The sequence below is a fragment of the Macaca mulatta genome, chromosome 18, assembly GCF_049350105.2.
Source record: "Macaca mulatta isolate MMU2019108-1 chromosome 18, T2T-MMU8v2.0, whole genome shotgun sequence".
NCBI classification, from domain to species: domain Eukaryota; kingdom Metazoa; phylum Chordata; class Mammalia; order Primates; family Cercopithecidae; genus Macaca; species Macaca mulatta.
The window spans coordinates 70,188,866-70,333,044 of NC_133423.1; the positions used below are offsets into that span (position 1 = coordinate 70,188,866).

General features: G+C 44.9%; 2 protein-coding genes and 2 non-coding genes across 20 annotated transcripts; 3 read left to right on the forward strand and 1 right to left on the reverse strand.

The window, feature by feature from the left end:
- Positions 1–14,290: 14,290 nt before the first annotated feature.
- GATA6 (GATA binding protein 6) lies at positions 14,291–52,105 on the reverse strand. Of its 3 annotated transcripts, none has more exons than XM_077974787.1 (7): positions 51,992–52,105; positions 44,567–45,738; positions 39,710–39,876; positions 35,219–35,344; positions 33,938–34,025; positions 33,739–33,842; positions 14,291–15,633 (listed from the first exon to the last, which is right to left on the reverse strand). In XM_077974787.1, exons 2-7 carry the CDS (start codon positions 45,699–45,701, stop codon positions 15,466–15,468), a joined length of 1,788 nt encoding a protein of 595 aa, XP_077830913.1. In that variant the 5' UTR covers positions 45,702–45,738; positions 51,992–52,105; the 3' UTR covers positions 14,291–15,465. The 3 variants fall into 3 exon arrangements, with proteins under 3 accessions (XP_077830913.1, XP_028694067.1, XP_077830912.1); XM_028838234.2 differs by lacking the exon at positions 51,992–52,105 and adding an exon at positions 47,190–47,452; XM_077974786.1 differs by lacking the exon at positions 51,992–52,105 and adding an exon at positions 46,510–46,639.
- On the forward strand, positions 36,623–36,724 carry LOC114673937 (U6 spliceosomal RNA). The gene has a single exon (XR_003724775.1). It is a non-coding gene; the product is annotated as a U6 spliceosomal RNA (small nuclear RNA).
- LOC144336392 (uncharacterized) lies at positions 47,963–102,885 on the forward strand. Of its 15 annotated transcripts, none has more exons than XM_077974794.1 (6): positions 47,963–48,200; positions 48,483–48,555; positions 49,556–49,673; positions 70,433–70,539; positions 71,586–71,730; positions 72,788–74,629. In XM_077974794.1, exons 1-4 carry the CDS (start codon positions 48,110–48,112, stop codon positions 70,448–70,450), a joined length of 300 nt encoding a protein of 99 aa, XP_077830920.1. In that variant the 5' UTR covers positions 47,963–48,109; the 3' UTR covers positions 70,451–70,539; positions 71,586–71,730; positions 72,788–74,629. The 15 variants fall into 15 exon arrangements, 8 of the variants coding, with proteins under 8 accessions (XP_077830920.1, XP_077830919.1, XP_077830921.1 ...); XM_077974793.1 differs by having other exon boundaries at positions 72,041–74,064; XM_077974795.1 differs by having other exon boundaries at positions 73,287–73,617.
- LOC114673896 (U6atac minor spliceosomal RNA) lies at positions 83,088–83,214 on the forward strand. Its single transcript, XR_003724747.2, has one exon. It is a non-coding gene; the product is annotated as a U6atac minor spliceosomal RNA (small nuclear RNA).
- Positions 102,886–144,179: the final 41,294 nt, after the last annotated feature.

A 144,179-nucleotide genomic window follows, 5' to 3' on the forward strand; every position in this document is an offset into this window, starting at 1 on the left:
ATGGTCAGACCCTCCCTTGGGCTCACCGCTGCTGGAGGGCGGGGGTGGATCAGTCTCACTTCCTGAGCAACACAGCCACCTCCTCTGCTGTCTTCTCCTCTTTAAGTTTATTTATTCATTCATTCAAATCAGAGATGGGGTCTCTCTCCAATGCCCAGACCAGCCTTGAACTCCTGGGCTCAAGCAATCCTCCTGCCTTACCCTCCCAAGTGTCTGGGATTACAGACGTGAGCCACCACACTGGGCTTGCAATTTTTTGTTTGTTTGTTTTGTTGTTGTGGTGGTGGTGGTGCTTTTTTTGTTTGTTTTGTTGTTGTTGTTGTTTTGTTTGTTTTGTTTTGAGACGGAGTCTCGCTCTGTTGCCAAGGCTGGAGTGCAATGGCACGATCTCGGCTCACTGCAACCTCTGCCTCCTGGGTTCCAGCAATTCTCCTGCTTCAGCTTCCCGAGTTGCTGGGTTTACAGCGCCTGCCACCACGCCCGGCTAATTGTATTTTTAGTAGAGACAGGGTTTCACCATGCTGGCCAGGCTGGTCTCGAACTCTCAACCTCAGGAGATCCGCCTGCCTCGGCCTCCCAAAGTACTGAGATTAAAGGCGTGAGCCACTGTGACTGGGCTGCTTTTTTTTTTTAATTAAAAAATATTTAATTGACAAATAAAGATTGACTAATTCAAGATGTAGCACATGATGATTTGATGTACGTATACATGATATGATCATGGCCGCAATCAAATCAGCGCCTCCGCCAGCACCCAAGCTGCCGCACGCTGTCTTCTGCAGCCGGAAGAGCTTTTCTCAGCTACCAATAGAGGCCTATTTTGGTTACTTATTTAGAAGTTACCATTATTTCTATCATTAGTGGTATTCTAAGTCTTTTGAAATCAAGTAGCATTTCAATTAATTTTTTCTCAAGATCCAAGATTTGAGGCCTTGGAGAGACAGTGACAGGGATTAAAACCCCAGATTCACTCACTCAAAGATGTTGATTTCAACCCTAGTAAATTCATCTCTACTCTGACTCCTCCCAAAGTTGTTCTCAACTGAAGCTTCTATTTTTAATAACTTTCATTGGTAAGATACTTGAGGGGGAAAAAAAACACAATATTTCCTGTAATGATTCATCACTTCTTCCTGAAAAGGAAGAACTGTTGATTCCTAGAGTACAGGACTGTCTGTTTTAAAAGCAAAGCAAAGCACTTCACGGCCTAACCCTCTTTTGTTGGATGGGACACGCTCAGACAGTGATCACACCCATCTGATGTGATTTAAAAAAAAAAAAGGCAGTAAGTTTCTTGACATCTCTGGAAGACAGCCTTTTGCCTCAAACTTCCTAGTGGCATTACAGTGCTCCAGGACTCCACACACAGTCCAAGTTTACCTCATTTTTATTTCAGGTTTACTCTATTAAGCCTTTTGCTTGGCAGTTCAAGTACATGTCATTGAACAATGTGCCATTACTCCAATTCTACAGATAAATAAACTGAGTCTCAGAGAAATTCAAAATTATGACCATGGTTGCACAGCTGACAAGTAGAAAAGCCAGGATTTAAGTCCAGGTCTGTATTATTGCAAAGCCTTGGTTCTTTCCAATATACTCTGGAGTCCTCTAAACTACAAGATAGTTAATGGAGAGGGTGGGTCTACCTATCATCACCCAGGAGCTTCTGTAGTGCAAATGTCTTTTTAATGATATATAAATTTTTAAAATACGTTTTAATCCAAAAAAACATGTATTGAGCACTCACTAGATGAATGACATCACAGTGATTAAAAAAAAAAAAAGCATCTGGTTAATAAACACATGATGTCAATTGCTTTTTTTTTTTTTTTTTTTTTTTTTTTTGAGACGGAGTCTCACTGTGTCTCCCAGGCTGGAGTGCAGTAGTGCAATCTCGGCTCACTGCAACCTCCGCCTCCCGGGTTCAAGTGATTCTCCTGCCTCGTCCTCCTAGTAGCTGAAACTACAGGCATGTGCCACCATGCCCAGCTAATTTTTGTATTTTAGTAGAGATGGGGTTTTACCATGTTAGCCAGGTTGGTCTCAAACTCCTGACCTCAGGTGATCCGCCCGCCTCAGCCTCCCAAAGTGCTGGGATTACAGGCGTGAGCCACCATGCCCAGCATTGTCAATTTTTTAACGTTAATGTTGTTTGAAACTATGGAGCCATTTCCAAAAAGGTGAAGCAATCACAAGCTGTAAATTCCTAACAAGTCTCTGCAAAGCTAGTGGTAAAACAAAAGGAGCTGAGAAGCTGTTTAAAAGCAAGAAGGGAACTTAATGTACATCAAGTCCAAATGCCCCTCTTTATAGACAATAAACTGAGACCCAGAAGAGTCCATGACTTGCCCAGGGTCATACAGTTCAACCATGGCAGAGCTGAGCCCAGAGCCAAGCCGGTGGGAGTGGTCAGCTCCAGGACTTCAGCAGCGCACCCTCTACATAACTTCCCCAAGACCCCCAGAGAGGCCTCCAGAAATAATATAGAATTCCAATCCTGAGGGAGTTCTAACAGAGATCCCTACGGACCCCGGCAAGCTTCCTCATCACAATGTCCTCTTCAATAAAGCTCTCTAACTTTGGACAGAGGCCCAATTGCTAAGGATCAGCGGCCAAGCGTGTGGAGAGTGATAGTTAATTTTATGTGTCAACTTAGCTAGGCTCTGGTGCCTAGTTGTTTGATCAAACACCACAGCTTGGCGCGGTGGCGCAAGCCTGTAATCCCAGCACTTTGGGAGGCTGAGGTGGGAGAATGGCTTGAAGAGTTAGAGACCAGTCTGGGCAACATAACAAGACTGTGTCTCAAAACATAACAAATTCGGCCAGACGTGGTGGTTCACGCCTGTAAACCCAGCCGAGGTGGGCGGATCACTTCAGGCCAGGAGTTCGAGACCAGCCTGATCAACATGGTGAAACCCCGTCTCTACTAAAAATCCAAAAAAATTAGCCAGGCATGCTAGTGCACACCTGTAGTCCCAGCTACTTGGGAGGCTGAGGCAGGAGAATCGCTTGAATCTGGGAGGCAGAGGTTGCAGTGAGCCGAGATTCCACCACTGCACTCCAGCCTGGGTGACACAGCGAGACTCTGTCTCAACAACAACAACAAAATTAGCTGAGCATGGCGGCACAGGCCTGAACTTAGGAGCTACTTAAGAAGCCGAGGCAGAAGATCATTGAGCCCAGGAATTGAAGGCTACATTGAATTATGGTGGTACCGCTGTACTCCAGCCTGGGCAACCAAGCAAGAACCCAACTTTAAAAAAAAAAAATCAAACATCAGTCTGGGTGTCACTGTGAAGGTATTTTTTAGATGGGACTAACACTGAAATCAGTGGACTTGAAGCAGATTGTCCTCCATCATATGAGTGGGCCTCACCCAATCAGTAAAAGACCCTAAAAGAGTAAAGATTGAAGTTTCCCCCAAAAGAAATTCTTTCCTGGCCTGGCCAACATAGTGATATCCCGTCTCTACTAAAAATGCAAAAATCATCCAGACATGGTGGCAGGTGCCTGTAATCCCAGTTACTCGGGAGGCTGAGGCAGGAGAATCGCTTGAACCCGGGAGGCAGAGGTTGCAGTGAGCTGAGATCAAGCCAGTGCACTCCAGCCTTGTGACAGAGTGAGACTCAGTCTCAAAAAAAAAAAAAAAAAAAAAAGAAGTTATTTTAAAGACTGCATCATAAAAACCCTGCCTGTGGGCTGGGCACGGTGGCTCACACCTGTAATCCCAGCACTCTGGGAGGCCGAGGCGTGTGGATCACGAGGTCAAAAGATCCAGAGACCATCCTGGCTAACACGGTGAAACTCTGTCTCTACTGAAACATACAAAAAAAAAATTAGCTAGGCCTGGTGGTGGGCACTTGTAGGCCCAGCTACTAGGGAGGCTGAGGCGGGAGCATGGCGTGAACCCGGGAGGCGGAGCTTGCAGTGAGCCGAGATTGCACCACTGCACTCCAGCCTGGGCGACAGAGCAAGATTCGGTCTCAAAAAAAAAAAAAAAAAAAAAAAAAACACTGCCTGCATTTCCAGACTCCTGCCCTGTGGAATTCAGACTCAAGACCAACATCAGCTCTCACCTGAGTCACCAGCTCACTGGCCTGCTCTACAGATTTCAGACTTGCCAGCCCTCACAATCACATGAGCCAATTCCTTAAACCAACTCTCTCTCTCTGTCATGCTGTCTCTCTCTCTCTATATATATATATATGTAAAATAGGATATATATAAAATCCAAAATCAAATATATGGATTATTTATATATATACGTGTGTATATATACACATATATATGTGTTTACATATATGATCTTGGCTCACTACAACCTCCACCTCCGAGATCATATATATATATATATATATCTCCTATTGATTCTGTTTCCCCAGAAATCCCTAACACAAGGAGCATGAATGAATGGTGTGACTCTAGGCTGAACATGGGAAGTAAAAAGCAGATAAATTAGTGAGTGCCTATCTCGTGAAAGGCACTGTGCTAGCATCATGTCCCGGGGTACAAACTCTGCCCCTACCCTCAAAAAGCGGAAGTTGAGTAAGGCTTCAAGGCTGAAGACTGGCAGACGAGGCGGATTATGTCACCCTCCTTTTTGAGATAAGAACATTGCAGCCTTGAGTGGTTCCAGAACTTGTTCAAGCCTCAGAACTGGTGTGTGGAGCCAAGATTCAAAACCCCATTTGCATGACTCTGAAGGCACAGTGTTTCCACTTCACCACAGCCCTGATGCATCTACGATATCTCAGGAGTCAAAGCGGGAGAAGGCTTCAGGTAAGATGGAGAGGCCCACAATGTCAAATGCTTCCAAGAGGTCAAGGAAAGAAGGTTGGATGGTGCTGGGGGCAGGGGAGAAAAGCTCCATCTGCTGCCCTAATCCAAGATATAAACAACAACTGAAGACTTCCCATGGTCAGTTCCAAAATAAAGGTATCTCTGACCCATTTAGAAAGAAAAGGAGACACCTTCTGAAATTTCTCCTGGAAGGATTCACCTGGAAATCATACCTAGTGATATCAAAGAGTCAGAAATTTTTTTTGGAGACTCAAGCGATCGGCAAAATGTAAATGGAAGAATAGGGTAAACAAAGCCACAAAGAAGGAAGTCCTGGTAATAGTACAAATAATAATAAGAATATAAGAAATAATAATAAGAATATAAGAATATAAGAAAGGCTCACTCCTGTAATCCCAGCACTTTGGGAGGCCCATGTGGATGGATCACCTGAGGCCAGGAGTTCGAGACCAGCCTGGCCAATGTGATGAAACCCCATCTCTATTAATACAAAAATTAGCCAGGCAGTGGTAGCTCATGCCTGTAGTCCCAGCTACTCAGGAGGCTGAGGCAGGAGAACCACATGAACCTGGGAGGTGGAGGTTGCAGTGAGCCGAGATCACGCCAGCCTGGGCAACACAGTGAGACTCCATCTCAAAAAAAAGAATATAAGAATGAAGAGAATGATGAATTACAGAGATGTTAAATATTATTAAATCTATGCCAGTGTATTCCACACAGACCAATTGGTATTTGGTATGCCTTTATAAATTATAAGTAACATGCAACCAGTGTTCCCAGGATGATTCTCCATGAATAAGAAGCCCTGCATTCTTGGTATATGGGTCCTCTGAATTAAGTATAGTGGGTTCACAAAGTGTATTCAAATGGAGTCATCACTGTTTCCTGCCAGCCCAGCTACTGGTCATTGCCCAGCTGGTTAGAGCCAGAGGTCTTCCCTCTGCCAGATTCAACAAGAGGGAGCATGAAGAATGCAGTCTCTTATTTACAAGCTGTGAAGCCTGCAAAAACTTTGCCGAGTGTGTCTGTCCATTTGGTGATAACTGACCTCCAGTGGCTCAAAAAGGGCGCTTGTTTGGATTAGCAAGTGTAGGTGTCTGTCCTGATTTTCTGCTCTTGCAATGCTTCCATTTACTTCAGCAAATGTGGCCTGGTGATTCACTGGAGACCAATGGTCATGTGGGCTACTTCCTGGAGGGAACTCAGAGGTGGTGTTTGGAGACACATGCAATCTTTGAAAACCCATATTGGCCCAAGTCTCAGTATCTTGTTAATTCCTAAACCGATTAATGAAGCATTACTCAGAGTAAAAAGAAGTTATAGCGTCTGCCAAAGTCCAAGCTTTCGCTCACAGTGTTTGGTTCTCGCATTTCCTTCAGGGACCTGTCAGCCTAGCCCAGAGCACCAAGGTCATGGATCCCCAAGCCTGGAAACCCACACCCTATACTGACCAGCCACAACCCACCCTCTCTGAGACTCAGTTTCCTCAGCTGGACCTCAGTCAAGTCTCTTACATCTCTCAAGTTATATGAATTGATGATTTAAGTGAATAAATGCAGTGTGAGGTATCTAGATTTCCTTAATCAGACGACACCATGAAAAGTGTTTCCACCAACACCTGAACCACCAGCAGTACAAATAGAAACTGCTTATTCCCTCAGAAAACACAAGAGAATCAACTGAAAAAAATATGAGAATTTTAAATGGTCCTGGGAAAGAGGCTTACTACACTCTTAATGAACATGACAATCCATTAGAATAGTTAAACTAACATCAGAAAGTATTGAACACCTAAGAATACACTTAACCAGAAACATGCACAAGATCTATAGGAAGAAAAGGTTAAAATGCTTATGAGGGACACAGAAAAAAATTTTAACAAACAAAAAGACCTACTTCATCTTGGACAGGAAGACTTAACAAAATTAAGATATATTAATTCTCCCTAAGCTAATCTAAAATTTTAATACCATTCCAATAAAAATACCAACAGGATTTTTTTTTGAAATGGAAAAAGCTGATTCTAAAATTTGTATGGAAAAATAAGTGAGCAAGAATACTGATCAAATTCTTATTTAAAAGATAAGATTAATGAAAAGGAGCTAGCTTTCTAAATAGTAAAATACATGCAAAGTATAGTCATGCACCACACAATGACATTTTGGTCAAAAATGGACTGCATATATATGAAAGTGGTCCCATAAAATGATACTACTGTGTATTATCTAAGTCTGGATATGTTTAGATACATAAATACTTACCATTGTGTTACAATTGCATACATTATTCAGTAGAGTCACATGCTGTACAAGTTTGTAGCCTAGGTGCCATAGGCTATATCATTATAGCCTAGGTACGTGGTAGGCTAAACCATCTAAATTTATGTAACCACACTCTATGATGTTTACACAATGATGAAATTGCCTGATATATTTCTCAGAAAGTATTCTTGTCGTTAAGCGAGGCATGCTTATATAATAATCAAAGAAATATGTATAAGATTGATACATACATAAACATATCATTGGTACAAAATAGAAAACCCAGAAATAGACCCAAATATATATGTAAATTTGTATTAAACATATATCCACATAAGAATTTATAAAAGAATACATATACATATGAGAATTTATATAATTTTAACTTTCTAATTTCAATCAGTGGGAGGGAGATGGATTATTCAGGAAATGATGCTGTGACAATAAGGTTGCCATTTGGACAAATGTTGAATATATACTCTACATGTTACAACAATCAACAACAAAAGTTCCAGATTAAAAAAACAATGCAAACCTCAAAAATAAAGCTATAAAAATACTAGAAGAAAACACAGGATTTTTAAAAAATCATCTTAATGGTGGGGAAGGCCTTCCTAATATTATATAAAACTCCAAAGCCATAAAAGAAAAGACCAATAAATTGAATTACTTTTTAGAAGAAAAGATCATCATGCCTTTTTAAAAATTATAAACAAAGTAAAACAAAAAAAAAAAAAGAAAAAATATACATATATTTATGTCAAGTATATTTCAGACACAGGGCTGCTTTCCTTAACATGCGAAGAACTTCTCAAATCAATGAGACTGATAATCCAACAGAAAAAAATAAGTAAAGAAAATGTATAGAGATGGGCAAAAAGTTCACATAAAAGGAATTACACATGGCTCCTAATCAAAGGAAAAGATGTTTGACTTCACTCACAATAAGATGAATGCAAAACAAAACTCAGAGAATCAAGACTGACAAGATCAGAATGTTTGACATCAGACTTGTGTGACCAAGAAAAACACTCCTGTCCATTGCTGGTGGGAGTACAAATTGGGGAAACCTCTGTGAGAGCAATTTGGCAATATCTATCAAAATGAAAAGTAGATACCCTTGAGTCAGTAATGCTACTTCCATAAATTCATTTTACAGATATATTTGCACCTGCGTGAAATGACGCAGATAGCGGATATTAATTGCAGCATTACTTGAAAAACCAAAGGCTGGAAACAAATGTACTTAAATATGGTGCTGATTAAATAATGACCTACCCAATATACTAAGTGAAGAAAGCAAAATGCAAAGCAATGTGTATAGTGTGCTACCCTATGTGTCAAAAAATTGGAATATATTGTGTGTGCATCCCTAGTCAATGCATACAATCTATGCAAGGAATAAGAAGTTATGGCTAGGCACGGTAGCTCACGCCTGTAATCCCAGCACTTTGGGAGGCCCAGCCGGCAGGCCACCCAGGAGTTCAAGACCAGCCTGACCAACACGGAGAAGCCCCATCTCTACTAAAAATACAAAAATTAGCTGGGTGTGGTGCGCTCGCCTGTAGTCCTAGCTACTGGGGAGGCTGAGGCAGGAGAATCACTTGAACCTGGGAAGTGGAGGTTGCAGTGAGCCAAAATCATGCCACTGCACTCCAGTCTGGGTGACTGAGGGAGACTCTAGAAGAAAAAAAAAAAAAAAAAGGAAGGAAGGAATGAAGGAAGAAAGGAAGGAAGGAAATGAAAGAAAGGAAGAAGAAGGAGGAGGAGGAGAAAAAGAAAAGAAAAAAGAAAAGAAAAGAGGGAGGGAGGGAGGGAAAGAAAGGAAGGAAGAAAGGAAGAAAGAGAAAAAGAAGTAACATCTGAGAAAGGAACTGACTGACTGAGGTAGAGGGGTGAAAAGGACAATTTTTTTAGTACATTCTATCTTATAACTTTGTGATTTTGTACTAGCCAAGAAATTTTAATTAATGCAAAGGCCAAAACTGCAGCTTCCAAGACGAGGCCTGCAGAATCCAGTTCTCTGGGGAAGTTAAGGACTCTGCCATTTTCACAAGCCCTGTGTGTGATTCTCGTGCGCATGGGAGTTGGAGAACCCCTGACACAGCGCATCCCTGGCAATGTACACTTATCAAAATAATAATAGCAACAATGATGTAAGCAGTAATGAACACTTATTTAAAAAGATAAAGCCCAAGACACCACTGCCAAGATCTTGCGCAAGTTTTCCTGAAAAAATTCTTTGGCACAGCTAAGCACAGAGATTTTACACCACAACAAGGTATTCCTTGTTCCCTCTGGTGTTCAGTTTTAACCACTGTTCATCATTTCACCAGCTTTTTTACACTTTACAAAATGCTTTACCCTAATCTTTTGAGCTAGATAAGAGCATAATAAGCTGCACTTGAAGTTACAAGAAAAGGGGAAGGGACTCACGCCAAAAATAGAACGATACCTCTAAACTTTCCAGCTAACAACTAGGCACTCTCTTGTATGTTCTAAAGAAACAACTAACTGTGAGAAATACACGTTTACTCAGTTTCTTCAACCTAGGCATACCTGTGTTGCAAATGATACTTGTGTATTTCTGGAGAAAGAAAGAGCATAGCCTCCGCTTTCAGACAGCGATGGCTTCCCTGTATGTTCTTCTCTTTCTTCACCTATTCTATTATTTTATTTTATTTTATTTTATTTTATTTTATTTTTTGAGACGGAGTCTCACTCTGTTGCCTAGGCTGGAGTCCAGTGGCAGGATCTCGGCTCACTGCAACCTCTGCCTCCCAGGTTCAAGCAATTCTCCTGCCCCAGCCTCTCAAGTAGCTGGGATTACAGGTGTGTACCATAACCCCTGGCTAATGTTTGTATTTTTAGTAGAGAAGGGGTTTCACCATATTGGCCAGGCTGGTCTTGAACTCCTGACCTCAGGTGATCCACCCGCCTCAGCCTCCCAAAATGCTGGGATTACAGGTGTGGGCTGCCATGTCCTTCCTATTTTTTTTGCCTTTAAATCAAGATGAAAAGACAACATGATGTAGTGATTAGGGGCATGTGCTCTGGAGCCACACTGCAGGGGCTCGAATCCTAGCTCTGCCACAGTGCAAACTTGGGCAAGTGACTTAACTTCTCTGTGTCTCCGTAGACACATCCCTAAGATGGGAATAGTACCACCCCCTTTACTTGGTATGAAGATGAGATAAATGGGTATATATGAAGAATTTTGCATAGAAACTGGCACACAGCGCTATATAAATATTTGTTATTCCTATCTCAGACCAGTCTTGGAGCATTAAAGAAATAGAATTCACAAAAGTAAGGGTAAAAACCTGGAAGGGAGTGATGAGACAGAGAGGAAAACTGTAGTAGCCAAAGAGAAGACACAGAAGGCGAACAACAGTGAAATGTTGATTGTTTCCAAGAAATAGAAAACCAACTACAAGATATTGAAGCAATGGGCCAAGCAAAGCAAAGCTGTTTTTTCCTTGTTCTGTGGACTGCTCCGATGCCAGACTTTTCCATTTTCCGGTCTGGATTCGTATCACTGTCTCGGTTTCATATGGGGGACCCAGATCAAATAGTTCAGCATTAGGGGGCAGTGGCAGCCCTTACTAAGCCCCCGGGTTCGTGAATATGACTGCAACTCTCGCCCTCTAGAGCCTAAGGTTACGGGAGGACTTGGCCTCCAGATATCAGATCTGAGGTGGTGAGGAGACAGGAAGAGAGGAGACTGTAAATCTACCAGCCTCCTTACTCACAGAGGGGCCCTACGAGCCCCTCAAACTCAGCCACAGAGCCGCCATCACCTTGCATACAGTCTGCCCGTGGGACTGTGAGATGTAAACGCAGATAGAAAGGACCTTCTAGACCCCAACTGCCAGATCTCGCCATTTTTTCGCTACGGAGATCCAGAGAGAGCAATCAACTTGCCCCAAAGCTATAGGATATGTAGATGATTGTTTTGACAGACCACTGATAACTGAAATATAAGCACTTCTCCTCATTAAACGTTCTTTAATCACTACATTTTAGTCATTTTTAAATGTTCTTTTAAAAGAAAGCCACCAAGCAAAATAAGCATCTCTTGAGCCAAAATAGTGACGTCAACTGTGGAATGGTCACTTCCCTGTGACAGCTACCAGGCGGCAGGGGCAGTGAAGCACCCGTCGTCACGCTGGTTCCCTAGTGCATACTTGGAATATGCTGGAGAATATTCGGAGAAGCATGGGTGCTTGCTCTGACAGGAGTCTCAGAGGTGCAGACACGCACCTGCAACATCCTAACTTTCCTTAGAAGCGATTTGGAACTATCAACCACAATATATTTATCCAAAGTCCCTATAAACTAAGACTTTCTGGCATCCTTTAAGTTGAACCAACTGAAAATACCCTTTGACTCTTCTTCTGCCTGTCCTACTGATGTCTGTCACCTTCTCCTGCCTGATCCCAGCCCCACCAGAAGGTCATGAGCAAAGTGGCCTTCTCAGAATGCAGCTGCTAAAGGCTCAGCCACACAGAATCCATCCAAGGGCCTCACGCGGTCAGAGCTGTAGGTACCACATTTTTTCCCACAGACTCTGTTTTGAAAGATTTGGTCTAGCAAGTTTATTAAAATGTTTTCCATTTAAAATATCAAAGCATATCTGACTGCCAATTAGAGCTCCCAAGCAACAGAAGATAACTAGTATTGCCACACTGACTTGCTAGTATTTCAACCCAGAAACAAAATGCATTTTAGCCAGCTGCAGTGGCTCACGCCTATAATACTAGCAATTTGGGAGGCTGAGGTGGAAGGATCACTTGAGCCCAGAAAGTTGAGGCTGCAAGTGAACTATGATTGTGACACTGCTCTCCAGCCTGGGTGAGACAGCCAGACTCAAAAAAAAAAAAAAAGAAAAAAGAAGAAGAGGGTGGTTCCATGGTGTAATGGTTAGCACTCTGGACTCTGAAAAAAGAAAAGAAGAGAAAGAAAGAAAAGAAAGAAAAGAAAAGAAAAGAAAAGAAAGAAAGAAAGAAAGAAAGAAAGAAAGAAAGAAAAGAAAAGAAAAAGAAAGAAAGAAAGAAAGAAAAGAAAGGAAAGGAAGAGAGAAAGAAAGAGAAAGAAAGAAAGAAAAAGAAAGAAAGAAAGAAAGAAAAAAAGCAAGCAAGCAAGCATCTTAATAAGCCAGCGCTGCCTGATTCTGAAAATATTTGCTTCTGCCTGCCACCTTGCTCCCCACTACACTGCTCCAACCTGAACGCACCCTGGAATCTGGCACAGCACTGAAGACTCTTTGGGTTGCCCTCCCAGCAAAGCAGCCAATTTATCTATGATCTGAAATTACATCAAATTTCCAAGGACTGCGAAAAACATTTCCCATGAGCAAGAAGTTAATTTATTTGCACTGGGAAATGAGTGGTTCCCTTTGCTTTCCTGACCCTCCCATAAGCACCAGGAAACAACATTAAGTGACCCTGAAGAGAGACCCCAGACAGAGTCTTCACTTACTTAAGATGGCCTCAAATCAGCCATGTGTGACAGAGGACATAAATTCTACAGTCCACGGCATAGGGCCTGGGGGTTCTTTAAGCTGAGGTGCAGCATCTATCTGAATGCATTCCCTTTTGAGAAATGATTAGGTCGTGTTCAGTTTCACGTGTCATACTTTGGGGGAGGAGTGCTGAAATTGTGTATCTGGAGCAAATTTAACAAACTTCTGCTTTATGCAATCATAGGTAAGAAAGTAATCATTTAAAAGCTCAGATAGTGGAGTTCATTGTGTTAGGACAGGCTATAAGAAGCACCCTCTTCCTCTGCCCACGGTAATTTATTTCATAAAAACTAGAATTATTTTTAGAATTGGAAGGAGCAATATTTGAGATCATCCCAGAAAAAGGGTCATTTGGAAGCCCCAATAAGAAAAATTCATTTTCCAATCAAACCGTATTAATTTTAACAACTCCCAACCCACCAAAAAGCACTCCAAGTAATGAGAACCATAAAAGGAGGGAGGAAAACAGACATCAGTTCATGGGGCTAATAATTTTCTTCTGTTGTCAGAACAGCCTTGTTCTATTATTAAACAATCAGGTCTCATGCATCCTCCCTCCATTTCTGCAACCCCCTGGATCAGAGGGAGTCTCTCATTTCACTCTTCTTGGCCTTGTTGAAGAAGCACAGGTGACCCATAGGACATCGGATTCTTACAGACCATAAACTGCTGATATTCCAGGTAGTCAGACATTATTCAAAGGACCTGTTGCAAATCATGCCACTGTCTTTCAAAGTCAAGTTAGTACTTAATATGTGCCAGGTATTGTGCTCGGCACTTGGCATGGACTATCTCACTTAATCCTGTGATTTATATACTGTTTGCCTGTATTTTAGATTAGAAAGATGAGAGCTGGATAACTTGCCCAAGGTCACAGAGCTCATCCACTGCCAAGCAGGGACTTGAAGCCTAGTGATCTGCTTGCATACCCAACACTCTTAACCATAGTTCTGGCCCACCTTATGATATCAGGGTGCATGCGGGCCTTACTGAATTCCCCAGAAAAACACACACACACTGGCTATGGACACTGTCCCTCCAAAGAGTAGCATTCACCAGGACTAAGGAAGACATTCTTTCTCTTGAAAGATTCAGACTGAACCCCACAGAATGACTGTAATAAGTGCAAGAAGTAAACAATACTGTAGACTCAGGGAGCCACAGTTATATGCCACCATTCTGTATTGTGAAACAGCCTCCTGATTTCCTGAAATCTACTCAACAATGAAGAAAATACAAAGAGGCTGTTGGAATCATTTCTATGTATCTTCTGATAAGGGTAACGTCTGCAACCTCAGGTGAGCTTTGAGACTTCAAGGCACGTTGCAAAAGGAAAAAAGTGAAAGGAAATCGCTCTGTTCTTGGGCCAGAATATATTTCATTCACAAAGAAAAAAAAATCTGAACTTTCTAGAATGTTTTTAACCATTGATCCCAAACAAAATGCTTATCATCTCAAATCTAATACTGGGTCCTTCCCAACTTAAAAAAACTGTCCCCAATGCACATGGAGAGTGGTAACTAACCCCATGGGTCAACTTCAAATAAGCCAAGGTATAAAAGGTATAAAACAGCTCCAAAAGGACTACGCTTTGAAAGGAAGGCCTTAAAGCATTTTGCAAACTTCACATGCACTTGTTTTATATGAGTATCTATAGCCACATAGAGCATAAAAAGAAAGCTTTGAAAAGGGAAGGAACTCACTGTACAGAAGACAAAACAATACCCTTTTTATTTTTAAAACTCTGGTGAAATAGGTTTCCATAGGACATCCCATTCAAAAAAAATTAATGTAAACCAACCTGCCTGTGGGTTAGTCACACTATACAGATTTCATCAGAGTGTTTACAGATACCTAGAGTATTTACAAATTCTATCCGTTAGGTAGTAAAGTGTTGTTGCAATTTTTCCAGCACATATTCCACAGTAAAATAAAGGGGGTATATTGGTGTTCTTGTATAAAAATCCTTAACAAATAGAGAAAGGCAATTTTCCTGAGAGAAGATTTGTTCTGAAATATTTTTCTTTAACAATTGGAAATATAGAAATGGGATGTAGTTGTAAAAGAAGCATAAGAATGTCTAAGTTAACATTTTTCTTTTAAATTATTTTAAGTACCATTAAGTTAAAATGTTTACATTCATTATAAAAAAAATGCTGTTAAATCTTATGCAAATGATTTAACACTGATTGCTGCAACGCAAATTGCACTTTTAAAAAAAATTATTGTATACATGGAAGAAAAATATCTTGTTTGCTACCCTGTTTACAAATTCTGACTGACTTCAGATCAGCCACACAATATGAACTTTGAGAAACGTCAGTCACAGTGTATGTTAAAGTTACAATGCAGTCTTGCAAACTGAGTAATATTTTTGACAAGAGACCTCATGAACCGACTCAGCCTCCAGAGATGTGTACCAAATGGCCTCAAGTGATCTTCTCCACGAACGCACGTGAAATCTGGATGTGGAAAAGGTATGAAGAAATTCTGGAACAACCAAAATTGATCAGAAAAAGTACATGATTTTGGACAAAATGCAAAATCTTTTTTAAAAAATCTCTCTCAATATTCCTTAGCAGGCAAGGCCCAGGTCCTAGTCCTGGTTTCTGGAAGCGGAGCAGGGTCCGCCCGGGAGGCGGGCTGGCTGGAGTGGCCCTGGCCAGAGAGGGAGGCAACGCGCCCAGCTGCACCGGCCCTTCCCTTCCATCTTCTCTCACTCTTCAGCAAGCCTCCTGGGGAAAACATCTCTTTCAAAATAAAGGCACGAGAATCACGTTCTGTCAGCGCAGTCGCCACTGTCTGGACTGCTGCACAAAAGCAGAGACGAGTGGAGTGAGGCCCGCGGCGGAGCCTTCCCTGCCTCTTGGCGGCATGGGCTCAGGCCAGGGCCAGGGCGCACCAGGAATCCTGTCGCACGGAGGACGTGACTTCGGCCGGCGAGGCCAGACTGACGCCTATGTAGAGCCCATCTTGACCCGAATATTTGAGCTCGCTGTTCTCGGGATTGGTGCTCTCTCCAGCGCCAGTCATCACCGGGGCACCCGCCTGGCAGAAGAGGGGGACAGAGAGGAGAGACGAGAAGGGGAGAGGCGGTTACCATCCTGCTAGTTAAGAACATGAGAACTAATGAACGGGTCAGTGCAGCCAGGGCCAGAGCTGCTCCTGGGCGGACCCAGGGCAGGGCAAGTGAGGTCGGCATTACTATCCCCTGCCCCCAGCAAGTGGGGGCTTTTCCCTGCATTGCACTGCGGTGCCACTGACCTGACCCTGGCCACTCAAGCCTTGGAAACTTTAGAACTCAGGGCAGGAGCCACTGGCAAGATGCAGAGCTGGACAAAAGGAAGGGGAACTGAAGGAATCCTATTTGTCAAAAGTGCCAAGTTCTAAGATCTCTGACGGTGAAACAAACCTCACTGTGTGGGTAAACAGGCATTAATGATGCTCGCACAACCTAATCATTTCCAAAGAGAAACGTGCGCACGTGCACACATACATATACACACACAGCTCTAACAAGGCTTATGCAGTGATGGCAAAGTCTTTTAGACTTTTTAGAAAAGCTACACAGTTCAACGTTCCCTGATAAGTGAAATTTTTTAGCACTGACTTCATGGAAAATAAGCCCGTGCATATACAGGTTTTAAAATCTACCTCATTTACCTTAATTCTTTACAAGAACAGTCCATCTCTGAAGCAGACCACACTATAAAGAAAATGCTAACATCCTCTATCTGCCATGCATGATCATGGCAATGATTTCTCTTTTTTTTTTTTGAAACAAAGAGTCTCACTGTCTCCCAGGCTGGAGTGCAGTGGCACGATCTCAGCTCAGTGCAACCTCCATCTCCTGGGTTCAAGTGATTCTCCTGCCTCAGCCTCCCGAGTAGCTGGGATTACGGGCACGCACCACCACGCCCGGCTAATTTTTGCATTTTCAGTAGAGACGGGGTTTCACCATGTTGGCCAGGCTGGTCTCGAACTCCTGACCTCAGGTGATCTGCCTGCCTCAGCCTTCCAGGGTGCTGGGATTACAGGCATGAGCCACTGTGCCCAGCCACAATGATTTCTTGAAGCACAAGTTCACCTTTCCCCTCTTCCACCCATTCCTCCTATTCATATGAGAAAGGTCAAATAGGTAACATCATATAATTTAGTAGAATCAAACCAAAATAACTAAAATCTGTTTAGACAACAGTTTGAATAAACTTGCTTTTGAGATGCTTTTTGAAAAATCTCACCATAATCATGTACTTTTTAAAATCACCTTTTTCCTTCTAAAAGTTCAGGAGCTCTTATTCCTTCCAAGCTTTCAGGGTTCCATTCTATAAATTACCAGATACTTGTTATTTGACAGAGGTAGGACATTGTGTACTTTTCAAAGAATTTCTTTTTTACATACATAATCCCATTAAATCCTTAAAACAGCCATTTCTCTGGCAGTAGACACAGGCAGAACAGAAAGGAAGTGTGCCAAGCCTCTGCGGCCTGCAAGTGAATGAGGTTCAACTCTACTCGTTTTTCCAACAAGATCTGGTTTGCTCTCAACCCTCACCATAAGCGCATGAGGCTGGGAGGAGGCAGGACTTCAGGGAGCAAGCCCTCTGAGTCTAAACACCCAAACTTCCTTCCTCCCAACCAGACAGACCAAACCCAACCCCTCCACAGGTAACCACTCCTTCCCTTTCCCAGCAGAAAGGTTTTATGAAAATCCAGCAACAACACTGGCCCCACACCCAAACTTCTGTTTACATAACGCAAGTGTAAAGACTTAAACTGAGGGTTTTAGGTGCATTAAAAAGCAAATTTCACAAAATCAGTGAGATGTCTAAAGCTTCAGATGGATTCTCGTGGCAATTCTGAAAGAGCTAAAATAATCCTGTCCAAAGAACTGAATGCCATGAACGTGGTTATACTTACAAACACAGTGATTAACTTTAGCCCTTAATTCCAGACTCTACGAGAAGCAAATCCAGTGTGGATCCAGATTTAACCCTCAAATAAATAAGCAAAAGGATGATATTCCGTTACAAAAGAATTAGTTATTTAGAAAGGAACTATTAGAGTGAGCTTCCTTATAATGATATATGTCATGTCCAACTTTGCATTGATTTTCTTATTCCAAAACTGGCACATCAGCATGCATCTGACTAAATCTGACTTCACCGCAACAAGTGTTATTTTCTGAAATGGACAAGGTTCCTGAACTGGCCCAGGAAATAGCCCATCTCAAATGGCAGGGAAATGCCAAGACAGCAGAGGGGTCTGTCACCACCACCACAGCCCACAACAAGAAACATAACCAGGCTGGGCACGGTGGCTCGTGCCTTCAATCCCAACACTTTGGGAAGCCAAGGAGGGAGGATCACTTAAGCCCAGGAGTTTGAGACCAGCTTGGGCAACATAGGGAGACCCCATCTCTACAAAAAATACAAAAGTTAGCTGGGCATGTAGTCCCAGCTATTTGGGGAGCTGAGGTGGAAGAATTGCTTGAGTCTAGGTGATGGAGGCTGCAGTGAGCTATGACTGCATCACTGCACTCCAGCCTGAGGGACAGAGCAAGATCCTGTCTCTAAAAAGTAAAAATTAAAAAAAAAAAAGAAAGAAAAGAAAAAAAGAAATATTGGCAAAGCACCAACTGACAGCCAGACACTAGACCAGGAGCCTGAAAGATAGTCACCGCCCCAGGAGCTCCCAGGCTATGTGGGTAGCCAGGATCCGTACACATTAGAAAGTTGACTGTTGGCTGCTTATCATGAATGACAAATGAATGGCTGAGACAGGAAGGTAGCCCAGGAGTCAGAAAAGGAATAGCAGAGGGCAAGGACTCCTGGGCAAGGAACCAAAGGCAGCCCGCACCGGAGCCTGGGGAGGAGGGGAAGCAGCTTGGACTCTCAAGTCCTGTCCTGATTCAGTCCCTTGCTGAATGCAGTCCCCCCGAGCCTCCTCTGTGCCCAGGTCCTCACATTTCCCACCTCAGGGATGGCTGTGACAATTAAATGAGCTCATGTGTGTAAAACCGAAGGCAAGGTGCCTTGCCATGTTAAACATTCCATAAACGGAAGCTATTGTTACCGGCGAGAGAAGCATGTTCAAAATGGGAGGCAGGACGGATGAAGAGAGGCGGTCACCTGGCCTGCTCAGAAGAAAAGCCAGCTGAAAAACAGAAGGATGAAGCAAAAGAGTGAAGAGACCATGTGGGAGAGGTAAACCAGAAGCCTGACATACAACTCTGTGTGCCTCAGTGTCCACACCTATAAAGTGGGATAAAAAGAGACGCCTATGTCATAAGGTTATTGCAAGAATTAAATTGGCTAGGCCAGGCGCGGTGGCTCACACCTGTAATCCCAGCACTTTGGGAGGCTGAGGCAGGTGGATCACCTTGGATCAGGAGTTTGAGACCAGCCTGACCAACGTGGTGAAACCTCATCTCTACTAATACACAAAATTAGCAGGGCAAGGTAGAGCATGCTTGTAAACCCAGCTACTCAGAAGGCTGAGGCAGGCTGCAGTGAGCCGAGATTGCGCCATTGCACTCCAGCCTGGGCAACAAGAGTGAAACTCCATCTCAAAAAAAAAAAATTAAATTGATTAATATATGTAAAGCCCTTGTAACAGTGTCTGAGAACAGTAAAGATTATGTCAGTATAAGCTACTCTTGTTATCTAATTATTACTGTTACGCTTAAGAGGCTTAGATGTAATTTATTCTCCTCATTCTATCCTTCAGCCCAGGCATGTTACCCCATCACCAGGCAGGGGTAGAAGCAATGGGAACATAGTCGGAGCTCAAAGAGAACCACTGACAGTTCTTCACAAAAATAAATCAAAGTGTTCTGTAGCCATTCAATGACTCCCTTTTTTATTTATTTATTTTTTAATTTTTATTTTTGAGATAGATCCTCGCTCTGTTGTCCAGGCTGGAGTGTGCTGGATGCGATCTCAGCTCACTGCAACCTCTGCCTCCTGGGCTGAAGAGATCCTCCCATCTCAGCCTCTCGAATAGCTGGGACCACAGACATGTGCCACCATGCCCAGCCAATTTTTGTATTTTTTGTAGAGATGGGGTTTCACCATGTTACCCGGGCTATTCTCAAACTCCTGAGCTCAAGGGATCCACCTGCCTTGGTCCCCCAAAGTGCTGGGATTACAGGCATGAGCTACCACACCTGGTCACTCATTGACTCTTTTTCAACAAGCCACATTAAAGAAACGTGAACACCCTGAATGTTATTCTTACACCTGCGTAACAATCCCAAAAGCAACTGGCCAAAATAACCTGTCTTTTTTTCAGACAAAATGTTAAGCTAAACCTCAAATTCCACGAGTGATGCACTCCTAAAAATGAATCTGCTCATTTGCAATTAAAAGCAATAGCTGAGCCTGCCAGAAGAAAAATGGGGCAAGTACTTGTGCCCAATGCTTGGTAGCCTTATTTTATGTGTAGATATAGTAACATTTAAACATGAAATACTGCAAAGAAAGGCTGATGTTACATGATAACACCAGTTCCCTCACTCATGGCTAGCAGGGCTACATTCCGGTACACCCACCTTACAGAACGCAGTTAGCTGCAGTGTCAAGAGCCATCCAGAAGTTTAGACCCTACTTCGCCCTGTAATTTCACTTCTGGAAATGTATTATAAGGAAATAATTCAAAAGAAGGGAAAGGCTCCGCAAAGGAAGCCAACCGTCGCAAGGTTACTTCTAATAGTAGAAACCATAGAAACAATCTAATGTCTAATAATGTGGGAATGGTTTAGAAAAGCAGGGTACATCCGCTCAATGAACTATTATGCAATTATTAAAAATAATAAGATCATGGAGCAAAATGGAAAAAAATCCTGTAACACCATGTTAAGCAAAAACCAGCAAGATATTAATGACACGTCATAACTGCAATTTATCCATGCACATGTGTAAGTATTACAAAGGTCCCCTGGGAGGAGGGGACAAACAGGGGACTAGCTGAGAGGGCCAAGTCTATTAGGCATCTATAACTTTCTTTGAATATCTTTCTTTGAATACTTAAATTGAATTGCATAGTACATCTATTTAGGTTGGTGTCAAAGTAATTAATTGCAGTTTTTGGCATTGAAAGTAATGACAAAACCCACAACTACTTTTGCACCAACCTAGTAACTTTGGGGATGAATAGAGGACGTGAGTACCAGAAAACACAAGGCACTTGAGGGACAAGCCAACCTTGATGGGATCAGAAAGTGGCTTGAAAAAATAGGAGGGAACCAGAGTCGGGGCACTAACAGAAGGGCGGGTCAGAAGGGCTCCCATCCACCCCTGAAATCATCTCCCTGCCACCTGGCATAGGACAGGGCCTGGCCAACCGCACACATGTGAAACACACAGTTCCATACAAGTTAAAACACCCAACACGTTGACTCCATGCATCAGTGTAACTTCAGCTCTCAAAACCAATATTCTCTCACTCTGTCGCCCAGGCTGGAGTGCAGTGGTGGGATCTCGGCTCACTACAACCTCCGCCTCCCGAGTTCAAGTGATTCTCCTGCCTCAGTCTCCAGAGTAGCTGGGATTACAAGTGCCCACCACTACACCAGGCTGATTTTTGTATTTTTAGTAGACTTGGGGTGTCACCATGTTGGCCAGGCTGGTCTCGAACTCCTGACCTCAAGTGATCCGCCTGCCTCGGCCTCCCAAAGTACTGGGATTACAGGCATGAGCCACCGTGCCTGGCCTCAACACCAATATTCTAAAAGCAGAAGGCGTTCAGAGTTGGCACAACGACTCTTCTTAAGAAGAGTGGCTTGTCCTGTTATTGTTCATCTTTCAAGTCCCTTTCCCTCACTAATGATAGTCAAGAGCTGCCTACTGAGAATCAGTACAATGTGTGTGTATGTGGGCCGTGGGGGGTGGAAATCAGAGAAAAATGTAATATGATCCTGGACCTAATACACACACATACAAACACACATATAAATTTCAATTGGTTAATATATTTTCCCACAAATAATCCAACCCTTCAAAGGACTTTAGTTCAGATTGCAGACATTGCAACCCAGTAAAAGCAGGCACTTCACTAACCTAGACCAACCTAAACAAACGTTCCTGAACAAAAGGGAGGGAGAGCTCCGGAATGCCCACAGCTCAACCATCCTCCCTCCTTTCGGCAGGCAGCACAGGCCAGGCGGAGGTCCCTGCTCTCTCCCTGATCAAAGTGCAAGGAGGGTGGAGCAGAAATCGGCTCTGTGTTTCCATTCAAGGCTTATCTGCCCTCCACCCTCCCACAGACAACTGAAAATGGAGGTACTTCCTGTTGAAAGAATGTGTTATCAGGGCCAGACCCAGCCTGGGCTTACCACTGAAAGCTGGCCGGGTTAGGTGGGAGACAGGCAGAGCAGCTGGGCTGGAAAACTCTCTCCAAAAGGAATAAATGACTTCAGGGAGAGCTTGGGCTGCTACAGATTGGGACATGGAAAATATCTGCTAGCCTGAGAAGCAGCCACAGTTCATCTTTAGATCACCTGGAATTTTTTTTTTTTTTTTCCTGTGAGGAGCCTTCACTCAATTTTGGACACATATCTGAAAAGTCAAAGATTTCTGATTGGATCAACTCATGGATACAAATGCCCAGCAGTGTCTCTCTGTTTTCCTTCATTTCGCACATCCCATAATGGGGAGGGCGAGAGACAGCTTCTGATGGGAAGGCAACACAGCCGAGAAAAGGAAACCCTGAAAGGGCGTAGCCTTTTCCAGAGAAAAACATGGGTTCTTTGGCTTGTGGATTACATGCATACATTTCCTTTGAGGAAGAAAACCAGAGAGGAGCGTATCGGGCATGCTCTATCTTCCTTGCTGGAATCTCTCTTCATGCAGTCTCGGTCTGAAGAAAGAAAACACGGCGCCCCAGGCAGGCTGAAGGACGACCGTGTGATCCTTCCCAGAGCAGACGACTTTGATGGTGATCACACTGCCTCCTTCACTGCAAGGCAGACTGTCGGCTCCCCCAGCCTCTGATCCGTCCTTCCTATACATCTCAGTGAGATTGTGCTTTCGGCTTTTTCTTGTGTGAGGGGAAGCCAGCCGTCCCTCACTGCCAAAGCTCTTCTCTGCTTTTGTAACCTCTAGGTTAGACTCCTGTGGTGCTTTATAGCTGCCTTCCTCAAAAGAGGAATTAAAAACTTTGTATAAATTCCAACAAAGGGGAAATGCTTTCCTGCAAATCGTAACTTCCACTATATAAACTACGATTATTTCAGTTTGGCTGGAGGTAACAGATGACCAGACACAAAGTGACTCAATAATAGTTTAGAAGGTGACACATGAAAGACACATGAACACATAGATTCTGTCTCCACCAGGACATGTGAAAACGAATCACAATGAAACTCGAATTCTTAACAACTTAATAAAACAAAAAAACACAGACAACTTCTCTCTAGAGGGAGAGTCACCGTCACCTCAGCTGATGACCTAACTATTCAGCAGAACAGTTTTGTATTTTTTTTTAATTCAACAAACAAATTCCTTACTGGAAATTTCACCAGCTGCTCCCCGACTCTGCCCCAACCCCTAACCCTCTAGCCCCTTCTAGGCCTGAGTAGGCAAGGATATAGCCACACCAAGGGATCCTGCCCTTTTCAAGAAGAGGAAAGCAATTCTATGCACATAATCTATTCCGGACAAAAGAGCAAATTGTTTTATGTATCTGTGCACACTCAACAGCAAGCATGCTGTGGTGAAGAAAGGCACCAGTGAAACTCTGTAAGTATTCTGGGATTATCACCAAAACACTGATGTACAAATAGAAATTGCAAGGGAGAGGGTTTGTCCCACAACTTGAAGTCAATGAGCACCCTAAAGAAAAAGCTTATCTTCTAAATGAATCAGAATGAATCACACTACTAATCTTCAAATTAAGTGGGACAGAATCCTGAGGCAAGATTTAAAACCTGGTGAATTATGATCTTAATTTTTATAACAAAACTCACTTTTCAGGAGATGGATGAGCATCTTAATCTCTCCATCTTAATTACAGAAAACCTACCAAGAAGCATTTACAATGCACTTAAACCACAGAAAGCATTAGGAAAGTACTAACTAAGTATCAGAAGGAATAAAAAATTTGCTCTCAGAGAAATACAAATCTCTAAAATGTGTTTACTTTCTTAACACCATAACTCTACACCTCTAAATTTCCCCGTTAAGAAAGTGAGGATCTTATTCTAATATCTTGGGATGAAAAAAAAAAATGCCATGCAAATAAAGCTGATCACTATTAACTTCCAAGACCTGTATTTAAGTAGTGCTATTCTTCTTAAACTTCAAAGAGGTCTCCAGGCATCTCCCACTTACTCTACACAATACTCCTCAGGACCAGATGGTAGGAATTACTTTTCCCCTTTAGTAGAAGGAGGAAAACAGAGGATTTACAGAACCTTGGCAGCTCACTATACTCACACAGACAGAGCTGGAACTAGCGCCTGGCTGCTGGAATCCGTTTCCTCCCAGCTGCTAATCCGTGAACCCCCAGAATAAACTTTTGACCATATTCAGGCTTCACCACGAATCAAGCAACTAAATTTAATGACAGCTTTAAATGTAAAATACTTGTGTTTAATAAAATTAAAATATGGTTCTGCAGCATGTGGCCCAGCTCTGGTGAAACCGTGCCAGGCCAACAACCAAATAGGCAGCGCACCATCAAGTCGGATCATGATTTAAGCATCGTCAGATGTTGACTTGGAACTGTTTACTCATAAGACCCCAACAGGACATTAAAATCAATGCCTTGTTATGTACTTGTTCAAATCATTCTTAAAATATGAGGTTAATAAAATAATGCCTTTGTGCTCAGTCTCACAAATTCCGAGTACCGAGCCTTTTAAAAAGCCTGATGTGATGGGTAGCTGACTGGTGAATTGTCATACTGCCAACACCTGTCTTTGGAGATGCTTTTTTAAATTATTAAAATTTCAGAGAAAATTAACAGGTAGGTCTAAACACGAACAGAACTAACAGATTGTACTTAATTCATATCCACTGGATCTTCATACTGCTAGTAACTCTTCTGGCAGACACCCATGAAATGCATAATAAATTACTTTTGTTCCAGTAAAGGAATTCGTTTTCTTCGAAGATTCATTTAGCAATAACCTTTCAGAGCAATCTAAGCCAGATTTCTTAAATTTGGCCATGTTTTCCCGTAACATTATTTCATGTTTTCTGACAATTTTGTATATTCTTATAGGGGTGGTGGGGGGGGGGGAAGAAAATTGCAAAGAATCTGTAATTTGAAAGAAAAGCTGTGTTCTGGGATGAGGCTGTAAGAAATGGTGAATAACTTCTGCCCATACTTATTCTTTATCCAGTATTCTGGCTATCAGATAGTGATAATGAGTCACTTATTAAATAAACCACAATTCTGTGATAAATTATGTGGACATATGTTACAAACTATTTAAAGCTTTACCGTTTTCTAATGTACATACAAAGCCATTGGATACTGATGTAGCACACAGTGCATTTTTTAACTACTTCTTACCATCCTCCCTGTCATACACACACACACACACACACACACACACACACACACAGAGGATTCAAAAAAAAAAAAGGAAGTCTAGAAAAAGCCTTGAGATCAGAATGAAAGTATGCAAATCCGCATGCTTGAACATTCCCTGCTGGGGTGACGTGTGACTTTCATGCGAAGGCCAATGTGGTCAGACAAGAACGTGAGTTATTAGAAGGGGCTGTGAACGTAGAAAGAAAGGGAGCCTGGCACATAGGGAGCATGAAGATAAAACGCCAACGAAATATTTATGTTCATGGCTTGTAGCATGTGGCAAGTGGGATATTAATAACTCTGATGATTGGTCAACTCCCTGGGAGTGGTAACAGCCCTGGACTGGGAGGCAGGAGACGTCGGTTCCAGTCCCGGCTTCAACACTGGCTTGTTTTGTGACCTTAAGGAGTCACTCCGGATCTTGGTTTATAAATGAGGCAATAATAATATCTAACCACACAACTCTCTCACAGACCCTTTGGGAGATTAATGATTTTTTAACCCCTTTGCTACTCATTTAGAAACGAGTGTTTTGGACGATAGACTCTGAAAAAAAAAAAAAAAAAGAATAGGTACTTGCCTATTAAGAAATGCTTTTACAGTGATTTCTTCATAAATATTCATTAAAGATAATTTGAACATTCTGAAAAGTTCCAAAACTTAGCATTTGCTTGTGTATGGATTTAAATCGTAGCATTAGAAGATTTCAGTACTGCAATCTGTGTTTCTCTTAAAAGAACCTTGTTATAACCACATTAGCTATGTCAACAAAAGTTAATTTTTACTACTTTTTTTTTTTAACTTAATGTTACCCAACTGCCATATTCTTCCTACCACTACACATTTGTTTTCTAAGTATAACACTGATAAGAAAATTTGCATTAAGTGCCTTAAATACATTCTTGGTCAAGAGCAAAAAATTTCTCTCACACTGTTTTCCCACCTGTTTCAGTGGGAGGATATCTGATGCTGAAATTATTAATCAAAGTTAGTCAAATTTCTTTAAGAAAACATTCTTTCTTCTCTCTAAAGATTTCAAAGAAATGAACTGATATCACATATTAATCTAACACGCTGTAGTGGCAACAACATTGACCGCATCAGCCAGACCTGCGGCCAATTGCTTCTCAATTTGACACCGGACCTGGGAACTGTTCTTTACCTTCTGCATCTCACTTAGAAGGAGGAGTAAAAAATAAAATGTATCTAAAGCACCTGGCACATAAAAGGTACCTGACAGAAACTAATTTCCTGCCTCCCTATGTTCACTATCTTATAAGTGAGAGAGTATAGGAAAAGCAAAAACTTCTCCAAAGCAAGAGCACTATGATAAAATCGAAGACCAATCCACCACTGTTTGCCTCTGGAGTCCTCTAGAAGCTCTGTGGCATATTCAAGTTAAAAATGAAGCAGTAGGCCGGGCGCGGTGGCTCAAGCCTGTAATCCCAGCACTTTGGGAGGCCGAGACGGGCAGATCACGAGGTCAGGAGATCGAGACCATCCTGGCTGACACAGTGAAACCCCGTCTCTACTAAAAAATACAAAAACTTAGCCGGGCGAGGTGGCGGGCGCCTGTAGTCCCAGCTACTCGGGAGGCTGAGGCAGGAGAATGGCGTGAACCCGGGAGGCGGAGCTTGCAGTGAGCTGAGATCGTGCCACTGCACTCCAGCCTGGGCGACAGAGCGAGACTCCGTCTCAAAAAAAAAAAAAAAAAAAAAAAATGAAGCAGTAATTTTCTGCTCCAGCCCCAGCAGTCTCTTGCATTAGAGCTCGCCTTCATAGGTTCCTCGGAGCAACTTAACAGTATAAGCACAACACAAGTCCTTCACAAACGTTCCTTTCAGCTCTTTCACAGGAACTATAATTTTGTGACCAACCATAGTGCACAGTAAATCAAAACTAATTCCATCACTTGGAGAAAAAGACAGCGGAGTGTAAATCTGCTAATAAAGACTCCCCCTCTACTGGAAAATGCATAGTAAGCTACAGGACCTACTAAGGTGTTTTTCTATTTCCACCACGGGATGCAAATATTATATGTGAAATAAAATCTATAAAAACCATTTAAAATATTTACCTGCCTAAGCTTTCTTCAGAGGCCTTATAAAGCACATCAAATAATCTTAACTTGAGTCAGTCCCTAGATCACTGCTGTTGGCCACAAGCACTTATGGGTGCTTAACTCCTTCAAACGACCACACAGCTCAGGGGTGACTACATTAGGGAAATAGGTCTAGCTAAGCACACAGCATCCTAGAAGCACACAGGGGACGGGAACGATGACACCTATTTACTAGCAAGAAACAGAACAAAAGAGTGGTTAAGATACACCCAAACAGGCCCAGATGCAGCCAGCGAGGAACCTGAGTCTCTATCTCTCAGGTTATTGTCCACCTCTCTTTGTGGAAGTTGTGTATCACCAGCAATGCCCCACAAAGGTGAGGACACACATTTCCCATCCCTAACACGCCATGTCTAATACGTTTCCATTAGAAGAGGTAACCAGGCAGCCACTCCAACCACCCGGCCCCCAGAATCCCTGGAGGCAGAGAAATCCAGTGCCGGCCTAAAGAAGGTCAGCGCATAGAACCAGCTGCCGGAGATGTTTTTCCTCCCTAATTGTGAGGAGGAAACTCTGCTTGTAAACTTGACAAGCAGGCGCATGCTACATTTGTTTACATCAATTATCAAAATACAGAACCCTCCAGTAAGAAGGTCCTAATTGTTGGACTCAAGTGTACAGACAGAAAACACATTTGTCACCGAAGCAGGATTTAAATAAAGTCCATCACATCATTTGGGCCCTGACGTTGATTTGAAATATTTTCAACTATCTACTTTCCACCCGCTCTATCAGCCTCACTTCCTGCCTTTGGCTTCTTACACCCTACACTCCAGCCACAATGAACTAACTATTTCCCTTCAGCTCCAAAGATTCCCATGCCTTCTTCTTTCCTGGATACCTCTGTCCCAATTTTTTCCTTGTAAAAATCCTAACTAATTATAATTTCCTCTACTCTGTGAAGCCATCTCCAACTCTAGCTATCATTCCTTTAAAGCACGTCCAAATCTGACCAGTAGTAAGATCTATGTCTATACCTGTCTCTCTCCACCCACCCCTACCACCTGCATGTTTTAAACAATTCCAGATGTGGCACTTTGTTTTACTCAAATGGAACAAGGACCAGTAAAGCAAGGGCTGGTCAGATATATTTCTCTCTCCATTTACCTTCAATACTTTATGTTTAATGATGATTTCAATATTATATGGGTAGTTTTAATATTAAATAGGGTTTACATTTTTTTTCATTTTATTTTAGAAATAGAAAGAGACAGGAGTCTTGCTATGTTGCGCAGGTTGATCTAACTCCTGGACTCAAGTGATCCTCCAGCCTCAGCCTCCCAAAGAACTGGGATTCCAGGCATGAGCCACTGCACCTGGCCTAATTTTTTAAAACAATTATTTATAGAAACTATTTTGAGGCAGGCATAATATGTTCAGTGACTTCTCATTCTCAGACATTGTCTTATTGCTAATTTTTCTGTAGCTGCCATTTTCAGATATTATTGCTAATTTCATCTCCAAATTAATCCCTATTACAAAAGAAATTAAGAAGACAACTTTTTATCTATAAAATTTGGGGATTGAGCTATAAAGTATCCTCCAGTTTTACAAATTTTGAGTTATAAGAGGAGAAATAGGAGGAGTAGGGCCATTTGTGGACTACTTATTAAATCTTATTGCAGAGATAGAACATTACCATGTTTCTCTCCTAAATAACAACCAAAAAAAAAAAACTATAAAATACAATTCAGTCAATAAATGAATTTCAAGGGAAAAAAGGATTTTAATATTCTTACAATCCATAGAGAACAAAAGCCAAAGAAATTTTTTTTTTTTTTTTCTGAGACAGAGTTTCGCTCTTGTTGCCCAGGCTGGGGTGCGACGATGCAATCTCAGGTCACTGCAACCTGCAACTCCCGGGTTTAAGAGATTCTTTTGCTTCAGCCTCCAGAGTAGCTGGGATTACAGGCATGCACCACTGTGCCTGGCTAATTTTGTATTTTTAGTAGTGATGGGGTTTCTCCATGTTGGTCAGGCTGATCTCAAACTCCTGACCTCAGGTGATCAACCCGCCTCGGCCTCCCAAAGTGCTGGGATTAAAGGGGTGAGCCACCGCGCCCAGCCCAAAGAAAATCTGATTATCTATTTAGATCAACTAAATATACATTTTTTAGTAAATCTGCATAGATAAGAAAATTCTTAGCCAGAAAGAAAGACTATTTTTGCCACAGAAAGAAACCATCTATCACAAATTAAGTTTAACATACATTTTTAATAAACAAACATAATTTCAAAAGAAAAAAAATAGGCAATATTTTAAGCAGGGCTGCATGGCCATGAGGCCTCCTGATCTCAGACAGAAACACACGGCCCTCCCTGTGCCTGCAGCACACGCACAGCCTATATAACCAAGAGAAACTGAGTCATCCGGTGGCGAGGGCATTGACTTGCTGACTCTTATCTGAAGGAATGTCTCCTTTCTGCTCAGACACAGGTCTCATGAAAGCACAGATTAACAAGTATATAAAGCTAAGACATGAGGTTTCAGAGCAGCACAAACATTTTCATGGCATTAGGACAACTTATCCCAGAAGAATGCCATGCCCTAGGAATTACGCCCACACCTTCATTCCTGCTAGGGGAGGGGAGCCCTGGAGCCCCCTCTCCCAGAAGCAGACAACCACGATAGACCCCTTCCACGACACTCAGCTCCTGTGGCTCCTTTCACCCTGGCCAAGAGAGCTCAGGACACTGGTGTCATGCTAAGGCCCCGGTGCCATCACTTAAATGGCCGCATGAAAGGCAGGTCAGAACCCTGTTCCTGTCATGTCCCAGGAGTTAAAATAAGCCTGCTGGGAATGCCTACCGGTGATCTACAACTGATTTTTCAAGGGGGAATTAAAGTAAATAGCATGTTTCATATGGGCCTCTGGAACAGTTTTTTACTTCCTTGCTATTACAGTCATTAGAGAAGGGCAGTGATACTGCTACTTATACCTCTAAATGGAGGGATATGTGGCCCCCAGTTCCGTCTTCTGCTGGGAGTGTGCCTGAGATCGCCCTTTGCTTTGTAGCTCCGTGGCCCCATCAAACTAGGGTCACCCTGCACTACTAATTTCTACCAGTCAGTCACAGGGAGCGCTGGAGATCCGTGGGGTGGACGCATTACCTTAGGAGGCTTAAACTCCAAGCCAACCTCAGTGCTGTGTATGTAATACATATACTTTCTAAACACCAGATACAACCTTGCTATGTGGATCTGATATTTTCTTCACGCACAGCATTTCACAAAATCCTATAGGCAATCAGTCACAAAGCCAGCTGCCGTCTAACATCACGCACTGTGACCAAAATGGGAAAATGACACACCTTTGTCAACACAGCCACCTTTTAAAAATGCTTCTACCAGCTGTTCACAGGTGGCTCCTCCAGCAGACTCTTCACAGCTACTCGGCTGCCACATGGGCCATGCCATACACATGAAGGCTCAGCCCACCCAGAGAGGACATCAAAAAGTGCTAAGGGATCCACGGTCATATGCGGGCACGCCATGAAAACAACCTAGGGAAACCACTCAAGCCTACTACAGGTATTCTTACAGCTTCCAAAGGCAGCCAGCAGACGAGTAGCTGTTTCCCCACAATGGCCACAGCAGGTAGAGGCTTTTGGAGACAGCCATGAAATAAATAAAACCCTGCAAGCCCAGGCACCAGTCGTGTGCTCGGAACAAGGCCAGGAGTCAGTCCCCGGGGAACTGGGGAGGTCTGTAGGCAGGCCAGCAACCCTACCCCCTGCCCAGGTAATTGCAGTCAGACAGCGTTTCTGCAGCCCAGCCCAGACGCTGGAGAGATGCCCCCTGGCTGCAGCTCACACCAGCCACTCCCAGCTTCTCAGTCCCCATGGAGGCTGCCTAGGCTACGGAAGGGATGGAAGCTTGCAGCTGAAGACCTGGTATGAAACTAGTACTCTCAAACTCCATCGTTAACATCCTTGTTGCTTTGCCTCATCCCTGGTGGGGAACTGATCTTTCCTCTGAAGAGCAATGACCAGCAAGCCACCTCCATTTGCTCTGTCCCTGGCAAGAGATCCTTGGACAGTAAGCCTAGGATCAGAGATAGAACTCCCAAGGCCTTTCTTCTAGCCAGACCGTGGCCCTTTCCACTGCCTTTTCACTCCTTTCCCTGGAGGGCAACTGATAGGACCTGCTAATAGCCAATTTGGAAATTTTACATCACAAAATCACAAGACTCCACCCACAATGGTTCCAAGTCCCCAAGCCCACTTTGGGTATATATCGACTTCAGTGCAATTTATCATTCAAATTAGTCTTTTTGCCACATTTAAGCTGGACTGTACCACCACCAAAAGTGACTTGGAGCTGGCAGCAGTCCTCATTTCAGTTAGGAGAGAGGCAGCTCCCTCCCTGCTTTAGAAAACCAAATTGTTTTGCCTCTAGCTACACAATTGCTCCTGAGGACTAGGGCATAATAAAGGATATTTTTAGGCCAGGCACGGTGGCTCACGCCTGTAATCCTAGCACTTTGGGACACCTAGGTAGGTGGATCACTTGAGGTCAGGAGTTCGAGACCACCCTGGCCAACATCCCGTCTCTACTAACAATACAAAAAAAAAAAAAAAAAAAAATTGGCCGGGTGCGGTGGCTCACGCCTGTAATCCCAGCACTTTGGGAGGCCGAGACGCGTAGATCACGAGGTCAGGAGATCGAGACCATCTCGGCTAACACGGTGAAACCCCGTTTCTACTAAAAATACAAAAAAATTAGCTGGGCAAGGTGGCGGGCGCCTGTAGTCCCAGCTACTCGGGAGGCTGAGGCAGGAGAATGGCGTGAACCTGGGAGGCGGAGCTTGCAGTGAGCTGAGATCGTGCCACTGCACTCCAGCCTGGGCAACAAAGCAGAGACTCCGTCTCAAAAAAAAATTAGCTGGGTGAGGTAGTGTATGCCTATAATCGTAACTTCTCGGGAGGCTGAGGTGGGAGGATTGCTTGAATCCAGGAGGTGGAGGTTGCAGTGAGCTGAGACTGCACCATTGCACACTCCAGCCTGGGTGACAGCAAGACTCAGCGTCAAAAAAAAGAAAAAAAAAGTTTTTAAATAATCTTTTCATTTCCCAAGAAACATGTTCTATTTACCACTTTCAATCCTCAGTTACATCTAACCTGCCTGTAAAACACAACGCCCTGGCATGGAGTCCACCTTTATAAAGCCTAAAAACATCCTTTACCATGAGTCTGCAACAAAAAACAACTAAAAGGTTTCTTCCCTTGTGAAACTCTGAAAAGATGTTTTGTTTCATTACAGAAAAAGCTCAAAAGAATTTGGGTCGGAGGACAAAGAAAAACATCAAATATAATTTTAAGCACAGTTTAAACATTCTGTTTTAAATAGTTAATTTTTGTTTGTTAAAGCCAGTAAAAATACGGTGGAAAGAAACCAGGTCTGTGGTTCCCAAACACCTCCGGGGCAGTAGTTCCAATTTCACCTGGGGCACTTGTTCAAAAACAGATATCCAAGCCCCACACCCAGAGACTCTGACTTGGAAAATCCAGGGTGGGGCCCAGGAATCTCTAGTATTTTAAAGTACCCCAAATAATTTCAGGATAAAACTAAATGTAGAAAACAATTACTAAGTAAATAGGCATTTAAATGCTGGTGTTTAGTCCTAATCTAGTCTCGGTATAGTCCCAAGGGTCACAAGGGCACATTTTAGAGTCCTGCTTACCGGAGGCCCTGCCTTGGAGCTCACTGAGGTCTGAGGGAAGGCCCAGTATTTTTTCGAAGGGCATTCCAGGTAAATTTGGGAAACATTAGGATGGGAAGATGCTCTTTACTTGAGGCAAACTGAGTTTTGGTCACAGCTTTACAAGAAGCTAAGTCTGTGATCCTCACAAAGACCCAGGCATCTCCTGTCCACAGTGGCACAAATCACTCCTAGGTTTTGTCGTAGCTGAAATAAACCCCGGTACAATTAAGGTGCATTAGAAGAAGGCAAGCTCTCCCAGCAAGAACACAATTGGGCAAAGGAAATCAGTGAGTACAGCAGCACATAATGCTTTATGATGAGCTTCGCTTTGGGTGGATGATTAAAAAAAGGCTGGAATCAATACGATAAACAAAAGCTACTTAAATGTTACAGGCACTGTGATCGATGGCACCACTGACCTCATAGTTCTTCTGGTCTACATTAGAAATACATAAATATATACACATAATATATATAGCAACTCTGATAAAAACCTGGAAATAAAACAATTTAAAACTCTTTAAACCAAAACTTCTTGCTTTTACTTGAGTTAATTTAGCCATAAAGAAAATGATACAGATCTTAATTAAGAGGTTTGTAAAGTACTTAAGTTTGTCATTTTGTTGACATTTAAATGTAATTTCCTCTGAAAACTATTCTTAGGTATCAACTAACTAAACTGAACTGTTGGTTTAGATTATTGTACTACCAGATAAGATAAAATTTGAGATAATTTACTAGAGAGCAACCCAGTCATTTAGGAGTCTATGCTGTTTTAACACTTACCCCTGAGGCTGTAGGTTGTGTTGTGGGGGAAGTATTTTTGCTGCAATCATCTGAGTTAGAAGAGGTGGAAGTTGGAGTCATGGGAATGGAATTATTGCTATTACCTGCAACAGTCAAAATTAACCTTATAAATACACATATGCTCTACTGTTAAGGTTGGCAAATACTTTACAGCCAAATGTCATTTTAGTATATTTACCAGAGCAAGTCTTTGATTTATTTATGTTCTTAGGTTTTCGTTTCCTGGTTTGAATTCCCTCTTTCTTCATAGCAAGTGGTCTGGGCACCTAAAAAATTTTCACATAGGCCATAAATTTAATATTATATTGAAGAAAAATCAAAGACCCAACATTGGCACTAAAAGCCCTCATTTAAAAGAATTTGGCAGCCGGGCGCAGTGGCTCATGCCTGTAATCCCAGCACTTTCGGAGGCCGAAGCAGGTGGATCACCTGAGGTCAGGGGTTCAAAACTAGCCTGGCCAACATGGCGAAACCCTGTCTCTACTAAATATACAAAAATTAGCCAGGCACGGTGGCAGGCACCTGTAATCCCAGCTACTTGGGAGGCTGAGGCAGGAGAATCACTTGAACCCAGGAGGTGGAGGTTGCAGTGAGCCGAGAGAGCACTACTACATTCCAGCCTGGGCAACAAGAGTTAGACTCCATCTCAAAACAAGAAAAAGAAACAAGAAAAAAAAAGAACTTGGCATAAATTTCAATCCAATTTTTATACACACTCAAGAGATCCCAAGTGCACAAAGACTACACTTTCCTCATCAAATGCAGAGATTCCTTCAGAAAGAATGAGATGATTTGTCAAGGAGAATTTAATTCCTTCAACTTAATGTTTATTGTTTGAAATGAGTAGCTATTCATTGAATAAGAATTATTTCAAAGAGATCATGTATCTCCTTCCTCCTACAGATGCAAGGTTATTTTTCTATTTTTTAAGATTGAGGTGTTTATAATGCTTTGTGCAGTCCTTTAAAATGAACTATGAAATATTTCAAACTGTAACTATTAAATGCATTATTCCTTTGCATAAATGTCTGATTACATTCAAAATTATTAAGATATATAGACCAGTGATTGTGCATTTTTGATTGATTTCCTTAATTGTGCAGTTTTAAAAATGGTTACTACCATATTACCCATTCTAAAATACACATTTTTCACACTTTCGCATTTTGAAAACTGGAATGTGTCTTAAATGAACGTTTGCAATAGTTCAATTGGTGGCATTTTTTGTCTCCTACTTGTGCATAAGATAATATTTCATATTATAATTAAAAGCACCTTCGATTCAATAAAGTAAATATATTCAGTATGTACACTGAATATATTAAACATATTCAGTAATAAATCATATGCATTCAAATTTTTCACTTGAGTATCTTTCATTTGCTGATTTTTTATAACTGAAATCACATACAAACCAGACACTAAATGTATATATAAGTGAGCAGAATACATGGCATACCCCATGGAGTTTCATGTAGAGTCCACAAGCATTGCACACGGGTTCGCCCTCGGCGTTTCTGCGCCATAAGGTGGTAGTTGTGGTGTGACAGTTGGCACAGGACAATCCAAGCCGCCGTGATGAAGGCTAGAAACAGTACAAGAACAGAAGTGGAAAAACATAAGTGACATATATATATATATATATATATATATATATATATATATATGCTACATACATACATTAAGGTATTTTGTCCCTGTCATCAACAAGCATGTATCTATTTTATTATAAATGAAATGGTCCTTAAGAAAAAAAATTGCAGTGTACTTAGACTGACTTTTCTGGACCAAGAAATCTGAGGTCTGCATAGTGTGCTAGACCCTATAGATTTGATTTATTCCTCCAGCTACCCTGTCTCCATGGATTCAAGAATACCAGGGAGCAGTCATATAGTTGGCCAACAACTTCATGCAAAGCTTTTACCAGCGTCCTAACAAGGAGAGTTTCACCCACGGTTTCTTCTCCAATTTAGAGTTTCCCAGATACTCCTGGTATCTTTTTTAGGGGAATTAAAAGATTTTCTAAAAGTTGGCCAAATAGAGTTATATTCAAAACACACCGGAAGTAACAACACAGGTAGACATCAACATGAGAGTGCCCCACCTCCCCCCAGGCCCGCCCCCTACCGTGGACAGCAGTTGGCGGTGCACTATCACAGGTCTGAGATTTAAGTCATGAAATGCAATCACAAGCCACTTGCCAATGTGGTAAATGGCTCTGGGCAGTCTCCACTTCCCCTGAAAACTGGAGATCATCAGGTCTGTTTCTCAGATATATGTAAAGGAGTAAACCAGAAACTTTGAAAGGGCCTTTGAAAGTAGATTAATGGAAACTTTGAAAGTACATTAATGGAAATGGATTTCAGAAGAGGGGTAAATGTTTTGTAAAAAAAAAAAAGAAATATCTTTAAGCACATTCCATAATTACCATCATGATTGCCTGCTGCCTGTATTTTTGTTTTATCTATTTTACAAAAGACACAAGCAAATTTTATGGCATCATCTTAATGCTGCCATTGTCTTAGATGCAGTGATACTAATATATTTGCCCTATCAGTATTATTCTCAACTTTTGTTCATACAAAGGGTTAATTGGTATTACCAGAAAAGGTAAAAGGCCACCTGTCTGCCACTGTCACTCCTATTTCCATGTTTTCTTTATGCCCACAACATCCTTAAAGGGAATTTATTATCTCTAGATTACTACATGTTAATTATAAAGGATGGGAGTTTAAGCTAATATAATTTCCTACCCAGAATGGCAAAATATAAAACTTGTTTTTAAGTTGACAAGCTTAAATTTCCTTTTAAATGCTGTAAATTACTATAAAAATTGTGACACAGCTTCAGTTAAAAAAAAAAAATGCATGCTTGCTTCCATAGTAAAATTGGAAGGATACAGAGAAGATTAGCATGGCCCCAGCACAAGAATGACACCCAAATTCGTGAAGCTTTCCATATTAAAAAAAAAAAAATTAGAGAAAGATTTGGGACCAAACCAAGTTGAAAATTACAAAATTTGCGAAGTTAAGAAAAATCAATTGTAAAGAATGAAGAAGAGAAATGTAAATTGAATATGTATCGAATATTCACAGATTAAAGGACAGAGACTTCCAAAATTTTTGCTGGCAAATTTAAAAGATGAAATTAAAATTTGCGTTTATGATTCACATCCTGCTGCATTACTTAGCATCACTCTTTACAGATAAGTTATAAACACAGAGAGACACCGGCAAACGTTTTAGCACTATAACATTTCTAAGAAGTCAGCGCTAAGAATCAATTTGCCTTTAGTTGAAATGAGTATGCTTGGCTCACAGGAGAGCTACCTGGGAAACTGCTTTGCTAAAATCACGACAACATATTAACAAAACTTTACACATCCAGGCTTTTCTTTTTTCTTTGTGGTTAAAAGAAAATAATTTTTTAGGAAAGGATTCCTTTTTCTTCATAAATGTGAAATCAGTAAACGAGGGACAGGAAGGTTCACTTTATAAACCAGTCATTTATGACAGTTTCCAGTGGAATTTGGAGCCAATGTGAAGCAAACTTGTTATCAGAATTTGCCATTATAACAAAGGACTTTATGACTGTCAACTGCAGATCATAAGTGAAGCCAGTCCTCATAAACATGTGAAATGCAGGTGAATGGGTTATAAAAGTTCCTTGTAACAAGCGATCTCAGTCATATTCCTCACTGACAAGGAATTCAAGTTACACCATAAATCTCTTACTTTGCAATGTATTGCGAGTTCAGATTCACAGTGATTGGTTCTATACTGCTGGCTAAACAAACTTGAGTTCAACATTCTGTTTCTGAGAACTAAGCCAGATCCATCAAAACCATAAATAAGAAGCCCACAAGGAGACCTCATTGATAGTGGCACACCCTTCAATTGGTATCATTTATAACCCATTTACAAAGCATATTTGCTGACCTTGGTTATGGCCAAGACACCTGCTAAGCACAAAGAAAATTAATTGATTCAGAAATGCTAAAAACTGTTCTGTTTTTTTTTTCCTTCTAAGTTATTTTTACTGGTACATGCACAAAACAAATGGCACTATCTAAATATGTTACTAGATCAAATTTATAATGCAACTGGAACCTAAATGGCTACTCTTCCACCAAATTTTTGCTCAATCTCTAGAAAATGTTACCTTTGAGAGTTCAGTTAGTACTCAACTCAATGTGCCTTTCCAGAAAAATAAATCAGTTTCATTGTTCATGTGTTGTCTATTATATGAAAACAAGGAACTTCTGTGGGATATTTTCCACTTACTACTTTTTCTTCTTTAGTATGATGCATTTAAGAAAAAATGAAACCCACAGAGAGTCACACACTACAGTTAAAATTTCTTTAAAGAAAATTTTAAGCTATGGGAGGTTGTAACGAGTGTAAGGCATATACATTCATTAAATTAACCTCGGCCACTTTATTTTAAATGCATTAAAACAAAACCAACCATAAAACTAATTGCTTCTCTTTAAGGCGTCAGACTTACATTGTGATGCAATTTCACTCTAATCTATTTAACACAAACAACATGTGTAGCATTTGTTCCTGCTAATTAGAGTATAACAAATAAATTACTGGGATACTTAAGACGTCTGGCATCTAACTGTAACATATTTAGCTTTAAAGGGTTATTAGATTATGAGTACTTCGCTAAACAAATGTTAGCCTTACAATGGGGCTGGTGAAAGCTTTCCTTTGTTTTCTCTAACCATTACAGCGGTAAATACTCTCTCCGGCTAAGAAGCACACATAACAATGACAATACAAGACTAATCCCTGAAATCAGGATTCCCTTTCTTTAAAACATGGTGGCCGGGCGCGGTGGCTCACGCCGGTAATCCCGGCACTTCGGGAGGCGGGCGGATCACCTGAAGTCGGGAGTTCGAGACCAGCCTGACCTACATGGAGAAACCCTGTCTCTACTAAAAATACAAAAAAAATAGCTGGGCGTGGTGGCGCATGCCTGTAATCCCAGCTACTCGGGAGGCTGAGGCAGGAGAATCGCTTGAACCGTGGAGGCGGAGGCTGCGGTGAGCCAAGATCACGCCATTGCACTCCAGCCTGGACAACAAGAGTGAAACTCCGTCTCAAAAATAAATAGATAGATAAAAAGTACAACGTGTGCAAATTGGTGAAAACGCTCAACTTAAGAACATACAAACCACACGTTTTCTCAAGTTCTACAAGGTTCTCTGATTTCGAAATAACAAAAGTTAGAGCAAATAAATTTTCACCAGGTTCAAGGGCAATCCAAGATATGGAATTTGGGGATACACCTGAGGATAAGAGGTAGAAGTGATCAAGAAGGTGGAAAGGACAAAGTAAAAGGCACCCAAAAGAATATGGCTGTGAGGAGGCGAGAGGGTGGGTGGATTTCTGGCATATTCTATTCGGGGGGTGGATGGTATCAGTGAGCATGGTTTTTCAAGGATTAAATCTAAACCATACCCAGTGAAAAAAGTCTTCCTTCGTCCAGCCTCGGTAGGTCTGTTTTTCCCCTCAGGTTACCATCACCAATTTTTTGCCTATCTTACCAGAATTATTACAGTGCTTTGGCAAGTACACCTAGAGATATATAGATTTTTTCCTTCTTTGCTTGAAACATGGTAACATTTTTCACCTTCCTTTTTTGTTTGTTTTTGTTTTTGTCATTTAGGAACGTCATTCCCTGCGCATAAATATGGGGAAAGGCTATCTTGGCTTCCCAGACGCCGGTTTCGGGGTAACCTCTGCTTGGGCGCCAGCGGGTGGGCGTTGGAACAGCCGGGACAGGATGGTACCGCTGGGTCCCCGCTCGGGTGGGATCGGGGCGGCCGCACCTGTCCCCGGGGAGGGGGACGCCGGAGGCAGGCAGAGCCAGGGCGGGGCGGGCAGGGCCAGGAGAGCCGGGGGCCCGGCTGCAAGCCAGGGGCAGGGCAGGTCACACTCACCACGCGCTTCTGCGGCTTGATGAGGGGCCGGCTGAGGCCGTTCATCTTGCTGTAGAGCCCGCAGGCGTTGCACAGGTAGTGGCCGGTGCCGTCCCGCCGCCACAGCGGCGTCTGGATGGAGCCGCAGTTCACGCACTCGCGGCTCTCGGACAGGTCCTCCAGCAGGTCTGCGGCGACAGCGGGGCGAGAGGGCGGGTGAGGCCGCGCCGGACCCGTCCCTCCCCGCGACACCCGGGGGACCCCGGCCCCCAGCCCCGGTGCCCGGCTTCCCTGCCCGCACCCTTCCCGGCTGCGCTTTTCTCCTTGGCCGCAAAGCCAGGAGCAGGGTTTTTATTTCGTCACTATCGATCCGCTGACCATTTGTCCAATACTTCTGCACACCTGGGGCGCCCCAGTAGAGACCCCGGGAAAGAGACAGTGCTGGAAGCAGAGGACGTCAGAGTCCGAGATGAGCGGTGGGGAGGAGGTCGGCTTGAGTCCCCTGACCCCTACTCTCAGGCTGTCCCGGAGCTTTTAAAGACTAAAATCCATCATCATTACAGTACGTCGTTGCCAAACCCGAGCAAGCCACACAGCAATACTGACCACTGAGCCCCGCTGCAACCCACAAATATCCGGGGACAGAGCGAGGCTGCCGCATTAACTTTTATCTCAAGTAATTTTAAAAAGTATTTTCTACATCTGCCACCGGTCCATATGTGCCTCTTCTCCAATTAAAGATACACAAGTGAAATTAAAAGTACTATTCTTAGGCACCTACGTTAGTTAGAAACTAGAAACGAGAAAATTAACTCTCATCTTTTCAGGGGGAAAATGCACTAACGTTAAGCACAGTTTATTTTCATGCCACGAAGATCAAATGCTAAAATCCCCTGATTTAGAAGTGGATCCAACTGTTTCTATCCGCAAATTTTTTATAAAAGGTTGATACCTTACTGATTGAGAAAATTACCAAGACCTTCCCAGTGATCATTTTGAGTTATACAATCTATTTAAAATGTGTTTATTTTACCTAATTTTACTATTATTATTCTTTGGTTAGTTTTCAGAATTCACAATAACCTAAACCTGCTAATAAAACAAATCTTAATTAAGAGTAAATGTAACATTTATTACTTCTCAAGAAGGTTAAATATGGAAGAATAAATGTCTCTAAAAATAAGATAGGTACTTATAAGTATAGACCAAAAAAAAAAAAAAAAAAAAAACGTATAGACCACCATTTAGGTTCTTTAGATTATAGAAGGTTTAAATGTTCTAGTTTTGCATTATTGAAGAAGCATTTCTGAATCACTTTTTAAAGTAAATAAACATTACACTTTAGAGTTTTAGCTGAAGATTGTGTGCTAGTGAACCTTTTTGTTCTTTCTCATCCCCTTGCAGTTTATTGCTTGTGTCTACCATCAACTGTGGGGTAACGATATTTAAATATGACTTTAGCATAAAAACTCTTTAATTCCATTAATACTATTTACAAAACAAGTCTCCTTTCTCATTTCTTATTAAGTTTTAAAGAAACTAGCATCCTACACAGCCCGAGTTCAAAGTTGTCATGGGGATACCGCAACTCACAACAGATCACAAAGATTTATTCTTCTCCGCTCTAAAAGCCACTATTGACTATGGTAATCAGTAAAATACTCAGGACTTCAAGGACACTGAAGTTAAACAAGGTATTTGTCTTTGTTGTTGACTTTAAAATGTTACCTATCAGAGCCCCTCTGGACAGAGGAGTGGGGCATTCCCTGGAAAACCCAGTCCTCTGCCTGGGAACAATAAGAATCCCAATAGAAGACAGCGTGAACTCCCCAGGTAGAACTATTTAGTCATCTGAAAACCCAAAGACAAAATTTAATTAAAAGTCCACTTTGAATAAATAATAAATACAATCTAGGAAGTTTGCTTATTTTTAGTTAAATAAAATCTCTCTCATTCCCTCCCAACCTCTTTCCCAAACCCACCAAGCAGCTATAATCCTCTAAATGACTAAAAAGGAAAAAAAAAAAAAAATGCTGTCTGTATATCTGATTGTGCTGGAGGCTTGCTCACCAAGTTCCCCCTTTTCAACTCACCATTTCTCTCCTAACATGGCTGTTTGGGGTGCCCTTGGGGAGTGATAGATTCTGAGCAGAAGGGCACCACCACCTGTCTTTCTGTGTGTGGCACCAAGACACAGGGACTCAAACACAGTTCTGCAGGAGCTTAGGAGGGTGTAGGACCCAGGAAATAAAGGGGTGTGAGAACTCTGAGATCACCCCAGAGTAAGCTCATCCCATCTACCCAGTCAGCAAGAGGTGTATAGCGTGGGTTTCCAGAAGCCTCCAGATTGTGTGGGTTGATCAAGTTCAGCACTCGGGTTTTAGCTCTGGTGTTTAAAGTGTCTGCCTCCAAAAACGGTTTGTTTAAAAAAAAAAAAAAAATCTAAGAAACAGGAAACCTAGCTAGGAAGCTGGCCCCAGAGAACCTGTGAGGACAAGCAAAGTTAGGGTCACTCACTCCCCACCCTTCACCCCAATACTGGCTTGGTCCCAGTCGCTTCCTGATTTCCTACAGACTCTATGCAAAAGCTGGGTGTTTCCAAATCCCTTCCCATTTTTTTAAACATATTTTTTTTAAAAAATGCTTAAAAAATAACAAATCTTCTAGGTCTACAGAAAATTTCTCTAACTGTGGTGTGCCCAGAAGATGAAAAAATTAGGGAAAGTATAGGCTAAATTTAAAACAAAAAGCAACATATTAACTTGCCCACAACTGCCCCATACTGCCTCCAAAGGGATTTCGCATACAGAACCAGTTACTGTAAACATCTAAAGACTCAGCCATATGAAATGCTGGAAGATTGGAGGAAAGGAACCTGGAGATCAAGCTAAGGTGTGTCAAGAAATAGGCAGAGTTGCAGGCGCTGGCTCAAGCTGCAGCTAGCCCTCACCCAACTCACACACCCTTGCACATTCCCTACAGAACTCCCCGACTGACAAAAGAAGCTTCACACCCAACCATTGCCTCCTTAGAGATTCCCAGTCTCTCCATCTCTGCTCCTGGGAGCCAAACATGGGTCCCTATGCAGCGGTAAGGAAGAGAGAGCCCTTGACTCTCAAGTTCCAAGCCAACAGTGCAAATCTCAACAGGGTCCCCGATCCCATTCCACACACCGGAAATATGGTCTCCAGGGCCAGCTTTGCAGCAGAAGCAAAAAGAGGGAATTTCGCTGGGCGCGGTGGCTCACGCCTATAAGCCCAGCACTTTGGGAGGCGGGTGGATCACCTGAAGTCAAGAGTTCAAAACCAGCCTGACCAATATGGCAAAAACTACTAAAAATACAAAAAGTAGGTGTGGCCGCACGTTCCTGTAATCCCAGCTACTCGGGAGGCTGAGGCAGGAGAATCACTTGAACCCAGGAGGTGGAGGTTACAGTGACCACTGCACTCCAGACTGGGTGATAGAGCAAAATTAAAAAGAGGGAATTTTGAGACCAAGTCTTGCAGCACTTGGAAGAAGACAGAAAGAACTTAGGTTATCAGGGAGCTGTTCAAATTTGTTCCTTCACTTTCAGACCACTTGCATTTCCAGGGTGTCTTTTGCAGACAAGGTTGGGAATGTCCCATTTTATCCTAAGGAATCCTGGCCCCTAGAAGGACTGACTTGCTGTCCGTAAAGGCAGCATCGAGGCTCCCACGAGAAGCACAGACCTGGGATACACAAGACACCGGGGTAGGACTGTTTGGATTAATGTGCCTTCCTCCACTCTGCCACCTCTGTGACTCAAGGGGCCTCCCCCACACCTCCCCTCTAACAAACAACAATAAAAAAAGGTGTTGTTTCCTTAGAAAGATTATCAAACAGGTGAAATATATAGTAAGAGAAGCCAGCTGAAAGCACCAAAGACGCAGAATGTTGCATCTGAGAAAAGCAGCCTAACAGGGCTCACACACTCCTGTGCTGGAGTAAACAAAACACTTTTCAAAACGAGGCATTTCCAGGTATTTTTGACAATAGCATTTTCACCCCCTAATGGCTCCCAGACACAGGAATTAAGAGTATGAGTCAAATTGGAAACTGAAAAACTGGTGGGCTAAACTTCGAAGGGAGAATAGGTGCCCCAGCTCCAGGATGCCTGAGTTGCAGCCTGGCCATGTGAGCAGCAGTCCCAGACCAGGGCCCAGCTGATGCCAAGCAAAAGGGCCTATCCACCAGCTCTCCTTCAGCATAAAGTCACAAGTCTGACCACTCCAGGTGCCCTCTCATCTTTTCTTTCCCTCTCTCCCTTGTGGGAGAGAAGACGCCAACCAGCTTCCCTAGGAACATCTAAGCTCTTCTGTTGTGCTTTTCTAAATACCCTTCTCTAGGAAAACACACACACACCCTTTGGAGAGTTAAACTGGGTGAGTCTGCAAGTGCTTGTATGTGTGTTTGGGGGTGGATCAAGTGTCCGCCACTCTCCCAGACTTACTCCCATCGTGGAATCTCTTCCACTCACCCAAAGTAGGGTCTGCGATGAGGCTCAAGCGCTCTTAGTTACCTCCCAGCCTCGTTTTTCCCCAGTAGCAGAGGCCATTCACTACTCATCAAGGCCCTGAGCTTCTCCAAGGCACAAAGGTACAGATGTGCATTTAGTCTCTTCCGTGGAAAGGAACTTGGCACAAGAGAATCGCCTCAGCGCTACCAGACTCTCCTCACCCAGCCACAGGCCTGCAAATCCTTCCTGGGACCAGGCCGACCTCCGTGCACCCGGACGAGAAAGTCCTGAAAACAGGGCCTCAAACAGAGGCCTGAAAACAGAGTGGAGTAGCTGCTCCACGTCCCCCGTGCGCCCCAGCGCTTTGGACCCACAACCTGACCCTGAGGCGCGACCCTTACCTGCACTGGGGCCCCGGGGCACCGGGAGCGGGGCTCCGGCGCGGCTCTGCAGGCTGTGCAGCACCGGGGTCTCGAAGGGTCCGGCAGGCCAGGCGGGCGTCAGTGGCGCCCCCACGTAGGGCGAGTAGGGGCTCGGATGATGGTGGTGGTGGTGGTGGTGGTGATGGTACGTCCCGTTCAGCGGCCGCGCCGCCGACAGCGAGCTGTACTGGGGCTCGCGGCCGCCCATGGCCGCCAGGCTGCTGCCCCCGCCGCTCACGCCTCCCGCGCCCCCACTACCCGCGGCCGCGTAGCCTCCCGGCTCCCGCGCGGCGCCGTTGGCCATGGGCGGGCTGGGCGAGTAAGGGAAGCGCGCCGAGACGTGCGCCGCGGCCGAGCCAGCGCCGCCAGGCCCCGCGGCCCCACCGCCAGCCGCTCCGCCTCCGCCGCCGTACGGGGGGCTGTCGGCGGAGGCCTGGGGCCAGCCGGGGTGCGCGCCCGCGCCGCCCGCGTGGTTGGCTGGCCCACTGCCCGACCCCTGCAGGTGGTACGGTAGGCCGGGCAGCATGGAACCCACGCGAGTGGTGGGCACGTAGACCGGGGAGCTGGCCGCCGCCGCGGCTGCTGCCGCCGCGGCCGCAGAGTGCACGAAGCCGCCGGGCGCACCATCGTAGGCGGCCGGACCCTGGCTGGAGAGAGCGGCGAGGGTCTGGTACATCTCCTCCGGCTGCTCGGGTGCGAAGGGGCTCAGCTTGGCGCCGCGGCTGGACCACAGCAGCTTGCTGGCGGTCGCGGCTTGGTCGAGGTCAGTGAACAGCAGCAGGTCCTCCCAACTCGACAGGTTGCCCCCGGGGCCCGCGACCCCAGGCGCCGAAGGTCCGTGGGGAACCCCGAAGGGATGCGAAGCGTATGAGCTGAGCAGCAGCGAGCGGGCCGGGGGTCCAGCCGCTGCCTCCGCGTCGAGCTGAGGCGTCCCGCAGTTGCTGGCGCCGCCGGGGCCCCGCTCTCCGCCCCGGGAGCAGGAGGAGGACGAGGAAGAGATGGGGGAAGGCGGCGTGGAGGGGTCCCGCGCTGGAAAGGCTCCGGAGTCGCTGGCGTCCGCACCTGCGGCCCCGAAGCGCTTCGGCAAGCACCAGCCGCCGTCAGTCAAGGCCATCCACGGTCCGGCGCCGCTGCAAGCTGACGTCTAGCTCCTGAGGCGAGGTGGGGGAGACGGGGATGGTAGGAGATAGACGAGTTACCAAGAGCGTAGGCTGCACACTACCTCGCCTCCACTCCTTTATTCTAGTTCAAATGGGATCCACCTCCAATGGGATCTTTGAGAACTCAAAGATCCCATTTGAGACTTCTCAAAGATCCCATTTCTGCCTGGGGCGTGGGGATTAATAAGGGAGAGGGGAAAGGAGCCTGCGGAGTCGCCACAGGGCCCTGGAAGGACTGGGATACCAGCCCTCCCTCAAAGGCACCGCTCCGGTCGCCGCGTCCTCCCCGCCCACCCCCTCGGCCGCATCCTTTATCCGTGCGCGCGCCAGATCCCAGGGGTGATCCGCAGAAGCTGGATGAGGCTTTCCTTCCGCCCTAAAGTGTCTCCCCCGGGCTGATGACACACAAAAGAATTTAAGTAGCTGTGCGTGTTGGCACCGCAGCATCCCGCCTCTCTGCGGATGCCCCTCTCCCGAAATGCCTCGGGGTGAGGGTTCCCCACGGGAAAACCGTTCGCGTAAGGAAGGCAACCTGTCCCCGAAAACGAAACCGCCGCGTTCTCCTATACTGGCTCTACCAGAGTTTCCCGGACTGCGCTGACCAGCCCGAACGCGAGCCCCAGAGAGAAATGCCATTCGGCCCAGGGAAAGTGGGACGCCAGGGAGGGGGCAGCAGTCCGGGTCCTTCCCAGCAGAGGCAGAGCAGGGAGCTCGCGGGGCGGGAATCGCCAGCCCCACCGGCGTCCCCGCGGCGCCGCACACCTTAGACACGGCCCGCGCCTGCAGCCACCAGCGTGCGCGCTCACGCCGGCCGGGCAGCCCGGCCCACCCCGCGGTCATCCCCAGCAGCAGAAAGGCCGGACCCTCCCGGAATCGGACGTAGCGGGGTGGAGCGGAGAGCAGAGAAAAGGAGGGGGAACGCAAGGGGCTGGGGGCGCGGGGGGGGGGCGTGAGACTGCCCCAGAGCCGAGGCGACCCCAAAGGGGAGAGCAGGAAGAATGACAGGGAGAATCGGAGGAGTGGGGGAGGGAGGCGAAATGCAGCCGGGCTGGCCTCCTCTAGGCTGCTCTTCCAAATCGCCTCGGCTCATCGGAGATTACCACACTAAAATTAATGCCCACACACAGACCTGGCTAGATAGCAAGAAAGAAGTTTCTCTGCCTGCCTAACTACCGGCTCCCGCCCCTTTGCGCCGAGATAACTCGGAGATAAGGCTGCGCGCAGATAAGCGCTTCGAGGAGAGGAAAAGAGACTAGAAGTTGGTCCGCGGTGTCCCGGGAGCCTGGGAGCCGCCTCAGCCCGCCCGGAGGGGAGGAGGGAGACACCCTTGGAGCCGACCGCGGCCTGGAGAGGGCCGGAGCGCCGGAGGCCCAGGGGCCCGCGACGAGTAGGGGTGGAGGGGAGGGAAGCGGGGAGATCGCGCGAGGAGGAAGCAGCCGAACCTCGGGCGGGCGCTGCGCATGGAGAACGGCCGCGGCGGAGGGTGCTCCCAGGCGTGGAGAGAGGCCGAGGGCGCCAGCGGGCGAGCGCGAGTCCGGGGTCTGCGCCGCGCTGCTGGTGAATAAAAAGGAGAGAGGAGGCGCCTCTTACTGCTCTGCCGGAAAACTGCAGCCAGCGCTCCTGATTGGACTCACCGAGCCCTAAACAAACAGCGCTCGCCGAAGGGTGCCAGGCTGTGGGTCGGAACTGCGCTCAGCGAGCAGCTGGGCGCTGGAGGTGAAGAGGAGGAGGAGGGATCTAGGGGAGGAGAGAAAAGAGGGTGGGGAGGGGACGGCGAGGGGGAGGGGAGCGCGCCGCCCAGGCAGACAATGAGCGCCGCGCTGCCTGCTGGCGTGGGCTGAGCCGCGAGCCCTGTGCCCGGAGTGGGGGCGAGTCCACCCGGGGGGCGCCGAGCCCAGGGACGCCGAGGGAGGGGCGGAGGCCACAGAACGCCTGACCTGGCTGGCGACCCGCACCCACACAGCGGCTGTGCACCCTCCCGCTCCCGCACTCGCACACACACACCCACACGAGGGAGGAGGAGGGAGCCTTGGCACGGGAGGAGTTGGCAGTGCACAGCCCCGCGCCGCCGCCGCGGCGGGAGGGGCGCTCCAGCCCCTGGGTCAGCACGCCCCCAGAAGGAGGGGAGAATGTGCTCTGCGCCCCCCAGTCCCCCAACCCCGCCTAGCCCCTTCACAGCAAATGTGCTTTTTGCCCTGCGATTGTGTGAGACCGACCTTAAACTTTCTCCGACCCTATCTCGGGATGCTAGGGCTCAGGTCGTGGTGGTTTCGGGAACCTCACGACAAAATTCCCCAGTTGACTTTTGGGAACTTTAACTCGGGTGGTCCTGTACGGAAAGGTAGTCTATGGGGTGCGCAGAATGGAAAAGGGCTTCCACATCAGTGGTGTTCGAGGACGCTCTCCAACTTTTGATGTCCCGTTTGCACGGAGATTTCCCTGGAGAGTTTCAGGTAAGTCGCAGATAAGTCACTGCGAAGAGGGGGTGTCACCTTCCCTGGACCCAGAGCTGAATGCTGCTTCCCCACCCCCACGTTCATATACACACCCCCTCTTCGCTCCCTCCAAACAGTTATCACAACTCTGTACAAACTGATACGGTCCCTAGCGGGCAAAGGGACTGGAAATGAACGTCGCGGGGTTATCAGCGCTGATCTGTCAGCGGCGACTCGCGCGGCCGCAGGCTCGTCCGCTGCAGGAGCCGTGATATATGTCTCGCTCCCTTTCGCTCACAGAAAGGATTTCTTCCGACAGACGTGACCCCAGAAGGCTGCCGAGGGAGAGTTTAGGACAAGAGGAGTTGTTTTTGTGAGAATGCATTTTTATGCTTTCCCCCGCCCGCCCCCTCTCCCCCCCGCCAGGTAAATCGAAGTAAATGATTTTCTGAAGGTCGGTCTCCCAGAAAGCGTTTGGGCTCTGGTTTTTTGTTTTGTTTTTGTTTTCGTGTTTTCCCAGTTAGGGAAGGGAGAGGAGCCTGTGCAGAGTTGAACTGGGGTGGGGAGGTGCGTTGTAAAGTATGGTTTCCAGAGACGGTGAGACCTCGTCGCTAAACGTTGTTTCCTCTGCATGTAACTGTGAGTTGTGAACTTGTGGCTCCTGGGGGAGCGGGGACAGGGCCTGGCAGTGCGGAGGAAGGGGCGAGGAATTCAGGAAGTTGGAGAGAATTCTTCTTTTTTCATTCTTCGTTGTAAATTGCTTCTAAACACTTCTGAATTTTAAATTGCTACCGAGAAGGTCCAGAAACCGTTCTCATCCAATTTAGTCACTTTTATTACAATCCACTTTGCCTCCCCCAATCACTGCGGCGGCTCCCAGTTTCAGCGTGGCCACATTTTGAAAAGGCTGAAGGTAGAAAACTCTGGAATGGAGAGGTTGGCTACTGGAGCAGGATCCAGGGGCTTTAAATTTTAACCTGAGTGCGATTGAATGCGCGACTCCCAGAAGAGATAGCCAGGCGTCCGCCCGGCCGCTCAGCCCCCGCCAGGACCCGGAATGCCTTGCTTTTGGTTCTTTTCGTGAGTTTCACCAAATGTTTAAGTGGACTGCGTTCTGCAGAAGCTCAATTGTAAGCAGTGACGGAAATGTGTTGTGGACATTTGATTTCTTTTGATTCCAACGTTTTGAAATAATGTTTCTCAGGTTTGCTATTAAAAGCAATTTTCTAAAAACTCTATCTTGTTTGCTAAAAATAAACTTTCTGGCTCAGTTTGTGTCCAGGCTGTGAATGGCCTCCAACCCTGAGCCCCGAGGAGATCGAGCCCTGGCGCGAGCCTGATCTCTGTCCTGTGTGTTTCTTTGTATTTGCAAGTACAAGGATGTCTGCGTGGAAATCCCTGGACACTCGATACCCCTGGGGGACCTGCTTTTCCCGCAGCTCCGCAGACGCGGCAGAAGGGCGCGCTGGCCCCGGCGCTGCTGGGACAGAGGTGAGCGGCGGGGTGGACATTGACCGATTCGACAACCTTCGGGCTCTAAGGGCTCGGGAAGGGACCCGGCATTTTACCCTCCAGATTCCCAATCTATTTTTAAAAATAATGTTCAAAACAAATGGGAAAAATAAGTGATTGCTCCTTTTCATGGTCACAGATTGTATTTATTTTTTCAGACTGGTTTTCCAACCAAACGAGGGAATGGGTAGTGAATGTTGTTGTTGTTTTTGTGTGTGTTGGTTAATTTCAAAATAAAACTGTTTAACTCGTACAGTTGATTCAGACAGAAAACCAAGCTGCCTGACCTCTCCAATGTGCCTTTTCCCCAGTGCATCTTTGGCGCTAGGGACAACTCTGGGGAAGACAAGCATGTTTTCAAAGCCACTCCCATGAGCCCCAGGCCCGCTCGTGGAGCTTCCTGGGCGCGCCCCAGCTGGTCTAGAAGGCTGGCAGATTAGGAAGTTCTGAGGGAAGAGGTGCACCCCAAACTAGGGAGAAACCCAAGAGCTGGGGAGAAGGCACCCACTAGTGTCCAAAGTACACGGACAGCTCTTAAAAGTTCCTGTTTTCTTCGTGGGTATATATATATTTTTTCTTTTCCTTCTTTTCCTTTTTTTTTTTTTTCCACCCCCGCCTGTCTCCTCTTTCGGGATTTGCTAATCTTGAACGAAACCGTTTCTCTCCGGACTGTTTAGACCCAATGAGCGGCCCCTCCTGGGCGAGTCGTTCCCCTTACCCTCACAGAGGGCTGGCTCCCGGGCGCGGTCTGTCCCCAGGATTGATTTATTTGGGCCGCGCCACACCACTATTCGCGATTCAAATCCACCCAGAACACTGCAGCCAATTGGGCAGGGGGCGGGGGCTTGGCTGCCAAACGGGAAGGGTGTTTGGGGACCCAGTCTTGCGCCGCTTCCGGAGGAGCGGCGAGACCCGGCAAGGACCCGCGTCCCGGTGCACCTCCACCCCCGCGAACTCACGCTCATTTTACTATCCTGTCACAAAACTGGCTGCTTCGGCGATGTTTCATAAAGAAAAAGAATGCATTTCTGACTTAAAACATATTTTTAACTTAGATTTTTAACAGCCCAGATTTATGAGGCCTTCTCGCTTATACCATATTTCTTCCCGTCTCGGGACGCTTTTACCCAAGGACCCAGGGTCACCTCAGAGCCCCCCACCCCTGCCAGCGTCTGGGGCCAGTGGCGAGTTCCAGGCGGCGTGTCCCCCACTCAGTGGTCGCACTGCACCGTAGGCCGTCGACCAGAGTCCTGGCGGTGATTTTCTTTCTTTCTTTTAAGTTTAAATCTCGGAAAACCAAAAACACTCTTTAGAAACGTCAGGTGGTGGCGGCGGAAACTCAAAGGTCGCCCCCACCCCCAGCGCCGGCTCCCCGCCGCTGGTCACTTCGGGGGAAGGACCAAGCAGAGCCAGCGCCGGGGTCCCCGGGCGGTCGGAATCGAGGCCCGGCGCGTTACGCAGGCCAGGCCCGGCCCGGAGGCCCCTCGCCCGGCGCAGCCCCCGGCCGACCCCCGCGCGCCGCCGGCGGCCGCCAGCACGGCGCGGAGGTGGGCTCGCGGCGGCGGCGCACGAAAGGTCACCGCGGTGGCATTCCTCTCCGCGCTGTTTACGTGACTTAATGTACTCGCTGCGCCGCGGGTAAGTTCGGGCCGCGATAAGGGGGCGGTCGGGGGAGGGTCGCCGTAAAAGCCCCACGCCGGGCGCCTCCAGCCCTCCCCTCATCCATTAACCTTTTTACTTTCTTCTCCCCTCTCTCTCCAAGTCTGTTATCTAGGCCACCCAATGACCGACGAAAGATTTTCCCTCCCTGCTTCTCCCGTAGCCGCTTTAAACCAAATAAATTTAGCTATTAAGGGCCAAAATGTCTGACAAAAGATCGAAAGGTGTCTTTCCGTGATCGCTTAAAGAAGCGAAGGAGAAGCTTGCGGATCTCAAATCCCGATAAAGAAATTCCGCGCCGGCGCCGGCCTCCCTCCCCGAGGCCTGGTTGCTCCCTGACGCCCTAAGACCCCGACTTCGGCGGCCGCAAACCTCAGATGGGCCCAGCGGGACCTGTGGCTGCCGCCTGGGGAAGGTGGAGGTTCCCGGGCTGCGGGGCCAGGGAGTGCCAGGCCCTGGGAGACGGGGTGGACACGGGGGTCCCCGGGAGCTCTGGAGCTCCAGGTGGGGATCTTAAAACGGCCCCCCTGCACTTCGCGGAAAAACTAAACCGAGCTCAGGGGGCCGAAATTACCACCCCGTTTTGATTATTTTCTGACACTAAATAATAAAGATAAAACCCAACCGCCCCCACCTACCATCCCACTCCCTGTGGGTCTGCTAAGGGGCAGTGTGCTGGTCCACGTCGCTGGTCCTGGGGCAGCGCTCCCTTTGAATCCCAGGCTGAAGGTGGTGGGTGGAACTGAGGCTGCCCGGGAGGGTGTGGACTCGCAGAGTAACCGCACGCAGGTGGGAGGCAGAGGTCCAATCATTCAGTCATCCTCGGCTTGGGTTTGGTTTGAAGTGTGGTATTTATTATCATTATTAATTGCTACTGGCATCACTACATAAAGCCTAGGGCTGCCAGCTGGGCCGAGGCCCTGCCCCTGGAGTGATCCCTTCCCTTTCACCAAAGGGTGACGGCAGGGAAGTTCCAGTTTCCTGATCCTGAATACTAAAAAGTGAGATTGGGGAGTCAGTTGTGATGTTTTTGAAGTTTTCTCCTTCCCTTAAGTAAAAGGAGTCCATATTCCAGACCAGCATAAACCTTTTCTACCTCTTTGAAATAGGACAAGGAGGTGATGGGGTGGGGGTAAGTTTCAGACGAGACCCCTTGGCTTCCCGGCAGGGGGCTTTCCCAAGTCTTCTGCCTCCCCCAGTGTGTTCTCTGGCAGATGGTGGGGGCAGGACTCTCAATTCCAAAAGGCACCCCAGGGTCTGCTGTCTGCCCCCTCACACTGGCTGGGAAGTGGAAGATGCTTCTCTTTTTTTGTTATCTTTCCAAATAAGGTGAATGCCAAAAGTCATCCGTCCTACATAATCCTTACCCCACCGGCCTCTGGGGAGGGGAAAATTAGCGCATCACAGGAAAAGGGAACATTTCTGCTCCCAAGAAGGTGAAAGAGATGGAGAAATGTCCAACCCACTAGACAGGCAGGACCTAGGCTCTTCCTGGATTTTGCTGGTATCACAAGGTGTGCAGGCCACGCCAGTTCTAGGGCCAGGGTCCATATGCCACTGTCCCTGGGCTGTCTCAGCTCAAAGACCTTCCTGACTGTTCAGTAGTTTTTTGGTTTTGTTTTTTCAAAACCAAAAAGTGTGGGACAGGGAATGCTAAAAGGAAGCAAGGAAAAGAAGGAAATCAGCTTTTAGAGACTTGCTAAATTACAAATGCCCCACTTTGAGTCAATTAAAGGGGCAAAATGTGCCCAAGAAACAAACAAAAAAATTACCCAGAAATATGACCTCTCCATACAGCTATGTTGCAAATATGCAGAGAATTAGGACCAAAGGCTTGTCTACCAGGTTGCCGTCCTCCAGTTCCCTGCCACTTGCCCAGTGCATACTGAGTATGCACTGCACAAGGAAGAAAGAGAAGAGTTAGCTCCTAGTTTTGAAGTGTTTGCAGTCTAGAAGGTTGGCACCTCTGTAAAGCCGGTTGGGCAAAATCCCACTTTCCAAGATGGAAGGAGATGACTGAGTCTTTTTCCCTTCTCTAAAAAAGTACTCAAGTCCAGATTGCCCTCTAGGCAACCCAGTGGGTTTGAAAAGAAAGGAGTGGCTCATACACTGAGGGAATTTCTAGGAGCCATTGGGCCTGCGCAGGACCCTGAGCCAGCCTGCCTGGGTTTCAATCCTGATGCCACCGTTTACTAGCTATGTGATCATGGCAAATAGCCCAACCTCTCTGTGCCACAGTTTCTTCATCTGCAAAATGGGCATAATAAAAGTACTCCCCTTATAGGATTGCTAAGAGGATCAAAAGGTTTCTTACATGTAAACTGCTAATAGTACCTGGCACATAGTAAGCGCTATATGAATATTATTACTAATATTTATTGTAATAGACTTTCATATACTACATCAAATTTCGATTTCTTGTTTGGCCCAACAGGAGCAAACTTAATTCCCAGTAAATAACTTCTTTGAGCACTCATTCAGTTGGGACCTGTGATTGACCAGAGGTCTCAAGCCTTTTCTATGTACTAGCAGTGAAGACTTTATTTATTGCATTATGGTAGGAAAGGAGGTGAAGGGTGAGACAAACATTAGGTTCTCTACTTGTCTTTGGTTCCTTTGAAGAGGAGACATCCCTTGTTGTTCCCCTTGCAAATGCCAGCAACAGATCTTCTGCAATGTCTTCTACAGGACAAAGACAGTAATCTTGAGGCTCCTCCTCTGCTCCAACAAAAGAATCCCTGTCCCAGCAGCACCCCTTCCTGGGAACCTCTTTCTGGCAGTAGACAGGAGTGAATTAACAGATCACTAAGAAGGGTAACCTTGAGGACTGGCATTAGATATTAGCAGGGGTGGGGAGGGGGGGAGAGAACTAATTAAAGTGACCTGATCATCTAACTTTAGACTTCTCTTATGCCTTTTTACTCTTCAATGTGGTTTTGCTATATATGCAGATTTATTATACTTTAATCACATTGTTTTTTTGAAGGAAGAAAAAAAGATCTCTGAGAAGCTAGGGAACACGTTATTGATAGGGAAAAAATCTAGGCCATTCCAGTCATTTTTCAACTGATTTTCTGTTTTGTTTTGTTTTTTTTCTTATAGCACCCTATCTTCTAAAAGAAGATCTAAACCTTCATAATGAAAACTTTAAAAAGGAATTTATGGGATATAACAAATAATACTCTTCTCTAGATAAAATGACAGGGAAAGAGATTTGTTTTTCAGAAGGCAAAGTCTGGAGGGAACATAAAAGTCTTCCCGTCCCTGCAGCTTTTCTGCCCGGTTTGTGCCCAGCGCCTGTTTTTCTCTTGTCTTTGACAGTTCTGATCTTCTCTACGTTTGATTTACTGAGTGCTGTCATTTCTCTGCTCTTTACTTTCACAATCACACATTCAAACCTGATAAAGTTCAAGACCCTGAATACTTTGCAGCTCTCCCAGATTTACAACCCTCCTGCCCCCCAGCCCAGCCAGCCGTCCTGAGGCTGATTGAATCCTCATGGACAGAAGCCTTTGGGAATCAGCGGAGAGCCAGAAGGTCCAAGAGAGCCAGGCCCAGGGGAAACGTCAGCCCCTGTGTCAGTTCTGTTACCCATAGCAAGCCTGGGTAGGTCCCTTCCCCTTGAAAGCGATTGTCAGCATCCTCTTGTTTTAGTTCTCACTTCCAGCCTGTAACCTGCCTGTGGGCAAGTACAGAAACTGTAATTCACAAAACAGAATTGGTGAGAATTCAAGAGGCTGAGATGGGAGTATCGTTTGAGCTCAGGAGTTCAAGGCAGCAGTGAGCTATGATCACACCACTGCAGTCCAGCCTGGGCAACAGAGCAAAACCCTCTGTCAAAATAAAAACAATAATTTTTAAAAGGCAAGGTGCGGTGGCTCATGGCTGTAATCCCAACACTTTGGTAGGTTGAGGCGGGCAGATCACCTGAGGTCAGGAGTTCGAGACCAGCCTGGCCAACATGGTGAAAGCCTCTCTCTACAAAAACCGCAAAAATTAGCCAGGCATAGTGGCGTGTGCCTTTAGTCCCAGCTAGTCAGGAGGCTGAGGTGGGAGAATCACTTGAACCCAGTAGTTGGAGGTTGCAGTGAGTCTAGATCACTGCACTCCAGCCTGGGTGTAAGACCTTGTCTCAATTTAAAAGAGAGAGAGAGAGAGAGAATTGGATGCAAAATTATGGTCAATGTGCATGCATGAGTGCTAGATTTTCCTGGACTACTAAACAGCCTTGTAATCAAGGGCAAGACACTTAACCTCTTCGTGACTCAGTTGCTCCATACATAAAATGGTAAAAATATTGTTTTCTGCAAACATTAATCACAAACTAATGACTTCAGTCCCCTTTCCTGCATGTACATCTGTCAGGGCCCCAGGAAGACCGCTAGCATGTGACTGATCTGGCTCTTTGGTTTCTGTCGGGTTAAATACAAACTTACACGTTAATCTAAATACTACACCAGTGGGCTAAACAAAAGGGATGATCCATTTCCAAAGGCTGAACAGTTAACTTAGAGTCAAGATTTTCAAACCACTGAAATGTCTTCCGATAGAAGTTGCTATCTAAATTATTTATTCTTTGCCTGTGAATATAAGCCCACTGAACCACAGAACGCTGACCAAAAGCAATCACTGAGGATGGACTCCCTTATTCTCAATGATTACTCTAAGGGGACTTCATACTTACCAAATAAGCAATTCTTTTGCATGAGCTAATGTTTTCATTTATCTTGAACTATCAGAGTTTTCTGACTAAGGTAAACATTTTAGGTGGCAGCAGTTTAAGTAGGTTTTTTTTTTTTTTTTTTAATCACTGTTCTAAGTCACTGGACTAAGAAAGGTATGATTCCCCGCCCCCCACCTTTAATGTTCATGTCCTACAGAGAGCCAAATTGTCATGATACCGAAGGGGAAAATTGTGTTAGCCTGTTAGGGAAGGCAGCAGAGTAGTTGCCTACCTTCTTCAGAAGGGGTTTTTATTTTTAATCTATCCACTCAAGAGACACCCTTTAGAGTATATTACAATGTTGCTTTTTCCTGGCCATAATAATATTCACCTCTACAGAGGTAGATAAAGATAGAAACCTGACTTAACGGATATCAAATAACTTTTTCTGGCTACTCTTAAGCTAGATTACTGCTGTTTATAATACCACAAATTAAAGGCATGCAATTATCCAACCAAAAAAAGTGTGAATATTATACCATTTTAAAAGATTGACTACCAGTGCCCAGCAAACTCTAGCCAAAAACCACAATGTGGATCCACAAAGCTGTCAACCTCTACATTTCAAAGTCATCTTTCTGTCCAGAGCTCAGCACGCTTTGGGCAGAAGTGCAAAAGGCTAGGTGCATAGGAAAGGGTCTACCCAGTGCAACTGCTGCAGCAGCTCCCTGCCCCTCTGCACCTGGAGCTAGATTAAGCACCAGTTATGGAGGCATGGGTTCAAATCCCAGATATGCATCTTGCTGTTTCTCTTTAGTTGTGTGATCTTGGGCATGTTCCTTAATATCTCTACTCCTGGCCAGGCACGGTGGCTCACGCCTGTAATCCCAGCACTTTCGGAAGCCGAGGCAGGTGGATCACCTGAGGTCAGGAGTTCAAGACCTCCCTGGCCAACATGGTGAAACCCTGTCTCTACTAAAAATACAAAAATTAGCTGGACATGGTGGCAGGCACCTGTAATCCCAGCTACCCAGGAGGCCGAGGCATAAGAATCACTTGAACCCAGGAGGTGGAGGTTGCAATGAGCTGAGATCACGCCACTGCACTCCAGCCTGGGCAACACAGCAAGACCCTTCTCAAAAAAAAACCATATATATATATATGATTTTCATGAAGATTAAATGAATTAATATTTATAAAATGCTTAGAAGGGTGTTTGGCTCACCATACAGGCTGTTTGAGATGTTTGATAAATAAGCAAAAACACAAACTTCTATTTCAGGCCACTTTTTAAGAGGAAGAGAGGAGGTACCAAGGCCTCAAAGAAGTGAGGTAGGAAGGTGATCAAAACTAAAAAGAAAAGACAAGAAAAAGCTTTTGTGAGCATCGGACATTCCTACAGGGAATTATTTGCAATCAACAACTCACCCTGTCTGTCCCTAGCTGATAGTGCAAGTAAGTTTTTGTTTGTTTTATTTGGTCATTCAAACTCCATGATCCTGCTGAGACAAACACTATGGCGGGTACTAGGGGTGCAAAGATGCGTGACAATGCGCTGCCCTCAAGCTGCTCCCAGACAATCAGGAGAGGCAGACAAGGTTACAGAAAATTGTCACACCAGGTGGTAAGTGCCACCGTAGAGAGAAATCAAGGGACTGTTGGAGTGCAACCAGGGAAGGCTTCCTGGAGGAGTCTTAAAACTCACTGAGTTTTAAAACTCTTAAAACTGAGTTTTGAGAAATGACTTAATCAGACAAGGTTTAGGAAGTGAGAAGAAGCAAAGATAATTAACTGGAGCCTTAGTGTGAAGTGCCAGCAAGAAAGCGGAGAGGTTGGCAGGATTCAGATACATGCAAAGATTTTTTAACTACAAAATTATACCAAAACTGTAGATGCAAAAATACACCTTTTACAGCAAAAGATAAAGAGTGTCAATGAGGAAGAAATGATCAGATCTCTAAGTGTATTCACTGGAAAATTGACCTCAAGGATGAAAACCTCTTCAGACAGAGAGATCACTGTTGCATGCTATGAGGGCCAAGTCATGACTGAGTCTCCTAAAGTAAATTATAATTAGATTTGGGGCATGAAAGTGGAACTCAAAATAATAAAATTAGGCTGGAACACTAGAATGTAAGCTCAACACAGCTGGACACGGTGGCTCACACCTGTAATCCCAGCACTTTGGGAGGCCAAGGTGGGCGGATCACGAGGTCAGGAGATCGAGACCATCCTTGCTAGCACGGTGAAACCCCATCTCTACTAAAAATACAAAAAATTAGCCAGGTGTGATGGCAGACGCCTGTAGTCTCAGCTGCTTGGGAGGCTGAGGCAGGAGAATGGCATGAACCCAGGAGGCGGAGGTTGCAGTGAGATCGCGCCACTGTACTCTAACCTGGACGACAGAGCGAGACTTGTCTATTCTGCTCACCATGGTTTCCCCAGAGCCCAGAGCAGGGCCTGGCCCATAGCAGGACCAGCCTGGCCAACATGGCGAAACACTCTCTTGCTAAAAATGTAAAAATTAGCCGGGTGTGGTGGCACACGCCTGTAATCCCAGCTTCTCAGGAGGCTGAGGCAGGAGAATCGCTTGAACCCAGGGGGCAGAGTTTGCAGTGAGCCAAGATCGCGCCACTTCATTCCAGCCTGGGCAAAAGAACAAAACTCCATCTCAAAGAAATAAAAAAGAAAAAAGAAAGAAAGAGAAATTCAAACTTCCTCCTTTCCTATTCCACCAGTCCCTGAGATTCTACCTCCTCCATGAGATCTCACCTGACAAATTGGAAGAGGAACAGTGGGTTTTGTTCCTACATAATCACCTCATGTCCATGGCAACAATACTCATGAATAGTCCAGAACCAATTTAACCTTGGCATACAAGAGGCCTCCCATGCTTTAAGTGCTAGTTATGTTTCTGAAGAGTTGTGGGCATGTAGCATTTTTAAAATTCAAATTATTCAAGCCCACCCTGAGTGAAGAAAAAAAATCAAATCACTTTCTGGTTGATTTACACTATAGCTTTTAATTCTTCATTTCAAAGTAGTTATCAATTAGCAGTAACCTCCAATGTTTATAGTTTATGTTTCTCTGTTCCCTATTGACTCTCCTTTAAGACTATAATGATTTTTTTTTTGAGATGGTCTTGCTCTGTCACCCAGGATGGAGTGCAATGGTGGGATCTCGACTCAATGGAACGTCTGTCTCCTGGGTTCAAACAATTCTCATGCCTCAGCCTCCAGAGTAGCTGGGATTACAAGCATGCGCCTCCCTGCCCAGCTAATTTTTTTTTTTTTTTAGTAGAAACAGGGTTTCACCATGTTGCCCAAGTTGGTCTTGAATTCCTGACCTCAGGTGATCCATTGGCCTTGGCGTCCCAAAGTGCTGGGATTACAGGTATGAGCCACCGTGCCCAGGCAAGACTGTAATGATTTTTAAATAAATAAGTTCATAGTTAATGCACTGGGAAGTACGGTTTTTACTTTCAGCTCTTTAAATTAATCACCTATATATTTTTATATATTTGTAGCAGAGGCTGCTCTTTGCCTCTAATATTTGCTCTCCTTTGTATTTTATTTTTTGGGAATGGCGTCTCGCTCTGTCGCAGACTGGAGTAAAGTGGCACGATGTCAGCTCACTGCAACCTCTGCCTCCTGGGTTCAAGCGATTCTCCTGCCTCAGCCTCCCGAGTAGCTGAGATTAAAGGTGCCCGCCACCATGCCCAGCTAATTTTTGTATTTTTAGTAGAGACAGGGTTTTACCACATTGGCCAGGCTGCTCCCGAACTCCTGACCTTGTGATCCGCCCGCCTCAGCCTCCCAAAGTGCTGGGATTACCGGCATGAGCCACCGCGCCCAGCCCCTCCTTTCTTACACAAGAAAAGATGTTTTAGCTCTGTTAATTGTTGCCCAGCTAAAGACTACATTTCCCAGATTTTTTTTGCAATTAAGGGGATCTAAGAGACCAGGTTCTAGATAGTGGGATGTGAGATAGAATTGTAACTTCTGGACCGGGTGCGGTGGCTCACGACTGCAATCCCAGCACTTTGGGAAGCTGAGACCAGTGGATCACTTGAGGCCAGGAGTTCAATATCAGTCTGGCCAACATGAAGAAACGCATCTCTACTAAAAATACAAAAATTAGCTGGGCATGGTGGCATGCACCTGTAATCCCAGCTACTCCAGAGGCTGAGGCACGAGAATCACTTGAAACTGGAAGGCAGAGATTGCAGTGAGCTGAAATCATACCACTGCACTCTAGCCTGTGTGATGGAGTGAGACTCATGCCCTCCGCCCCCCCCCCCCAAAAAAATCGTAACTTCTGGGTCATTCCCTTAAAAACAAAGAAACGTGCTTTTCCCCTAACCTTTGCTCAAACCTTTGTCTGGAATTTAGACATGATGGCAGGCACTGGATCAGCCACAATGAGACAGAAGCCACATATTGCACAAAGTTGCAGTAAAGGGTGTCAGTCTGTGACATCATAGAGCTTTAGAAAAGGATCACTTATTCTCAGACTGTTCCATGAAAGAGAAATAACTTTTAACTTGTTTAAGTCACTGTAATTTTGGTATTTATCTTTGCAGCAAAAACATAAATATGTACACTTATAAGAATATATGTAATATATATGTGTGTGGTCTATAAGAATACTGAAACAAAACCCAGTGCAGGTATTATCCAGCTTAAGAAATAAAACATTATCAATATCGGCTAGGCATGGTGGCTCACGCCTATAATCCTAGCACTTTGGGAGGCCAAGGCAGACAAATAGCTTGAGCAGGCCGGGCGCGGTGGCTCACGCCTGTAATCCCAGCACTTTGGGAGGCCGAGGCGGGCGGATCACAAGGTCAGGAGATCGAGACCATCCTGGCTAACACTGTGAAACCCCGTCTCTACTAAAAATGCAAAAAATTAGACGGGCGAGGCGGCGGGCGCCTGTAGTCCCAGCTACTCGGGAGGCTGAGGCAGGAGAATGGCGTGAACCCGGGAGGCGGAGCTTGCAGTGAGCCGAGATCGCGCCACTGCACTCCAGCCTGGGCGACTAAGCGAGACTCTGTCTCAAAAAAAAAAAAAAAAACAAATAGCTTGAGCTCAGGAGTTCAAGACCAGCCTGGGCAACATAGCAAGACCCCTTCTCTATTTCAGAAACTTTTAAAAAATAATAATAATTTTAAAAAGACATTATCAATATCTCCGAAGCCCTTGTGTGAACCTCTTTGGTCATTTCCCCCTTACTATCTCCACAGCCAGCAGCAATCAATACCATGAACGTTTCTGCAGATAGTTTTCTGACAGGCAGCACCTGGTACCGGGCCCTGTGCACATCAGCATTTAGCAATAGTGCTGATGGAAACGGTAATATTACTGTGGTCTCTTGAGGTTTCAGGCTGCCCTTCAGGCCAGGGCTCAGAACCCCCAGGCTCCCCAGGAGATACTCTTGCTGCTCCTGCCCAGAATCCCTGGTGCCCTGCATTCCATTGCGGGGTCCCTCCTCCTGGATCTCTGCTGGCCAGAGTTCCCTTCACCCACACAGCTGGTGGCATGTCTGCCTTCACCAATGGCACTCTCCTTTGGCTCCCCGGGCAAAGCAAAAAGTGAGAAACTGTATCATCCATTGTTGACAGTCTCTTCCTTGGAGTAACTGCATAGAAGAGTTTAAAATATCTATATATCCACAGATCCACAAAATTATCTACATATATCTATAGTCAGCTATTAGTTTACCAAGTTGTTAAGACATAGAACATGATCAGTCAGTGTCTAGTGAGTGAATTCATGGTTCTATGATTGAGATTGAGGCAAGCTTTGAAGATTAGCAATGTTAATAAGAGTTAATATTGGACAAGCACATGCCTGTACCAGGCATTGTTCTTTTTTTTTTTTTTTTTTTTTTGAGATGGAGTCTCGCTGTGTCTCCCAGGCTGGAGTGCAGTGGCGTGATCTCGGCTCACTGCAAGCTCCGCCTCCCGGGTTCACGCCATTCTCCCGCCTCAGCCTCCCAAGTAGCTGAGACTACAGGCGCCCGCCACCACGCCCGGCTAGTTTTTTTTTTGTATTTTTAGTAGAGACGGGGTTTCACCATGTTAGCCAGGATAGTCTCGATCTCCTGACCTCGTGATCCACCCGCCTCGGCCTCCCAAAGTGCTGGGATTACAGGCTTGAGCCACCGCGCCCGGCCTGTTCTAAGAGCTTTTACATTTTGTCTCCCTAACTCTTTGAGGTAGGTACACATTTTACGGGGGAGGCACAGAGACGCTACGAAAATTCCCCAAGGTCGCTCAGCTAGTTGAATGACAGAGATTAACTTCAAATACAAGCAGCCTGGTTCTAGAGTCCAGTACTGTCATTTCTTTTATGCCTAAGACTTTCAAAATCATGCTGTGGATTCTTCTTTTTCATCCAATCCATCTGTTAAATCTAGACTTTTCGTTGCAGCAGTGAGAGGCTTTACAGACCAATCTCTCAAAACAGAGACTAGGACAAGATCAAGTTCCTCTTCTTGCCACCACTCAGAAAGGAGCTAGTATTAAAATTATTTATTGAATGGACGACTTAAAATAATCTCTTTGTAAATGTGGTTTCCGGCCCCCAACATACTGGCCTTGTTCCAATAAGCCCAACTCACAAGTCTGACTCTCAATTCAAAAGAGCCCCATTCATTCACTCTCTGACACATTTATCAGCAATTTTGTAAAAACAAAAAATCATACCTAAGTATATATACACATTTGTATGCACACATACATTTATAAACACATATACACATGCACACATGCATGCAGTTGATTGTTATTATTAATGATAGCTATGTGCTATAAAGTTACCACAAACACTCAATTGGTGAGTACCGAGCCATTGCTCCCAGGGGAAATAGAGGGTTAAGTTTCTATGAGCCTCTGGTCACCATGTTTTCATCAAGCTTGTTTTATGTGTGTTTCTGTTTAAAGACACCTTATTTCATATGTAGTGTTGATTCATTAACATTGAATTCACAGCCAATAGCACTATAACTCATGCCTGAATGAAGCTTCTCTAACACATATATTTTCTGGGTAAGGCACATTATAGCTTTCTTGCACTTAGGAACACTAGACAGCACCTTCATACTATGCTTAGAGGCCATTTCAAACAGCAAAATCACCAACAAAAGGCACAAAAATGTGAAAAACGTGGCACTACAGAGACTTTGAAAGGACACTTGTTTACAGTATGAGTGCTGAAACAAGGCAGAACATAGTCCTGTTCAGCCTCAACTGGAAACAAGCATGTTGAACAACTCAGATTTTTTACTGCTCTGCACATAGCTGAGAATGACCAGGAAAGCACCGTGAGTATTGATTTGGGGATTACCAATAAACATTATTGAGTATGCAAATTTGCAAATATCAAATCTGCCAATAATGAAGATCACATCTATATAGTCTCTTTGCCCTTTTTAAATAATCTATGATAGACTGGGCATGGTGGCTCACGCCTGTAATCCCAGCACTTCGGGAGGGCGAGGTGGGCAGATCACGAGGTCACCAGTTCGAGACCAGCCTGGCCAATATGGTGAAACCTCGTCTCTACTAAAAATGCTAAAATTAACTGGGTGTGGTGGCACACATCTGTAGTCCCAGCTACTCAGGAAGCTGAGGCAGAAGAATCGCTTGAACCCAGGAGGCAGAGGTTGCAGTGAGCCGAGATTGTGCCACTGCACTCCAGCCTGGGCGACAGAGGGAGACTCCGTCGCAACAATAACAATAATAATAATCTATGATAACCAAAGTGTGGGATCAGCATTAGACAGTGATTCCATGATGTCAAACCTTCTGATTTAAAAGTGAAAACAGGCCGGGTGCAGTGGTCATGCCTGTAATTTCAGCACTTTGGGAGGCTGAGACGGGTGGATCATTTGAAGTCAGGAGTTCGAGACCAGCCTGGCCAACAAGATGAAACTCCATCTCTACTAAAAATACAAAAATTAGCAGGGCCTGGTGGCAGGCACCTGTAATCCCAGATACTCGGGAGGCTAAGGCAAGAGAATAACTTGAACCTGGGAGGCAGAGGTTGCAGTGAGCTGAGATCGCACCACTGCACTCCAGCCTGGGCGACAGAAGACACTCTATCTTAAAAACAAAAAACAAAAAAGTGAAACATTTTATGTGCCTTCCAATGTGCTGTCTACACAATGACAAATATGTCAATAATTTCAAATATGGAAATGTTCTTCCAAATACCTAGGAATAGTACTAACAGCAGCTAACATCTCCCCAGTGCTTTCTGTGAGCCAAACGCTCCATGTGGATTGTCTCAATATAATTCCCATAATGGCACCGCAAGGTGGGCACAGTTATTATCCTGAGGGTGAGATGAAGAAACTGAGGCCTGAAGAGTTCAGAGGCTTAACCACAGAGCTCGTCACTCCAGTTCTCCAGCCCACGTGACCGCCTGACCAGCCCGAGAGGCCGATCCCTTCATTATTCTCTCTCTTTATGTTATGGGTGAGGGAACAGAAGCGAGGAACTAGCCAAGTGCTGAAAACCAGTCATACAATTGGGGTAAGACTCAGACTTTCCACTCATCATCACTGCACCATTTGCTCCCTGAGTCTGTGAGATCTAAGGAGGGCCGATTACGTCTCATTCATCTTTTTATTCCCCTCGACGCAGTGTCCAGCACACAGAACTCAGTAAATGCTGGTTGAACAAGTTGTTGCCTAAGGTTTTAGATAATTCCCCAAGCCCAAAGCATACATTCCAGCATTATCCATAGCATACCATTCCACACTAAAGACAATGATCTCTTTAGATGGCTTTTTACATTTCAACTTTTTTTTCCTCTCACATCCTCCTAAATAGAATTCTAAGTCAGAAGGTTTGAACATCAGTTTTTGGGAGGATTCCACATTGAATAGAGTTGATGATCAAATGACATCATAAGTCATTTTCTGATCCAATTATCTGAATATAAACAAATCCTTACTGTAGCCTGTGGAAATTTTCTAATCCCAGGCATTGTACAATTGGTCTTAAAGGGATTATTATTGTGAGGGTATTATTGCATTGGGCATTGTTCCTGTACTTCTCAGACTGAATTTTTATAAACTTTATATTTCACAACATTCCACTCCTTCAACTTCAACTCCAATTCTAGACCCCCAACTTCAAAACACACTCCACATTTTTTCTCGAATTCAGCCACTTATGAATATTAGGTTGGTTGTATTTATAATTCTGAATTGGCCAATAACTTATTAAGCCTCTTAAAACAACTGCTGAGGCAAGAGTTTGAGACCAGCCTCAGCAACATAGGGAGACTTCATCTCTGGAAAAAAAAAAAAAAAACAGTCAGGTATGGTGGCACGTGCCTGTGGTCCCTGCTCCTCAGGAGGCTGAGGTGGGAGGACGCTTAAGTCTTGGAAGTCAAAGCTGCAGTGTGTCATGACTGCACCACTGCACTCCAGCCTGGGCAACAAAGTGAGATCCTGCCTCAAAAAAATAAAAATAGTGGGAGGCTGAGGTGGGTGGATCACCTCAGGAGTTCAAGACCAGCCTGAATAACATGGTGAAACCCTGTCTTTACTAAAAATACAAAAATTAGCCAGGCATAGTGGTGCACACATGTGATCCCAGTTACTTGGGAGGCTGAGGCAGGAGAATTGTTTGAACCCGGGAAGCAGAGGTTGCAGTGAGCCGAGATTGCACCACTGCACTCCAGCCTGGGTAACAGAGCAAGATTCCGTCTCAAAATAATAATAATAATAATAATAATAATAATAGGCCGGGCACAGTGGCTCACACCTGTAATCCTAGCACTTTGGGAGGCCAAGGCAGGCAGATTGCCTGAGCTCAGGAGTTCAAGACCAGCCTGGGCAACATGGTGAAACCCTGTCTCTATTAAAAAAAAAAAAAATTAGCTGGGCGTGCCGGCATGTGCCTGTAGTCCCAGCTAGCTACTCAGGAGGCTGAGGAGGAGAATGGCTTGAACCCAGGAGGTGGAAGTTGCAGTGAGCTAAGATGGTACCACTGCACTCCATACACGCCAGCCTGGCAATACAGTGAGACTCAGTCTCAAAAATATATAAAAATAATAATAAAAGAATTAATGGCTAATAAGTACAAATCACCATGAATTTATTAAACGCCAACAATGTCTTCAGCACCCTGAATGTAAAACATAGGCATACCTTCCATTTTCAGGACCCAGATCATTCTCCTCTTTTGTTTTCATCATTCTAATATTAAGGAACAGATTTCAGTCTTGAGAGTGAGCAACTTCCTTTTGCCATTAGGTATAACATAAAGAAACAGAATGATGACTGGCACATGCCAAAACAAAAACAAACAAAAAGAGTCACACCAAAAATAGAGAGAAAAGAGTACACAAGAAATAAGGGTCACTGTGAAGGGCTCATTCAAATAAAATGTCAAGGTTTTCCTTTTTGTTGATCTCAATTTAAAAATACCATCACTTGGTCAGGCACGGTGGCTCACGCCTGTAATCCCAGCACTTTGGGAAGCCAAGGCGAGCAGATCACAAGGTCAGGAGATGGAGACCATCCTGGTGAACATGGTGAAACCCCATCTCTACTAAAAAAAAAAAAAAAAAAAAAAAAAAAAAAAAAAAAAGTTAGCAGGACGTGGTGGCGTGTGCCTATAGTCCCAGCTCCTCCGGAGGCTGAGGCAGGAGAATCGCTTGAACCTGGGAGGCGGAGGTTACAGTGAGCCGAGATCATGCCACAGTACTCCAGCCTGGTGACAGAGTGAGAATCCGTCTCAAAAAATAAAAAATTAAAAAATAATAATAAAAGGAATACCGTCACTTACATTTTCCACTGCTTTGTTCAGCATGGACTAGGGGGCCAGGGCAATGCATAGTGTGAGAACTGGTAACTTACTTGAGGAAAATCAGCCATCATCCTTACCAGTGCTCCTCCCTTCCTGGAAGCCCCCAGTACAGGGAAACAGGGACGAGACTAAAGCACACTTCACATAAGACACAAGGCAGAACTTTTATAAGAATACTAGACTGGGCGTAGTGGCTCACGCCTGTAATCGCAACACTTTGGGAGGCTGAGCAGGGAAGACTGCTTGAGCCCAGGAGTTCGAGACCAGCCTGGGCAACGTGACGAAACCCCATCTCTGTTGAAAAAAAGAAAGGAAGAGAAGGTAGGTGAGGTTGCTGCCCTACAGAATCCTTTTTAAAAATGTGTCACCGCCGGGCGCGGTGGCTCACGCCTGTAATCCCAGCACTTTGGGAGGCAGAGGCGGGCGGATCACGAGGTCAGGAGATGGAGACCATCCTAGCTAACATAGTGAAACCCCGTCTCTACTGAAAATACAAAAAAACTTAGCCGGGCGTGGTGGCGGGCGCCTCTAGTCCCAGCTACTCGGGAGGCTGAGGGAAGAGAATGGCGGGAACCCGGGAGGTGGAGCTTGCAGTGAGCAGAGATCTCGCCACTGCACTCCAGCCTGGGAGACAGAGCGAGACTCCGTCTCAAAAAAATAAATAAATAAATAAAATAAAATAAAATAAAATAAAAATGTGTCACCATCAGATATTTTACCTAATGGATGCACCCCAAATAGATCCATAGCAGAGAGTCAGCAGAGACCCACATCAGTTCCCCGTCCTTCTGTTCCACAACACCAAGAGCAAACATCAGTACCATCTTTTCTCTTATTTGCTTCATATCTCTCTCCTTTTTTTTTCTTTTTTTAAAGATGGAGTCTCGCTCTGTCACCCAGGCTGGAGTGCAGTGGCACGATCTCGGCTCGCTGCAACCTCTGCCTCCTGGGTTCGAGCAATTCTCCTGCCTCAGCCTACTGAGTAGCTGCGATTACAGGTGTGCGCCAGCATGCCCGGCTAATTTTTTGTATTTTTAGTAGAGACAGGATTTCACCGTGTTGGCCAGGCTGGTCTCAAACTCCTTATCTTATGTGAGCCGCCTGCCTTGGACTCCCACAGTGCTGAGAGTACAAGCATAAGCCACTGTGCCCGGCCTTATTTGCTTCATCTCTAACACAGCTACAAGGACTGTGGGCTGGAAATGAGGAGGAAACAAAGGAATTGTCTCTCACTTCCTCCCCCCTCCAAGCACCGAATCAGGGGCCCACTGAAGAGGCATTATTCCTGGATATAATCCTAAGGCAGTCATCCTGAGGAGAGAAGCAGCATCCAAACAGCTGTTCTTTTGCCAAAGAACAACTGCCAGGCCACAGCAGAGGGGCCCCAGTGAGACTTATTGATAGGTGACCATACATTAAGGAGCAAGAGAACAGAGAATGGGAATGACGTAGAAGGAAGCTGTCTTCCAATCTGAACCCTCAGAAATTCAAGGAAAATGAGATCCATTGACTTCTTTTGAATCAAGATACATAGGAACACCCAAGAAAAAGCCATGAAATGAGCCAGATGGTCTTTGGGCCCCTGCTCCCATACCCAGAGCTGTGTACCCAACAGGGACTTTCAGTAGGGTACCCCAGATTCAGTCCTTCCCTCCTCTCTTTCTCAGCACTCACCCCCCGAACAGGTGGCCATCAGGCTGATCTCAGCTAGCGTGCCACTGGAAGGTAATGGGTTAAATTTTTTTTTTTTTTTCCAGTGGACACTCTGTGTAGCACAGTTTCTTTAAAGAGTGATTGGTAGAATTTCAGACTTCTTGGTGTGGTCTAATGGGAGAGAGTTTTTGGAGGAGTCTCTTAGAAACGTTTAATTCCTGCCAGGTAGACAATCACTGACCACACCTACAGGTAAAGTAGGTTTTGCCTAATTATGACCACAGACACGGATCTTTTTATTTCAAGGCACTCTCTGTGCTTCCTAGACCACTTATTTTTCAATCTGTAACTTAAATATTGAACCAAAGTATTATGAACCACTGCATTTTTGTGTTGAAACTACCTCAAGATGGCCAATGTCTCTATTCTTAGAAAAAGTCCCTACTTTGACTAACACATGGGTGGAGGAAATTACTATTTGCTTTTGCTTAGAAATGTGAGCCTGTTTGGATCTCTCAGGTTTCCATAAAAACTGACAAATCAAAATAATAAGTTTGCTGCAACAAATAAGGTATTTTGTGTATAAATATTTAGTGGCAAGATGTGAGTGCTAGAATTTCAAAAATAGTTAATGATGGTAAATCCTCAACTGCTGTGAAAACAAACAAGATACAGCTTGCTGAACAGGGAATGAACAATCTTCAAGTGCTGTATTATTCAAGAATGCTGCCCTATTTCAGGAATTCCATTTAACTGACTTAAAATGAACCAGTAACAAAGATTCATAGAATGTTAAACTTAGAAGATACCTTAAACTTCATCTAATATGATACCCTCATGGGAAACTTGAGACCCACAGAGTCTTGACAATTTCATTTGTAAGTTGCTTATATGGAACTTGTAACAGATTTCTCCATAGAAATAATATGATACCAGCCTGGGCAACATAGCAAAAACCCATCTCTACAAAAAATACAAAAATCAGTCAGGCATGGTGGTGCACACCTGTGGTCCCAGCTACTTAGGAGGCCGAGGCGGGAGCATGGCTTGAGCTTGGTAGGTTGAGACTGCAGTGAGCTGTGATTGTGTCACTGTATTTCAGCCTGGGAGACAAAGGGAGACCCTGTCTGAAATAAAAAAGAAAGAGACAAAGAAAAGAAAGAAAGAGAAAGAGAGAGAGAGAGAAAGAGAAAGAAAGAAGGAAAGAAAGAGAAAGAAAGAAAGAAAGGAGAGAGAGAAAGAAAAAAAGAAAGAAAGAAAGAAAGAAAGAAAGAAAGAAAGAAAGAAAGAAAGAAAGAAAGAAAGAAAGAAAAGAAAGAAAAAGAAAAAGAAAGAAAGAAAGAAAGAAAGAAAGAAAGAAAGAAAGAAAGAAAGAAAGAAAAAGAAAGAAAGAAAGAGAGAAAGAAAGAAAGGAGGGAGGGAGAGAAAGGGACAGAAGGAGGGAGGAAGAAAGGAAGGGAGGGAGGGAGAGAAGGGAGGGAAGGCAGGAAGGCAGGAAGGCAGGGATAAATGATGGTTAGAGCCTCAAATACTGCCCTTCTCCTCCTCATTGTACAATGTTGTATACTTGAACTGCATTGTTTTCTGCTATTGTTAACTTCAAGGGTATACATTTAATCTACATTCTAGGTGCATATGAGCAATTAACTACCATTCATAACATCATGTCAGAGGGAAAACATGGCCCCCAGAGATGGGTGTATGGAGGCACCTCCAACTCTTGGTAAAAGGCTAGAATATTTTCGGTTCCAAGAAACAATATCTTCTCTAACTGGGTTAACAATAAGAACATTTATGTGTTCATGTAACTGGAAGTTCAGAGCAGAATTGGCTTTAGAATCACCTTAACCAGGACCTCCTGCTGCATTTCTCTGCCACTCCCTTCCATGTGCCTCTGTCATTCTTTGGACTTCATCTTTAACTTGCTTTTCTTAGGTGGCAAAAGGAACATGATGGTTCCTGCACATCCTGGCATGCAGATGAAGGGCAGTCTGTCACAGGTTCCCAAGCAGGAGACCTGAGATACACCTTGACTGGACCTGGTAAGTCACATGTCCACTCCTGAACAATGGCCTTCAGTGGGAAATGGAATGCACTGATTGGTTTAGCCAACCAACTGTTAAGGTTGAGATCTTCTCTTCCCCAAGTACATGGGTGACGATGTAAACTAAAGTAAAAATGTGAGTTCATTGAGATAGGGAAGAATGGATAGATAACCCACCATGTCCACTAACCTGTCTCTCCCCGTAGTCCCCATCCCCAACCACCGCGGGGAGGTATTGGGTGGCAGAGCTGAGGAAGCTAGATTATCCCAGGCAGGCACACGAATGTGGGGAGCAGAGAAGAAAATGGAAGGATTCTACTTCTGTTCACCCTACCCTAGTGTATACTCTACCCTCACCCTTTAGAAGCCCCAGATCATAGACACCCACCCCGTCTCAAATCCCAGCTACACAGACTTTCACTCCAGTTTAAAACGTTAGGATCTGCCACCACCACTAGAAAGAAAAATATCAATAGAAACATACATTTTTCCTGCATAATTTAGAAGCATCTTATGTGTTTTCTGTCTTCCTCTCAACTCTACTTCCTTGCCAAAGAGAAATATAGCAGCCCTAGAAATATAACGGATTCTGGCCGGGTGTGGTGGTTCACGCCTGTAATCCCAGCACTTTGGGAGGTCGAGGCGGGTGGATCACCTGAGGTTGGGAGTTCAAAACCAGCCTGACCAACATGGAGAAACCCCGTCCCTACTAAAAATACAAAATTAGCCAAGCATGGTGGTGCATGCCTATAATCCCAGCTACTTGGGAGGCTGAGGCAGGAGAATCGCTTGAACCCAAGAGTCACAGTCCAACTGTCACAGTTGCAGTGAGCTGAGATCCCGCCACGGCACTCCAGCCTGGGCAACAGCGAGAGACTCCGTCTCAAAAAAAAAAAAAAAGAAGTGTCCCCAACTGTCTACAGAATATCTTTCTCTTTTTAGCTTATGATGAAAACAAACGTATTAATAACTTTAAAAATGCACGATATCAATCACCAGAATGTCCAAATAACCTAAAATTTTTTCTCCTACATGTCACTTTAGAAAATACAAAAAGATAAATGACAAGAAAACAAGACAATGTAGAAGAGGAATTTGAAAAACAAGAGCTGACGGCCATTGGTTTTAAATGGGACTACCCAATGAGAGTGGCTGTTCACATTGATGTGAAACATTGTCCAGTTTTAAGGTAAATACTTTCCTCCAGTTTTGTGTTTGGATTCTTTGAAGAGTGGAGATCCTGCTATACATGGGAATGTTAATTAACCAGAACCTCGTCACTATTCTGGATAAATGGAAGCTTCTGTGTTCAGAATTTAAAGTTGTTGTTAAGAATTCAGCTTGAGGTAAAGATAAATTTTGTAATTTATGTCTATAAGAAGCTTCTATGTAAATAACTACTATTGTTGTTTGCAAATAATAGATTGGATTATAATGGGTGAAAAAGTATATAATAATTAGCCAAAAGAATGGTAATCTTTTTTTTTTTTTTTTTTGAGACGGAGTTTTACTCTTGTTGCCCAGGCTGAAGTGCAACGGCGCCATCTCGGCTCACTGCAACCTCCACCTCCCGGGTTCAAGCGATTCTCCTGCCTCAGCCTTCCTGAGTAGCTGGGCTTACAGGCGTGCGCCACCACGCCAGACTAATTTTGTATTTTTAGTAGAGATAAGGTTTCTCCATGTTGGTCAGGCTGGTTTCAAACTCCCGACCTCAGGTGATCCACCCGCCTCGACCTCCCAAAGTGTTGAGATTATAGGCGTGAGCCACCGTGCCCAGCCTAAGAATGGTAAGCTTATTGATAATGATTTTATTTAAGAGCAAATATACCAAAGGTGTCAAATGAGGGGGAAAAACTGAAATAAAAAATGAAAGAGCAAGCAAATAGCTGAGCATGGTGGCTCATGCCTATTGTCCCAGCTACTGGGGAGGCTGAGGCAGAAGGATCACTTGAGCCCAGGAATTCAAGGTTACAGTGAGCTACAATTGCACCACTGTGCTCCAGCCTGAGCAACACAGCAAGACCTGGCTCTAAAAATAAAAATTAAAAATGGTAATAGTTGTAAAAGCAAATGTCTTTTCTTGAAGACATACCATGTTACCTGTATAACAGAAGTAATGTAATTTTTAGAGAGGTCCTAGATAAGAACTAAAAATCTCTGGGCACTTGAAACTAGTTCTAGCTGTGCCCCTGTCTGATCTGAGACAGTGTATCTATATCTCAGGTTTCAGTTTTTCTCATCTGTAGAACTGATTCTTTGGCAGAAGCTATACCTAGCTGAGGAAGACAGAAAGTCACGCATTAATACAGATACATGAAGATGTCCTTCATCTCGGTGTGTGTGCCGGGCAGCTCACCTTTGGTGGTTTCTCTGTGCTTTCATAACAGGAACAGCACAGAATAAGTGATAGATTACTATTCTCTTCTTTTGCTTTAACTAAAGGAACATTTAGGCCTCTTTAGGTTAAGGATAAAGCTTGTCAAGTTAAATTACTACTAATAAACATAGAACAATGAAACTAGAAAACTACCATCTGGAAAACACCACAGTAACAGTTGGTTAGGAGATGACTCATCAATGAAATCTAGGCAGTCACATTACGATGAGAAACAAGATTTTTACATAGTCGCAAAACAGGTCCCTAGAATACTTACTGAGGAAACAATCCTAAGTTTACAGTGGAGAAATCTGACAGATACCCACTTAACCAGGCGATTAAAGTTAACGTTACTTGTCATGCGACAGACCTATATCACATGCCTCCTGAGACGTTCTGAGAAGAACCCAAAGCCTCTGCGGTGGCATGAAAATTCCATGAGGAAATATGAGACAATCCAAAACTCAGGCCATTCTATAAATGATGGACTAGTACCTTTCAAAGGCGTCAAGGCTTTGAAAAGACAAGGAAAGATTGAGGGACTGTTCCAGATTAAAGGAGACCAAGGAGACATGACAACTAATGCAACCTGGGGTCTCCGGTTGGATTCTGGGCCAGAAAAAGGACACGGTGGGACAGTTGCTGAAATCTGAATCAGGTCTGTAGATTTGATAAGAGTATGTATTAAACGTAATTTCCTGATTTTGGTAATTGTACTATGGTAAGGCAAAATATTCACTTTGTGGGAATCTGAGTGAAGATTATACCTGTATTTTTTGTACATTCATATTTTTTCTGTATACTTGAACAAAAACCATCTAGGATAGGCAACGATACAGAAATTTCTTAAAATTATTTTTGTGAAACTGATACTCAGAGGAAACAACAGAAATCTAACTAAATGTAACATACATCAGAGCATCTCACAAGGTGCCCCTTAAAAAGAATTAGAGAAGATAATTTGAGAAGTGGCTTGCATTTCTCTTTGCCAAACATAGAATCTCAGTACTGGAAGAAACCTTAAAGAGAATATTGGAAAGAAAGAAACCAGCCACAACCTTACTATCCAACCACAGAGGAATAATTCTTTAGGGTTCACCCATTCCGTAGACTTATACAACCATTAAAGTTTCTACTTATGAGAAATTGTGTAGCAAAACGGGAAAATGTTTTTGTTATAATTTCGTTTATTTAAAAATCAGGATATAAGGTATATGTACACTTTGTACGCTTTTTGGCGGCTCATGCCTGTAATCCTAGCACATTGGGAGGCCAAGGTGGGCAGACTGGCTGAGCTCAGGGGTTTGAGACCAGCCTGGGCAACATGACAAAACCCCATCTCTACTAAAAATACAAAAGACTAGCTAGGTATGGGGACACATGTAATCCCAGCTACTTGGGAGGCTGAGGCAGGAGAAAAGCTTGAACCCAGGAGGCAGAGGTTGCATTGAGCCGAGATTGCGCCACCGCACTCTAGCCTGGGCGACAGAGTGAGACTCCATCTCCAAAACAAAAACAAAAACAAAGCATAGGTACACTTTCTAAATCCAACTATTTGAAATACACACACATGAAGAAAGACAAAGGAAATACATGATGAATTTGGTTAACATGGTGAGATTGTAGGAGTTTTGGTTTTTTTCCTATTTCTATTTTCCGAATTTCCTATGACATTTTAAATTTCAAGTGTTTTCACAAAGAAAAATAAAAGTCTTACCAATTTTGAGCCAAAATTTTCACCTTAGTCCATATAACTACCTCTTACCTACACCCCCTCCACCATGGGTACCTGGGGGCTTCCACATACACCAACCTCACCCAGCCACTGGGCCCCTCTCCATGGAGGCAGCCAACGTTCCTAGGGTCTTGCTGCCCTAACTTGATGATGGGAGACTAGTCCTGAGGAAGCCCCTGAGCTGTGTAGCTTTAATGTCACTGAGTTAGCCCAAAGCCTACCAGGCATTGTGTTGGTGCCTCTTTTTCATTCTTCTTCCTCCCCTAGGGTGCAGTTTCACTCCCTTGCTTGGCTGCTACTCTAACATCCTGCCTGGGCCTTGCCAGTACTACTCCTTTTCTCAGGGGCTGAATCCTATTCCCCTTGTAAGCAGTTTGCCCAGGCCGTTGTGACAAAGACCACAGATGGAGAGGCTTAATAACACTAATGCATTGTCTCATTAGTGAGTTCTGGAGGCTGGAAGTCCAAGTTCACAGTATCAGCAGGGCTTGTTCCTTCTGAGGGCTGTGAAGGGGCTGTCCGTTCCAGGCCTCTCTCCTTGCCTTATAAATATCCATCTTCTCCCTCTGTCTCTTCACAGTGTTTCTCCTCTGTGTGTGTATGTGTGTCCAATTTCCCTCGTTTAATAAGGACACTCCTCATTGGATTAGGGCCCCCCTAGCCCAGTATTCCTCATCTTAACTTGATTACATCTACAAAGACCTTATTTCCAAATAAGGTCACATTCTGAGGTACTGGGAGTCAGGACTTCAACATATGAATTTGGTTGGGATGGGGACACAATTCCATTCATATCTCAGGTACTAATGGAGCTTTGCTCCAAAAGAGATAGACCACCCAGCCGGGCTCAGTGACTCACGCCTATAATCCCAGCACTTTGGGAGGCCGAGGCAGGCAGATCACCTGAGGTCAGGAGTTCGAGACCAGTCTGACCAACATGGAGAAACTCCGTCTCTACTAAAAATACAAAATTAGCCAGGCGTGGTGGTACATGCCTATAATCCCAGCTACTCGGGAGGCAGGAGACTCACTTGAACCCAGGAGACGGAGGTTGCGGTGAGCCAAGATTGCACCATTGCACTCCAACTTGGGCAACAAGAGCGAAACTCTGTCTCAAAAAAAATAAAAAGAGAGAGAGAGATAGACCACCCAAGGGCATCAGGGTGCCTCTGACCTGACACTTCCTAGATGCTCCTACTGTTGAATTTTTATCAAAGTCCTTTGGACAGCCTCATGATCCTTGGCTACAGGTGGTTATTAATCTGGCTGGAGGGTTGTCCCCACAGGCAAAACATGAGTGTGTCTGTCCATCATAAAGAATCTGTTTGTTATATGCGCTCTTATGCTTATAGCAGCACTTTTCACAATGGCAAAGATATGGAATCTCCCTAAGTGTCCATTAACAGGGATAAAGAAAACATGGTGTATATACACAATAGAATACTATTCAGCCATAAAAAAGAATGACATCATGTATTTTGCAGCAACATGGATGGAACTGAGGTCATTATCTTAAGGGAAACCAGTCAGACCCAGAAAGACAAATATCACATGTTCTCACTCATAAGTGGGAACTAAAAATTGTGTATCCCAGGATGCAGAGAGTGGAATGATCCACAATGGAGAGGTAGAAGGGTGAGAGGATGGGAAGGGGAGTGGATGATGAGAAATTACTTAATAGATACAATGTATGTCATTTGGGTGTTGGATACCCTAAAAGCCCTGACCTGAGCTCTCTGCAGTGTAAGCATATCACAAAATTGCACTTGTACTCCATAAACTTATACAAATTTTAAAAAAGGGCACCAGGCGCGGTGTCCCATGCCTGTAGTCCCAGTACTTCAGGAGGCAGAGGCAGGTGGATCACTTGAGGTCAGGAGTTTGAGACCACCTCGGCCAACATGGTGAAACCCCAGCTCTATTAAATATACAAAAATTAGCCAGGCATGGTGGCATGTGCCTGTAATCCCAGTTACTCAGGAGGCTAAGGCAGAAGAATCGCTTGAACCTGGGAGGTGGAGGTTGCAGTGAAACAAGATCATGCCATTGCACTCCAGCCTGGGCAACAGAGCAAGAATGCATCTAAAAATAAAATAAAATAAAATAAATAAATAAATAAAATAAAATAAAATAAAATTCTATTTGCCTTATCACAAACATTACATTTGTCAGTGAAAAAAGGAAGTATTCTTAGACTCCCTATATTTCAATTGTTTCACATTTTTAATAGTTACAAAAACATTTTACTTTTTTTTTTTCTTTTTTTTTGAGATAGAGTCTCACTTTGTCACCCAGGTTGGAGTGCAGTGGCATCATCTCTTCTCACTGCAACCTCCACCTCCCGAGTTCAAGTCAGGTTCAAGTGATTCTCCTGCCTCAGACTCCTGAGTAGCTGGAACTACAGAGGAGTGCCACCACGCCTGGCTAATTTTTTGGTATTTTTTGTAGAGACAGCGTTTTGCCATGTTGCCCAGGCTGGTCTCAAACTCCAGAGTTCAGGTGATCCACCTGCCTCAACCTCCCAAAGTGCTAGAATTACAGGCATAAGCCTCAGCACCCAGCCATTTTTTATCAGTGATGACTATTAAGAATTTCAAGAGATCATTTTGTAAAAGTCTTTGTCAAGAACTATATGTAGCCATTTCAAGTATAAAAATTGGTATAAAAATTTATGAAATCACTCATATTTCTCATTAAAATGTTTCAAGGGATTTTCTTTGAATGTCATATAAATTTTGTATTTAATATTTTCCCTATTTTTTCTCTGGTCAAGTGGCATGTAGTAATTGCTTTATTTTATTTTATTTGAGATAGAGTCTTGCTCTGTTGCCAGACTAGAGTGCACTGGCACAATCACAGTTCACTGCAGCCTTGACCTCCCCAGGCTCAAGTGATCCTCCCACCTCAGCCTCCCGAGTAACTGAGACTACAGGCATGTGCCACCACGCTAGGCTAATGTTTGTAATTTTTTTGTACAGACAGAGTTTTGCCATGTTGCCCAGTCTGGTCTCAAACTCCTGGATTCAAACAATCCACCTGCCTTGGCTTCCCAAAGTGCTAGGATTACAGGCGTGAGCCACCATGCCTGGTCATTAATGCTCTAACGTTAAATCTCCTTCTAAATATTCATCTTTATGCTCTTCAGTGGGCTTCCACTTAGTTTCTCTACAACACACACCAATCTCCTTCCTCACCTCATGGCTATGTTTCTTTTAAACAGGATGTGAATTCGATTTCCTAACTGAATGTCAGGCTCAGGTCCTATCCTACAAGGTTTCAATGAGATCGTGTTTTACTGCCTGGTGTTATAATCCCCAGTTTGCCTTGTTTGTTACGTACGCCCTGTGTGTTTGTATATAGACATCTAAAACCTCAGTATTGTTTCTGGCCTCCTTCCAGCTGTTTTCTGATGTGAATCAGAAGGCCCCTCCCGCTTCCCTATTCTCCATTCTGCATTGTGCCTATTACTCTTCAGAGTGGCTGGGATCACAGGTTTACCTGCCATTTTCCTCCCTTTCTCTTACTCTTTTCAAGCTCCATGTAGAAATTAGTATTTATACACTAAACTCCTGGGTTAATCATTATTTCCCAATTTTGTGAGATGCTCTCCATCCCAAACCAAAAGACCATCATTTCAATAGCATAGCTACTCAGAATCAGGATCCACAAATCCAAATTCAGTAACAAAACATCTTGATGGCCTGCCAATCACGTCTCAGACCTTCCCTCTTCCAGACTTACAAACGTCAGTAGTGAGATGCAAAGAAAATAACCAACTGGGATCCCAGGTCCTAAACTTCATAGACTCTTAGAAATGCCTCCTTTCTTTTCTGAAGAAGCCTTTCATCCCCACAGGAGGAAGGGTGATCATTTTTCAAAGTCCTAGGTATTATCTTCAAGCAGGCCATCCTTCTGAACACTCATCTCAGTCAATCCATTGTTCGATCAATTCTTCCTCCCCCAACGTTTCTTGGATCCATCCCATCTCTATCTCTGCTGCGTTGCCTTCATTGAAGCTCTTATTATGTTCTGCTTGAAACATTAAGATGACCTTTTGTACAGGTCTCTGTCTCAGCTTAGTCTCCATACTGCCACCAGAGTTATTGCCTGATGCTTCTCAAAAACCGTAAGTAGCTGGCTGGGTGCCATGGCTCACTCCTATAATCCCAGCACTTTGGGAGGCTGAGGCAGGTGGATCACCTGAGGTCAGGAGTTTGAAACCAGTCCTCTCTCTGGGTTTCAAGTCCCTCGAACCTCTATATGGGAAACCAGACCTCAAGTGATCTGCCGGCCTCAGCCTCCCAAAGTGCTGGGATTACAGGCATGAGCCGTCATGCCCGGCCCATAATCTTTTTCCAATCTTCCCCTAGCACTTGACTTGGAGTGCGGTACATGATAAGTGCATAAACTGTTAAATTTTCAAAAATGTTTGACCTACTTGACCGTATATTGGTTGTTTAAAATCAGCCACAGAAGAAGTATTTACAATTTACATGATGGAAATTGACAAACACTACAACAGGGACTTTGGGAACCATGGGAAAAGAGCACTTTCTGAAAAGTTTACTAACACTTGGTTGGACACGCCAATAATCCCAGAACTTGAGAGGCCAAGTTAGGAGGATAACTTGAGACCAAGAGTTGGAGACCAGCCTAGGCAATATAGTGAGACCCCATCTCGACAAAAAAAGGGTTTTTTTCAATCAGCTTGGCATAATGATGCACACCTGTGGCCCCAGCTATTCTGGAGATTGAGGTTATAAGGATCACTTGGGCCTGGGAGGTCAAGGCTGCAGTGGTAGACGATGACGCCACTGCATTCCAGGCTAGGTGACAGAGCAAGACCCTGTCTAAAAAAAAAAAAAAAAATTTACCAGCACACCACTGATTATATAAGTAATGCATGAATATAATCAAAGTCAACTGTTCTCTTCAGTATCCCTCACACCCAATCCCAATCTCTTCTCCAGAATTGAACACTTTGTGATATTCCAGACTCCTTTTTACACACTTTATGTATTATATCATTTCACAAATGTAAAGCCTGCTAATTCATTGCTTCTGATCCATGAAGCCTTCTCAGGCTGCTCCTGCTGTCACTCTTGTGACTTTCCTCTGACCTTCAGCATCAACTAAGTCATTGCTAACTCTTGTGTACCTTGTGTTTGTTAAGATTTTAAGTTGTTTGGAGAAAGATAACATTCATATTTTTGTGTGTTTGTTTCCTTTGAGATGCAGTCTCCCTCTGTCGCCCAGGGTGGAGTACAGTGGTGTGATCTCGGCTCACTGCAACCTCCACCTCCCGGGTTCAAGCGATTCTCCTGCTTCAGCCTCCCGAGTAGCTGGGACTACAGGCATGCACCACCACACCTGGCTAATTTTTGTATTTTTAGTAGAGACAGGGTTTCTCCATGTTGGCCAGGCTGGTCTTGAACTCCTGACCTCAAGCAATCTGCCTGCCACAGCCTCCCAATGTGTTGGGATTACAGGCGTAAGCCACCGCCACACCAACACTCATGTTTAAATGCCTCTATGTCACGCAGAACAGACCTTCAAAAATGTCAATGATTTAATTCTATGTAAACTTTTGCTTGTTTGTTTGGTTGGTTGGTTTTTGGTTTTGTTTTGTTTTATTTTGCATTCTTGAGACAGTTTCGCTCTGTCGCCCAGGCTGGAGTACACTGGTGAGACCTCGGCTCACTGCAATCTACGTCTTCTGGGTTCAAGTGACTCTCCTGTCTCAACCTCCCAAGTAGCTGAGATTACAGGCTTGCACCACCACGCCTGGCTAAGTTTTGTATTTTTAGTAGATACTGGATTTCACCATGTTGGCCAGGCTGGTCTTGAACCCCTGGCCTCAAGTGATCCACCCGTCTCGGTCTCCCAAAGTACTGGGATTACAGGCATGAGCCACTGTGCCCAGTCAAAAGTGTCAATAATTTAATTCTTTGGTCCAAAATCTGCTAGCAATCATCCATTGCCATCTGAATATACCATTAGACATGGAAGTAGACAAAAAATCATAAGTACATTTTGGTTTTTTTCCTTTATTTTTTACATAAAGGGCAACTTCAATTTTCTCAAGGTACTGCAGTGCCACAGTTAGGAATAAAAGACGAGGGAACAAGAGCTGTATTTTGCTGTGTGAGCATGTCTTTAGGGAAGTAAAGCCTCCATCTCTTCCTATTTCACTCTGCTGCCCTGAAGCCACAGGGAATGAGAGAGAAACTTCATGAGAAGTTTTGGGCTCTCACAAAGCATTCTAATGCTAAGAGAGCACTCTGACACCCTTCCCTGCAGGCATGGAGCATGCCATCTGACCAGTGAAACCACTGCCTTGCCCAGCAAGACACCGACGCAGCCTTGAGACCCCAAGTTTGGTTGACAGACCCACATGTCAAATGTGGGAAAAGGGATCCTATCTCACAATTCACCCAGTGTAGGTGAATTTCTTTATGACCCCAGAAGCAAAAAGAGAGGGGGTTCTGCCAGCAATCTCTGTCCTCTCTGCCACAGCCCCTCCTGAAGTGAGACCACCACAGTATCTTATCTGAAGAACTCCAAGGAAAAGGCAATAGTCTATTTACACAAATTAAGCCAGCTAAACCAGCTCTTTCTACAGTAAGATGATAAAATTTAGATATCTGAGGAGAGGTCATAGAGGTCACAGCTTTCAGTTCTTATGAGTTGTTTTCTTAAGGGTTAAATGAAAAAGTTAAAGCAAATATAGTTATGCATGCGAGGGCTTAGCCTTCTTGACCGCAGTATGAGAATACCTCAGCAATGAGAAGTTACGGCCAAGGCCAGCTTGTACCATCAATCTCTTCAGAGCCATTTGGAAAAACTGAGAGATGCTGCTCTTCTTGGAAGGCAAATGAGTTCTGCATCCTTTCATAGGTCTTCCTTCCTTTTTTTTTTTCGGCCAGGCTGGAGTGCAGTGGCGCGATCTCGGCTCGCTGCAACCTCCACCTCCCATGTTCAAGTGATTCTCCTGCCTCAGCCTCCTAAGTAGCTAGGATTACAGTTGCCCACCACCACGCCTGGCTAATTTTTATATTTTTAGTAGAGATGGAGTTTCGCCATGTTGGCCAGGCTGGTCTTGAACTCCTGATCTCAGGTGATCCCCTCCCCTTGGCCTCCCAAAGTGCTGGGATTACAGGTGTGAGTCACCACACCCAGCCAAGGTCTTCCTTAATGTCATCCTTCCTTCTTTTCAAATAAGTAAAGAGGGTTCATTCCTTTTCACTCGAAATGGAGTTGCTGGCCAGGCTCGGTGGCTCAAGCCTATAATCTCAGAACTTTGGGAGGCCAAGGCAGGAATCTGCCTTGAGGCCAGGAATTCCAGACCAGCCTAGCCAATATGGTGAAACCCCTGTTTCTACTAAAAATACAAAAATTAGCCAGGCGTGGTGGCAGTTTCCTGTAATCCCAGCTACTTGGGAGGCTGAGGCACGAGAATCCCTTGAACCCAGGAGGCAGAGGTTGTAGTGAGCCAAGATCACGCCACTGCACTCCAGCCTGGGTGACAGAGCAAGACTCTGTCAAAAACAAAAACAAAAACAAACAAACAAAAAATCTGAGTTGTAACAATTCAGGATAATTATATAAAGGCTCACTTCTGATGGATTCCAGGAAGTGAGAAGCAAGTTATTGCCGAAGGACAGAGGCCCCAAGATCTCACTAAGGCCAACAGGTGCGTTTCAGGAACCACCCCTGACATGTCCATGCGGACTGACCCCAATACTTCTGAGTCACCTTACATAATTCAACAGCCCTTAATCTTCAAGCAAGATCCCAACAGCCAGCAGATCTGGCAAACATTTTATTTTTCTTTCCTGAAGAAGCATAGGAGAAGATTTTTGGCCTAAGCTTTTAGAGTGGTCAGCTTCACTGTCATCTAGAGCCAGCATTGTGAACTTGCTGTCCCTACTCATAGCCATGATGCTTCTACTGAACCCCATGCCCCTGAGGCCTCCTAGGACCAGCACTGGAACTTTCTGAATTGAGTTGCCATTTTCCAAATCTATCAGGGCTTGCCAAATTCCTATGCTTTCACCCACGCTGCTCCTGAGCCCACAGTCTGCCTCTCTGGAACACTACCATCACTGGAGACATTCTCTGATGTCCAATCAGAAAGTGACTCCTCTCCATCTATTCCTACAGTTCCTTATGCCTGCAGTAACAAAATATTATCAGGCCATATTATAGGTTTTTGTTTTATAGTATCCTTTTTCTGATAAGCCTGAGCAAGTTTGTGCTCAGGAAACAAGACTCACTTCCTTTTGTGCACCCCAAAGGCTGTCACAGCACCTAGCACGTAGTGGGTGCTCAAATGTCATTTGAAAGAACTGATGAGTTTTAGGTGAAGGATATCATGGTGTCCAGCATGCTATTCTCTCAACTTTTATGTAGGCTTGGCATTTCTCAAAGGTGAGTGTTGTATGAAAGGAGAGACTGGTTAGCACTCCCCTTGACAGGGATGGAAGAGTGCCTTGGGCCTGACAACAAACATGCAGTTAAGGCATTGCCACCTATTTTGTGGCATCTAAAGCATCGTTTTTAGGCTGGATGCTGTGGCCTACGCCTGTAATCCTAGCACTTTGGGAGACCAAGATGGGAGGATTGCTTGAGGCCAGGAGGGCAAGACCAACCTGGCCACATGGTAAGATCCCATCATTCTCTCTCTCTCTCTTTTTTTTTTTTTTTTTTTTTTAGCTTTTAGAAAAGAAAAAAGATGTAGAAAAAAGGTGAGAGGCCAGTAGCAAAGATTTGGAACCAACCCAAATGTCCATCAATGATAGACTGGATTAAGAAAATGTGGCACATGTACACCATGGAATACTATGCAGCCATAAAAAAGGATGAGTTCATGTCCTTTGTAGGGACATGGATGAAGCTGGAAACCATCATTCTCAGCAAACTATTGCAAGAACAGAAAACCAAACACCACATGTTCTCACTCATAGGTGGGAATTGAACAATGAGATCACTTGGACACAGGGTGGGGAACATCACACACTGGGGCCTGTCATGGGGTGGGGGGAGCGGGGAGGGATAGCATTAGGAGATATACCTAATGTAAATGACGAGTTAATGGGTGCAGCACACCAACATGGCACATGTATACATATGTAACAAACTTGCACGTTGTGCACAGGTCCCTAGAACTTAAAGTATAATTTAAAAAAAGAAAAAAGAAAAAAGGTGAGAGTCTGAGCATGGTGGCTGACATCTGTATGTCTAGTACTTTGAGAGGCCAAAGTGGGAGCATCACTTGAAGCCAGGAGTTCACATCAGTCTGGGCAACAGAGGGAGACCCTGTCTCAGAAGGAAGGGAAGGGAAGGGGAGGGGAAGGGAGGGGAGGGGAGGGGAGGGGAGGGGAGGGGAGGGGAGGGGAGGGGAGGGGAAGGGAGAGGAGGGGAGGGAAGGGAAGAAGGGAAGGGAGAAAGAAAAGAAAGAGAGAGAGAGAAAGAAAGGGAGGGAGGGAGAGAAAGAAGGAAGGAAGGAGAAAGAGAAAAAAGGAAGGAAGGAGAAGGTAAGGGAAGGGGAGAAAGAAAGGAAGAAAAAGAGAAAGAGAAAGAAAGAAAAGGAAGGAAAGAAGGAAGGGAGGGAAAGAAGGAAGGAAGGAAAGAAGGAAGGAAGGAAGGAAAGAAGGAAGGAAGGAGGGAAGGAAGGAAGGAAAGGAAGAGAGGGAGGGAGGGAGGGAAGGAGGGAGGGAGGGAGGTAGAAAAAAGTGACAAAAAAAGATGATTTGAAGATAGGTCCCTAGAGTTCCATGTCACAGTACTTAGTATGTTCAATCTGATGAGCTCAGTCCTTCCCCAAGGGCAGCAGTCCTACCAGGAATGGAAAGGCCCATGGAAAGGGGTTCTGTCTGCATGTGAGTGTGGACTGGAAGGGGTAGGGCAGGATTACTGGAACACCATATCCCAGCTTCTGGGAGGAGGAAAGGGGTTGTTCCCGAGCCTTGGGTCTGCTCTCTGCACCCATGGCTGCCAGCCCATCTGCCCAAGGAAGCCTTGAATTAGTACGTTGGAGAGCAAAAATCTGAGATCTAGAACTCTTCCCACTCAATACCTCAATACACAGCTAGCAGGTGTACAAATCCTGCCCCTTGGAAGTGGCCACGGGTGATACCACAGCAAGGCACCTGGCTCCGTAAGTGGGTCTCTGTAGGTCTCTAAGCATTGTTTTCTCAGGTTCAGACTCTTCTGCCACCAGGCCATGCCTACTAATCTGAGTAAGTCAAGACCTCTCTCCCCTAAATCGTCACCGCTCTTTTGTCTGTGTCAGCAGCCACAGAGGAACCCTCGGGGAATCCTAACACCCTGAGAATTTTTACTTAATAAAACGATTAGCTATCATCTACTGGGTTCCAATAGCCTAATATCCTGCTAAGCACTAATGTTAATAATAGCATTAGATATTTGTTGAGTGCTGTATGCGGTTAGTGCTATCTAAATTTCCTCATGGAATCCTAATATTGATCGTTCCTAAGCAGTGTTATCTCCATTCTACACATAACAAAACTGAGACGCAGAGACGCCAAAAGCGGTAGAACCAGAATTTGAAGCTACGTCTGTGTCTCCAAAAACTGTGCCCTTTAGACATTATGCTTGAGTTCTTTGGCAATTTAATTTGAAATGGATGAGTAGTTTAAGTTCAAAACAGTGTTGAAAAGTGTGCAAAATTTAACCTCCTGAAAAGGGTGAGGTTTCTGTTCTCTTGAAGAGGCCCACATTTTATTCCTTTTCTTGCAGCATTAATACTATCCTAAAGGGGTTAGGCCAGTGATGCTGCCCCCCAAACCTCCAGGACCATGCAATGCTGCCAATAAAGGTAATCCCAGCATGTTTTCCCCCAAAGCTCTGGGCATTAAGAATGGCTGGGAGGGGTCAACAATGGGTTTGAGAAAAAGTAACTCAAAGTTCAGCACCATAAGATAGGGCAGGGAAAAAATAAAATGAAAGATGGCCAGGCAAGGTGGCTTATGCCTATAATCCCAGCACTTTGGGAGGCTGAGGCGGGCGGATCGCTTGAGCCCAGGAGTTCAAGACCAGCCTGGGCATCATGGCAAAACTTGGCCTCTATGAAAAAAAAAAAAAATTAGCTCAGCATGGTGGCGTGCATCTGTAGTCCCAGCTGCCCCAGAGGATTGCTTGAGCCTGGAAGGCAGAGGTTGCAGTGAGCCATGATTGTGCCACTGCACTCCACAGAGGGAGACCCTGTCTCAAGAAAAAATTAAAAAAAATAGATAACTTGGCCGGGCGCGGTGGCTCAAGCCTGTAATCCCAGCACTTTGGGAGGCCAAGACGGGCGGATCACGAGGTCAGGAGTTCGAGACCATCCTGGCTAACACGGTGAAACCCCGTCTCTACTAAAAAATACAAAAAACTAGCCAGGCGAGGTGGCGGGCGCCTGTAGTCCCGGCTACTCGGGAGGCTGAGGCAGGAGAATGGCGTAAAAACCCGGGAGGCAGAGCTTGCAGTGAGCTGAGATCCGGCCACTGCACTCGAGCCTGGGCGAAACAGCGAGACTCCGTCTCAAAAAAAAAAAAAAGATAACTCAAGGTTTCCTTCTCAGCTCTGACATTTGCCCTATGACGTCAACTAAATCACAGTTAAATTGATTGTCCTATTCCTTAGCCCCCAATTTAGCAAATGGCCTTAGCTATACTTGTGTTATATGTTGTGCTAGTCATTTGGAGGATTAAAAATCAGTAATTAATATAAAAATATTTTAAAACTAAAAATAATCGTATAGATCTTGAAATATGTATATAGACATTGTTATATAAGCCACAGGTTATATTAATCCCAAACCAACATTTACATTTATATGTGCACAGCAAGTCACCCAAATAGACATGTTAACAGGGATTTTGTGTGGTTCTGGAAATGTTGGCGTTTGTTTCTCTTACTTTTCTTTTTTCTTTTTTTTTTGTGATGGTGATGGAGTCTCACTCTGTCTCCAGGTTGGAGTACAGTGGTACAATCTCAGCTCACTGCAGCCTCTACCTTCCAGGCTCAAGCAATCCTCCGGTGAAGCTGGGACTACAGATGCATGCCACCATGTGGGGCTAATTTTATATATATATATAAAATTTTTTGTAGAGATGAGGTTTTGCCATGTTGACGAGGCTGGTCTCCAACTCCTGACCACAAGTGATCCTCCCACTTTGGCTTCCCAAAGTGCTGGGATTACAGGCGTGAGCCCACCACACCAGGACTTTTTCTCTCACTCTTGCTTACCCAAATAACTTCTTTCAATTTATTTATATTAATTCTAAAGTAAATGGGCCAGGCACCGTGGTTGACACCTATAATCTCAGCACTTTGGAAGGCTGAGGCAGGCAGGTCGCTTGAGGCCAGGAGTTCCAGACCAGCCTGGACAACATGGCAAAATCCTGTCTTTACTAAAAATACAAAACATTAGCCGGGCGTGGTGGCATGCACCTGTAATCCCAGCTACTCGGGAGGCTGAGGCCGGAGAACCGCTTGAACCCGGGAGGCAGAGGTTGCCATGAGCTGAGATCACGCCATTGCACTCCAGCCTTGACAACAAAAGCAAAATTCCGTCTCAAAAAAAAAAGATTAGCATTCATCTCAAAAGGACATAGCCAATTTAAATAAGTCCCTACTTGTCAACAACATGCCCATTTTGTGGAGCACAGTGGCTCACGCCTTTAATCCTAGCTCTTTGGGCGGCCGACACAGGTGGATTGCTTGAGCACTCAGATTGCTTGAGCTCCAGAGTTTGAGACCACCCTGGGCAATAATGGTGAAACCCTGTCTCTACTAAAATACAAAAAGTTAGCCGAGTGTAGTGGCAGGCACCTGCAGACCCAGCTACTCAGGAGGCTGAAGCAGAAGAATCACTTGAACCCTGGAGGCAGAGGTTGCAGTGAGCTGTGATGACGCCACTGCACTCCAGCCTGGGTGACAGAGCAAAAATCTGCCCCCCTCCCCCGCAAAAAAAGTACCCATTTCCACATTAAAAAGGATAATAACTACGTTGGATTGAAGCACATCAAATATGTTTAAGTCTTTGAAATCATAATGATACTCAAAACCAAATAAAACTAGTTCACCTGTGGAAATACAAAGGAACCATTATTTTGAAAACTGGTAGAGAAAGCATTTAATCTGCCCTTCCTATATAAACACTATCTCAGGGTAATTGCAGAGTTGAGGAAGAAGATTTTCTTAATTGAGGTATTCCAACTCACAAAGGAAGAAAAAGTGATAAAATTCATCACCATTTTGCAAGCCCTAATGAATTTGTTATCTAGGCAATGACCCTCAATGGCTACAAACTTAAAAACACAGACGGCTAGACGTTATACTCCTCCTGAAGGAAGTATATGTGTATATAAGAAATACTGATTTTTACAAAATCTGAATTTTATCAAGCCTAAAGATCTATCAACTTACAGGAAAAACATTTCATAGGTGAACATATACATCAGATATCAGACTACAGGGACTCTGCACGGCTAACAACCACTTTCTTCAGCATCATTCATAACAATAAATGTAGACATATTAAATCTAAATTAAAAAACAAACAAAACAAAAAACAGAAAAAATCAAGGAAAAAAGCCCCTCACATTTATAAGAAAATTGGGAAAAGGTGATTGCTGACTAGGTATTTAATGAAATCAAATATATCTTTTTTAGGTGTGATCAGTTCTTTTTTTGTTTTTCTTTTTTGTTTGTTTTTTTGTTCTTTTTTTTTTTGAGACGGAGTCTCACTCTGTCACCCAGGCTGGAGTGCAACCACACGATCTCGTCTCACTGCAAACTCTGACTGCCGGGTTCACGCCATTCTCCTGCCTCAGCCTCCCTAGTAGCTGGGACTACAGGCGCCCGCCACCACGCCCAGCTAGTTGTTTTGTATTTTTATGGGGTTTCACTGTGTTAGCCAGGATGGTCTCGATCTCCTGGTCTCCTGACCACCCGCCTTGGCCTCCCAAAGTGCTGGGATTATGGGTGTGAGCCACCGCACCCGGCCCAGAGTTTATTTTTTAAAAAGAGTTCTTATCTTTCAGGATGCATACTGAAATATTTACAAATAATTTTTATTTCTAAGATACAACTGGAAACAAGAAGATTTTTTTTGTTTGTTTTAACTTAAAGACAGGGTCTTATTATGTTGCCCAGACTGGACTTGAACTCCTGGGCATAAGCAATCCACTTGCCTCAGCCTCCTGAATAGCTGGTACTAGTACATGGAACCACTGGCTTAACAGAGGCATTTTTAAAGCTGGTCAACATTATTTAGGTAATAAACATTCTTATATGGCTTATAAATCCATTGTGCAGACAAATGCAAACAAGATATTTTCAGCACATGCAGTATTTTTGAAGTGTTAGTCTCACATTTTTCACAAATTATCAGAGAAACAGACAAAATAGTGAAGTTTCAGGAAGTAAGCACAGTCACACGTTACTGGTAGGTGCATATATCAGAGCAGCCCCTTAGGAGAGCAATTTGATAATACATATTAAGAGTTAAAAACTTCTATACTCTCTAACCCAGTAATTCCACATCTGGAAATAATTTGAACTATAAAAAAATTATGCACCAAGATATTCATTGCAGCATTTTAGATAATATCCCTAAATTTAAAATAACTCAGTCTTGCAGTAGGAGAGGGTTTACAAATCTTGAATCTACATTACACATCAGAAATTGTATTTATGATGATTTTTAGTAATGTAAAAATGTTTTTTATGTTAACTAAAAGAAGGTGATGCAATATTTGTAAAAGGTTTACAACTATGTATTTTTTACTTATAATATTTAATTTTAATTTTGTTTCACACTTAAAGTCACATATAAAAGAATTGATAATTTAGAAATGTTGCTTTTATCCCCACTCATTTTAAGAAAAAAATTTAAGCTCCTCACAAGCATCATGAAAACTATATCTTCTCTGTCAAATTACATTTTTTAGAGTAGACTTTTCTTGACATTTATACACACAGAAGAGTATAAAGTCATGGGTTTATTGTTCAATAAGTGAACACAGCCATGTAAGCACTACCCAAAATGGAAATCAAACAATTGTCAACACTCTAAATTCCCCTTAAGTCCCCTTTCCCCTTTCCATCACTACCCACAAAAAGTAACCATTATCCTAACTTTCATCACCATTAAGTTTTGCCTAATTTTGAAGCATATAAAGGAACCATGCCATATGTACCTATTTGTGTGTGTCCATCTTTTGCTTAATATTATATTTGTGAGATTCATATACATTGCTGTTTTCAACAGTAGTTCCTTCTTCTTGCTGTATACTATTTCATTGTATAAATATAGAATATTTATATGTTCTGTTGAATTTTTTTTGTTTTTTTTTTTTTTTTTGAGACAGAGTCTCGCTCTGTCATCCAGGCTGGAGTGCAATGGTGCAATCTCAGCTCACTGCAGCCTCTGCTTCCCAGATTCAAGCAATTCTCCTGTCTCAGCCTCCCAAGTAGCTGGGATTACAGGTGCATGCAGCCACACCCGGCTAATTTTTTGTATTTTTAGTAGAGACGGAGTTTCACCATGTTCCCCTGGCTGCTCTCAAACTCCTGAGCTCAGGCAATTTACCTGCCTTGGCCTGTCAAAGTGCTAGGATTACAGGCATAAGCCACTGTGCCCAGCCTGTTGATGAACTTTTTATTGTTTCTAGTTTTTGGCTATCACAAAATGGTGCTTTAATGAATATTTTCCTATGTGCCTTTTCTTACACAGATACACACATTTCTGTTGGGTATATGCCTAGGAGAGGAATTGCTGAATGTAAGGTGTGCGTGTGTTCATTTTTAGTAAATCCCGACTAAAAGTTTTCTGAGGAGCTGTGCCAATTTACACTTTCATGAGATGTATGAGATGTATAGGAGAGTTCCAGTTGCTCCACCACTTGGTGTTGTCAATCACTATAATTTTGTCATTCTGGTAGGAGTTCTTGTTAGGTATGCTACTGTGGTTTTGTTGTTGTTGTTGTTGTTTTATACATACAGAGTCTCGCTCTGTCACCCAGGCTGGAGTGCAGTGGCAAGATCTTGGCTCACTGCAACCTCCACCTCCTGCGTTCAAGCGATTCTCCTGCCTCAGCCTCCCGAATAGCTGGGATTATAGGTGCATGCCACCACACCAGGCTAATTGTTTATATTTTTGATAGAGGCAGGGTTTCTCCATGTTGGCCCAGGAGTTCAAGTTCAGCCTGGGTAACATAGGGAGACCCCATTTCTTTTTTTTTTTTTTTTTTTTTTTTTGAGACGGAGTCTCGCTCTGTCGCCCAGGCGGGAGTGCAGTGGCCGGATCTCAGCTCACTGCAAGCTCCGCCTCCCGGGTTTACACCATTCTCCTGCCTCAGCCTCCCGAGTAGCTGGGACTACAGGCGCCCGCCACCTCGCCCGGCTAGTTTTTTGTATTTTTAGTAGAGACGGGGTTTCACCGTGTTAGCCAGGATGGTCTCGATCTCCTGACCTCGTGATCCGCCCGTCTCGGCCTCCCAAAGTGCTGGGATTACAGGCTTGAGCCACCACGCCCGGCGACCCCATTTCTTAAAAATTTTTTTTCGAAAGATAAAAATAACAAATAAAGAGAAAAGTGTGTAAAAGACATGAATGGGCACATCACTCAAAAAATATTCAAATGCGGGGTGCAGTGGCTCACACCTGTAATCCCAGCACTTTGGGAGGCCAAGGGGGAGTAGATTACTTGAGGTCAGGAGTTTGAGACCAGCCTGGCCAACATGGTGAAACACTGTCTCTACAAAGTTACAAAAATTAGCCGGGCGTGGTGTGGTGCACATCCATAATCCCAGCTGCTTGGGAGGTTGAGGCAGGAGAATGGCTTGAGCCTGGAAGGTGGAGTTTGTAGTGAGCTGAGATCATGCCACTGCACTCCAGCCTGGTGACAAAGTGAGACTGCATCTCAAAAAACAAACAAACAAACTATATATATATATATGTGTATATATATATACACACACACACACACACAAATGGCCAATAAACACATGAAAGTTTTCAACCTCATTAATCATAAGGAAAATGAAAATTAAAACCACAGTAGTGGCTGGACATGGTGGCTCATGCCTGCAATCCTAGCACTTTGGGAGACTGAGGCGGGTGCATCACTTGAGATCAAGAGTTCAAGACCAGCCTGGCCAATATGGAGAAATAAATTTAACCAAGAAGACAAAAAATCTCTACAACAAAAACTACAAAACACTGATGAAAGAAATTGAAAAAGACACAAACCAGTGGAAAGACATCTCATGTTCATAGGTCAAAAAAATTAATATTTCTAAAAGGACCTTATACCCCAAACAATCTAGAGATCCAGTGCAATCTCTATCAAAATACCAATGACATTCTTCACAGAAATGAAAAAAAAATCTTAAAATTCACATGGAACCACAAAAGAACCAGAGCCAAAACAACACAAAGCAAAATAATAAAGCAGGCATGGTGGCTCATGCCTGTAATCCCAGCACTTTGGGAGGCTGAGGTGGGAGGATTGCTTGAGCCCAGGAGTTTGAGACCAGCCTGGACAACATAGTGAAACCCCATCTCTACTAAAACTACAAAAATTAGCCAGGTGTGATGTTCACACCTGTAATCTCAGCTACTCTGGAGGCTGAGGCAGGAGAATTGCTTGAGTCTGGGAGGTGGAGTTTGCAGTGAGCCATGATCACAGCCTGCACTCCAACCTTCACAACAGAGAGAGACCCTGTCTCAAAAAATTAAAAAAAAAAAAAAAAAGAACAAAGCTGGAGGCATTACATTATCTGACTTCAAAATATACTACAGAGCTATAGTAATCAAAACAGGGTGGTACTAGTATTAAAGACAGATATATAGACCAATGGAACAGGTAGAGAGCCCGGAAGTAAGTTAATGTACTTATAGCCAACTGATTTTCAACAAAGGCACCAATAACATACTTTGGAAAAAGAATACCTTCTTCAGTAAATGGTGCTGAGAAAACTAGATATTCATATGCAGAAAAATAAAACTAGAGCCACCTATCTTTCATCATATACAAAAATCAACTTTAAATAGATTAAAGCTTAAATGTAAGACCCAAAACCATAAAGCTATCAGAAGAAAACAGGGAAAATGCTTCAAGACGCTGGTCTAGGCAAAGATTTTGTGGCTAAGACTTCAAAAACACAGGCAACAACAACAAAAATAGACAAATAGGGCCGGGCGTGGTGGCTCAAGCCTGTAATTCCAGCACTTTGGGAGGCCAAGACGGGCGGATCACAAGGTCAGGAGATCAAGACCATCCTGGCTAACAAGGTGAAACCCCGTCTCTACTAAAAAATACAAAAAACTAGCCAGGCGAGGTGGCGGGCGCCTGTAGTCCCAGCTGCTTGGGAGGCTGAGGCAGGAGAATGGCGTAAACCCGGGAAGTGGAGCTTGCAGTGAGCTGAGATCCGGCCACTGCACTCGAGCCTGGGCGACAGAGCGAGACTCTGTCTCAAAAAAAAAAAAAAATAGACAAATAGGACTATATCAAACTAAAAGGCTTCTGCACAGTAAAAGAAACAACAGAGCAAAGAGACAATCTGTTGTATGGGAGAAAATATTTGCAAACTATTCATCTGACAAGGGACTAATATCCAAAATATACAAGGAACTCAAACAACTCAACAGCAAAACAAAACAACCATTAAAAAGTGGGCAAAGATCTGAATAGATATTTCTCAAGAAAAGACATACAAATGACCAAAAGATACGTGAAAAAATATTCAGCATCATTAATCAACAGAGAAATGCAAATCAGAACCGTAGATTTTCACCTCGCCCTAGTTAGAATGGCTATCATCAAAAAGACAAATAAATGCTGGCAAGGATGTAGAGAAAATGGAACTCATACACTGTTGGTGGGAATGTAAATTAGTACAGCCATTATGGAAAACAGTATGGAGGTTTCTCAAAAAAACTAAAATTAGAATACCATATGATTCAGTAATTACTACTAGGTATTTATCCAAAGAAAAGCAAATCTATATGTCAAAGGGATACCTGCACCCTCATATTTATTACAACACTATTCACAATAGCCAAGATATGGAATCATTCTAATTATCAACAGATGAATGGATAAAGAAAAACATGATATATATACACAATGCAAAGCTATTCAGTCATTAAAAAATAATAAAATCCCGTCATTTGCAGCAACACGGATGGAACTGAAGATCATTATGTTAGGTAAAATAAGCCCAGGTATAGAAAGACAGATATTGCATGCTCTCACTCATATGTGTGGCTAAAAAAGTTAATCTCATGGAGGTAGAAAATAGAGTGAGAGATACTAAAGGCTAGAAAAGGTGAGGAACAGGGATGAAGACAGATTGGTTAATGGGTACAAACATACAGTTAGATAGAAGGAATAAGTTCTAGTGTTGGAAAGCACAGTAAGGTGATTATGTTAATAGTAATTTATTATATATTTCAAAACAGCTAGAAGAAAAGATTTGAGGCCAGGTGCGGTGGCTCATGCCTGTAATCCCAGCTCTTTGGGAGGCCGAGGCGGGCAGATCACCTGAGGTCAGGAATTCAAGACTAGCCTGGCCAGCATGGTGAAAGCTCATCTCTACTAAAAATACAATTAGCCAGCTGCTCTGGAGGCTGAGCCAGGAGCATCCCTTGAACCCGGGAGGGGGAGGTTATAGTGAGCTGAGACCACACCACTGCACTCCAGCCTGGGCGACACAGTGAGACTCCGTCGCAGAAAGAAAAGAAAATATTTCAAAGATTTGAAATGTTCTCAATACAAAAATAATGATAAATGTTTGAGGTGTAATCCCAGCACTTTTGGAGGCCGAGGCAGGTGGATCATGAGGTCAGGAGATCAAGACCATTGTGGCTAACACGGTGAAACCCCGTCGGTACTAAAAAAATACAAAAAATTAGCCGATCGTGGTGGCAGGGCCCATAGTTCCAGCTCCTCAGGAGGCTGAGGCAGGAGAATGGTGTGAACCCGGGAGGCAGAGCTTGTAGTGAGCCGAGATCGCGCCACTGCACTCCAGCCTGGGCGACACAGCGAGACTCTATCTCAAAAAAATAAAAATAAAAAAGGTTGAGGTGATGGATATCCTAATTGCCCCAATTTGATCACTACTCATTGTATTCATGTATCAAAATAACAGATGGACCCCATAAATATGTACAATTATTATTTATCAGTTTAAAAAAAGAATGTATGTATCTTACCTTTTCATTCTCCATATTACATCTATATTGGGTTTTGATAATCATTATGTGGAATAAAGACAGCATAAAGAACCTCAAAATATCATTTAAAAAAATTTTTTAATTTCATTTATTTATTTTTGTTTTTTAGAGATGGGGGGCACACTATGTTGCCCAGGCTGGCCTGGGTCTCCTAAGCTGGAGCAATGCTCCCACCTCAGCCTCCTAGGTAGCTAGGACACATCACAGTGCTCATTGACATTTTGATTAGTGGAAATATTTATGGCATTTCCTCTTATTTTTATTTATTAATGTTTTCCTACATTTCTGTTTGTTTGTTTGTTTGTTTTGAGATGGAGTCTTGCTCCGTAGCCCAGGCTGGAGTGCAATGGCATGATCTCGGCTGACTGCAACCTCTGCCTCCTGGGTTCAAGTGATTCTCCTGCCTCAGCCTCCCGAGTAGCTGGGATTACAGGCACACACCACCACACGCAGCTAATTTTTTGTATTTTTAGTAGAGATGAGGTTTCACCATGTTGGCCATGCTGGTCTCGAACTCTTGACCTCAGAGGATCCACCTGTCTCGGCCTCCCAAAGTGCTAGGATTACAGGTGTGAGCCACCAAGCCTGGCCATATTTTCCTAAATTTTAATTTCTCACTGTAAAATACTAAAATTACGATTAAAGTAATTATATTAGATCAATGACTAAACCCTTATATAGTAGTGTTGATGAGAAGTTAGAAGGAAAAAAATCCAGGAATCAGATTTGATTTTATCATTTGAAATGAAAGAGTTTCGATGCTTATTATTAGAAAACAAAAATTAAGATAGTGTCCCTAGAATTTCACTAGAAAGTGCTCTGGAGATACTACTATAAACTGGAAGAGAGAAGCTTGAAGGAAAGAAGATGGCGTCTGTCTAGGGAGATTGTGGTGCTCCCAACTTCTTCCATTTTCCCTACAAAAGAGGCACATGTTGGCATCACTTGTGTGACATGACGGTCAGGTGCTTCAGGAAGCCTGGAAGTTACTGTGTCCTTCTTGGGACTAGAAGGAACTAAAGTGAGTGGCAGCTCCAGGACAAGCCAGTGGGTAAGAGCCCTCCTGTGTTAGAACACAGGGTGAACCCATTTGTCATCTTCAGTATTAGAGCTCTCAGTTGGAGCATGGAACTGTGAGTTTAAAATAATTTAATTGGCCAGGGGCGGTGGTTCACGCCTGTAATCCCAGAACGTTGGGAGGCCGAGGCGGGTGGATCACTTGAGGTCAGGAGTTTGAGACCAGCCCGGCCAACATAGTGAAACCCCTCTCTACTAAAAATATAAAAATTAGCCGGGCTTGGTGGCAGGCGCCTGTAGTCCCAGCTACTCGGAAGGCTGAGGCAGGAGAATCGCTTGAACCCGGGAAGCAGAGGTTGCAGTGAGCCAAGATTGTGCCACTGCACTCCAGCCTGGGTGACAGAGCAAGACTCCGTCTCAAATAATAATAATAATAATAATAATAATAATAAAATTTAGTTGCTTGATATCTCACCATGTAGGAAAAAATTTTTTAAAAATTTAAAAACAAAAATTTAGTTACAATGTCTACTTTCACTTTTCTTTCCTGAAATGCATTAGAAAGTCTGATTATTGGCTGGGCGCAGTGGTTTATGCCTGTAATTCCAGCACTTTGGGAGGTCGAGGTGAGTGGATCATGAGATCAGGAGTTCGAGACCAGCCTGACCAACATAGTGAAAGTCCATCTCTACTAAAAATACAAAAATTAGCCGGGTGTGGTGGCGTGCATCTGTAATCCCAGCTACTTACAAGGCTGAGGCAAGAGAATCGCTTGAACCCGGGAGGCAGAAGTTGCAGTGAGCCAAGATCACACCACTGCATTCCAGCCTGGGCGACACAGCGAGACTCTGTCTCAAAAAAAAAAAAGAAAGAAGGAAGTCCGATTATTGAGGAGAAAACTAATGGAAATGGAAACTCTGTGGATGTGTGGTGTGCCACCCTCTTCCCTTAGCGGTGATTTCTAATCATGCTCATCTTGTCCGTTTGTGCTTGGACACAAGGCACAGCTTCCTTCCTGTGCCATTCCCAAAGGGTATTTTTACTTCTTCTTTGGAATAGAGTTGTTTTTTGGGGACACAATGATTTCCCTAGATTGCTTCATAGCTCTAAGAATGTATCCTTGACCTGGAAAATCTCTTTTTTTTTTTTTTAATATGACAATATGACCTAGTGGAGTTTTGCAAACTGTGCTGCTGACTGCTAAGAAATGTAGTAATTCTGTTGTGTTCTGTTCCCCACCTTAAACACTTGAAGAGGCTCATGGATTTCCTTATTTAATATTTTCTTGCCATCTAAATCTACAGTTTCCAGTGTAAAGCAGAGAGCAAGAGATAACTTTGAATGATTCATGAAGATTCTTAAGGCCACCTTTCCTCTGCATCTATGATCACAGTAATACGTTTCTCAAAGTTACCATGTTTAAAAAAGTAAAGTTCAATTTTGTCCCCCAAATGTGTTAACATATCTTTGAAAATATTCTTTTTTTTTTTTTGAAACAGGGTCTCACTTTGTCACCCAGGCTGGAATGCAGTGGTGTATTCATAGCTCACTGCAGCCTTAAACTCCTGACTTTGAGCACTCTTCCCACCTCAGCCTCCTGAATAGCTGGGGAAAGTATTCATTTTTGAACTTGGAAAATGTTTGAGAAAGGTCCAGATTACCCCGCCCTCAGGAAAGGGCCACTGTCTCTCACATCTCCTAGCAAAGCTTCTGGTCCAGCTTCACACGATTCACAGGGTAAATCCCCTACTCAGGAGTGCTGTACAGGGGTTTCAAGAAAACAAACACCTGTGCCTGCACCCGGGTTTTGTCTTCACTTCCCCGTGCCAGCCTAGGAGGTGCTGGCCAGGCTCGCCTCTCCTGTTCCCAGAACGAGGAGCAGCTCCCCCCTCCTTTCCTCTCTTCTCCCTCCGCCTGACCAAACCCTTCCTTCCTACCAAAGCCCAGACTTTGGAAGCTGGAAAGTCACATGACCGTAGATCACAGTGCCTGCAACCCTTCTATATTCCTTCTGAAGTCCACTCTGAAGTTTGTTTTGTTTTTGTTTTGCTTGTTTTTTTCTTTTCTTTTTATAATACCTCTGTAAATGGTTGGAGATCAAACCTTGTCAATAATAGGCTCAGCCAGCCCTAGAGGACAGAGTATGAAACTCACTTTGTTACTTAAATTAAGATTTTCCTAAATGTTGTACACATGTATACTGGCAGCAATTATGCTGAAGTTTGTCTCTAAGGTTTTACTTTATCACATTACCATCAAAACATCTATCAAACTACAGTTACTTAGAGGGATGACAACAGATATATTTTGGAGTGAAAAAAAAAAAAAACCCCACGCAACACAGGAATCCCAAGGACATCAGAAAGAGCATTCCCCATATATTATCTCTGGGCTATGCCTTCCCATGCAGCGAAAGTGTCACTCAAATTAGGCTGTTCAGAAAACTAGAAGCGTAGGAGTTTAAATTTCCTTGTCTTCTTTTATGGACCAACTGTAAAACAAACAGCCTGTAGTATCAACAATAAAAAAGTAATTGCTTGAGCTTCTCATTCTCTCAAGACCTAAGTGTTGGCCTGGCATGGTGGCTCGTGCCTGCAATCCCAGCACTTTGAGAGGCCAAGGCGGGAGGATCGCTTGATGGTTCGAGACCAGCCCGGGAAACATGGTAAGACTCTGTCCCTACCAAAAAATCAAAAAATCAGCTGGGCATGGTGGCATGTGCCTGTAGTCCCAGCTATTTGGGAGGCCAAGATAGGTGGATTGCTTGAACCCAGGAGTCTGAGGCTGCAGTGAGCCATGGTTGTGCCACTGCACTCCAGCCTGGGTGACAAAGCAAGATCCTATCTCAAAAAAAAAGAGAGGGAGAGAAAGAAAAAGAAAGAAGAAAAGAAAGCAAGAAAGACAGAGAGAGGGAAGGAAGGAAAGAAGAAGGAAGGAAGAGGGAAGGAAGAAGAAGGAAGGAGGGAGGGAAGGAAGTAAGGAAGGGATGGAGAGAGGGAGGGAGGGAGGGAGGGAGGCAGGGAGGGAGGGAGGGAGAGAGGGAGGGAGGGAGGGAGGGAGGGAAATACTGGCACCACAGGCCCTGCAGGAAGAATCCCCAGTGCTGCTCCTGGTTTGTCAGATCATCTTCCTGTCACTGGTTTATGTGTCACCAGGTATGCAGGATGCGAGTTCTGCTTCCAAACACCTTCACCTTCCTTGCTGGGCAGCTTGCAGATAAGGGAGGTGGATAAGATGAGATATGTTTTTTATTTGGGTAAACTCCAATAAAATTAATGAAAGGAAAGAGAGGCCCTGGAGGTTGGCGTCAGAAATAAATAGTCTGTCAGAATCATCTTTTTCTGTTTCCGGTTCATCAAAGGAATGATAAAATCCCTGAGATTTTGAGCTCTCCAGAGGGTTCTAACAGTCAGAGTTGAGAACCACTGATCTATACCTACCAAACAGGAATCATTCTATTAATAAGGCTTTTATAGATCCTTGATGAAAGAGCACCAAATTGGTCCATATGCCTTGACTTATTCAAATAGCTACATCTGGAAACTCAGTCCCAACCTTAGGGCCATTGTGGTGAAGAGGCAGCTGTCCCCAGTGGGGTACTCAGCACCCACATCCCCCTTCCCTTGCATGTGGTGAAAGTGGACGCTGGCCAAACGAGGAAAGATGTCTCAGAAAAACACCACCACACTAGGGAGGTTTAAAGAAGAGAAGGGCATTTGCCCCCCATCCCTGACCCCCTTGACCGGGGCTGATTATTATGGGATGACACCATGTGTACAGGTTATAGGTCTTTTACAGAGAATCCATCATTTGGAGCCACAGACTTTTCCCTTTCTAAGTTACTTCCTGGGTGGGGTTTCAGATGACCCACCAGGCAAAGAAACCTCAGGATTTCATTCTCCTTTTTTGGTGTATTTTTTCCTCCCAAGCTTAATGACAAAGGTCCAGATAATTATGCGATCTTCTGTAGACCCCAGGGAAGCCAGGTACTACTTAACCCTGCAGAGAGAATGAGCCACCACGTCCCACAAAGCCATGTGCCCTCTCAGTGCTTCTCTGCTGGAAGCAGTTTCCCCAGCCTCAGGCTGCATGTCCCAAGGGCCCTGGACGGATGACCCAGGGGTGAGGCAGGTCACCCTGGCGCAGGGCCACCTCCAGGGTGTTCATGACAGGCAGGAAATGCTGCAGGAATCTGGTCTCCTCACTACTGGGCTCAGCTATCTCACCCACTATCTTTTTATTGTTTAGCTATACTCATAGTTTTGTTTTGTTCATTCACTCACATAAATCAAGGAGGCTCAAATGTTCCAGATAACTCTAGATAACATAAGTGTGGCAGCAGTTCATACACAGTAAGCCATAGCAGAGTGAAGAAAATGCCCCCAGCAGAGCAGCCATGGATCTCAGACAGATGGGGAAATTCCCAGTGTATTTATAAAGCAGGTGTACACACATACAGTACTAAACATCAGGTCAACACGAGCCTAGAAACCTTTTAATCCTTGGTGGAAATAGAAACTGCTGAAGATATACACCTGAAGAAAAGTCAGTCTGATGCATAATGTCAACCCCCAACATGTATTTAAAAGTATAACAGGCCGGGCGCGGTGGCTCACACCTGTAATCCCAACACTTTGGGAGGCCAAGGCGGGCAGATAATGAGGTCAGGAGTTTGATACCAGCCTGTCCAACACAGTAAAACCTGGTGTCTGCTGAAAATACAAAAATCAGCCTGGCATGGTGGCGCACACCTGTAATCCCAGCTACGCAGGAGGCCGAGGCAGGAGAATAACTTGAACCCGGGATGTGGAGATTGTGGTGAGCCGAGATCGCACCACTGCACTCCAGCCTGGGCAACAGAGCAAGACTCTGTCTCAAGAAACAACAACAAAAAAGTATAACAAAGGAGGTAGACATATTTGTTTATAGAAAAATATGCCAAAGCTCTACTTTTGTAAAAATGTGTTTTTAAAACAACCAAATATATGTTAAAACTGACAAATACTTTTATAGCTAAGATCCACATGTATAGACAACATTTCATTATTTCCTTTCCCTGCCTTCTGGGCCTTGCCCATCTCACCTAATGTCAGTGATAGAATTTTGGATATATACAATGTGTCGCTCAACATTTACTGAGGACCTACATAGGCAATAGTTTCATGTCTTGAAAACAATTTGAGATGTATTCAATTCAACCCCATCTGAGGACACTGAGGGTCAGAAAAATGCCTGTATTGGCCGGGCACGGTGGTTCACGCCTGTAATCCCAGCACTTTGGGAGGCCAAGGCGGGCGGATCACCTGAGGTCAGGAGTTTGAGACCAGCCTGACCTACATGGAGAAACCCTGTCTCTACTAAAAATACAAATTAGCCGAGCATGGTGGCACATGCCTATAATCCCAGCTACTTGGGAGGCTGAGGCAGGAGAATCGCTTGAACCTGGGAGGCAGAGGTTGCAGTGAGCTGAGATCATGCCATTGCACTTCAGCCTGGGCAACAAGAGCAAAACTCCATCTCAAAAAACTAAAAAGAAAGAAAAAAAAATGCCTGTGTCCCCAGGTTCACCCCACCTAGCCATGGCTTTTGTCAGCATTCTGCTTTGTCAGCAGGGTGATATGAAGGAGCACAGACCTCGGAGCTGGGCAGGCCTGAATTCAAATCCTGCTCTATGATTCCCCATCTTCATGCAAATTACTTAAGCCCTCTGAGTCCTGGACTGGACATTTTACACGTGTAAAATAGAGATGAGGGCGGGCGCAGTGGCTCATGCCTGTAATACCAGCACTTTGGGAGGCCAAGGCAGGTGGATCACCTTAGGTCAGGAGTTCAAGACCACCCTGGTCAACATGTCGAAACCCCGTCTCTACTAAAAATACAAAAATTAGCCAAAGGTGGTGGCGAGCAGCTGTAATCCCAGCTACTCAGGAGGCTGACACAGGAGAATCGCTTGAACCCAGGAGGTGAAGGTGGCAGTGAGCCGAGATCACGCCACTGCATTCCAGCCTGGGCAACAAGAGTGAAACTCTGTCTCAAAAAAATAAATTAAATAAATACAATGGAGGTGAGAAAGCCCACATTTCAGGGCTGTTATGAGGCTTAAATAAGATCATTTAAAGTGCTTGACAACTAGTAAGCACTAGTAAAAAGTGCTTAAGAAATAAAAGTTTCTTCTTTCTCTAGTTTACTTTTTTTTGAGACGGAGTCTTGCTCTGCCACATATATATATGTGTGTATATATGTGTATATATATGTATCGTGTCATATTACATTGTCATATTATTATTGTCTATCATGTTTCTCTCCTTGTGTACAGAATCCACATGTTCAGGACAAGAGGAACAGCAAGATCACATAGATCCTATAGAGCAGTTATTAACTCTTCTGGGTTTGAACATTTGGCTGTACCCTCCTCTGTGGATAAGGATGGTCGCTGTGGCCGGGCGCGTTGGCTCACGCCTGTAATCCCAGCACTTTGGGAGGCCGAGGCGGGCGGATCACGAGGTCAGGAGATCGAGACCATCCTGGCTAACACGGTGAAACCCCGTCTCTACTAAAAATGCAAAAAATTAGCCGGGCGAGGCGGCGGGCGCCTGTAGTCCCAGCTACTCGGGAGGCTGAGGCAGGAGAATGGCGTGAACCCGGGAGACGGAGCTTGCAGTGAGCCGAGATCACGCCATTGCACTCCAGCCTGGGCGACTAAGCGAGACTCTGTCGCAAAAAAAAAAAAAAGGATGGTCGCTGTGTGGGGAAGAATGTGTTTACATATATCTCCCAGATCTAAATTGCCTGGGCAAAAACATTTTCATTTTGCCCCTCTGGTTTCCCATCTTATTTTCACAACCTTCTTGTGGCATATTTTGAATGTGTTCAAGTCAGTTTCCACGTAAGATATTTATATATCATCAGAGCATTGCAATGATGTTTTTGTTTTTTAATAAAAAACGCATTTATAGATCATTGGCTTATAATTTGAATGCCTTTTTATTAAAAATCAAGATTACGCATGCAATCACTGAGGCTTTGCTGTTGAGCGACTAGGGTTTCTAAGAAATAAGATGAATTATCTAATGCAATAGTGAGTCTTTTTCTTATCCTGTCAATTGCACTCAATTTTTCTAGCTAAGAAAGATTTGAAGCCAGGTGTATGCCTATAGTCCCAGCTACTTGAGAGGCTGGGGTGGGAGGATCACTTTAGCCTAGAAATTTGAGGCCATCCTGGGCAACATGGGAAGATCACATCTCAAAAAAATTTTGTCTTGAATGTACACACACATTCGCGTCTGTCATTTAGATATACTCATATGCCTAAAATCCTTTTAGATCTTTAAAAGCTTAAGATACACCAGCCAAAAGAAGGCACTGGCCCTGATGAAGAGGACCCTGAGGAATGGGAAAGATCTGATGGGAGTGAGAGTAATTCTTCTGAGTTGTTATCCTGGAGAGCACGGTAAAAGAGTCTCCATTTCCCCTGTGGGGAGAACGCAGGGCCTGCGGTGAGGTGGGAATGCTCCGTCTGGTCCTCAGCAAGAACCTCATTATCACACACGGCTCTCCCACCGCAGGGTTTGTTCAGTCCACTCCACTGCTAACTACCTCTTTCGTACCTCCTTCTAATAGGATTGTGACCGCTCCTTTGCAAGTTACTTGGGCAGTTTACAGAATGCAGGAGGTTTACTAGGTGACCTGGAAATCCTTTCTGCCTTGTCAGACTCTAGGGCAGACCAGAGGAGGTTGGAACTTTCCTGCCCCCCACCCCCACAACGTGAGTCACGCCCTCAGAGGCTCTGGCTGACTTTGAGCTAGGTTTTCCTGGAGCCAGGACCAGAGACAGAAGGAATATACCAGAGGCTTTACACCCACCATTGCCTTTATTTTGTTTGTCTATTTATTTATTTATTTATTTTTGAGATGGAGTCTTGCTCTGTTGCCAGGCTGGAGTGCAGTGGAGCGATCTCGGCTCACTGCAACCTCCGCCTCCCGGGCTCAAGGAATTTTCGTACCTCAGCCTCTCGAGTAGTTGAGATTACAGGCATGCACCATCGTGCCCAGCTAATTTTTGTATTTTTAGTAGAAATGGGGTATTGCCACATTGGCCAGGCTAGTCTCAGACTCGTGACCTGAAATGATCTGCCCACCATTGCCTTTAATGTTTACTACCCATCATTGAGGAAAATGCTGTCATTCTCACTGTACAGATAAGGAAACTGAGGCTCAGAGAGCTCAAGGAACTTACCAAGGCTGCAGGGCTTGTTAGTAGAAAAGTCAGGATTCCCATTCTGCCTGTGGACGCTGACACTCTTCTGTCACCCACTCCAGCTCCCTCCATCCAAAGCATGCAACAGGACCCAGGCTTCCACGACCCATCTCTGTTCTTACTTCAGCAGCTAGAGCCTAAGGTGATGGCACACTTGCACCTTTCCTCTTCCTTCCTCTCTATAGGTAATTCCTGATTGTAATGGTGGCTGAAAAAGGCAAAGTGAGTTGAGGAAGATGAAGTATCTGAGTGAAGCCAGAGGTGCTCTTGCCTCAGCCCCAGGGGAGCTTTCATTCTTTCCATTTCAGGAGGAAGTGAGATGCCTCCAAAGACAGGCAGATGCCGCGATCAACAGGACTGCTCCTCACTGCCTCCATGTGAGCCCTGCTCCCATCTCCCCACGATGGGACCACGGGCCCTGGGGCAATGTCCAGCACAGTGGTCAGTCGCCTCAAAGGCCTTCCTCATGGCAGGGCTAATCCCAGCACTTTGGGACCCTGAGGCAGGCAGATCACTTGAGTTCAGGAGATCAAGACCAGCCTGGCCAAAAGGTAAAACCCTGTCTCTACTAAAAATACAAAAATTAGCTGGGTGTGGTTGCACATGCCTGTAATCCCAGCTACTTGAGAGACTGAGCCAGGAGAATAGCTTGAACCCAAGAGGTGGAGGTTGCAGTGAGCCGAGATTGCACCACTACACTCCAGCCTGGGCGACAGAGTTAGACTCCATCTCAAAAAAAAAAAATTCCTTCCTCACCCTCACCATGTGGAGACATCAGGCCTGCATCAGATCCCACTTACCCATAAGATAGGTGAGTTCTTGACACCAGGCCAAGGGGCAGAACCCCAAGGTTCTGCAAGCTCCACAGACCCAGAGCAAATGTCTGGTATCCTCAGAAGAAACCTTTAGAACTTTATGAAGCTTTGTTCAGGCCACACATGGGGAAACTGGAGTTTGAAGGGGGGCCGCGAGGAGGAGCAAGCCTGCCAATGTGACTCTGGAAAATTCCCCTTCCCAAGGAGCTCCTGCCCTAACACTGCACAGACGGTGACTTCCCTCCTAGGCCTGCCGCAAGAAGACACAGATGGGCAGGAACTCCACAGCTTAAAAACTGAGGCATGTTCTATGCCTGGCAGGGAACATCGGGAGGAGCCAGACCTTCTAGGTGACAAGGAGGTTGTTTGTGCAAGGGTCAGTCCCAGCAGCACCATCTGTTGGTGAGCTCACTTTATTAAGGACACTTCCAGGGAAATAGATGCTTGTTTTAAAAGAAAAGCTATTCAGCCGGGCGCGGTGGCTCACGCCTGTAATCCCAGCACTTTGGGAGGCCGAGGCGGGCGGATCACAAGGTCAGGAGATCGAGACCACGGTGAAACCCCGTCTCTACTAAAAATACAAAAAATTAGCCGGGCGCGGTTGTGGGCACCTGTAGTCCCAGCTACTCGGGAGGCTGAGGCAGGAGAATGGCGTGAACCCGGGAGGCGGAGCTTGCAGTGAGCCGAGATCGCGCCACTGCACTCCAGCCTGGGCGACAGAGCGAGACTCTGTCTCAAAAAAAAAAAAAAAAAAAAAGAAAAGCTATTCAAGCACACTTGTGCAGGGTTCATGATGTGAGACAGCCACAGGGGAATGGTAAAGGCAGGAACCCCTACCTCCAGCTTTCTCTCCACATGGCCTCAAAGAAAGGTTCTGGAGCTGTGGACACCAGGGTCTTCTGCAGCCCAGGACTTTGCTTGCGTAGGAGTTAGGCCAGCCAGCACAAGGAAAATCTTTGGAAACTGGGCTCAATTAAAGTTTCCAGATTATCTTTCCCCAGCACCCTACATACTCCTCCCTGCTCCCTTTTAAATAATATATAGGCTGGGCATGGTGGCTCACACCTGTAACCCCAGCACTTTGGGAGGCCAAGGTGGGAAGATCCCTTCAGCTCAAGTGTTTGAGAACAGCCTGGGCGATATAGTGAGACCTCCCCCTACAAAAAATTAGCCAGGTGTGGTGGTGCATGCCTGTAGTCTCAGCTATTCAGGAGGCTAAGGCAAAATCACTTAAGCCTGGGAGATGGAGGATGCAGTGAGCTGTGATTGTGCCACTGGACTCCAGCCTGGACAACAGAGCAAGACCCTGTCTCCAAAAAAATTTAAAAATTTTTTAAAGAGTTTAAAAATTGTAAAAAAGAAAGGAACAGTCATTCAAAAGATTAACTATTACCATCCTATGGGTCAAAACATCCCACACAGTGAACTTTCTCTGAAATTCTTTGCCCCGGAAAGGAAGTATTTGGATACACAGCGCATTTCCTCCTAACTTTATCCAAAGAAGAAAATAAGCATTGAAATAGAGGAAGCTTAATTTTGTTAATGTCCTGGAATGTTGATGATAATCCATTCATATTTTTATTAGAGTAACTCTTAATGTTGAAATAGCTTTATAGCTAACAGGCTCAGGGCATCTTCCTTGTCCAGAGTAATCTCCCTGTGTAGAACTCTCAATGGCTCCCCATTGCCCACAGAAAAAGGCCAAGCTCTTTGGCATAGCACATGGTCCTGTCCCAGCCTAAGTTTTGACTCCTCTTTCTACCACAACTGAAGCAGGCCCTGTTCTTTCCTCCATAACCTTGAGAACCATCATCTCATTCCTAGAATGAGATGTCCTCTGAACTCTCATCCCTTAGGATTCTGTTGAAATATTATTAATACCAGCCGGGCGCGGTGGCTCAAGCCTGTAATCCCAGCACTTTGGGAGGCCGAGACGGGCGGATCACGAGGTCAGGAGATCGAGACCATCCTGGCTAACATGGTGAAACCCCGTCTCTACTAAAAAAATACAATAAAACTAGCCAGGCGTGGTGGCGGGCGCCTTGTAGTCCCAGCTACTCGGGAGGCTGAGGCAGGAGAATGGCGTAAACCCAGGAGGTGGAGCTTGCAGTGAGCTGAGATCCGGCCACTGTACTCCAGCCTGGGCGACAGAGCGAGACTCCGTCTCAAAAGAAAAAAAAAAAAAAAAAGAAATATTATTAATACCTATTTTCCTAATAATAATTTATCATTCCTAATCATGTTCATTATTCTCTCCTTTTTTTTTTTTTTTTTTTTTTTTGAGACAGGGTCTCTCTCTGTTGCCCAGGCTAGAGTACAGTGGCATGATCACTGCAACCTCCACCTCCCAGGTTCAAGTGATTTTCGTGCCTCAGCCTCCCAAGTAGCTGGGACTACAGGCGTGTACCACCACGCCCGGCTAATTTTTGTGTCTTTAATGGAGACAAGATTTCACCATGTTGGCCAGGCTAGTCTCAAACTCCTGAACTCAGGTGATCCGCCTGCCCTGGCCTCCCAAAGTGCTAGGATTACAGGCATAAGCCACTGCGCCTGGCCTATTCTCCCCTCTTTGACTCCACTTTTTAATCGGTATATGTGTCTGATGATGCATTTAATGATTTGTTTGCCCATCTGTCTCTGCCACTACGCTGTGATCTTAACAACCAAGAGCTTGGTGTTTGCTAATGGATACCTCTAGAATCTAGCATAGGATATTGAAAGGACAGCTTAAGCACCACTTTGCTGTAAGATGGGAAAAACTACTCCCCATCAGCATTTTCATGAGATGAATATTACATGCATAAGGGCCTAGCACACTGCTTAGAACGTAGTACCTAGCCATTAGCATCAGCTTCCATAATACCAACAATATTCATGTTATATTTATTAAATGAATGCTTAAATCTTGCTTTATAAAAGTATAGTCACACGGTCATGCAAAAGTATACTTAATTAGATTTGGGCGAAGATGGCCAGGTAAGAGAAGGCAGTTTGGAGGCAGAGCTATGGGGTGAGATCTGGAATGACAGCACCTCATTGCTGACTCACTTGGCCAGTCTATGGCTCAGCTTCCAAGACTCTACAAATTAGCCAGTGAGTATTAATCACCAGCCCAGCCCACAAGGTAATCAGATCCAGGAGAGCCAGCTGATAACATTCCTGGAATTCTATCAAAACACTGAAGGCTTACTATGAGGCAATGACAACGGTGGATACAAACATAAATCAGGTGTTTTCCTGGCTCTCAAAGAGCTCACAATTTCATGCGGGCAGCAGACGTGTACAAGGGACAACAAGACAAGCTGGAATTTGACAGATGTTATAGTAGAGATATAAGCAAAATACATTGATGGTGCAAAAGAGCACAAGATGAATTTTATGTGAGGGAATGGGAAGCAGGAATGCAGGTTTATTCTGTACCCATGCTGGGCTGGGGTAGCTCATTTGGTCTTCATAATACAGTGAGGTAGAGAATGTTGGCCGAGTATGGGGGCTCATACCTGTAATCCCAGCACTTTGGAAGGCTGAGGCAGGAGTATCGCTTAAGCCCAAGCAGTTCGAGACCAGCCTGGGCAACATAGCAAGATCCCATCTCAAAAAAAGAGTGTTAACCTACTTTAGAGATGAGCATGCTAAGGCCCGAAGAGGTGAGGTAACTTGGCTAAATCACACTGATAGAACACTAGGCTTCGAATGAAGGCCTTTCTGGTTTTGATGCCAACACTGTTTATTGCACCAGCCTAATCCCCAAGGGAGCTGAAATGGCCACATGGAAGCAGAGAGACCAAGTAGGGAGAATTGAGTGCCCAGATAGAAGGGATCATGTAGACAAAAATCCAGAGAAAAAGGTTCAAAGGTGTGTGTGTGTGTGTGCGCATGTGTGTGTGTAAAAAGGGGGAGTGGAAGGGCCAGATCACAGAGTACTTTGAGTTTTAGTCCTAAGATTGTTGTCCATTGTTATTTTTTAAATAATGATAATGAAACTATAATAATAATATTATATAGTGCCTTTATATTTTTTCGGTCTTATTGAAGTGTAATTGGCAAATGAAAATTGCATACAGGACCAGATACAGTGGTTCACGCCTATCATCTCAGTGCTTTGGAAAGCCAAGGTGGGAGGATTGCATGAGGTCAGGAGTTCAAGACCAGCCTGGGCAACATAACAAGACCCCATCTCTACAAAAAAATTAAAAATTAGCCAGCCATGTTGGCACGCACCTGTAGTTCCAGCTGTTTGAGAGGTGGAGGTGGGAGGATTGCTTAAACCTAGGAGCTTGAGGCTGCAGTGAGCCATTAGTGTACCACTGCACTCTAGCCTGGGTGGCAGTAGAAGACCTTAGCTCAAAAGCTTTTTTAAAAAATTGTATACAGTTGGCCGGGCACAGTGGCTCATGCCTGTAATCCCAACACCTTGAGAGACTGAGGCTGGTGGACCACTTGAGCCCAGAAGTTCAAGACCAGCCTAGCCAATATGGTGGAACCCCATCTCTACAAAAAATACAAAAATTAGCCGGGCATGGTGGGGTGCACCTATAGTCCCAGCTACTTGGGAGGCTGAGGTGGGAGGATCACTTGAACCTGGAAGGTGGAGGTTGCAGTGCACCAAGATAACGCCACTGCACTCCAGACTGGGTGACAGAGTGAGACCCTGTCTCAAAAAACAAAACAAAACAAAACAAATATACAATCTTGCATCCATTGAAGTATAGAGTAGATTAAATAATAAAAATAAATATTGTATAAAGTAGGCCCTCTGTATCTATGGGTTCCACAGCCACAGATTCAACTAACCATAGGTCAAAAACTTTTAGAAAAACATTTATGTTTATATTGAACACGTACAGACTGCTTTTCTTGCCATGATTCCCCAAACAATACAGTATAACTACTATTTACACAGCTTTTACATTAGATTGGGTATTACAAGTAATCTAGAGATGATTTAAAGTATACGGGAGGACCAGCCTGACCAACATGGTAAAACTCCATCTCTACCAAAAAATACAAAAATTAGCTGGGCGTGGTGGCAGGCGCGTGTAATCCCAGCTACTCTGGAGGCTGAGGCTGGAGAATCACTTGAACCTGGGAGGCAGAGTTTGCAGTGAGCCGAGATCATGCCGCTGCACTCCAGCCTGGGTGACAGAGTGAGACTCTGTCTCAAAAAAACATTTAAAAAAAAAAGTACATGGGAGGATGTGCATTGTATATGTAAAGACTATACCATTTTATATCAGGGACTTGAGCATGTGCGGATTTTGATATCTTTGGTGGGGGTTGGGGGTTCCTGGAACAAATCCCCCATAGAAAGCAAGGGAAAACTATATAAGGTGTACAATGTGACGTTTCAATACACATACACATTGTGAAATGATCACCGCAATCAAGCGAACATACCCTTCGCCTCACATACTTTTTATTTTTATTTTTTATGGTGAGAACATTTAAGACCTACTCTCTCAGAGAATTTCAGGCATACAATCCAGTCTTTTAACTATAGTACTATATTATAACTTAGATCTCCATTACTTCTTCATCTTGCTTAGCTGAAACTTTGTACCCTTTGACCAACATTTCCCCATTTTCCCGTCCCCACAGCCCATGGCAACCACCATTCTACTCTGCTTCTATGAGTTGCACGTTTTTGGATTCTGCCTACAACTGCGATCATACAGTATTTGTCTTTCTGTGTCTGCCTTAAGTCTCCTAACGTACTGTCCTTAAGGCGCACAATGTTGTTACAATATAGTGTCCTTCTTATGACCAACTTAAGGGCATTTCATATCTATGATGTCCATTTCCTGCTGATATTTGCCCCATTTTATGGATCAGGACACTGAGACAAGCACTTGTTTCAATAACTTGTGCAAAGTCATGACACAAGAGGCAGAGCAGAACACCTAGTCCCTAACAATCTACTGTGCTCCAGACAAAGCTGAAGAAGATGTAGACCCTGAGCCTCAGTTTTCTCATCTGCAAGATGGAGATAATACCTACAGGGTTGTCTCAAAGAGATTTTGCAACTTCACAAGACCACACGGTGGGGGTGGGGTGGCAGGGAGGGGGAATCTACTGATAGGGAGATAAACAAATATTTCCTGTCACCCTGGAAATGTCATTAGGGCCCTTAGCAAAGAGTTCTAATGTTCAGAGAGACTATCTGGAAGGGAGAAATCTACAACTGAAAGAGGCTGTAATAATGGGCACTCAAGAAAGGAAACCACCACCTTTGCACATCTGAACCACTAACAATGACTTTTGTTGCTGAATGTGCTTCTTTGCTCCTACTAGTAAAGTCTTGTCAAACAGGAAACAGGTTTTTAAGGCAACGGGGTCCCTGTGAGTTCAAACTTCTGCTTTCCAATGTTCTTACAAGATGCACAATTGGCACCGACTTACAGGAAATATTTAATTGGAATCGGAAGGCACTGGCTCCACGGGCCTGGTTTTATACTGTCTACAGGCTTCTGCTGAAATGATTTTGGTGTGTAAGCACCAGTCCCTCACTTATTTATATTTGCCAAGGGGGAGTAAAACCAAAACATAGTCCAAGGGTGTTTCTGGGGCACAAGTGCAATCTGTACAGGGTTAGGAAAAGAGGCGGGGAGAAAAATTGCCATGCAAAAATTCCTCTTAAAAAAGAGAAGGGCTGGGACTGAACTCGGAGTGACATATTTATGAGCTCAGTATCAGTTGCTTGAGCTGATAAGCGTTGGTCATTAAAGGAAGGAAAAGTCACCTTTGTGTATATAAAATATACAAGATTCATAGTCTGAAAAGACTGAACAGGAAAGCATTGGGTAAATAGAGGATATCCCTTAAAGTATAATGTGAAAATCAAATTACTTCAAGAAGGAAGAATGTAGGTGTTTCTTTGTAAGTGAGAGGTTGAGAAAATGAATGACTCCCTAATTTGAAATCAACATTAACCGGCTGCAGCCCTTTGTGGCTCAATTCTGAGAATGTAGTTCAAAGAAATGCCTCCTTCCCAAAAAGCCCTTTCATCCCCCTTTTATGTGCCCCCTGCCTGGACTCCACACTGGCTGAAAGGACAGGTTATAGAGTCCACTGCATGGAGGTCAGGCACTCAGATCTGCCTCTCACTGGCTCAGTGAGATTGGGCAAATTACCTGTTTCTTCAAGTCGTCTTCTCTTTAAAAAAAAAATTTTTATTTACTTATTTATTTATTATTTGTTTGTTTTAGAGACAGAGTCTCACTCTGTCATCCAGGCTGACATGCAGTAACATGATCATAGCTGACTGCAGCCTCAGACTTCTGGGCTTAATCGATCCTCCCACCTCAGCCTCCCAAGTAGCTGGGACTACAGGGGCACGCCACTGTGCCTGGTTCTCTATTTCTTTATTTGCAAAATATGGACAATAATAGTACCTGTCTCCTGAGATTGTGTGAGGATTACACTGGAAATGCACTTCCGCTGCTTGCCCTGAGCCTGGTCTATAACAAGCATTCTGTAAAGGTAGTTCTTTTTATCATTATACCAAAGACCACTGGTCTTCCCAGAGATTTCCAAACCCCAGAGGAGTTTTGCAATTATCCCAACAAAGTGTCAAGGAATGAATTCTTCCAATACCCTCAAAGAGGTTAATTTAATTTTAACAACAATATGACAGTCTAGAGCACCTTGGTAGGTGAGGGGGGGAGTGGGGACAGAAGAAGAGCATTTCCTGGAAATCCTATAATGATTTCATTTTCTAATCCCCAAACGACCTTGGTCCATAGGGATGCTGGCCCTCCCTCCCTCACTCCAGGCCTTGGTTTTTTGCAGTCTTCATCTGTGGTGTCATCAGTGGCCCCTAGATTAGGCCTCCCAGAGTAGACAACAGTACCCCCCACCTCCTGTCCCCCTTCAGAGACCACTAACTCTTCCTTATCCCTTTATTTCTACTTCCTCTCGGAACCTGCAGGATTCCGGTCTGATAAGCATATCTGCATTAGAAGCCAGACTTTGCATATCTCAGGATCCACCCTCACCCTCAGAATATTCACCTTCATAATCCACTAACTGGCCTGTCCCCATTCAGTCACAATTGTAGGTTCCTGCAGAATGATGATTTGTGACAAATGTTCTTCCCTCTGGCTAGGTTTTCTCAAGGCTAGGTTCTTCTCTGGCTAGATTTTCTCTGGCTCGGTTCTTCCTCTGGCTAAATTTTCTCAAGAAGAAAACAGACGAGAAAAATACTTTATTTTTGTAGAATGTTCTATCACACAGGATAAACTTTTGTTCCTTTGCATCCACCATGTACACGGTTGGACGTGCCCCTTCAGGAGCTCCTGCTTGTCAGGGAGTTGACTGTATTGGCAAAAGTTAAGTTGCTCAAGGAAGTCTCAGTTTTCATTTCTTTTTTAAAAAATTGACATATAAGAGTTGTACTGGCTGATCACAGTGGTTCACTCCTGTAATCCCAGCACTTTGGGAGGCCAAGGCAGGCCGATTACTTGAGCCCAGGAGTTTGAGACCATCCTGGGTAACATGGTGAAACCCCTCTCTACAAAAAATTAACTGAGCGTAGTGGCCACACTTGTAGTCCCAGCTACTTGGGAGGCTGAGGTGAGAGGATCACCTGAGTCTGGGAAGTCGAGGCTGCAGTGAGCTGTGATGGCACCACTGCACTCCAGTCTGGTGACAGAGTGAGGCTCTGTCTCCAAAAAAAAAGAGCACATGGGGGGCACATGATATTTTGATACCTGCATACAATGTGTAATGAACATATTAAAGCAACTGGTATATCCATCACCTCAAACATTTATCTTTTCATCGTGTTGAGAATTTCCTAACAGTTGATTTTTCAGACTGATTAGAAATAGAAGTGTGGGTGTCCTCCCTCCCCTGTTCCCTTCTCAAGCCTCTGTGATCTTTTCCTCAGTAAAATACATTCCTAGTTTGATTTTAAGTCATTCCTCATAACCCCTGTCCTGGATTCACCGAAAATGAAAACCTCAGGGACATTGTAACACCCCTCTCCATCTCACACCTCACAAATCCATCAGCAAATTCGAGGTTGCTTCTATTTATTTTCTGAACCCAACTACTCCTCATCCCTTGCAGCATTCCTGGTCTGGTCTAAGACACCACTAGCTCCTACCTGGTTTTCTGCAAGTCTCCTAACTGGGCTCCTGGCTTCTGCTCTGTCCCTCTGGTGTCCATCTCCACACAGCAGCCAGAGCGATCCTTTTAAAACTTAGGTCACGCCGGGCGCGGGGGCGCACACCTGTGATCCCAGCACTTTGGGAGGCCAAGGCAGATCACCTGAGGTCAGGAGTTCGAGACTAGCCTGGACAACATGGCGAAACCCCGACTTTAGTAAAAATACACAAATTAACCAGGCGTGGTGGTGCACGCCTGTAATCCCAGTTACTAGGGAGGCTGAGGCAGGAGAATGGCTTGAACCCAGGAGTTGGAGGTTGCAGTGAGCCAAGATGGTGCCATTGCACTCCAGCCTGAGCAACAAGAGTGAAACTCCATCTCAGAAAAATAAATAAATAAATAAATAAAACTTAGGCCAGATCATGTCACTTCTCTGCTCAAAACCCTCCAATCCCCCGACCCCATCCTGAGAAAAGGTGCAGCCTCTATAAGGCCTATAAGGCAAGGCTCTGTACCCTCAAGCCTCTCTCTGCTCATCTGTTGTGCTCCTCCTTGCTCGGTCCTTCTGCAGCCACACTGGTCTCCTCGTGGTTCCTCCAACACGCCAAGCATAGCTCTATCCCAGGGCCTTTGCATGTTCTATCTGCCCTGGATGGTTCTGTCCCCAGATAGCCATATGGCTCACTCCCTCACCTCCTTCAGTTCTTTCTTGGAATCTCACCTTCTTAATGAAGCCTCCCTGGACAGCCATAATTAAAATTGCAGCCCCTGCTCTCATATCCTCTATGTTCACTTCTTTATTTTTTGCCATATCATCTCCACCATTCAGTTGATATTTAGTTGATCTTTGTTTTGTTGAGTTTAGAGCTCATCTCACTAGACCTCACTAGAATGTAAGCTCCACCAGGGCAGGGGTTTTGTCTGCTTTCTCCCAGTATCTTCAGTGCTTAGAACAATACCCGATTCCAGTAGATGCTCTATTACATTTTATATTCAAGCTCAACAGATGAATGAATAAGACGGACATGCTTCACAACTGAGTCACAATTGATGTATTCATTCAATCGAGGGAGTAAGAACTGTTTAAATCCCATCTTCCACTGTTTATCAGCTATATGACCTGTAACAAGACACAACCTCAGAGTCTCAGGTTCTGATGAGTAAAATGAGAATGACAACGGTTCCTACCTCATAAGATTGTGTGGCTAAATAAGTTTATAAAGGCCAGGCTCAGTGGCTCATGCCTGTAATCCCAGCACTTTGGGAGGCCGAGGCAGGCAGATCACTTGACGCCAAGAGTTCAAGACCAGCCTTGCCAACATGGTGAAACCCCATCTCTACTAAAAATACAGAAATTAGCCAGGCATGGTGGCAGGTGCCTGTAATCCCAGCTACTCAGAGGCTGAGGCAGGAGAACTGCTTAAATCCAGCAGGCGGAGGTTTCAGTGAGCCGAGATGATGCCACTGCACTCCAGAGTGAGACTCTGTCTTAAAAAAATAAAGTTTTGGCCGGGCGCGGTGGCTCAAGCCTGTAATCCCAGCACTTTGGGAGGCCGAGACGGGCGGATCACGAGGTCAGGAGATCGAGACCATCCTGGCTAACACGGTGAAACCCCGTCTCTATTAAGAAATACAAAAAACTAGCCGGGCGAGGTGGCGGGCGCCTGTAGTCCCAGCTACTCGGGAGGCTGAGGCCGGAGAATGGCGTAAACCCGGGAGGCGGAGCTTGCAGTGAGCTGAGATCCGGCCACTGCACTCCAGCCTGGGTGACAGAGCGAGACTCCGTCTCAAAAAAAAAATAAATAAAGTTTTAAAAAGTGCTTTGTCTAGCACTTCGATATGTATTAGATGTATTGGTTAGTATTATTGTTTTTGTTATTACTACTGTTGTTGTTATTCTCAGATATCGTAATACCCCAAGTAAAACTCTTCAGCCACTGGGTAGAAGAAAAAAGAACACGGAATCCTTTTACAACCAGCTACCAAATAGGAGGGTGGCTGCAACCTAGGAATCTGTTGGATTTCTCATTAGAAGTTGCTGCATTCTAATACTGTAAAGTGCACCATTAATAACTTCCTTAGAGAAGACAAAAAAGGGCAAGGTAGGAAGTAGGAAAATATTTTCCAACCACTGCAGATTACAAAATAGACTCCCTGCATTCATCAAGTGTTTTCTTCTTCCAACGGGGTAATCTCAAGTACATGACACAAGATAAACACAGAGCCATGCTCCATTAAATTTATGAAAGGATGTTGTTTATTTTTATCACATTTATTGGACTTGAAAGATATCCTTTAGTTCTCAAATCAACATCGGCGTTTATTTCTGGGTTGCTGAGTGCTTTAACAAATCACAAAGGTCTGATCTTTCACCTCCTGAAACGCAGGCCAGTCACATGCCAGAGGGCAGAGGGTTGAAGATGGTTTGGGTGGTTTTGAGCAGCAGTGATATATCGAGGTTTTACAGCAGCTTTTTCTGGCAGTTCAAGGCAATCTGAAACTCTGAAAGATTCAGAAAATGGGAATGGGACTGGGCACTGTGGCTCATGCCTGTAATCCCAGCTCTTTGAAGCTGAGGCAGGAGGATTGCTTGAAGTCAGGAGTTGGAGACCAGCCTGGGCAACATAGAGAGATTCTCATCTCTGCGAAAAATAAAATAAATAAAATAAAATAGCCAGGCATGGTGACATGTGCCTGTAGTCCCAGCTACTCAGGAGGCTGAGGTGGGAGGATTGCTTAAGCCCGGGAATTTGAGGCTGCAGTGAGCTATGATCACGCCACTGCATTCCAGCCTGGGTGACAGAATCAGGCCCCAGCTCTCAAGAAAGAATGAAAAGAAAGAAAATTGGAGTGGTTCTATCTGCCAGGAGAGTCAATCAACTCCAGTTAGGCTATTTGGATCCTCACATAAGCCTCTAATGAATGGTAACAGCTCGATCCATACTAGAGCGATTTGGTGCTCTTGCCACGGCCTGTGCTAGGAGTGTCCAAGAAAAAGCCCTCATAACCCCTTCCCTAACTGCCCCTTGACTTCCCCTCAGCCCTTCCCACTACTGCTGTTTTCCTTTCTGGAGAAGTCTGAGGAATGAAGAGGTCAAGGCTAGGATGATGAATGGACAGTCACGCATGAGTTCCCTCCGGCTCTGTGATTCTGCCTGGCAGTGCCAGTACACACTCACCCATTTCCCTGTCTTGGGGTCCTGCTACTCTGCTTCTGAGGCAAAAGGGGATCTGGGAATTGGGAGGAAGAATACTTCTCCATCTTTTATTCTTTGCTATCCTCTTAATATCAAAAGTATCAAAATTATTTTTAACTGCAAATAAAAGTAAAATTGGGATCTCTGATATTTTGTCATTTTTTGATGAGAGAGAATAGTAAAGAATAAAAGATGGGGAAGTCTTCATGGCCTAACAACCCCTGTAACCCTTTTATCTCAGACACAGAGGAGAAGGACCTCGGGACAAGGAAACGCATAAGTGTGCACTGCCAGACAGAATCGTGAGAAGTAGATCAATGTTCTAGGAGGACTCAAGATATTCTCCAAATCATGGGCAGCAAGCATGCTGTGACTAAAGTACTGAGGGCTGAGTGGGGCAGCCCTAGGGACTTGATTTCTGGGACTTGTCAGCTCAAAGAACTTCCGCTATTAGACAGGTAATTCTGTAAGCTCCACATGCATCCCACTAACATTTCCAATAAATGTCCTTCCCAAAAGATTTAGTCTAGGGCCAGGCCAGTATCCTCCTCCCTACTCTCCACTAAACACACACACACTCACACAAACACACACACACACACACATACTGCACCCTCACTAGTATTATTAAGCCTCCCAATCAATTGCATATTCAAAAATTAACCTTGGCTGGGCACGGTGGCTCACATCTATAGTTCTAGCACTTTGGGAGTCTGAAGTAGGAGGATCACTTGAGCCCAGGAGCCTGAGAACAGCTTGGGCTACACTGAGAGACCTTGTCTCTGCAAAAAATACAAAAATTAGCTGGGTATGGTGGCACATGCCTGTAGTCCCAGCTACTTGGGAGGTTGAGGTGGGAGGATCACTCGAGTCCGGGAGTTCAAAGCTATGGTGAGCTATGATTGTACCACTGTACTCCAGCCTGGGCAACAGAGTGAGACTCCATCTCAAAAAAAACAAAACAAAACAAAAAACAAAAAAACCAACATTTCTGGACACTCACACACCACAGTGATAGTTGACACTGATGCCTCTGGTCAGGTCCTCAGGAAAGCTGTTGCTCCCATTAAAATATCAATAGTGAGCAAAATATACCCAGTCTGTTCCCAGAAAAGGTTCCCTCTGCAGTGGGATGAGGACCAGCTTCCATTTTTCCTTTTGGGTCACCTGCCCCCCAGTGCCCAGAATGATGAGAGGAGAACCTATGGCCAGCAGAGAATCCTGAAGCCTGAATCTACCACTCCTTTAGAGGTGAGACCATAGCAAGGTGATAACCAAAGTCGGGAAAAGATGCTCTTCATCATTTACCCTTCTAAGAAAAGGCGAGGTCCTTGCATTTTACCTGAAAGAAAAGGTCACCCTAGAGGAGGAGGATAGTAAAATAGGCATTCCTCGCTAGTACAAGGAAGACTGTCATTCCTCAGTGAAAGATGGTTCATGATTAAAACAACTTTGAAGACTGATAAAAGGATGCTTGGAACTTCCTGACCAGGCTAAGAACACAATGACTTGGGGAACTATGTGAGGCAGGGTTTCTAACTTTCCCTTTTATTTATTTACTTTTTTGAGACAGAGTCTCTCTCTGTCACCCAGACTGGAGTGCAGTGGCACGATCTTGGCTCACTGCAACCTCCACCTCCCAGGTTCAAGCAATTCTCCTGCCTCAGCCTCCCAAGTAGCTAGGGATTACAGGCACGTGCCACCACATCCAGCTAATTTTAGGATTTTTAGTAGAAACGGGGTTTCACCATGTTGCCCAGGCTGATCTCGAACTCCTGATCTCAAGCAACCCACCCACCTCAGCCTCCCAAAGTGCTGGGATTACAGGCATGAGCCACGGAACCTGGCCTCTTTCTCTTTTGTTTCCTAACATTCCTGGGCCCTGTAACACTTTTGTTTCTTCTGAGAAGGGGTCTCACTATGTTGTCCAAGTGGGCATCAAACTCCTGGGCTCAAGAGATCTTCCCACCTCAGCCTCCCAAAGTATTGGCATTACAGGCGTAAGCCGCTGTGCCTGGCCAGTGGAGCCTGCCACCTATGGGGACTTGCACCGTGGTGTGCTGCGAGGCGTATTAGACTCATTCAGCTGACTTGTGGTTCCATCTTGGGAAAGTCACTTAGGTGGCTCCAGCCTCAGCTTCCTCACCTGTAAAATGGAGACACTGGGCTTGACGAGCTTTGAGATCCTTCCCAGTTTCCAAGGTTAGTGATTCTGGAAAGCAATGACTTCCCTGTCTACTTTCTATCCTGCAGTAAGGGCATCGATGTGGTAGCTGGTGGCCTCCTGAATCTAAAAGGTCTTCTCCAGAGTTTCATGTCTGCCCATGAGTCAATGCTGAGCAAGAGTCAGTGCTGAGGCTGGGTGTGGTGTCTCACACCTGTAATCCCAGCACTTTGGGAGGCTGAGGCAGGCCGATCACCTGAGGTCAGGAGTTCGAGACCAGCCTGGTCAACATGGTGAAACCCCATCTCTGCTAAAAACACAAAAATAAGCCAGGCGTGGTGGTGGTGCACACTTGTAATCCCACCTACTTCGAAGGCTGAGGCAGGAGAATCGCATGAACCCGGGGGGGCGGAAGTTGCAGTGAGCCAAGATCGTGCCATTGCACTCCAGCCTGGGTGAGAGAACGAGGTTCCGTCTCAAAAAACAAACAAACAAGCAACAAAAAGAGTCATTGCTGAGGGGCCCACCCGGGAATCCCTCAGGGACAGGAGGGAGCTTCTAGAGTGTTCACAACTCCAGCCTGGAATGAGAATCCTGTGAGGTCCCCATGGTATCACTCCTGGTTCTACTGATTACAGAATCCCTGAGATTGGTCCTCCCTTGTCTAATAGCTCAGTCACTTAATCACACACTTTAAAAAAATTCCAAGTTCTTTCCCCCGAAACTGAATGTGAGAAGTAGCTATGGGTCAGAGGCAGAAGAACAAAGGACGCCCTCCCCCAGAGAGGAAACACAGAAAGGATTATCCTTTCTCAGAGGTGAAATAATGAAATACTTTCCTTCCCCTGGACAGGCAATTTTGTCAGGGCTCACTGCAAGGGGAACAAGATGCTATTGTCTTGACTTAATTGGCATAATATCTACCCCTCCTCCAAATGATCAGTCAGACGGCTGCTAAATGCTTTTTGCTTAAGGATGAAATCCCTTTTGAACATTGGACCTTTCATCTGGCAAATACCCCCAGAGCCTTCATAAGGCCTTGCTTTTGCTAACAACTCCCTCCTTCACTGAGCTGCAAGCTGCAGTTTCCAAGGGCTCTGGGGGATTCTCTCTGGCCCTATTATCTTTGCCCCTCACCTCCACCCAGCACGGGTATTAGACTTGTCAACAAGGGAGGCAGTCTCTACAAGGGAGGCAGTCCCTAGGAAAGTCATAAACTTGGAATCCAGATGGAACATCTCTCGGGGTCTTCATGGAGACTCCACAGCTGTATAAAGGGGACCTGGGGGTAGAGACCGACTGGAGGGGAATATTGTGATGAAAAGCCTAAACTTTTTGTCCCTTGGAGTGGAAGAAAGGGAAGAGTTGAGCAATCAGTAAAGAGTTCTGCAGGTCAGAGCTTGCACGACCTGATTGATCTACCTCTTCCTTATTGTTCTTGCCAGACACCGGCCAGCTGTCCCCTCAGCCAACAAAGTCTGGCCGGCTCCACAAGGCAGGGCTGGGTGGGTGGCCACTGCTCTTATCTCCACCACCTTCTGGTGGGGAGAACGTGGAGGCAAGCAATCCAGACATCGTAGCTGCCTGCCTGTTCCTCTGGGAACCTCATTTCCAGAGGAATTTGAGAACAGAGAAACTTAAAAGTGATCTGGGGTGGGCCAGAAGGTGTAATCTCACAAGGAGAACAATAGAAAGTCCAAATGTCAGGCGGACAGATAGCAGAAGACACTTACATACAGAGCCCCATTCTGTTCCCTGCCCAATTCTGAGCTTTCTTGATAACTGAATCGGATGACTAATGGAGCTCCCACCTCACCCGCCTCCAAATCATGCATGTTATTGAAGAAGACTCTTAGATCTCAGGTTAGAACTTCAACCCAATAACAAGTTAATAAATTCCCAAAGGTCAAATTAAACTTACTCGTTAGATACCCACACATTCCTCACTATTATACCTTTTTCCCACCCATACGCCCACACCTTTCCATGAAAAAAAGAGAATTTAAATCTCAAGCATTTTTTGTTGTTTGCTTCTCCAACCCAACTTGTCTACAATTGTGTTTCAGCACATGGTTTTCCATAGCCCCATTCCTGGTATGCATGAAACTCACAGAAAAGCCAGGGATCCAAATCACACTATTAAATTTCAATATGAATTACTCCCAAAGAGACAATGGGCTTAAATGTCAAGAAACAAGAGGTTCCTAGGTGTCTTCTTCTTGTGGTGTTGGTTTTTTGAAAGGCTAGAACGTTCAAAAAGACTTGGACAAAAATAACTATAGAAGTGAGAGGATTTCTAACATTATCTTCCCCTTTTTTAATTGGATAGCATCTTTCATTGGAACTGAATTTCAGACTGGATGCGGTGTCTCACGCCTGTAATCCCAGCACTTTGGGAGGCCAAGGTGGGTGGATCACTTGAGCCAGGAGTTCAGGACCAGCCTGGCCAATATGGTGAAACCTCATCTCTACTAAAAATACAAAAATTAGCCAGGCATGGTTATGCATGCCTGTAATCCCAGCTACTTCGGAGGCTGAGACAGGAGAATTGCTTGAATCCAGGAAGCAGAGGTTGCAGTGAGCCAAGATCATGCCACTGCACTCCAGCCTGGGAGACAGAATGAGACTCCATCTTGGTGGGGGGTGGGGGAGCGGTGTGGGGAGGAGTGAAGAACTGAATTTCACACACAATACTTCATATCTCCAGACACAAAATAAGATCAAAGAAAAGGTAAAAATAACTCCAGAAAAGAAGCCAGTTTTCCTAAGTAGGTTGGAAGAATATGATGAACTTTCATTTTTAAGTTTTAATTCTGGAACATAAGATTCCATCATAAGCTGTCCAGGATAAAAATCAGTGGTGTTGACCTGTGTATAAGTTAGTCTACCACATTGCTGGTGGTTTGGTCTAAAGGGATTATTACAAAGCTCAAGTGAGTCAAAGAAAGTTTGTATAGATTCAGTTTGGTCTAAAGGGATTATTACAAAAGCTCAAGTGAGTCAAAGAAAGGTTGTATAGAGTCAGTTTGGTCTAAAGGGATTATTACAAAAGCTCAAGTGAGTCAAAGAAAAGTTGTATAGAGTCATGCCCATCAAAGCTGTCATACTTTTCATTGAAAAGGAAGTCTCATCCCTTGAAGCCTTCTCCAGTCTGTATGAAAATCTCAGAAAGTAAAGTGATGGTGACCTCATTATACGAAGTCCCCTGAACCAAGGAAGACCAGCCTAAAGAGGCTTCCTGTTCCCCTCTGCCGGCGCCAGCTACCCCCCATCCACGTTTCAATGCACAAACACACGCAGAGACATCAACAGCCCTTAGGACTTTTGAGAAGAGATACAAACTTAGAATGGAAATAGGTTTTAGTTGTGAAATATCAGCTTAGAGCTGAGCTTCGTTTCATGGGAGCCACGTTGCCCTTAGTCTTTCCCTGATAGCATTCCCGGGGTGGGAGCATGGGAAAGAGTTAGCTTCCCCCCAGCCCAACCCCACTGAGAAACGTGTTCACATCCACTCCAGACACAGCTCAAGTTGACAAAGCAGAGAAAAGATCAAGCCTCCTCTGCTTTGACCATCATGGAGAACCCTCTTTGCAAACCTGTGTCTCCTATGCTAGAGTGTTGGCTATTGACCCAACTGACTAGTTCTCAGGCAGCAGAACTTCTGAGAGAAAAGAAAAAGAGCAGACTTAAGGGCAGAAGTGAAAGGTTTGCCTTCAAAACCACAGCGCAAAGCTTCTCGGCCTTTCTGTATTATAATCCCCATTTGAAAGTTCATTTTGCAGCCCCTCCCACAAAAAAGATGTTAAACATTTTTTTTTTCTCCACAAAAAGCACAGCTATTAGATCTGAGAGCCAGAACCAATTGCAAAATGGGGGCCATAATGTTACCTGATAATAAAAAGGCAAACAGTGATGAGGTCCCCATGGCCACATGGCTGCTGGCTCCCCTTGGAATCATTTCCAGGATGGGGAAATGATGGGGAGCAAATGAACAACTCGGCTCTTCTAGGCAACTGGCTATGCATTGTCTACCAGACATGGGGATGCTTCCTGATTATTGTCCAAAATTCTGAGTCATTCATATGTATGGGTCTTTCTATTGCCACTTACTTCTATACTATGAAACAAACAAAAAAATTTCCATACATAATATAATAATATAAAATATTAACAATATATTTTATATATTGTAAGACATATAATAATATAGCATAATATATATCTTATATAATGTTAACATATATAACATATAATAATATGGTTGTATAGAGTCTTGTCCATCAAAGCTATCATACTCCTGATTGAAAAGGAAGCCTCATCCCTTGAAGCCTTCTCCAGCCTGTATGAGAATCTCAGAAAGTATGGTGATGGTGACCTCATTATATGAAGTCCCCTGAACCAAGAATGACAGCCTAAAGAGGCTTCCCATTTCCCCACAGCACTGTCTAGCCATCCACATGCCAGTGCTCAAACACACACAACCTGGTTGGCAAGTTCATATATAACATATATTATATAAGATATATATTATATCTTATATTACATGTTATATGTTATACATGATATTATAAATAATTTATATATTAGTGTTATTACTTATACAGATGGGGTCTCACTACATTGACCAGGCTGTTCTCGGACTCCTGGCTTCAAGTGATCCTCCTGCCTCAGCCTCTCAAAGTGCTGGGATTATAGCTGTGGAAAAAGCTGTGCCCAGGCTTTTTAAAAAAAATTTTAAGACCAGCCTGACCAACATGATGAAACCCCGTCTCTACTAAAAATACAAAAATTAGTCAGGTGTGGTGGCACGTGCCTATAATCCCAGCTACTCAGGAGGCTGAGGCAGGAGAATCGCTTGAACCCAGGAGACAGAGGTTGCAGTGAACCGAGATCACGCCACTGCACTTCAGCCTGGGCAACAAAGTGAGACTCCATCTCAAAAAAAAAAAAAAAATTATAGGCCGGGCGCGGTGGCTCAAGCCTGTAATCCCAGCACTTTGGGAGGCAGAGACGGGCGGATCACGAGGTCAGGAGATCGAGACCATCCTGGCTAACACGGTGAAACCCCGTCTCTACTAAAAAATACAAAAAACTAGCCGGGCGCGGTGGCGGGCGCCTGTAGTCCCAGCTACTCGGGAGACTGAGGCAGGAGAACGGCGGGAACCTGGGAGGCGGAGCTTGCAATGAGCTGAGATCCGGCCACAGCACTCCAGCCTGGGCCACAGAGCGAGACTCTGTCTCAAAAGAATAAAAATTAAAATAAAAAATAAAAAAAAATATAGAGACAGATTTTTATTCTTTTCTCTCTCTCTTGCCACCAGCGCACTTTTCTAAGACCTAGGACAACTGGTTTATTCTGCTCGCTCTGCTTTTTTATAAGCTCTGGCTTTTTGGCTGCCCTCTGGGGCACAGTCACAACTTGATTCTCCTTTTGCTTTTCCTTATAACAAGAAAACATTAGTTCCCCTTCTGTAGAGACCTAGAACTACCACTGACCTCTTTCCTCATGAAGTTAACACTTCTATTTCTTCAAACAATCTTCCAGGTTTTGGTTTTTGTTTTTTAAATGCTTCTTTTATCATGGAAAATTGACTTACTAATCCTAGACATATTGCTACTGGTATTTATGTGTTGTTCATCAAAAAAAGAAAAGTGAAGAGGGGGCAGTTACTAAGAGAAGCTTTAATACCTAAGCACAGATTGCATGTCAGCTGGTTTTTCTTCTCTCTAGCCACCGAGGGTTTTAACATCTTGTTTCCAAAAATGAGTTCTCAAGAGAGGTTAACAGTAAAGTGTCAAATACTTTTGATGCTACTCTTAGTTGGCAAGTTCGATAATTAACCAAATACATTCAGAGAGTTTATAGCCAACATTTGTTACTTTGGTTATTTAACCAAAGATAGTGGCTCTAGTCAAGGTGAGGAGACTGAGCCCACAACCTGACTCCCTCTCAATTTGCTGTGAAGTGGGCAATCCATTTAGCTTACTTAGTAAGGTCTCTGTTTCTTCATGCAAAAACCCACTTTCTGTCTGCTTACCCACAATTCAAGGCCATCACAAGATTAATAGAAGAGTGGTTGCAAAGCTGCTTGCAAGAAAGAATGGGAATCATTAATGCACCCATTCAATCAGATGCCATGTGGACCTAGCACATGTGTCAAGGACCTAGCCCAGCACGAGGATCAGGAGATGGGATGAGACCTGGAGCCTTATTCTGATTCCATCTATCTACATATCTGCCGCCCCCACTAGACTATTTCCTGAGGGCAGACATTTTATGCGTTTATTCATTCGTTAATTTATTCATTGGCATTTACCCAGCACATTAAGAGGCTGAGGTGGGAGGATTGCTTGAACCCAGGAATTCAAGACCAGCCTGGGCAACATAGTGATACCCTATCTCAAATTTTTTTAAAAAGCATGAGCAGGCAGGGCGCGGTGGCTCATGCCTGTAATCCCAGCACTTTGGGGGGCCGAGGGAGGCGGATCACGAGGTCAGGAGATCGAGACCATCCTGGCTAACACAGTGAAACCCTGTCTCTATGAAACATACAAAAAATTAGCCAGGCATGGTGGTGGGCGCCTGTAGTCCCAGCTACTCAGGCAGCTGAGGCAGGAGAACTGCGTGAACCCGGGAAGTGGAGCTTGCAGTGAGCCGAAATCAAGCCACTGCACTCTAGCCTGGGCGACAGAGCAAGACTCCATCTCAAAAAAAAAGAAAAAAACCATGAGCAATTTACAAAATATTTTGAAATCTCTGGTCTCATTTTACATTTCCACAACCCATTTTTCAAGTGCAGAAATGAAAGCTTCTGTAACTCTCCCATCTGTCAGAGAGAACCGAGGCCCACGGCAGTGGTACATCTTTCCCAAGGTGACCCAGAAGCATAAAATCTGCAGGCCCACATTTTCAGAGAGTTGCTTAGCAACCTCCAATTTTCAAAATATATATTCTCACAAGATGTATAGAGATAAGAAGGCAGTGTCTGTAAAGCCGCATAAGAGCAATCATGTAAGAGTTGTGGACTAAGCTGGAGATTTCCAGAATCAGCCATGTCCTCATACCCAGAGCATCACCACAACCTAGCATGTACCATGTGGAGCCAAACAAGGGAGGCTCTTAGTTATTGAGGCATGTAAGAGGCACATTTCTCCATGACCCCTGGGAGAATTCATAGCCTGCTAATCCCAGCCCAGAGCATTCTTGGAAATGCCACCTGCTTATGCCAGCACTTCAGAGAAAGGAGCAGTAGGCCACAGCTATTGGTGAGAGAGCCCCAGAGTTATTTAGGGATGAGCAGTGCTGTGAGAACAGTGAGGTCTGCCAGGCACCCCCACACCGGAGGGTAGCTCTGACTGTGCTGCGCACAGGCCATTTATGCCATTTTCTTTGCAGAATCCCGGCCTTCTCCCCTCCTACTACTGCTTTCTGGTTTTCAGAGAAAGAAAGAAGAGCAGGCTGCTAAGCACCAGGAGGAACCAAAAAAACCTCCTCACCACTTCTTGCTATTTGGGGAGTGAGTGGCCGCCCCTGCGGGCTGTTTCCCAGGACTTGTATCAATGGCTTCTGTCCAGATGTAGCAATGCCCAATGGTGGGAGATGGGGAGGAGAAAGAGGAACCATTCTCCCTGCTCCGTCTCCACTGTAGAGGATGCATCTTGTCCAGGGCTCGAGCTGCTGAGAGATGGACCCCTGGTGGTCCCAGCCTCTGCTAGGTGACCCCAGGGCCTACACCCAAGTAGTACCACCTCCTCCTCTGTCCCTCCAGCCTGGCGTGGCAGTGGCTTCCTACGGTAGCCAACCTCTCTGTTGTCTCACTGTCCCGTTTGTCTTCTCAGCCGTTCCTTCACCCACCTAGCCAGTTCCTGGCATGGAAGTCCCTCTGTTGGAAATACTCAGAGTGGATCCTGTTTTGCCTGGTTGGACAGTGACCCTGGCAGAAATAGCAGATACCATCCCAGTAGCCTTCTTTCCTGTGTTCAGTTCACAGGTCCGAAAGTAGGAAGAAATCAGTCTGGACTGAAAGAAACCACTTTGTGAACAAGGAGACCTCCCAGTAAAAATCAGCGGTGCAGCTGGCCGCAGGCGCTCCTGACCGGAGCACTGAAAACAACACGAGGCTGTGGCGCACCCTTGTCACGCTGAGCCACCACACACATGGAGCCTCTTTATAACCTGCCTGCAAAGATTGGGCAAGATTTGGCAAGAAACCCTGGAAACATCAATTCCGTAGCTGACTGTATGGAGACTTTCCCCAGCATTCAATGCCACACAACCACCCCTGAAGTTCCCCTTGGGAAATCACCTTTGGCATCTTCCAAAGGGGTTGGGTTAGAGGTTTTTCAGAAAAAGCTCAATGTGAGCTCATGGAGGAGGCAGCGAGACAGGATGTCAGGGAACCACTCGTGATGGCCAAGTACACTTCAGAGAAAGGAGCCAGGGATGGCCTCCATCAGTCTCTGGCTTTGCAGTCCCAGGAGCAAGACTTTAGAGAAGCAGGCATGGCCCATCCCTGGCCCAGCCACACTGGCTCTGGGCTGTGCGACAGGAAGACAAGGGGAGTTCTGTTCTGTGACTTCGAATCTCCCGGATTGCAGGGAGCAGCAAGTGCAGGATCAAATGAGTTTTCCGTCAAGTAAAGTGCTCTGCTGACTGAAGATGTTTGACGCCAAGGCACAGAGGGCACATTTGTCAAACTCTCAAAAAAGTAGAAACCAGGATCAAAGCAGAAACACTTTCCAAATATAAACATTTGTCACCCACATTTACTTTTGATGTGCCCCATTTTGAATACATTTCTCCTTTATAAAAAGGGCAGCTTAATCTTTCCGTACACACACTTGGGTCCTTCAGACGGAGACCAGGGACAATTTGGGGTGGGTGGGGGGGGAAGTGAGAAAGGAAGTTCCAGCTAGGAGAAGTAAAGGTTTAGAGGAGGAAAAAATCCCTCCAGAAAAGTGAAACGGGAAGAAAAAAGGAAACCAGCATTTATGGGCCCCTGGAATTTTATATATTACCTCGTATTTTCCCACAAATTTACTCTGGAAAGAGGGCGTCATTATTCCGATTTTGCAAAGCGTTTAAATTGGTCACATATCTAAGATAGCACAAGCTTGTCAGAGTAGAGTCAGAATTTCCTCCCAGCTGTGTCTGACTGAAATCCTCGCTGTCCTCTGTAACAAACAGCTTCATCAGCTAAGAAAGGTAAGTGACCTCAGGTCAGCAGAATGTCCACAGGGCACCCAGGGTCCACTCACACTCATGGCTATATGCATGTTGAAGGTTCTAGAGCTGGAAGACCCCTCTGTGGTCCTCAGATCTAGCTTCCCCCTGAGACCGGCTGCCCAATTCCAGAAGCACAGCGTTTTGATTCTACTTTTCTCCTTCTTCTTCTTTGCTTTTTTTAATTTTTTGAGGCAGGGTCCAGCTCTGTTGCCCAGGCTAGAGTGCAGTGGCGTAATCATAGCTCACTGCAGCCTCAAACTCCTGGGCTCAAGTGATCTTCCTGCCTCAGCCACCTGCGTAGCTGGGACAGCAGGTGCGCACCACCATGCCCAGCTGATTTTGAAGAGATGAGGTCTCCCTATGTTGCTCAGGCTGGTCTCAAACTCCCAGCCTCAAGCAATCCTCCCACCTTGGCCTCCCAAAGTGTTGGGATTACAGGCATGAGCCGTCACACCTGGCCTGATTCTTTCTTTCTTTCTTTCTTTCTTTCTTTCTTTCTTTCTTTCTTTCTTTCTTTCTTTCTTTCTTTCTTTCTTTCTTTCTTTCTTCTTTCTTTCTTTCTTTCTTTCTCTCTCTCTCTCTCTTTCTCTCTTTCTTTCTTTCTTTCTTTCTTTCTTTCTTTCTTAGATGGAGTTTTGCTCTCGTTGCCTAGGCTGGAGTGCAGTGGCGCGATCTCAGCTCACTGCAACCTCCACCTCCTGGATTCAAGCGATTCTCCTGCCTCAGCCTCCAGAGTAGCTGGGATTACAGGCATGCTCCACCACACTCAGCTAATTTTGTATTTTTAGTAGAGATGGGGTTTCTCCATATTGGTCAGGCTGGTCTCAAACTGCCAACCTCAAGTGATCTACCCGCCTCCATAGTGCTGGGATTACAGTCGTGAGCCACCACACCCGGCCTTTTATTTTATTATATAAATATAAATTTTTTTGAGACAGAGTCTCCCTCCGTTACCCAGGCTAAAGTGCAGTGGTGCGATCTTGGCTCACTGCAACCTCCACCTCCCTGGTTCAAGCGATTCTCCTCCCTGAGCCTCTTGAGTAGCTGGGATTACAGGCAGGCACTACCAGATTCGGCTAATATTTTGTATTTTTAGTAAAGACAGGGTTCCACTATGTTGGCTAGGCTGGTTTCAAACTCCTGGACTCAAGTGATCTGTCGGCCTCGGCCTCCCAAAGTGCTGGAATTATAGGAGGGAGCCACCGTGCCCAACCCTTACTTTTAAACCACCCAGCCCTGGCACAAGTTTCAACAAAACAGCACAAAAGATCGAGGTCTATAAAACTAGCAGGTACCTACCACCTATCTATGGCATGACATGTTCCTCATCTAAAACACCTTCTCTTTGTCCAAGCCATACTCACTGCTGGAGTCTCAAAGATTACCTTCCATACCGTCTTTCAGAATGTGTCAGCACCCTGCCTCCTGCCCTCTTTTGAACTCTGTTGTCTTCTATGTGTTCCCAAATGGTTTCCATGGATTAGCCCCTATCCTTTAACAGGATTGTAAGTGCCCTGGAGCAATTAGAGCAAAGGGAAGACATTTCAGCAAGGGTTGTGGGCCATTCTCCTCTCAGAACCAGGCTGTATGTTTGGAAGCCATTAGGGACTGAGCAAAGAGAGTAAGGAAGACAGAGCTGGGGAGGGCTCTGGCTGCTCTGCCCACAGTGACTGGCTTCTCCTACTGGCCTAGAAAAGGGAGAAGCGGGGCCAGGCATAGTGGCTTACGTCTGTAATCCCAGCACTTTGGGAGGCCGAGGCAAGTGGATCACGAGGTCAGGAGTTCAAGACCAGCCTGGCCAACATGATGAAACCCCATCTCTACTAAACATACAAAAATAAGCTGGACTTGGTGGTGCGTGCCTGTAGTCCCAGCTACTTGGGAGGCTGAGGCAGGAGAATTGCTTGAACCTGGGAGGCAGAGATTGCAATGAGCCAAGATCATGCCACTGCACTCCAGCCTGGGCAACAGAGTGAGAAAAAAAAAAGGCGGGGAGAAAGGGGTGTTAATGTTCTCTATCACAAATCATGAACCCTTGAAAGCCTCACTTCCCAAAAGATAAAGAGACAAAAAATTTAGGACGTAGAGGGAGGAAGATGGAGCAGAGTTTGGGAGGGAGCTTCCGTCAACCTGTCCCTCTGACAGGCACTGCTTTCTGCTCGTCCCCACTGAGAAACCCTCCTGTCTTTGCTTCTGCCCAACTGGGAATCAGCCTTCCAATTCACTGAAAGGCCATCCCAGAGAGATTTACACTTCCCTAGCTGATCTATTCCTCTCGATGAGATTGTGAGATTCAGAGTTATAACACGAGGATCAGGTTTAATTCAGGACATTTGGTCATTGTCGAGCGTGGTAAATCATCTTTCAAGCAAACACACTTACAGCCTTCAAGATAAAGTTCATTCCCCTGTGATGAGGTCGTTTCATGGAATGCCACGAGGTCCCCGGCAGGGTTTCAAAGCCATTCAGTTACACTAGGTGAGAGAGCTGCTTATAGCTGCTGGGATTTATGGGAATGTTGGCACCCAGGTGACGCGTTGGATAATCTTTAACAGAGGAAGTCTGGCTGGTGCCTGCTCTTTGTTCCAACTCGACTTTCGTATTTGAGAACCCTTGTGATAGACTTGCTATTCACAGTCGCATTTGGGGCTGTCACGGGCATGGCCTGGCGTGCGGTGCTGAGCAAACAAAGATCTCCCTGCCTGCATCTCCCTCCTGAAAGCTGGCAAGGCATGGACAGAATTTGCTCTCCACTCTACTATTTTGCAGAGGCAGCAGGGTGCATTCTCCAACACATTTCATATGATCACTTATTTTCTCAGGTAAAACATGATATATTTTGAGCTTCGAACACGTTTTACAAGTTTAGCTGCTGGTGTCACACAAAGCATCTCTTGTCAAGGGCAGTTTATTCGGGAGGACATAAACTCACGTGCCCCGCAGCCATCACACCCACATCCCAGGAAACTCGTTTAGATAATTTCTTGAAAACTGTTAACAGAGAAGGACTCAGGAGACAAGAAGTTGTCTTCATAACCAAGGGGAGACATTGGAAAAGTGTCTGAGATGCCAAGTTCTTTGATTTGAAAGCTCTGAGTCTTTTTCTCCTCTATAAGAAAAATGCTTTGAGATACACAAAGGATATAACACAATTAGGCACTGAATGGCTATACCAACCATTATTTTTCACCTGCACTGTACCTAATGCTAACCATATTTTATCAATGGCCACAACATCCAACATGACTTTCATGCCATTGGTTTTCTCCCAATGTGCCTCTGATGAAGATGAGGGTCTAGTCCCCATCGTGAGGCCACCACTGGTCAGTACACTTTGATTAAGTTATCCAATTCTATTTGTCAATTAGTTAACTGGCAGTTCTTTGAGAGTGGAGACTGCATGTCTAGTACTACTCTGGCATCTGCCCATAGGATGGGCTCAATGACTGCTTCATTAATAAATGATTGACGTGAAAGGCAAGTGTTAACCAGGCGCGGTGGCTTACACCTGTAATCCCGGCACTTTGGGAGGCCAAGATGGGTGGATCACCTGAGGTCAGGAGTTCAAGACCAGCCTGGCCAACATGGTGAAACCTCATTTCTACTAAAAATACAAAAATTTAGCCAGATGTGATGGTGGGCGCCTGTAATCCCAGTTGAGGCTGAGGCACGAGAATCACTTGAACCCGAGAGGCAGAGGTTGAAATGAGCCAAGATAAGGCCACTGCACTCCGGTCTAGGCAATAAGAGTAAAATTCAATCTCAAAAAAAAAAAAAAAAGAAAGAAAGAAAGGCAAGTGTTTTGTTTCTTTATAGATGCAAATGGCCACTGAGCATCACTTCATGCAACAAACCTCTTTTAAATACTCACCCTTGGTTAAATACAGGGATGCAGAAACAAATCAGACACAGGCCGGGTGCAGTTGCTCACCCCTGTAATCCCAGCACTTTGAGAGGCCTAGGTGGGCAGATAACTTGAGGTCAGGAATTCGAGACCAGGCTGGCCAACATGGTGAAACCCCATCTCTACTAAAAATACAAAATTTTCTACCAAACTGGTGTCCTAATTAAAACCTCCTATGGGCTGGGAGTGGTGGCTTATGCCTATAATCCCAGCACTTTGGGAGGCCGAGGCTGGCAGATCACCTGAGATCAGGAGTTCGCAACCAGCCTGGCCAACATGGCAAAACCCCATCTCTACTAAAAATACAAAAATTAGCCAGGCATGGCGGCATGCGCCTGTAATCCCAGCTACTCAGGAGGCCGAGGCAAGATAATTGCCTGAAGCCAGGAGGCAGAGGTTACAGTGAGCCCAGATCGAGCTACTGCACTCTAGCCTGGACGACAGAGTAAAACTCTGTCTCAAAAAAAAAAAAAAAAAGCCCCAAAACCAACAAAAACACCAAAATAAAAATAAACAAATAAATAAATAAGATCCAATCATTGCCCTCAAGAGCTCTGTGGGTTGGGGGGCTGGCGGGTGAGCAGCTAGGAAAGAATTGCTGCATTCAGTCCGTGCAAGGAGTAGGGAGCGTGGCTGGGCATCCCCTCCCTGGAAGGAGAACGCTGCTGATTCACCGCTGGGCCTCCTGGGCCTGCGGTGGCTCACGCTTCTCATAAAGGACACCACAACAGTGTTAACGACCGCTGAGACCGGAGCGGGTGCCAGGGGACAGAGCTTGTCAGCAGCCACAGAGCCTAGTGGAGCAGTGAGAAGTCTGACTGTGGAACGGAGCCTGAGCCTGTAGACCTGTGCCTTGTGCACAGAGAAAACCCGCCGTTCCGCAGCCCTGCCCCACACAACTGCTTACCAAGTGCTTTCCTATGGAGGCAGTGAGAGCTTGGGGCAATGCAATGAACTGAATGTTTGTGTCTCCCCAAAGTTTGTATGTTGAAATCCTAATCCCCAATACAATGGTATTAGGAAGTGGGGACTTTGGGAGGTGATTTGGTCATGAATGGGATCAGTGCCCTTAGAAAAGGGGCCCAGTGGCCGGGTGTGGTGGCTCATGCCTGTAAAGTGGAGACTTTGGGAGGCCGAGGGGGCTGGATTGCCTGAGCTCAGGAGTTCAAGACCAACCTGGGCAACATGGTGAAACTCGGTCTCTACTAAAATACAAAAAATTAGCCAGGCGTGGCGGCGGGGGCCTGCAATCCCAACTACAGCAGGAGAATCGCTTGAAACCAAGAGGCAGAGGTTGCAGTGAGTCCAGGCCGTGCCACTGCACTCCAGCCTGGGTGACACAGCAAGATTCCCTCTCAACAAAAAAGGAAAAGAAAAGAGGGCCAGAGAGTACCTCCTACTGTGTGAGAATCCAGCGAGACGAAGGCCAGATGTGAGCCAGGAAGTAGGCCCTCCCTACACCCCAGATCTGCTGGCACCTTGATCTCAGATTTTCCAGTGGCCAGAACTGTGAGAAATAAATTTCTGTAGTTTGTAACCCACCCAGTGTATGGGATAGATCTGTTCAATCAGCTGAAATTGACTAAGACAAAGGACTAGCGGTTGGGAGCAAAACCTAAAGGCACAGAAACCTCTCAGGGATCAACAAGAGTGAGAACCAGCATAGCCAAAATTCACTAAACATGAAATTCGATGCCCAGGGCAATAATGACCTTCCCTGAATAACAGATTTTCTATTGGCAAATAGAAAACCTGTTATTTATGTTTGTTTATTTATTTATTTATTTATTTATTTATTTATTATTTTTTGAAATTGAGTTTTATTTATTATTATCATTATTATTATTATTATTCTGAGATGGAGTTTCGCTCTTGTTGCCCAGGCTGGAGTGCAATGACGCGATCTCGGCTCACTGCAACCTCCACCTCCCGGATTCAAGCGATTCTCCTGCCTCAGCCTCCAGAGTAGCTGGGATTACAGGCATGCCCCACCACGCCCAGCTAATTTTGTATTTTTAGTAGAGATGGGGTTTCTCCATGTTGGTCAGGCTGGTCTCAAAGAGAATAGAAGTCATTATGGAAGTAATTCAAGGATTTCTTCCCTAGGAGGGTGTTTTTTGGGGGGCGTGGGTTTTTTTGTTTGTTTGTTTTTGTTTTTGTTTTGAGATGGAGTCTCTCTCTATCACCCAGACTGGAGTGCAGTGGTGCCATCTCGGCTCACTGCAACCTCTGCTTCCTGGGTTCAAGCGATTCTCCTGCCTCAGCCTCCCAAGTAGCTGGGACTACAGGCACCCGCTACCATGCCTGGCTAATTTTTGTATTTTTAGTAGAGATGGGGTTTTGCCATGTTGGCCAGGCTGGTCTTGAACTCCTGACCTCAGGTGATCTACCAGCCTTGGCCTCCCAAAGTGCTGGGATTACAGGCATAAACCACCACACCCAGCCAATAGAAGGTTTTAATTAAGACGTCAATTTGGTAGAAAAATAAGTGTATTTCTTCTGTGTCATATAGGACATATAGGGTCCTGAAATGTCGTGAGATGAGGCTTTGTGCCTCCTCAAATCACACCTGCCTGGATTCAGTGCTCTTATGTGTAAAATGAAGGATTGAACCGGGTGATCTCTGAGGTTTCACATTTCATCTATTAGCTTCTCTGCCCTGACAAATCATTTCCCCAAAACCCTCTATCAGCAAAGCCCAACATTGGCTTTTCATTCAACCACTATTTATCTTCATCACCAAAGGCCTTTCTCAAAGAAAGAAAACTCCTTAGGAAAGAGCAAGTAAGGAAAAAGAAAAAAGACTCAATAATCTCCTCACCCAGATATTTATTCATCACGATGTCTTATGTATAGAGTGATTTTCTTGTTATATTTAGATTACAATCAAACTGTAAAAGAGCTGTTATCTCCCTGCTCCTGCATTTTTTACTTTAAGCTCTGAGACCTTTGTCCTCCTATATTAGAGAAGCTGTAAATACTACAAGGGAATGTTTACATTTTAAAAATCCATTTTCCTTGATCATTTGTAAAAGAAAAAAAAACTCTGTACTAACACACCAATTCATCTTGACTTTGTGAAAACCGTTTCCCACAGCAATTACATTTTGCACAAAGCCACCTTCCCTTCAGCAACATTCCGTTTCTCCAGCTTTTGTTACAGTTTCATACTATGTCTCTCACTCAATCTTTCATTCTCTTCACCTTGACAAGTCCCTGATAGGGCTGAAAGTGCTATCCAAGTGGCCAAGGAAAAAGACAGACAGAACTTGCCCTTGCAAACGTTAGACAGACCTTGTGAACGGTGTGGAGCTTGGGAATTTGTTGTGTTCTGAATTTGAAATCAGTGTTAGAGAGAGATTTCTGTTTAGCCTTTCAGAAAAATGGGCTTAGGAGTCCTTTCTAAAAGTTAGAAAAATCCTAATCTAGTTCTCAGGAAACCAAATAGCGCTCTCAGTTGGTCACAGAGAAAGCAAACACCTTGTCAGAAAACCCTTTGATGACTAGCAAAAGGTCAAGAGAAAGACAAGCAGAGGGAATCCACGGGAGATGTCTGGCAAGAGAGTCTGGGGGGATTTCAGCCATCCCCGGAACAGACTTGTGGAGGGCTGCACCCATGCTCCACACGCACACACGAGCCCAGTAGGGAACACTCCAGTGACTCAAATCAGAACATCAGCCAATATGGCCAGACACGGTGGCTCATGCCTGGAAACCCAGCACTTTGGAACACCAAGGAGGGTGGATCACCTGAGGTTAGGAGTTTGAGACCAGCCTGGCCAACAGTCGAAACCCCGTCTCTACTAAAAATACAAAAATTAGCCAGGCGTGGTGGTACATGCCTGTAGTCCCAGCTACTCCGGAGACTGAGGCCGGAGAATCGCTTGAACCCAGGAGGCGGAGATTGCAGTGAGCCAAGATTGCACCACTGCCCTCCAGCCTGGGCAACAGAGCAAGTCTCTATCCAAAAAAAAAAAAGAACATCAGCTAATGTGTGTTCAGGTAGAACATCGACCTTGGCAGGCAGAGCCACACACAATTCGCATGAGGTGAGTGGAGAGTGGAGGCAGGACAGTGGCGAAGCCATCGTGATTGGTGACCAAACAACTCAGACTTTCATGTCTGAGGTGGACTCTGGAGAAAGCGTTTCTCATCCACTGTAGGCGCAGCTGGAAGGATTTGGAGGGTGGCACTCTGTGTCCTTACTGGAGGTTCCCTTCATTCTGAAGTCACTTCCCAAAGTTCTATAGATGTCATGCCTTACAGAGCTTTGATAGGTCAAAATAAATACCATTACTCATATACAGAAAAAAACATGTGTGTAGTTCACACTGCCAAGACCATGTTTAACAACACTCAATTCAGTCAACCACATTGTTGCACACAACCATATGAAAAGCACTGCTCTTAGGAGGAAGGGCTGGAGGGGAACGCATAGAAAAAGAAACACGATTTGGCCTGGTGCTGTGGCTCACGCCTGGAATCCCAGCTCTTTGGGAGGCCGAGGCAGGTGGATCACGAGGTCAGGAGATTGAGACCATCCTGGTTAACACAGTGAAACCCTGTCTCTACTAAAAATACAAAAAAATTAGCCGGGTGTGGTGGTGGGTGCCTGTAGGCCCAGCTACTCTGGAGGCTGAGGCAGGAGAATGAGGTGAACCCCAGAGGCGGAGCTTAGAGTGAGCCAAGATCTTGCCACTCCACTGCATTCCAGCCTGGGTAACAGAGTGAGACACCGAAGGAAGGAAGGAAGGAAGGAAGGAAGGAAGGAAGGAAGGAAGGAAGGAAGGAAGGAAGGAAGGAAGGAAGGAAGAGAGGGAGGGAGGGAGGGAGGGAGGGAGGGAGGGCGGGCGGGCAGGGAGGCAGGCAAGATTCAGCTTCTGCCCTCATATAAGAGCCAAGTAATTATAGTACCATATGTAGTGGCCAGGCATGGTGGCTCACACTATAATCCCAGTACTTTGGGAGGCCAAGGTGGGCTGATCACCTGAGGTCAGGAGTTTGAGACCAGCCTGGCCAACATGGTGAAACCTCGTCTCTACCAAAAATACAAAAGTTAGCCAGGCATGGTGGCACGTGCCTATAGTCCCAGCTACTCAAGAGGCTGAGACAAGAGAATCGCTTGAACCCGGGAGGCAGAAGTTGCAGTGAGCCGAGATTGCACCATTGCACTCCAGCCTGGGCAACAATAATGAAATTCTGTCTCAAAAAAAAAAAAGAAAAAGAAAAAAAAATAGCATATGGAGTGAGAGAATGGATAAGTGAACTTGGCACATATTTGGTGCTCAATAAATGTTTACTGAGTGAAGAATAATTAAATGGTAAGAAAATAGTTATCTTAAAAGCACAAATAAGAAGGGAATCATTTCTGGCTGGGGACACCCAGGAGCTGACATTTGAATTTGACCTTGAACAGTGGATAGGATGCTTTCGGTGATAAGAAACCCATTCTAGGTAAGGGAGGATCGCCAGGAAAGAGTAGGGACTTAAGAATGTGCAAGTATGCCGGGCGCGGTGGCTCACGCCTGTAATCCCAGCACTTTAGGAGGTTGAGGCAGGCGGATCATCTGAGTTCAGGAGTTCGAGACCTGACTGACCCACATAGTGAAACCCTGTCTCTACTAAAAATAGAAAATTAGCTGGGTGTGGTGGTGCATGCCTGTAATCCCAGCTACTCAGCAGACTGAGACAGGAGAATCGCTTGAAGCTGGGACGCAGAGGTTGCAGTGAGTCGAGATTGGGCCGTTGCACTCTAGCCTGGGTGACAGAGAAAAACTCCATCTCAAAACAAAACAAAACAAAAAGAATGAGCAAGTTTATAGCAGAAGGGCTGGTGGCCTGTTGGGATGGAAAATTTAAAGACAAGCAATAGGAACCGGTTGGGGTTATGACAGGCAGCTTTGGGTTTGAAAAAGGAAGTTCCAGATAACAAAGCAGTTCAGACTGAGGGGAGACTTAAATTTTTAGGATAACATCTATAAGTTTCAATATATGGAAAAGATATCTGCACTCCCATCTTTATCACAGCACTATTCACAGTAGCTAAAATATGAAATCAATCTAAGTATCCATCAACGGATGAGTGAATAAAGAAAAGCTCAGCCGGGCGCGGTGGCTCAAGCCTGTAATCCCAGCACTTTGGGAGGCCGAGACGGGCGGATCACGAGGTCAGGAGATCGAGACCATCCTGGCTAACACGGTGAAACCCCGTCTCTACTAAAAATACAAAAAAAAAAAACTAGCCGGGCGAGGTGGCGGGCGCCTGTAGTCCCAGCTACTCGGGAGGCTGAGGCAGGAGAATGGCGTGAACCCGGGAGGCGGAGCTTGCAGTGAGCTGAGATCCGGCCACTGCACTCCAGCCTGGGCGACAGAGCGAGACTCCGTCTCAAAAAAAAAAAAAAAAAGAAGAAAAGAAAAGCTGAGGTCTACACAATGGAATATTATTCAGCAATCAAAAAGAATGAGATCCTGTCATTTGCAGCAACAGGCGTGGAACTGGAGGTTGCTGTGTTGTGAAATAAGCCAAGCATGGAAACGCGAGTATCACATGTTCTCACTCATACTTGGGAGCTAAAAATGTAAATCTCATGAAGTTAGAGAATAGACTGGTGGTTACTAGAGGCTGAAAGGGGAGGAGGAGGGTGGATGAAGAGAGGTTGATTAATGGTTACAAATATACAGTTTGATAGAAGAAATAAGACCTAGTGTTTGATAAATCAGTAAGGTGACTATGGTTTACAATAATCTATGGTATACTTTGAAATAGCTAGAAGGGAATAAAGCAAATATTTTAGCTTAAAGAAAAGTATTCAAGGTGATGAATATCCTAATTACACTGATTTGATCTTTGCAAATTCTATGAATGTATTAAGTTATCATATGTACTCTCCAAAATAGGTATATCTATTATGTATCAATAAAAAAATTTAAAACAAAACCTGTGAGGTCCATCAATTGATCAATCTATTTGCAAAGCAGAGTTCAGTTCATGGCTTTTGTATTCTCATCTATGTTGGCCTGAACCACTCCAAGTGCATTCATAGGCCCCCAAAGCAATCTTGCAATTAATATTTGAGCCAAACTGGACCTACTGCAGCTGGTACGGCCCACCTCATGAGGGGTGAACTATCAGGGCAAAAGAGAAAAGGTGCCCAGCGTGGAGGAGGAAAGGATGGATTCAACTCCTGGACAACTCAGGAGAATCCAGAAGCAGCTGAGTTTTCCATTGAATTCAGTCTAACTAATAGTTACTAAGAACAACACTGAAGCCATTTTGGTCTATGCTACAGACGTCCTTCAGAGGCAGACAGTCTACTAGGGGACGTACATCACCAATAACCATAAAGAGCTACCATGAGGGGCCAGGCTCAGTGATTCACATCTGTAATACCAGGCATGAGCCTGGGCAACATGGCAAGACCTCATCTCTACAAAAAAATTAAAAAATTAGCTGGGCATGGTGGCACATGCCTGTAGTACCAGCTACTTGGGAGGCTGAGGTGGGAGGATCACTTAAGCCCAGGATGTAGAGGTTGCAGTGAGCTATAATGGCACCACTGCACTCCAGCCTGGGCAACAGAGCAAGATTCTTTCGCAAAACAAACAACAACAACAAACGAACAACAACAACAACAAAACCCCGCAAAACTCCCAGATGATTCCAAAGCACAGCCTGAGTTGGTAACTACTTCTACAGAGCAGGAGCTGACTGGGGACTTTTGGGGAGGAATGAGCTGTACCTTTTGGAAATTTGGGGCATAGGAGGTGGGCAAGGAGAGGCAGAACCTGCAGAGTTGGGGGACACCTAGGACTTAGCAGGCCTTGGTGCCTATGATTCAGTCCACAAGTACTGAAGGCCTTGTTCTTCTTAAATGAATCTCCCTGCTGTTTAGGACAGGCAACAAAGGAGAAGGGGTTTTACACATTGTAAACCTAGAGAGAGTCCTGTGTTGGCACTGCATGGGGCATTTCACCGCTTTCTCTAAGAAATCCTTCCAACCAGCGCTCATAGATAATAAGAGTAGAGAGAAGGCAGAGGTTTCATTTTATCTTAGCAAGAGGAGAAATAGCATGAACTAGAGGAAAGTTGGGGAGGTGGGTATCTTAAAAAACATTCTTTCCTCTGATCCACCACGCTGGCAACTCTCCACCAACCAATAATACATGATGGAGCATATATCCCCTGTTTGGAGTGACTGTTAATCGATATTCTAGAGGAACCAGTTAATTTCTCTGATATTAAAGGCCAACCATTCAAATTACATCAGGCTTAACTTTCAAGCCACGGACTGTACAAAGCAGGTAAGTCTCCATTTAGTAAAATGTATTGCCCAGCTGTCCTGGGTGCCCGGCACTGTGCTCTAGGGGCTTGAGAACACAGGGCTGAGCAAGTCTTGGCCCTGCTCCCAAGGCCATCCAGTAGAGGAGCCAGCTTCTCGTGGGATGCGGACTGGGATTGTGGTAGCACACGGTTTTTGCTGGGGCACAGAGAAGACACATCCCAGCTGGGCCAGGGTGACCAGGTAGCCAGACAAATGGTCGTGGGTGGGCGGGAGGGTGGGGGCTTACTCGTTCCAGGCAGAAGAGGCAGCAAGAGCCAAAGCATAGGAAACCTGACTGAGGACGGAGGGAGTGACCCTTTTCAGTTACTTGTGATGGAACTGAGAATTCCAAGGATAAGTTCGTTTTTGAAATGAGACTGGAGATGCAAGGCGCCTGAGGGCAGGGGCCTCAGGGCCATGTTGACTGAGGACTGTGGTCTTGATGCTAAGAGCCAAGGGTGGTTTCACAGAGCAGGGAAATGACATCATCAAATCTGAAGACTACTCCAGCAGCTGAGTAAAGAGAATGTGGCAAGTTTCAAAAATATTAAGAACAAGGAAGGTGCCATAGAGGGCTAGAAGCCCATGAAAGACACAGAGAAGCACCTGGGGAAGCAGGAAGAAAACCCTAGAAGTGAAGGGAAGAATGCTCAAGAAGCTAGGAACTGAAAAGTGTCTGCTCAGCTCAGATTTGCCTGGAGCAGACTATAGGTGACCTTGGCCAGACCTTGGCCCACGGAGTGGTGGGTTCAAGCCAGATTCCTGCCGTTTGAGGTGTAAATGGAAGCCAGGGTTGAATGTAAACAGGGTTGAATGTAAACAACTCTTGCCCCAAGCAGGGCAATTAAAGAGAGTAGAGAGATAGCTTGATGGCTTATGGTAAGGGTCAAATGAGATAATGCATGCACAAGGACCTGGTGACTGGTGCTCGAGGACACTCGCTCATGATTATTAGAGCATGAAGTCCTATCCACATCCCCACCACCAGCAGCTAGCATCCTAAGTGCCAAGGAGGACTTCCTGCCTGCCATACACCAACTCCTTTATTCTTCATCACTGCTCTGTGTGGTAGGGATTATCACTCCACTTTAGAGATGACAACATTAAAGCTCACGGAGGTAATTTGCCCTGGGTCGTTACCAAGTCACAGAATGGGGATTAAACCAGACATCAGTCTTCGAGGTCTGTCTTCTTTTCAACATGTGACACTGTCCCTTTGTGTTCTTTAAACAGGGGTTCCTAGAAAATGGGCAAGGTTTGCGAGAAACCCGAATCATGGCTTGCCAATGGTGAAGGGTGGCCAGTGTGGGTCTGAGTTTGAACACCTCTTGGTTGAAGTGCGGTGGACCCGGGAGCAGCGCTTTGCTCTGGTTATGCTGTTGGAGGCATCTTCAAATATGAGTCTCCCACGTGATGTGACTACAGTAACTAGACTGTTTCCTCTCTCTCCACTCCCTAGGTTCAAATCCTGCCCTCATCACTTACCATCTGCAAGCTTTAACTTTCAAGTCAGGGGAAAAAATAAAGAGAATAAAATAAATCTATAGTTTATACAGAGATAACTTAATCATCAGTCACATGTGGGAATGTTTGTAAAGTACTTTGCCCAGTGCTGACACAATAAACACTGAGCAAATGGTGGCTATTAGCATTTATATTGTTCCTCCACCTCCTCCCCATTGCACATCTGCACTTGAACCCTAACCCAGGCTTACTTTCCAACAGCATAATCGATGGGGCAAAGTGCTGCTGCTGCAGGACTCAACATACCTCAGCTGAGAGCTGTTGAAACTCAGACCCATGCGGGCCCAACCCCATGGGCAATTTCAGGGAAGTCGCTTGACCAAAAGAGTCTCCTTCACCACTGGCAAGCCAGGACCTGGGTTCTTGGGAGAACTTGTCCATCTCCCAGGATCTCCTATTTAAACCCAAGTAGCCCTAAGAAGGCTCTGTAGAAGCCAGGACATTGACCTCTGGCAAACAGAAAACAGGCAGAAGGCGGAAAGAAAAACCAGCCATGCCAGTGCTGATAATGTTAGAGCTTTGGCCCGGCGTGGTGGCTCATGCCTATAATCCCAGCCCTTTGGGAGGCCAAGGCAGGTGGATCACCTGAGGTCAGGCGTTCGAGACCAGCCTGACCAACGTGGTGAAACCTCATCTCTACTAAATACAAAAAAAATTTAGCCAGGCATGGAGGCACATGCCTGTAATCCCAGCTACTTGGGAGGCTGTGGCAGGAGAATCACTTGAACCTGGGAGGTGGAAGTTGCAGTGAGCTGAGATTGTACCACTGCACTCCAACCTGGGTGACAAAGCAAGACTCGGTCTCAATAAATAAATAAATAAATAAATAAAGTGAAAAAAAATGTTAAAGCTTTGAGGTCACTGACCCTAATCCTATGCTCCCCTTATTGAACCTCATTGTAATTCAGCACTGAGGCCACTCCAGAAAAATATGTAAAAATCAACAATTCCTCCCACTCTTTTCTTTTTTTTTTTTTTTTTTTTGAGAAGGAGTCTCACTTTGTCTCCCAGGCTGGAGTGCGGTGGCGCGATCTCGGCTCACTGCAAGCTCCACCTCCCGGGTTCACGCCATTCTCCTGCCTCAGCCTCCCAGTAGCTGGGACGACAGGCGCCCGCTACCACGCCCAGCTAATTTTTTGTATTTTTAGTAGAGACGGGGTTTCACCGTGTTAGCCAGGATGGTCTCGATCTCCTGACCTCGTGATCCACCCGCCTCGGCCTCCCAAAGTGCTGGGATTACAGTCGTGAGCCACCGCACCCGGCCCCTCCCACTCTTTTCTATAACCCAGTCCCAGGAATGGACATGGCCTTCCATTTCATGCATAACCTTCCAAATATTTCTGTATACATACAAAAAAAATTGTGCGTGAATGTTTGAGGACGCTACTGTTCAATTTTTCTCTAATTCACTTTCTTCACCACTTGATACCATAGACATCCTACATGACAAAAACCCAAATTGGCCAAGCATGCCATGGCAGCTCACACCTGTAATCCCAGCACTTTGGCAGGCTGAGGCAGAAGGATGGCTTGAGCCCAGAAGTTTGAGACAAGCCTGGGCAGCAAAGCGAGACGCTATCTCTACAAAAATTAAAATAATTAGCTGGGCATGGTGGCTCATGGCTGTAGTGCCAGCTACTTGGGAGGCTCAAGTGGGAGGATCTCCTGAGCCCAGGATTTCAAGGCTACAGTGAGCTAGAATTGCACCACTGCACTCCAGCCTGGCCAACAAAGAAAGACCCT

Bases quoted from the DNA above. Each gene is read 5' to 3' on its own strand.
- GATA6 (XM_077974787.1), bottom strand. From the start codon at position 45,701: ATGGCCTTGACTGACGGCGGCTGGTGCTTGCCGAAGCGCTTCGGGGCC. The intron at 39,877-44,566 runs GTAAGGGTCGCG...CTGTCGCCGCAG, and splicing joins GCCCCGGGGCCCCAGTGCAG to ACCTGCTGGAGGACCTGTCC. The intron at 15,634-33,738 runs GTAAGTGTTAAA...CTCTTCTGCCAG, and splicing joins CACAACCTACAGCCTCAGGG to GCGGGTGCCCCGGTGATGAC.
- LOC144336392 (XM_077974788.1), top strand. From the start codon at position 48,110: ATGGAAAAGGGCTTCCACATCAGTGGTGTTCGAGGACGCTCTCCAACT. The intron at 48,201-48,482 runs GTAAGTCGCAGA...TTTCGCTCACAG, and splicing joins ATTTCCCTGGAGAGTTTCAG to AAAGGATTTCTTCCGACAGA. The intron at 48,556-49,555 runs GTGAGAATGCAT...TGTATTTGCAAG, and splicing joins GGACAAGAGGAGTTGTTTTT to TACAAGGATGTCTGCGTGGA.